Here is a 144,179-nt window from a genome sequence, read left to right as displayed (position 1 = left end):
TGTGTACCACCCCAGTATGAGGATGCACCACACTCTGACTTTCTTAGGGACCTCTCAACCCCCGGAAGGATTCCACCAGGCCCACTAGTTTGTCTGCATTTTGGGGATCTCCCTGGGCAACTCAGGTCTGCAGCGGCCTAGGAAAGGAGTGCACAAACCTGTCCATGACCACACTTAACAATCTGGGCTGAAGTGGAGGATTCTGGCTGCAGCCATTTTTGCACCAGATGCAGTAGGTCAAATATTTGGGATCAAGGCAGTTTTTCTCCATAATACGCCCAGTGGTGAACCTTTTGTGCTCTCACTGACATAGTCACTCCTAAATTTCAGTCTTTAGCTCAGCATTTTCCTGCGCATCCTGTAATGCCAAATCGTTGTAGGCCTTCTGGGGCTCACCAGTCAGATAGGGGGCTAGCATCTCCGCCCAATTCTCTAGTGGTAGCCAGTTCTTGCCACATGTCCAGCTTGGATACCCAATAATTATAAGGCACAGAGGAATCAGGGAGGACGTTGGTACGGTCAGCAAGGTACTCCCTCAGCATCTTCCCAAACTTTGCCCTCCTTGTGAGAGTACCCCACGGATCAAGGACTGTGCGATTGGAGGGTCTGAGAAAACTCTCCCAGAACTTTGCTAGTGTTCCCTTCCCTCTGCTTGATTGCAGTTGTGTCTCTCTCGCCTGTACTCTTTGGTTATCCAACAAACTGTGACCTCTGCCGCCAGCATTTTCAGATGGGAATTTTTTTAATAATTCTGAAACAAGGGCCTTCTGGTACTGCTCCATTTTAGTAGACCTGTCCGCCTCGGGAATAAGAGATAGAAAGCGTGGGTCTAGAAGTGTCACCAACCAGTAATGACTGTCACCCAAAATTTTGAGAACGCGAGAGTCACGGGAGAGGCAGCGTAACATAAACTCATCCATGGGTGCCAGACTGCTAACAGACAAGACTTCCGTGTCCTCACCAAGAGGATGACTGGCCATGCTCTCCTCCTCCCTGTCATCAGGTCATCCATGCTGAACAGACGGTATGAGAGTTGTGCAGGTAGCACCGTCTATAGCGCATGAAAGTAGCTCCTGTTCTTCCTCCTCCTCCTCATTGTCACCCAATCCATGTTGGGATGACATGAGGCTAGGTTGTGTGTAATCACCCTGTATGGTTCCTTGCTCCATCTCATCATGCTCCATCTGCAATGCATCCTCTTTGATTGTGAGTAGAGAGTGTTTCAGAACACAGAGAAGCAGGATGGTGATGCTAATTATGGCATCATCGCCACTCACCATCTTGGTGGAGTCCTCAAAGTTTTGGAGGATGGTACATATATCTGACATCCATGTCCACTCCTGAGATCTATGTATGAAGTCTGAACTGAATACCGACGGCCTTGTTGATGATGGTTGATGATGGTAGTCAACAACTGCCCTCTTCTGCTCACAAATCCTTCCCAACATCTGCAGTGTAGACTTCCAACACGTGGGGACATCACACACCAGTCAGGTGAGCCGGAAGCTGCAAATGCTGCAAATGCTGCTGAAGCATGGCAAGGCCGGTGGAAGCTGTATCTGACTTTCTAAAATGGGCACACAGGCGGCGTACTTTGACAAGCAGATCTGGCATCACCGGGTAGGTTTTGAGAAACTGCTGAACCACGAGGCTAAGCACATGGGCCAGGCATGGTACGTGTGTGAGCCCGCCTTGCCTCAGATCCACCACCAGGTTCCAGCCATTGTCACACACGACTATGCCTGGCTGTAGGCTCAGCGGTGTCAGCCACAGATCAGTTTGATCTTTCAGAGCTGTCCGCAACTCTTCAGCATTGTCACCCAAGCATATTAGCTTCAGCACAGCCTGTTGCCGCTTGGCTGAGGCAGTGTTGCAGTGCTTCCAGGTTGTGACTGATGTGGTCATTTCAGAGATGGAGGCTGAAGCGGAGGAGGAAGAAGATAAGGTGCAGGAGCTGTAGACTGTGGGGGCAACCCTGATTGACCTAGGACCCGCAATCCTTGGCGTCGGGAGGATGTGTACCATCCCAAGGTCAGACTGGGTCCCAGTTTCCACTATGTTAACCCAGTGTCCCATCAGCAAGATGTACCATCCCTGCCCACAAGCAGTTGTCCATGTGTCCGTGGTTAGGTGGACTTTCACAGTAACTGCATTGTTGAGGGCACGGCTAATGTTGTGGGGCACGTGCTTGTGTAATGGCGGGACGGCACACCGGGAGAAATAGTGGCGGCTGGGGACCGAGTACCGAGGGTAGACCGCTGCCATCAGGTTGCGGAAAGCTTCCATCTCCACAAACCTAAAAGGCAACATTTCGAGCGCAAACAGTCATGAAATGTGGCAATTTAGTACTGTAGCCTGCGGGGCTTGGCTGCGTATTTGCGCTTGTGTTCCAAGAACTGGGGTATGGACAACTGAATGCTGGGCTGGGACAAGGACATGGACTGTGTGTGTGCGCAATGACAGGGGCATCTTCGCATGCACCATGGACATGGGATTGGCTTGCACGCACAACAGCGGAAGAAGCAGTGGTGTCACTCGCAGACACTGGTCCTGGACCCTGGGGTTCAGCCCACAAAGTCGGGTGTTTTGCTGCCATTTGCCTGATCATGCTGGTGGTGGTCAGGCTGGTAGTTTTGCTACCCTTGCTGATGCTGGCCTGTCAGGTTGTACAAATGGCCTTTTTGGGGTTATCGGCAGAGTCTTTAAAAAACAACCAGACTCGGGAAGACCTAACAGTTCGACTGGCAACTTCCGTCATGTTGGTGTTACGGGGAATGGTTGCCTGCCATCTGTCTGCGGCCACCCCACTGCTTCTTCCTGCCTGTTGGGATACTATGCCTCCCTCTCCCTGTGTGCTGCTGTCCTCGCTCTGCATATCCTCCTGCCAGGTTGGGTCTGTTACTATATCATCTACCACCTCTTCTTCCACTTTCGCACCCTGGTCCTCCTACTGACATTCGGGCAATTGTGTCTCATCATCTTGTGACACTTTCCCACTGTCGCTTTCGTGTGACCGTGGCTGCTCAAATATTTGGGCATCGCTACATGTGATCTCCTCTTGCCCTGCTTCAAGTGGACCAGATGAAAGGCCAAAATCAATAAATGGAATAGTGAACAGCTATTAGTGTGGGATCAGTTGTCTCCAGGCACTCGGCATGGTGCGAGGAAGGAGGATCAGGGTGAGGAATATGCGGTCCAGACTCATGGCTACTGAGACTTGACCGTGTGGAAGACAGGGTGGTGGTGGCAAAGTGACTGGAAGCATTATCTGCTATCCAACCAACAACCTTTTGACACTGCTCTGGGTTCAATAGTGGTGTGCTGCAGTCCCTAGTAATTGGGACAGGAAGGTCAGGCAAGAAGATGTGGGTATTTGTTGTTGCACAATTTCAGCTTGCCCACGGTCTCAGCCTCATTCTCTGTATGTACCATCACCAATATTTTCCACATTCACTACAAATGGCTGAATTTGGGGTGAACTTATATGTGATCTGTGTGACGGACAAACCACAGTTTTAAATAGCTGGCCTGTAGGTAACTATTTTTAACAGCAAACTGGTGTCAATAACTTCACTGCAACAAAATTTAAATAGAGGCCAGAAATGGCAGAATTTTGAGCGCACTTATATGTGATCTGTGTGATCGACAAACCACAGTTTTAAATAGATGGATTTTTAGTGCTGTAATATAGGAAGGATCTGGCTGTATTCTGCAGTGCCAACAAGCAAGTGAAGCAGAAAAATGGTGTTCTCTGGATTGCTTTTTAAGAAAATAATTAGGAATAAGATCCAAAGAAAAAATATTCCTGGCCCCTGATACCTGTGGCTATGTCTAGAAATATCTGTAAAAATAGCACCAGCACGCAGAACTGGAATGGACCCTCTTGCTATATGCACTGCAGTCTGCCACATACACTGCCGGCCTGCCTAGCACTGATATCTATGCAGCTTTATTAGTCCTCAGAAGGACTGTTAGTTGAGATGGATATGTGTATAATATATTTTGTGGTATAACTACACTAAGTAAGAACCAAGCAAATCTCTCCCTAGCTCAGCAACACCTCTCCCTACACTGCCTGATTCCAGAGCTGACTGTGATGAACATGGCGGTGCCAGGTCTGATATAGACCTGATGACGCTGTGCGGCCAGCCAATCATTGTAATGCCACAACCAACATGGCTGCGACATTACAGTGTGTGGCAGACAATCCCTGCATATTTATTGGTTCTCTAAAGAGCGCCAGACATGCAGGGAGGGGACGAAAGCTCCCGCCGAACAATCCCGGAAATACTCGGTGCCCTCTGAGCATCTCGAGCAGTGAGATGCTCGGGCGAGTACCGAGTAGTGGCGAGCATGCTCACTCATCACTATACTGTATATCATCACTACCCATATATCACCTGTACTGTATATTATCACTACCCGTATATCACCTGTACTGTATATTATTATTTATATAGCACCATTAATCCCATGGTGCTGTACATGAGAAGGGGTTACATGCAAAGTTACAGATAACATTTACAGTAAACAAATTTACAGTGACAGACTTGTACAGAGGGGAGAGGACCCTGTCCTTGCGGACTTACATTCTACGGGATAATGGGGAAGAGACAGAAGGTCAGGGGTGCTGCAGCACTGGTGGTGGTGAGGCGGCAGCTTGGGTGGTGGTGAGGCGACAGAATGGTTATTGCAGGCTGTAAGCTTTCCTGAAGAGATGGGTTTTCAGGTTCCGTCTGAAGGATCCGAGGGTGGTGGATAATCGGACATGTTTAGGCGTGGAATTCCAGAGGATGGGGGATATTTGGGAGAATCCTGGGAGGCAGTTGTGTGCGGAACGAATAAGTATGGAGGACCGTAGGAGGTCTTGGGAGGATCGAAGATTATGTGAGGGGAGATATTGGGAGATTAGTTCGGAGCTATAGGGAGGGGACAGGTTGTGGATGGCTTTGTATGTCAGTGGAGTCAGTGGAGGGATTTGCAGAGGGGAGAAGCAGGAGAGTAGCGAGGAGAGAGGTGGGTTAGTCGGGAAGCAGAGTTGAGGACAGACTGGAGTGGTGCAAGAGAGTTGGCGGGGAGGCCAGAGAGAAGGGTGTTGCAGTAATCGAGGCGGGAAAAGATGAGGGCATGCACAAGAGTTTTAGTAGATTGAAGGCTGAGGAAGGGACGGATTCTGGAAATATTTTTGAGTTAGAGGTAACAGGAGGTGGCAAGAGTTTGGACGTGTGGTTTGAAGGACAGGGCAGAGTCGAGAGTTACTCTGAGGCAGTGGATTTCAGGTGCAGAAGAGAGCATGATGCCATTTGCCATAATAGGTATGTCGGGCAGGGACGATAAGTGAGATGGAGGAAAGATGATGAGTTCGGTTTTGTCTACATTGAGTTTTAGGAAGAGAGAGGTGAAGAAGGAGGATATGGCTGATAGACACTCCAGAGAAGAGAGGTGAAATCTGGTCCAGAGAGGTAGATTTGAGTGTTGTCCACATACAGGTGGTACTGGAAGCCATGGGACTTTATAAGTCGTCCTAGGCCAAGCGTATAGATGGAAAAAAGTAGGAGCCCCAGGACAGAGTCTTGAGGGACTCCAACAGAGACAGAGGGAGGGGTGAGGTGGTAGTGTGGGAGTGGGAAATGCTAAATGTGCAGTCGGAAAGGTAAGAGGCGATCCAGGACAGGGCAAGGTCTATGATGCCAAGGGAAGAAAGAATCTGTAGCAGTAGGCAGTGGTCGACTGTGTCAAAGGCAGAGGACAGGTCGAGAAGGAGGAGGATGGAGAACTGTCTGTTAGCTTTGGCTGTGAGTAAGTCATTAGTAATTTTGGTCAGGGCAGTTTCGGTGGCGTGGTGGGGGCGGAAGCCAGATTGGAGGTTGTCAAGGAGACAGATAGATGAGAGGCGGGAGGAAAGTTAAGCGTGGACATGCTGCTCAAGAAGTTTGGAAGCAAACGGGAGCAGTGATATTGGGCGATAGCTGGGCATAGCAGTTGGGTCAAGGTTTGTTTTTTTGAGGCTGGGCGTGATGGTGGCTTGTTTGAAGGCAGAGGGGAAGGTACAAGAAGATAGCGATAGGTTAAAGAGATGGGTTAGGGCTGGAATGAGAGTGTTAGTGAGGTTGGGGAGCTGGTGGGAAGGGATGGGGCCAAGTGCACAGGTGGTGAGGTGTGATTTGGAAAGGAGATGAGTAAGCTCTCCTTCAGTGATGTTGGAGAGGGAGGTTATTAGGGAAGGGCAGAGGTCTGGTATATGGAGTGGTTGGGGAAGTGGAACAGTAAAGGTTTGCCTTGTTTGGTCGATCTTATTTTTGAAGTAGGTGGCAATGTCGTCGGCAGAAATGAGGGGAGTTGGAGGTGGCAGTGGTGGGCAGAAGAGAGAGTTGAATGTGCTGAACAGCCGTTTTCGGTTGTAGGATAATAAAGAGGTTCAAGGTTTGTGAAATAAGTCTGTTTATAAGAAGTGAGGGCTAATTTGAAGGCAAGTGTAGCTTGTTTGAAAGCAGTGACATCGTCTGGCAGGCGTGTTTTCTTCCAATGCTCGCTCTGCAACCTTGGATGATCATCAAAGTTTTTTGGTGAGATTGTTGTGCCAGGGTTGTCTATTGATTCGTCACACTTTGCCATGCGTAAGTGGGGCGACTAAGTCTATGGCTGATGTGGCGCTGTCCGTGTCATGGATTGAAGATATGGAGGATAGAGATAGAAGAGAGTATGGGAGTGTGTTTAGGTGTGCGAGGTTTCTGAGAGGATGTGCTAGTGGCTGGACATGGGGGCGGGTGAGGAGGACAGGGATGAGAAGGTGAGTAGGTGGTGGTCAGATAGGGGGAGGGGAGAGGTTATGAGACTAGATAGGGAACAGAGGCGGGTGAAGATGAGGTGTAATGTATGTGCATCTGTGTGGGTGGCTGTGGAGGACCACTGAGTAAGTCCAAAGGATGAAGTAAGGGACAGGAGTTTGGAGGCTGCTGGCTGGCGGGTGTCAGTAGGGATATTAAAGTCACCCATGATGATGGTGGGGATGTCAGCGGAGAGAAAGTGAAGGAGCCAGGTGGAGAATTGGTCGATGAAGGCAGTGGCTGAGCCCGGTGGTCGGTATATGACAGCCATTTGGAGATTAGAGTGAGAGTAGATACGGACAGAGTGAACCTCGAAAGAAGGGAGGATAAGGGAGGGTGGGGGTTGGATAAGGTTGAAGGAGCAGTTTTTTGAATGAAGGAAACCAACCCCTCCATGTCTGTTGCCAGAGCGAGGAGTGTGGGTAAAGTGGAGGCTACCGTAAGGCCGGCATCACACTGACATATTGCATCCGATGCGAGAGCATCGGATGCGATATGCTAATGACACTTGGCTCATGCTCGCAGCAGAGCAGGAGCCGAGTGTCATGCGTCTGTGCTCCGATTCTCTCACACAGGGAGGATCTCCATCTCCTCCATTGCTGGGGTCCGCTTATAACGCACAGCACTCGGATGATATCCAAGTGGGTTCCCTGAAAAATGCCCACAGGAAAATTGCCCACATGAAAATTGCCCACAGGAAAAATGCCCACAGGAAAAATGCCCACAGGAAAATTCCCCACACGGAAAATTCCCCACATGGAAAATTCCCCACACGGAAAATTCCCCACATGGAAAATTCCCCACATGGAAAATTCCCCACATGGAAAATTCCCCACACGGAAAATTCCCCACACGGAAAATTGCCAATTACAGCATCACAAAAGTTTCAGATCTATGATATTTCAGGTGCAAGGTGAGGATGTTCACATAATATGTGATCAACTTGTGATTTACAGTTGACCTAGTGCAAAACTGCAAAAATGATGATCTGTGGTTTACAGCAGTCTGTCATTCTCAGCAATAGATAGATCTAGTCTGCTCTCATCTCTCACTGATTCTGCCTTACTCCTCACACCAGCCCAGAGCAGCAGCACAGGCAGAACCAGCAGCAGTGTGATCCAGAGGAGCCATCACTGCTATCAGTGCTCACAAAAGTATCACTGCTGCTGGCAGAGATATTTGGTCCTGGAAGCCCAGAAGGCACCGCAGAAAGGTGAGATTCTGTCACTTGTACCACTTTGTGTTCTTGCTGAGAATGTATGATATGCTTTTACAGTGGAGTCCGATGGGCCCCAGTGCGAAATTTGGACCTTCCCCCCCCCCACACACACACACGTTGGTCAGATGTATGGGCCCCTGTAGTGTTCTAAATTCTATAAACACGTATGAATTGCCCCCCCCCTTCATTATGTAGTAATGTCCCCCATACTGGTACATATGCCCATCATCCTGGTGAATATGTCTGCATCCTGGTATATATGTCCTAATGCTGGTATATATGGTCCCCATCCTAGTATGTATGGTCCACATGATCTCCATCCTGGTATTTATGCCCCCTTTCTGGTATATATGTCCCTATCCTGGTTTACGTGGTCCCCAATCCTAGGCTATGTGCACACGTAGGAAATGTGGTGCAGAATTTTCTGCACTAAATCTTCATCTCCTGGCAGAATCCACAGGTGCATTTTTTCTGCGTTTTTAGTGCGTTTTTAGTGCATTTTTATGCGTTTTTGTGCAGTTTTTGTGCAGATTTTACCACTGCAGATTTCTATTAATGGAGGGGTGCAGAAACGCTGCAGAAACGCACAAAAGAAGTGACATGCACTTCTTTGAAATCTGCAGCATTTCTGCGCAGATTTTTCTGCACCATGTGCACAGCTTTTTTTTTTTCACATTGATTTAGATTGCACTGTAAATCACAGTGCAGTTCTGCAGCGTTTCTGCTGTAGAAAAATCTGCTGCAGATCTGCACCAATTCTGCACTAAATCTGCATCGTGTGCACATACCCTATTTATGTGTCCCCGTTCTGACCCTAATGCATAATTAAACACAATATTGGGGACCATGTAAACCAGGATAGGGACATATATCCCAGAAAGGGGGCATAAATACCAGGATGGAGATCATGTGGACCATACATACTAGGATGGGGACCATATATACCAGCATTAGGACATATATACCAGGATGCAGACATATTCACCAGGATGATGGGCATATATACCAGTATGGGGGACATTACTACATAATGAAGGGGGAGGGGGGCAATTCATACGTCTTTATAGAATTTAGAACACTACAGGGGCCCATACATCTGACCACCATGTGGGGGGGGGGGGGGAAGGGCCAAATTTCGCACTGGGGCCCATCGGACTCCACTGTAAAAGCACATCATACATTCTCAGCAAGAACACAAAGTGGTACAAGTGACAGAATCTCATCTTTCTGCAGTGCCTTCTGGGCCTCCAGGACCAAATATCTCTGCCAGCAGCAGTGATTCTTTTGTGGGTACTGATAGCAGTGATGGCTCCTCTGGATCACACTGCTGCTGGTTCTGCCTGTGCTGCTGCTCTGGGCTGGTGTGAGGAGTAAGGCAGAATCAGTGAGAGATGAGAGCAGACTAGATCTATCTATTGCTGAGAATGACAGACTGCTGTAAACCACAGATCATCATTTTTGCAGTTTTGCACTAGGTCAACTGTAAATCACAAGTTGATCACATATTATGTGAACATCCTCACCTTGCACCTGAAATATCATAGATCTGAAACTTCTGTGATGCTGTAATTGGCAATTTTCCGTGTGGGGAATTTTCCGTGTGGGGAATTTTCCATGTGGGGAATTTTCCGTGTGGGGAATTTTCCGTGTGGGGAATTCTCCGTGTGGGGAATTTTCCGTGTGGGGAATTCTCCATGTGGGGAATTTTCCGTGTGGGGAATTTTCCGTGTGGGGAATTTTCCGTGTGGGCAATTTTCCTGTGGGCATTTTTCCTGTGTGCATTTTTCATGTGGGCAATTTTCCTGTGGGCAATTTTCCTGTGTGCATTTTTCATGTGGGCAATTTTCCTGTGGGCAATTTTCCTGTGGGCATTTTTCTGGTCACCATCCAAGTGATGTGCGTTGTCTCACTCGCACCCATAAGCTTATATGGGTGCGAGTGAGGCAAGAGTTTTCCTCGGTCCGAGACTCTCGGACCGAGGAAAATGGCCGACAAAAAGTCGGCTGGTGGGAGCTGCCCCATAGCTTAACATTGGTCCGAGTGCAATGCGATTTTTTTATCGCATTGCACTCGGCCATTTAAAACGCCGGTGTGACGCAGGCCTAACTCAGTGCAGCAGGGGAGGCCGTGTCAGGGGGCGTCAGCCAGGTCTCAGTGAGGGCCAGGAAGGAAAGGTTGCGGGAAGTAAAGAGATCGTGGAGCTTGTTGCAGACGGAGCGGGCATTCCAAGGTGCCCCAGAGAGAGGAAGCGGGGGGTGGGGGTCAGTGGCACAGATTTTAAGTGTGAAGGGTTGCAGTAGTTTCTCTTAGTGTGAGAAGTGTAGGGGTGAGGATTAGTGGGATGCATATTATATATCACCCCTGTATATCACTTGTGCTATATATTATCATTACATGTATATCACCTGTGCTGTGTATTACCTGGGCCGCTCCCCTTCTTCCCAGAGGCATAACTTTTTTATTTCTGTCAATATGTCCATGTGAGGGCTTGTTTTTTGAGGGATGAGTTGTTCTTTTGACCGATACCATTGATTTTACCATACATTATACTGAAAAATAGAATAGAAAGTACAAGTGCAGTGAAAGTGGTAAAAAAGAAACCCTAAAAACAATTGTGGAACTGCTCTTTTTTTTACCATGTTCACTAAATGCTACCAGTGACCTGCTATTGTGATTCCCCAGGTCATTGTGAGTCGGCAGATACCAAACATGCACAGGTTCTTTTTTATCTAAGAGGAGGAAAAAATCCAAAGTTTGGAAAGAAACAAAAAAGTCGCCATTTTCTGACACCTGTATAGTCTCCATTTTTGGGGATCTGGGGCTGGGTGAGGGCTTATTTACTGAGCTTACATTTTATTTATACCATTTTGGGATCGATACGATGTTTTCATCACGTGTGATTGCATTTTATTGCAATGTTACTGTGAGCAATAGACGTAATTTAGGCGTTTTGATTTTTTCTCTTTACGCCGTTTACAGATTGCATGAATGATTTTTATATGTTTATAGATCAGGCGTTTCTGAATGCAGCAATACCAAATATCTGTACTCTTTATTTTATTTTGAATGGTGCGAAGGGGGGTGGTTTTAACTTTTATATTTTTTTAATCTTTGTAATAATTTTAAAGTCCTTGTTTTTTACTGGCTTCATTAGTTCCTTAGGAGACTTGAAGCTGCGATCTCCTGACGCCTGTGGTGCACCCAGCGGGGCCCCAGCTCTTCTATGTGCAGCAGAAATGCTCATCTGCTATGTGCGCCGGCCACTGAGCGGCGCCCATAGCAGTTCAGCGATGACAACCTCAGGGGTCTCCTGCAGACCGCCGGTAGTCATGCCAACTCATCTTGTGACAGGGGTGCTGATGGGTTGAAGTTTGTGGCGCGCTTCTGGCACACACAAAAATTGACAGTGGCATTTAACATGCTAACAGGGGAGGGTGGATCGTGATTCCACCGCAGGATGTTAGAGGCAGGTGTCAGCTGATCAGCTGTCATATTACTGAAAAGATGCGGGCTCAGCACCGGAGCCCGAACCATGATTACGATGCAAGTCGGAACGTGTTGGCCCTATAACGCTGCACTGTGTGTATGATGCTGTATGTGCAATATCACTTTGCTGGATCCCTTTTATTTAATGTCACTTCTTTTTTAAATGGCTCAAGCTAAAAAGCTATATTTTATTACTAAAGACGCAGTATTTCTGCTGGATTTCGCTGGACTTCATTTGCTCTTAAACAGGGGGAGGCGAGCTATGACGTACCTGTGCATCAGGTAATAAAGGAGTTAATGCAGTTAGTGACGTGGGTTACATGATCACTACACTTTTAACCCTAATCCAGACTTCAACTCTAATCTCGTCCAGATCGGTATTCCTAACTAGGGTTGAGCGAAACGGATCGGTCATTTTCATAAGTCGCCGACTTTTGGCAAAGTTGGCGTCTCATGAAACCCGACCCGATCCCTGTGTGGGGTCGGCCATGCGGTACGCGACTTTCGCGCCAAAGTCGCGTTTCAATGACGCTAAAAGCGCCATTTCTCAGCCAATGAAGGTGGACGCAGAGTGTGGGCAGCGTGATGACATAGATCTCAGTCCCCACCATCTTAGAGAAGGGCATTACAGTGATTGGCTTGCTTTCTGCGGCGTCACAGGGGCTATAAAGGGGCGTTCCCGCCGACCGCCATCTTACTGCTGCTGATCTGAGCGTAGGGAGAGGTGCCGCTTCGTCAGAAGCAGGGATAGTGATAGGCAGGGTACATAAAGCCACAAACCGCTTGTGCTGTAGCGATTTCCACTGTCCAACACCACCTTTTGTTTGCAGGACAGTGGAAGCTACTTTTTTTTTCCTCAGCGCTGTAGCTCATTGGGCTGCCCTAGAAGGCTCCCTGATAGCTGTGTTGCTTTGTGTGTACGCCGCTGTGCAAACCAACTGCTTTTTTCAAAGCACAAATCCTGTTGTTCCTTCCTTTCTGCACAGCTATCTTGTTTGTTTGTCCACACTTTTGTGTGCAGCAGTCCTTTTTATAGCTGCCTGCCATACTTTTCTGAGATTACTGCAGGGAGATAAAGATTGGCAAGTCTGCCTCTGTGCCAGTGCTGTGTGTGGCATCTGTCTCTCATTGTGTGCCACAGAAAACCTAGTGTGTAATATTGTTTTTTTTTTGTTTTTTTTTTTTTTTTAATTCTCCCTGAAAAAAAAAAAAAAATAAATAATGGGAGATAAAAATTGGCAAGTCTGCCTCTGTGCCAGTGCTGTGTGTGGCATCTGTCTCTCATTGTGTGCCACTGAAAACCAGTGTGTAATATTGGGCCATTTTTTTTTGGGGGGGGGGTAAATTCTCCCTGTAAAAAAAAAAATTAATAGTGGGAGATAAAGATTGGCAAGTCTGCCTCTGTGCCAGTGCTGTGTGTGGCATCTGTCTCTCCTTGTGTGCCACCGAAAACCAGTGTGTAATATTGGGCCTTTTTTTTTTTTTTTGGTAAATTCTCCCTGTAAAAAAAAAAATTAATAGTGGGAGATAAAGATTGGCAAGTCTGCCTCTGTGCCAGTGCTGTGTGTGGCATCTGTCTCTCCTTGTGTGCCACCGAAAACCAGTGTGTAATATTGGGCCTTTTTTTTTTTTTGGTAAATTCTCCCTGTAAAAAAAAAATTAATAGTGGGAGATAAAGATTAGCAAGTCTGCCTCTGTGCCAGTGCTGTGTGTGGCATCTGTCTCCCCTTGTGTGCCACCGAAAACCAGTGTGTAATATTGGGCCATTTATTTATTTTTTTGGTAAATTCTCCCTGTCAAAAAAAAAAAATTAATAGTGGGAGATAAAGATTGGCAAGTCTGCCTCTGTGCCAGTGCTGTGTGTGGCATCTGTCTCTCCTTGTGTGCCACCGAAAACCAGTGTGTAATATTGGGCCTTTTTTTTTTTTTGGTAAATTCTCCCTGTAAAAAAAAAATGAATAGTGGGAGATAAAGATTGGCAAGTCTGCCTCTGTGCCAGTGCTGTGTGTGGCATCTGTCTCCCCTTGTGTGCCACCGAAAACCAGTGTGTAATATTGGGCCATTTTTTTTTTTTTTTTGTAAATTCTCCCTGTAAAAAAAAAAATTAATAGTGGGAGATAAAGATTGGCAAGTCTGCCTCTGTGCCAGTGCTGTGTGTGGCATCTGTCTCTCCTTGTGTGCCACCGAAAACCAGTGTGTAATATTGGGCCTTTTTTTTTTTTTTGGTAAATTCTCCCTGTAAAAAAAAAATGAATAGTGGGAGATAAATATTGGCAAGTCTGCCTCTGTGCCAGTGCTGTGTGTGGAATCTGTCTCCCCTTGTGTGCCACCGAAAACCAGTGTGTAATATTGGGCCATTTTTTTTTTTTTTGGTAAATTCTCCCTGTAAAAAAAAAAATTAATAGTGGGAGATAAAGATTGGCAAGTCTGCCTCTGTGCCAGTGCTGTGTGTGGCATCTGTCTCTCCTTGTGTGCCACCAAAAACCAGTGTGTAATATTGGGCCATTTTTTTTTGGGGGGGGGGGTAAATTCTCCCTGTAAAAAAAAAAATTAATAGTGGGAGATAAAGATTGGCAAGTCTGCCTCTGTGCCAGTGCTGTGTGTGGCATCTGTCTCTCATTGTGTGCCACCAAAAACCAGTGTGTAATATTGGGCCATTTTTTTTGGGGGGTAAATTCTCCCTGTAAAAAAAAAAATTAATAGTGGGAGATAAAGATTGGCAAGTCTGCCTCTGTGCCAGTGCTGTGTGTGGCATCTGTCTCTCATTGTGTGCCACCGAAAACCAGTGTGGAATATTGGGCCATTTTGTTTTTTTTTGGTAAATTCTCCCTGTAAAAAAAATAAATAATAGTGGGAGATAAAGATTGGCAAGTCTGCCTCTGTGCCAGTGCTGTGTGTGGCATCTGTCTCTCCTTGTGTGCCACCGAAAAACAGTGTGTAATATTGGGCCATTTTTTTTGGGGGGGGTAAATTCTCCCTGTAAAAAAAATAATTAATAGTGGGAGATAAAGATTGGCAAGTCTGCCTCTGTGCCAGTCCTGTGTGTGGCATCTGTCTCTCCTTGTGTGCCACCGAAAACCAGTGTGTAATATTGGGCCATTTTTTTTGGGGGGGTAAATTCTCCCTGTAAAAAAAAAAATTAATAGTGGGAGATAAAGATTGGCAAGTCTGCCTCTGTGCCAGTCCTGTGTGTGGCATCTGTCTCTCCTTGTGTGCCACCGAAAACCAGTGTGTAATATTGGACCATTTTTTGGGGGGAGGTAAATTCTCCCTGTAAAAAAAATAATTAATAGTGGGAGATAAAGATTGGCAAGTCTGCTTCTGTGCCAGTGCTGTGTGTGGCATCTGTCTCTCATTGTGTGCCACAGAAAACCTAGTGTGTAATATTGTTTTTTTTTGTTTTGTTTTTTTTTTAATTCTCCCTGAAAAAAAAAATAAATAAATAATGGGAGATAAAAATTGGCAAGTCTGCCTCTGTGCCAGTGCTGTGTGTGGCATCTGTCTCTCATTGTGTGCCACAGAAAACCTAGTGTGTAATATTGTTTTGTTTTTTTTTGTTTTTTTTTTAATTCTCCCTGAAAAAAAAAAAAAAATAAATAATGGGAGATAAAAATTGGCAAGTCTGCCTCTGTGCCAGTGCTGTGTGTGGCATCTGTCTCTCATTGTGTGCCACAGAAAACCTAGTGTGTAATATTGTTTTTTTTTTGTTTTGTTTTTTTTTTAATTCTCCCTGAAAAAAAAAATAAATAAATAATGGGAGATAAAAATTGGCAAGTCTGCCTCTGTGCCAGTGCTGTGTGTGGCATCTGTCTCTCATTGTGTGCCACTGAAAACCAGTGTGTAATATTGGGCCATTTTTTTTTGGGGGGGGTAAATTCTCCCTGTAAAAAAAAAAATTAATAGTGGGAGATAAAGATTGGCAAGTCTGCCTCTGTGCCAGTGCTGTGTGTGGCATCTGTCTCTCCTTGTGTGCCACCGAAAACCAGTGTGTAATATTGGGCCTTTTTTTTTTTTTTTGGTAAATTCTCCCTGTAAAAAAAAAAATTAATAGTGGGAGATAAAGATTGGCAAGTCTGCCTCTGTGCCAGTGCTGTGTGTGGCATCTGTCTCTCCTTGTGTGCCACCGAAAACCAGTGTGTAATATTGGGCCTTTTTTTTTTTTTGGTAAATTCTCCCTGTAAAAAAAAAATGAATAGTGGGAGATAAAGATTGGCAAGTCTGCCTCTGTGCCAGTGCTGTGTGTGGCATCTGTCTCCCCTTGTGTGCCACCGAAAACCAGTGTGTAATATTGGGCCATTTTTTTTTTTTTTTGGTAAATTCTCCCTGTAAAAAAAAAAATTAATAGTGGGAGATAAAGATTGGCAAGTCTGCCTCTGTGCCAGTGCTGTGTGTGGCATCTGTCTCTCCTTGTGTGCCACCGAAAACCAGTGTGTAATATTGGGCCTTTTTTTTTTTTTTGGTAAATTCTCCCTGTAAAAAAAAAATGAATAGTGGGAGATAAAGATTGGCAAGTCTGCCTCTGTGCCAGTGCTGTGTGTGGAATCTGTCTCCCCTTGTGTGCCACCGAAAACCAGTGTGTAATATTGGGCCATTTTTTTTTTTTTTTGTAAATTCTCCCTGTAAAAAAAAAAATTAATAGTGGGAGATAAAGATTGGCAAGTCTGCCTCTGTGCCAGTGCTGTGTGTGGCATCTGTCTCTCCTTGTGTGCCACCAAAAACCAGTGTGTAATATTGGGCCATTTTTTTTTTTGGGGGGGGGGGTAAATTCTCCCTGTAAAAAAAAAAATTAATAGTGGGAGATAAAGATTGGCAAGTCTGCCTCTGTGCCAGTGCTGTGTGTGGCATCTGTCTCTCATTGTGTGCCACCAAAAACCAGTGTGTAATATTGGGCCATTTTTTTGGGGGGGTAAATTCTCCCTGTAAAAAAAAAAATTAATAGTGGGAGATAAAGATTGGCAAGTCTGCCTCTGTGCCAGTGCTGTGTGTGGCATCTGTCTCTCATTGTGTGCCACCGAAAACCAGTGTGGAATATTGGGCCGTTTTGTTTTTTTTTGGTAAATTCTCCCTGTAAAAAAAATAATTAATAGTGGGAGATAAAGATTGGCAAGTCTGCCTCTGTGCCAGTGCTGTGTGTGGCATCTGTCTCTCCTTGTGTGCCACCGAAAAACAGTGTGTAATATTGGGCCATTTTTTGGGGGGGGGTTAAATTCTCCCTGTAAAAAAAATAATTAATAGTGGGAGATAAAGATTGGCAAGTCTGCCTCTGTGCCAGTCCTGTGTGTGGCATCTGTCTCTCCTTGTGTGCCACCGAAAACCAGTGTGTAATATTGGGCCATTTTTTGGGGGGGGGTAAATTCTCCCTGTAAAAAAAAAAATTAATAGTGGGAGATAAAGATTGGCAAGTCTGCCTCTGTGCCAGTCCTGTGTGTGGCATCTGTCTCTCCTTGTGTGCCACCGAAAACCAGTGTGTAATATTGGACCATTTTTTGGGGGGAGGTAAATTCTCCCTGTAAAAAAAATAATTAATAGTGGGAGATAAAGATTGGCAAGTCTGCTTCTGTGCCAGTGCTGTGTGTGGCATCTGTCTCTCCTTGTGTGCCACCGAAAACCAGTGTGTAATATTGGGCCATTTTTTTTGGGGGGGGGGGTAAATTCTCCCTGTAAAAAAAAAATTAATGGTGGGAGATAAAGATTGGCAAGTCTGCCTCTGTGCCAGTGCTGTGTGTGGCATCTGTCTCTCCTTGTGTGCCACCGAAAACCAGTGTGTAATATTGGGCCATTTTTTTTGGGGGGGGGTAAATTCTCCCTGTAAAAAAAAAATTAATAGTGGGAGATAAAGATTGGCAAGTCTGCCTCTGTGCCAGTGCTTTGTGTGGCATCTGTCTCTCCTTGTGTGCCACCGAAAACCAGTGTGTAATATTGGGCCATTTTTTTGGGGGGGGGGTAAATTCTCCCTGTAAAAAAAAAATTAATAGTGGGAGATAAAGATTGGCAAGTCTGCCTCTGTGCCAGTGCTGTGTGTGGCATCTGTCTCTCCTTGTGTGCCACCAAAAACCAGTGTGTAATATTGGGCCATTTTTTTGGGGGGGGTAAATTCTCCCTGTAAAAAAAAAATTAATAGTGGGAGATAAAGATTGGCAAGTCTGCCTCTGTGCCAGTGCTGTGTGTGGCATCTGTCTCTCATTGTGTGCCACCGAAAACCAGTGTGTAATATTGGGCCATTTTTTTTTTTTGTAAATTCTCCCTGTAAAAAAAAAAATAATAGTGGGAGATAAAGATTGGCAAGTCTGCCTCTGTGCCAGTCCTGTGTGTGGCATCTGTCTCTCCTTGTGTGCCACCAAAAACCAGTGTGTAATATTGGGCCATTTTTTTTTTTTGGTAAATTCTCCCTGTAAAAAAAATAATTAATAGTGGGAGATAAAGATTGGCAAGTCTGCCTCTGTGCCAGTCCTGTGTGTGGCATCTGTCTCTCCTTGTGTGCCACCGAAAAACAGTGTGTAATATTGGGCCATTTTTTTTGGGGGGGGTAAATTCTCCCTGTAAAAAAAATAATTAATAGTGGGAGATAAAGATTGGCAAGTCTGCCTCTGTGCCAGTCCTGTGTGTGGCATCTGTCTCTCCTTGTGTGCCACCGAAAACCAGTGTGTAATATTGGGCCATTTTTTTGGGGGGGTAAATTCTCCCTGTAAAAAAAAAAATTAATAGTGGGAGATAAAGATTGGCAAGTCTGCCTCTGTGCCAGTCCTGTGTGTGGCATCTGTCTCTCATTGTGTGCCACCGAAAACCAGTGTGTAATATTGGGCCATTTTTTTTGGGGGGGGTAAATTCTCCCTGTAAAAAAAAAAATTAATAGTGGGAGATAAAGATTGGCAAGTGCCTCTGTGCCAGTGCTGTGTGTGTCTTCTGTCTCTCATTGTGTGCCACCGAAAACCAGTGTGTAATATTGGGCCATTTTTTTTTGGGGGGGGGTAAATTCTCCCTGTAAAAAAAAAAATTAATAGTGGGAGCTAAAGATTGGCAAGTCTGCCTCTGTGCCAGTCCTGTGTGTGGCATCTGTCTCTCCTTGTGTGCCACCAAAAACCAGTGTGTAATATTGGGCCATTTTTTGGGGGGGGGTAAATTCTCCCTGTAAAAAAAATAATTAATAGTGGGAGATAAAGATTGGCAAGTCTGCCTCTGTGCCAGTCCTGTGTGTGGCATCTGTCTCTCCTTGTGTGCCACCGAAAACCAGTGTGTAATATTGGGCCATTTTTTTTGGGGGGGGGTAAATTCTCCCTGTAAAAAAAAAATTAATAGTGGGAGATAAAGATTGGCAAGTCTGCCTCTGTGCCAGTCCTGTGTGTGGCATCTGTCTCTCGTGTGCCACCGAAAACCAGTGTGTAATATTGGGCCAATTTTTTTGGGGGGTAAATTCTCCCTGTAAAAAAAATAATTAATAGTGGGAGATAAAGATTGGCAAGTCTGCCTCTGTGCCAGTCCTGTGTGTGGCATCTGTCTCTCCTTGTGTGCCACCGAAAACCAGTGTGTAATATTGGGCCATTTTTTTTTTTTGTAAATTCTCCCTGTAAAAAAAAAAAAATTAATAGTGGGAGATAAAGATTGGCAAGTCTGCCTCTGTGCCAGTCCTGTGTGTGGCATCTGTCTCTCCTTGTGTGCCACCGAAAACCAGTGTGTAATATTGGGCCATTTTTTATTTTTTTGGTAAATTCTCCCTGTAAAAAAAAATTAATAGTGGGAGATAAAGATTGGCAAGTCTGCCTCTGTGCCAGTCCTGTGTGTGGCATCTGTCTCTCGTGTGCCACCGAAAACCAGTGTGTAATATTGGGCCAATTTTTTTGGGGGGGGTAAATTCTCCCTGTAAAAAAATAATTAATAGTGGGAGATAAAGATTGGCAAGTCTGCCTCTGTGCCAGTCCTGTGTGTGGCATCTGTCTCTCCTTGTGTGCCACCGAAAACCAGTGTGTAATATTGGGCCATTTTTTTTGGGGGGGGTATATTCTCCCTGTAAAAAAAAAATGAATAGTGGGAGATAAAGATTGGCAAGTCTGCCTCTGTGCCAGTGCTGTGTGTGGCATCTGTCTCTCCTAGTGTGCCACCGAAAACCAGTGTGTAATATTGGGCCATTTTTTTGGGGGGTGGTAAATTCTCCCTGTAAAAAAAATAATTAATAGTGGGAGATAAAGATTGGCAAGTCTGCCTCTGTGCCAGTCCTGTGTGTGGCATCTGTCTCTCCTTGTGTGCCACCGAAAACCAGTGTGTAATATTGGGCCATTTTTTTGGGGGGGGGTAAATTCTCCCTGTAAAAAAAAAATAGTGGGAGATTAAGATTGGCATTTCTGCTTGAGTGCCGATCCTGTGTGTGCCATCTGTCTCAAATTATTGGGGCACAGAAAACCTAGTGTGTAACATTGGGCCTGATTTTCCTTTCAGTGTCAGGCACCTATAAAGGTATATATAAATCCTACAGAAGTTTGAGTTCACCTTATAAGTTGTTTTACAGTAACAAATACCGTTACTTTGGTTACGTTTTGCAAACAATGAGGAAGTCTAGTGGAAGAGGTCGTGGCCGTGGGCGGTCATTGTCAGCTGGTAATGATGGTAGTGGTGGTGGAGCATCAGGTGGTCGTGGTAAAAGCAGTACAGCACCTAAGTCTCGAGTTGTTGAGCCAGGTTTGTCGTCTGGCTACACAAGGCCTCGAACGTTCTCTTTTCTGGGAGTAGGAAAACCACTTTTGAAGCCGGAGCAGGAGGAACAAGTATTGGCTTTCATTGCTGACTCTGCCTCTAGCTATTTCGCCTCCTCCTCGGAAAGTGCCAAATGTCAGAGCAGTGCATCGTCAGTGGATGCTCCCGGTCAGGAACAAGTCGCTTCCTTGTGTCCTTCACCCAGAACAACAGTGAAGGATGCGTCAGTCGACACAACAGGTTACTCCATGGAGCTCTTTACACATACCGTTCCTGGGTTAGACAGTGAAACAGTTAACAGGCCATGCCCATTAGAAGTTGAATCGGACATGGAGTGCACAGATGCACAGCCACAGCCAGATTACTATGCTGTTCCTTTGACTCAGACCAGAACATTGCCCTCGCAGTGTACTGAGGCAGAATCAAAACCAGCGGAGACTATGGTGCCCCGTCACGAACGCTATACCACCGGCTTACATGGTGACACAGACGAAATCGCACACGACATAGAAGAGGAGGTCATAGATGACCCAGTTGTTGACCCCGATTGGCAGCCATTGGGGGAACAGGGTGCAGGCGGCAGTAGTTCTGAAGCGGAGGAGGAGGAGCCACAGCAGGCATCAACATCACAACAGGTTCCATCTGCCGGGCTCGTATCTGGCCAAAAACGCTTGGCTAAACCAAAACCAGTTGGAGGACAGCGTGGCCATCCGGTTAAAGAAGCTCAGTCTGCAATGCCTGAAAATGTATCCGATAGTAGAAAGAGTGCAGTCTGGCATTTTTTTAAACAACATCCAAATGATCAGCGCAAAGTCATCTGTCAAAAATGTTCAACTACCTTAAGCAGAGGTCAGAATCTTAAAAGTCTAAATACAAGTTGCATGCATAGACATTTATCCACCATGCATTTGCAAGCCTGGACTAACTACCAAACGTCCCTAAAGGTTGCAGCACCCTCGGTCAATGAAGCTAGTCAGCAACGCTACATCCCTTCCCTCACTGTAAGCCGACCATTTCCCACACCACCTGCAGTATCTGTGCAGCTTTCGTCGCCAGGCCAAAGCAGTCGGAATCACCAGGTTAGTAGTAGGAAACACTGCATGTAGGGCACCGGCAAGAATACCATCTCCAACCCTCTCTCAGTCACCCATGTCCACCGGCACCCCCGCTAGTTCCACCGAATGCAGCTCTCCAGTCCAGCTCACCCTTCATGAGACTCTCGTTAGGAAAAGGAAGTACTCATCCTCGCATCCGCGTACACAGGGTTTGAACGCCCACATTGCTAGACTAATCTCATTAGAGATGATGCCCTACCGGTTAGTTGAAAGCGAAGCTTTCAAAGCGCTGATGGACTATGCTGTACCACGCTACGAGCTACCCAGTCGACACTTCTTTTCTAGAAAAGCCATCCCAGCCCTCCAACAGCATGTTAAAGACCGCATCGTCCATGCACTCAGGCAGTCTGTGACTACAAAGGTGCACCTGACAACAGATGCATGGACCAGTAGGCATGGCCAGGGACGTTACGTGTCCATCACGGCACACTGGGTGAATGTGGTGGATGCAGGGTCCACAGGGGACAGCAATATTGGGACAGTTCTGCATAGCCCACGGTCAAGGAAAGAGTTGGCTGTAGGCGTTCGCCCCCCCTCCTCCTCTTCCTCGTCCTCCTGCAGAAGCGAGAGCTCGTCCACAGACCGCAGTCGCACATCCACTCTATCCGCAGCTGCCACTGTTGCACACCAGGTGTGCCATTATGGGACAGCTAGTGGCAAGCGTCAGCAGGCTGTATTGGCAATGAAGTGTTTGAGCGACAACAGACACACCGCGGAAGTTCTGTCCGAGTTCTTGCAGAAAGACACTCAGTCATGGCTGGGCACTGTACATCTTGAGGCAGGCAAGGTAATGAGTGATAACGGAAGGAATTTCATGGCTGCCATAGCCCTTTCCCAACTGAAACACATTCCTTGCCTGGCTCACACCTTAAACCTGTTGGTGCAGTGCTTCCTGAAAAGTTATCCGGGGTTACCCGACCTGCTCCTCAAAGTGCGCAGACTTTGCTCTCATATCCGCCGTTCGCCCGTACACTCCAGCCGTATGCAGAACTATCAGCGGTCTTTGAACCTTCCCCAGCATCGCCTAATCATCGACGTTGCCACAAGGTGGAACTCCACACTGCACATGCTTCAGAGACTGTGCGAACAGAGGCGTGCTGTTATGTTTTTGTGGGAGGATACACATACACGGGCAGGCAGTTGGATGGCAGACATGGAGTTGTCAGGTGTGCAGTGGTCGAAGCTACAAGACCTGTGTCAAGTCCTTCAGTGTTTTGAGGAATGCACACGGCTGGTTAGTGCAGACAACGCCATAATAAGCATGAGCATCCCCCTAATGCGTCTGCTGATGCAAAGTTTGACGCACATAAAGGAGCAGGCGTCTGCAGCCGAGGAAGAGGGAAGCCTTGATGACAGTCAGCCATTGTCTGGTCAGGGCCGTGTAGAGGACGCGGTAGCGGGCGAAGAGGAGGAGGACGAGGAGGATGATGGGGATGAGTACTTTTTTAATGAGGAAGCTTCTCCTGGGCCAACCGAAATTAGTGGCGTTGCAAGGCCAGGTTCTGTTTTTTTAAGGGAGACAAGTGACGTAGATTTGCCTGTAACTGCCCCTCAAACCAGCACAACCGCAGATTTGACAACTGGAACTTTGGCCCACATGGCGGATTATGCCTTACGTATCCTCAAAAGGGACCCACGCATTATTAAAATGATGAGCGATGACGATTACTGGTTGGCCTGCATCCTTGACCCTCGCTATAAAGGCAAATTGCAAAATATTATGCCACATGAGAACCTCGAACAAATATTAGCAACCAAACAAGCTACTCTTGTAGACCGTTTGATTCAGGCATTCCCAGCACACAGCGCCGGTGATGGTTCTCACACGAGCTGCAGGGGGCTACAGGGCAGAGGTGTTAGAGGTGCACAGATCAGAAGTGGCGTTGGACAGAGGGGTTTTCTGACCAGGTTGTGGAGCGATTTCGCAATGACCGCAGACAGGACAGGTACTGCAGCATCTATTCAAAGTGACAGGAGACAACATTTGTCCAGTATGGTTACTAACTATTTTTCATCCCTTATCGATGTTCTCCCTCAACCGTCATTCCCATTTGATTACTGGGCCTCCAAATTAGACACCTGGCCTGAATTGGCAGAATATGCATTGCAGGAGCTTGCTTGCCCAGCAGCTAGTGTGCTATCAGAAAGAGTATTCAGTGCTGCTGGTTCAATATTAACCGAAAAAAGGACTCGTCTGGCTACCCAAAATGTGGATGATCTAACCTTCATTAAAATGAACCACTCCTGGATTTCAAATTATTTTGCCCCACCTTTCCCGGCTGACACCTAGCTTTCCTATAAAAAGGTCATGCTTGTGGACTGGTCTTACTGAGTGTTCCAATCTCTTAATTTGCAACAGCTGTTTGTCCAGCATTCGACATGTTTACACCTCCCTCAATGGGAAAACTCCCCCCACGGGGCCGTGGTCTCGCCACTTGGTGCAAGCACCCGTTAGAGTGCCGTTTGTCTGAAGAGGTGGGTGTGCCCGCTTTTGGTCGACGGCACTGCCACTGGGTCCCTCATAGTACAATGAAGTGTCTCTGGCGGTGGTGGTGCGCACCCAACGTCAGACACACCGTTGTAACATGAGGGGCCCTGGGATGGTACCGCCGGCCACAAGAGAGTTCACCCCCCCCCCAGCTCAAACTGTGCTCTACCACGTGCAAAATTATCTCTCACAGCTCCACCAATGTTTAGTCTATGCGCTGACATCATTCAATGCCTGGCACTGACAATACCAATTTGTTGACATCTATGATGCTAGTTAAAGTAGTTTGGGTCAGTGTCCTATATTGACACCAGTAAATACTTACTGCCAAATTACTATGTCAGAAACTCAGCAGATGAGCCCACCCCTGTACCTAAGTATGCCACACTTTTTTTTTGTTTGTTTTTTGTTTTTTGGCGAGACATTAACATCTATTTATTTTTTGTGAGTACTAACAGTGTCAGACACTCCTTGCAATCGTCCTCCGCTGACCACACCAATGCTGCCTGTGTACCCCTGCGATATAACTCTAAGTGCCTTGAGCCTATTTTTATTTATTTTAGGCCTAGTAAGCCTGTCTGCGGTCCCTCCTTGCAATCCTCCTCTGCTGACCACAATGCTGCCTATGTATCCATGTAACCGATTTAAAACTGCCTTGAGCCTATTTTTAGTTATTTTAGGCCTAGTACGCCTGTCTGCGGTCCCTCCTTGCAATCCTCCTCCTCCGCTGACCACAATGCTGCCTGTGTACCCCTGCGAGATAACTCTAAGTGCCTTGAGCCTATTTTTATTTATTTTAGGCCTAGTAAGCCTGTCTGCAGTCCCTCCTTGCAATCCTCCTCCGCTGACCACAATGCTGCCTGTGTATCCATGTAACAGATTTAAAACTGCCTTGAGCCTATTTTTAGTTATTTTAGGCCTAGTACGCCTGTCTGCGGTCCCTCCTTGCAATCCTCCTCCTCCGCTGACCACAATGCTGCCTGTGTATCCATGTAACCGATTTAAAACTGCCTTGAGCCTATTTTTAGTTATTTTAGGCCTAGTAAGCCTGTCTGCGGTCCCTCCTTGCAATCCTCCTCCTCCGCTGACCACAATGCTGCCTGTGTATCCATGTAACAGATTTAAAACTGCCTTGAGCCTATTTTTAGTTATTTTAGGCCTAGTACGCCTGTCTGCGGTCCCTCCTTGCAATCCTCCTCCTCCGCTGACCACAATGCTGCCTGTGTACCCCTGCGAGATAACTCTAAGTACCTTGAGCCTATTTTTATTTATTTTAGGCCTAGTAAGCCTGTCTGCGGTCCCTCCTTGCAATCCTCCTCCGCTGACCACAATGCTGCCTGTGTATCCATGTAACCGATTTAAAACTGCCTTGAGCCTATTTTTAGTTATTTTAGGCCTTGTAAGCCTGTCTGCGGTCCCTCCTTGCAATCCTCCTCCTCCGCTGACCACACCAATGCTGCCCGTGTACCCCTGGAACCTATTTTAAAGTGCAAAGAGCCTATTTCTTTATTTTATGTAATATTAAAAAAGCCATGATGGACTACGCTGTCCCACGCTACGAGCTACCCAGTCGACACTTCTTTTGCAAGAAAAGCCATCCCAGCCCTCCACCAGCACCACCTCCATTGTCCATGCACTCTGGCAATCTGTGAGTACAAAGGTGCACCTGACAACAGACGCATGGACCTGTAGGCATGGCCACGGAAGGTTACGTGTCCATTACGGCGCAATGGGTTAATGTGGTGGATGCATGGTCCACAGGGGACAGCCTACTAAGTCTGTCTGCAGTCCCTAATTCAAATTTTCCTCCACTGTCTAAATCTGAACTTCAACCTTCTGGCTCTCCTAAAGTGCTTTTTTTTAAAAAAAAATTGGTGGTTGGGGCCTAATACCTCTGTTTGCCGCTCCCTGGTGTTGTCCTCAACTGAATAAATCTGAGCTTCAACCTTCTGGCTCTCATTAAGTGCTTTTTTAAAAAAAATTGGTGGTTGGGGCCTATACCTCTGTTTGCCGCTCCCTGGTGTTGTCCTCCACTGAATAAATCTGAGCTTCAACCTTCTGGCTCTCCTTAAGTGCTTTTTTTAAAAAAAATTGGTGGTTGGGGCCTAATATGTTTGCCGCTCCCTGGTGTTGTCCTCCTCCTGAGTGTTCTCCTCCTCCTTGGTGTTCTCCTCCAGGTTGCCTTGTCTGAGCTTCAACCTTCTGGCTCTCATTAAGTGCTTTTTTAACAAAAAATTGGTGGTTACGGCCTACTAACGGTGTCTGCCGCTTCCTGGTGTTGTCCTCCACTGTATAAAGCTGAGCTTCAGTCTTTAGGCTTTCGGCCTATAGTATCAGATATTAAACTGCATTTGGCCTTCAACTTTGGTTATGACCTACTAACGGTGTCTGCCGCTCCCTGGTGTTGTCCTCAACTGTATAAAGCTGAGCTTCAACCTTCTGGCTCTCATTAAGTGCTTTTTTAACAAAAAATTGGTGGTTACGGCCTACTAACGGTGTCTGCCGCTCCATGGTGTTGTCCTCCACTGTATAAAGCTGAGCTTCAGTCTTTAGGCTTTTGGCCTATAGTAGCAGATATTAAACTGCATTTGGCCTACTAGTGTGGTTGGGCCCTTAAAACAGTGTCTGCTGCTCCTGGGTTTGCTACTCCACTGAACAAAGCAATGCCACCTGTTTAGTCCTGTTACCAATTTTGAACTGCATTTAGCCTACTTTATTCTTTGGCCCTATATCTGTGTTTAGTACTCCTCATCCTGCCCATTGCCCAGCCACTGCTAGATGAGTCTGCTGGTACATTGACCTAGACCACTACATTCCCCTTGCACTCTACACAGCCAGAATCTGACCCTGCTGAAAGTAAGGTTCCCCTTCCCGCATGTTATACCACCTTACACAGGGACAAAGAGGAAGGTGCAGATGAAAGTGCAGGTTCCTTCATCAGGTGGGGGGGCATACTCGTTGGCGACGTCACTGGCACAGGGCCCCTCAGAGTACGCAAAAGTGTCGCTGCTGGTGGGAGGCGCCCCCGCCGTGCAAACACACCGCTGTACTTTGAGGGGCCCTGTGCCAGTGCCAATGCCAACGAGTGGGCCCCCCCTGCTTGCTTAGGATCACAGCACTTGCAAACTTGACATACTTACCTCTCCCTGCTCCACCGCCGTGACGTAGTCCACGTTTCCTGGGCCCACTAAAACCTTGAACCAGCCCTACCCCCCCACAACTTTTGCCAAATAACCCCCAATTTCCAATGCCTAACTATTATTATAAAGTTAATTAAGATTGACAAGCTTCAGAAACAAGAATGGATGTTTTTGGCATTAAAATGGGCACTGTAGGTGTTTTCCTGGCCTCCACTCACTGCCGACTATGCTTCCCATTGACTTGCATTGGGTTTCGTGTTTCGGTCGATCCCCGACTTTTAGCGATAATCGGCCGACTGCACTCGACTCGACTTTGGACAAAGTCGGGTTTCGCAAAACCCGACTCGATCTTTAAAAAATGAAAGTCGCTCAACCCTATTCCTAACCTCATTTCCTAACCTCTCCCTTTTACTTTGCAGGGGCAACTTTCAAGGAGAGAAGCCATACATCCCCGGAGAGCCCTGTTCATCCTGCCCCTCGTCACACATATGTGAAGAATCATTATGTGTGGGTAAGTCCAAACATCCATCATCCTTGTCCAGAGAGATAAAGGACCTCGGTTCTAGATATGAGCACATCCATCTTCTACATATCTACTTTGAGTCCAATTTACTCAAATTCACAGATCCCCGAAAGTTCAAACACTTGTGATTCAGGAGTGGTCTAATGAGGACCATCATGGCTGATACAAAGAATGAGAGAGGGAAAGCAGTGGCCATTTCATGGTTTCCAGGATGAGGATATAGGTCAGAGTGCAGAGCTCATTCTACAAAGATAGCAACATTTAGGGAAACATGTAAAAGGACAAGAAGAACACACAGATGTAATATAATGTGCCATCGGTCAGACACCATGTGGTGTGCGGATGTTACCACTTTGCTATGGCAGTGACAAAAAGAAAAGAAAGTTTGTGATGCCAGGGTGCACTTAATTGACCATTGCTTACTGGTAGTGTGATGTAATGTGGTGCACTCCAAATAGTCCAGAAAACAGGGAGGCGAGAGGGACTGGTGATAACTTTTACCTGTTACACGAATACCTCTGTACATCCAGACAAACGATGATTGAACAGAGACTCAATTCCCATCACAGTTACTTTCCAGTATAGTAATGCAGATATATTAATGGTGCAGAGAATTCTGAGCTTCCACTTCTGCTTATATGTAGCCCAGATCACACAGTTGTCTGAAGCAGAGGCTGTGGTTTCTTATGTACAGGATTGATGGCTGCTCCTTTACCTTCTTCTCTGAGCTGACGGCAAGCCCACAGAATGTCTCCTTCTCCTTCATTGCTAAGTCCAGGACCCGTTCATGTGGTTTTCGTGTTACCCTGTGACCAGGCATGGAAAGCAGGGCTGCTTTGTTAATTCTTTACAATGCTGCCAGCTCTGCTGTATCTTAAAGGCACATACACAAAAACTTGGGAGCATTACACAGACATATATTATGCTCGCGCTCAGACTGATTAGCGCGAGTGGGGATTGTGGTGCCTTTGTGCCACATCCCAGACTTACCCTGGAGGGGCTTGACTAAGGTGCTACCTTCATGTTCGCTGGAGCCTCTGATGGTGAGGTCAGGCTTGTTCGGCAGGTAGCTGCAAGGTACCACTCCAAAGCTGCGTCCAGCATTAGCAGTTGACCCCCAAGGGCACAGGATACTGTAACGACAAGTGCAGGTAAGTACTGTAGTTCTACTGACTGGCTCAGCTGATTCATAGACCGGCAGGTACTGGCTGGCATGTAGACAGGTGCTGGCTGTTACGGCTGACGTACAGGCAGGTGGGTACAGGCGAGCACAGCTGATGTACTGGCAGGCATGGCTTATACACTGGCAGGCAGGTGAGCACGGCTGGTACACTGGCAGGCAGGCATGGCTGATATACTGGCAGGCAGGCAAGCACAGCTGATGTACAGGCAAGTGCAGGCAGGCATGGCTGATACTGGCAGGCAGGTCATGCTGATATACAGGAAGAGGTAGGAGCAAGTTCAGACTAGAAAGACAGGAGCAGTTTTGAAAGGACTGGGTCACTGGCAGGTCAATGTGTGTGATTTCACTCCCCCCTCCCTCTCCCCTTCTATACAGCTGTAATGTGAGACCAGCAGGCCAGCAGCCCTCACTGAGGAGTTTTATGACCTTAAACTGAAAGTACAAGTAGAAAAACCAAGGTTTCTTTTTCCTTGCAAACATAAATATCATAGCACCAATTAATAATAGAAGTGGGACAAATAAATTTTTCGCATGTGCCTCGGTAGCACTACCAGCCAGTGAGTTTTCTAGGTTCTAGAACTAGCACAATTGGGAAACGGATTACTACTTAACAGGGTCACCCAGCTACTCCATGTTTATATGCAGCGCCCCAGAGTCCTGGTCGTTGCAGTACTGACGCTCCGCCGCTAAGGGGAGTGATGGTACGTCTGATGGCACTTAAGGAGTTCACCTGACCAGGTATCACAGTCACACTTTACACTTCACATTCTGGCCACCAGGGGGAGCAAAGGGTTCTATGTATTAGGCCACTCCTCACACTCTGGTAAAACTGGGGGCTGGATAGGAAGTTAGTCAGAAGCTGACTGGGTTGGATCCAGGCAACATCCTGTGGCAGAGGGTGTTGCGGGGGAAGATTCAGGGGGGTCTCTGTCAGGGGTGGGATCCTGACAGTGGCCTAGCGAACAGAACAGAACGTTACGGAGCCGCGCCTGCACTTGAATACGGTGGCATCCTAAGAAAGGAAAAGAAGCGAGGTTTATTGTGGAGAAGTGAGAAACGAGATCGCAGCAAAAAGGAGATAAAGCCAGTAGGAGTCGTGCCGTAAGATCGAGGCAACATCCTACTGAGGCGCGTAGCCGGTGGCCGGAACACCGAGGAAGTATTGGGCTCCAAGCAATACTTCAAACAGCGGCAGGACAGTTGATTATAGGTTGGCTGTCTCACCTAAATCACCTAAGCAGACATAGGGGGCAATTGTGGGAGAGGGGCGACACTAGGGTCCCGGAAGAACTCCAGGCCTACCCGTCATACGGGTGCGTCCTATCCATATCATCTGAGGGACGGAGAAGAGCATCAGAACAGACATAAGTTGTGAGAAAGAACATCAGAAACAGACACAACAGTTGTGAGGACTATCCCGTGGTGCTCAGCAGGGAGGTACTACAATACACAGGCGCTAGAAGGTAGGCACTAATTTCCACCTGCAAAGGGAACTCTGGATGTGCCTTCGGACAGGCCGGTCTCAGCCAGCCCTGTTAGCAGTACTCTGGATTGTGGATCCTGGAGCCTTCAGTAAAGAGGTAAAGAGACTGCAACCCTGTGTCCTCGTTATTCATCGCGACTTGCACCACCATCACACCTTTCATTGGACGCCCCTTAGCAGGGTCACGGACCGGGTCTAGCCACCGTGACAACCCCAGGACTGAGACTGAGAGGCCCGGTAATGAGTATCCCGCAGCCCTGCGTCTGGGGGCGCTCCATATACTTAACTGAACCCCCATGTTATGCTGTGCTGAGCATAACGACACGGGTGTCGTCTTGCTATGAGGTTCATACGACAAGATATGTGGGATGATGTTTTTTCATGTACTCAAGAAAGAGGAGTGCATTCCGTAGCTCTGCCCACCCCATGAGGTCATCTGAGGGGGAGACCCTTAGTTTTGGGCAAAGGTATAAAACTCAGAGGCCCAGACAAGGGGGTCTTTTGCTGGGGCATTCAGCTACGACAGGCTGTGCAATCTGACCTGATGTTTTTGGGAAGGTCCCCTCCCTCGCCACCACATGGCGTACCATTGAATGATATGAAAGAACTGTAAGTTGTTTTTCACCTTTCATCCCTGTTATTTTTGTAATTGTCTGTACATACGATACTTGTCTTCTTTTAAATTATCTTTTTATCCTTTTGTAAGCACTGCCTACCTTTTGGAGTAAAATATATAAAATTACTAGCTTCGTTTCTCCTTGCTCTATAACGTACTGTCACGTCCTCTGAAGGAAAATTACACTACTAATTGGGTTGGCTCTGCCCTGACCCATTATTGATTAAGAGATAGTAGCTGGTGGCAGCGGAATTGTCCTGCGCTTTTGAGGAAACTGGCAGTGACGGATGGCATTGAAAATTATTGTTTCCGACTGAGTGGGAGTAGTGATATCGCCCTCGCTGCAGTGTGCCCATTTGCCAGTACCTAGTAAGGCAGCCTTTCTGGCGACTAATTATCCTAGGTGCAGTACCCTGTCTGACCTAAGGGTAAAGGTGGCGCCAGAGAGCTGCAAGTTCCAAACCAGAACTGGGAAGTGGGATATAGATAAATCCCCTTCAGAAAAGAACCAGGGCCAACCAAACACCCCTGGTTCATGACATATTGGTGTCAGCGCTGGGGATGATAAAGTTATCCCTCTGTGATTCGTGAGAACATCCGTCAGGAAATCCACTCCCAACCACCAAGTTCAGTGACTCCCATCCCTCTCTGCATTTCCCCTGGCTCACTCTCCACATTTCATCCCATCACAGAAGAAGTCTCCAGGCTCCTCTCTTTTTCTTGTCCGACTACATGCACTACTGACCCCATTCCCTTTCATCTGCTCCAGTCTCTCCCTCCAATCGTCACAACTCACCTAACCACAATGTTTAATCTCTCCCTCTCCTCAGGCATTTTCCCATCCTCCTTCAAACACTCTAGCATTACTCCATTATTAAAGAAACCCACTCTCGACCCATCCTGCACAAATAACTACAGACCAATCTCCAATCTCCCCTTCATCTCTAAACTCTTGGAGCGCTTAAGTCTACTCCCGCCTTACCCGTTACTTCTCCACTCACTCCCTGCTAGATCCTTCACAGTCCGGATTCCGCCCCCTACATTTGACAGACACTGCACTCATCAAAGTGACCAATGACCTTCTGACACCAAAGTGTAACGGTGACCACTTTTTGCTCATTCTTCTCGACCTTTCTAAAGCTTTCGACACTGTTGACCACCGTCTCCTACTCTCTAGGCTTCAGTCACTAGGCATTAAGGACACTCTCTCTCCTGGTTTTCTTCCTATCTTCTGACCGCTCCTTCAGTGTTCTGTTCTCTGGCTCCACTTCATCTCCTCTTCCTCTCACTGTCGGGGTACCTCAGGGCTCATTCCTTGTCCCCTTTCTCTTCTCCCTCTACACGGTCCCAATTGGACAAACCATTAGCAGATTTGGCTTTCAGTACCATCTTTATGCTGATGACACAAAACTATATACGTCATCCCCTGACCTAAACCCTGCTGTACAACAGAACGCCCGTGACTGTCTGTCCGCAGTCTCCGACATCATGTCCGCCCTGTATCTGAAACTCAACCTCTCCAAAACTGAACTTCTTCTGCTCCCGCCATCTACTAACCTCCCTAAATCTGACATATCCCTCTCCGTGGGTGGCACCATAATGACACCCCCGCAGCAGGTGCGTTGTCTGGGTGTTATGTTTGACTCCGATCTCTCCTTCACATCCCATATACAATCTCTTGCCCACTCTTACCACTTACACCTAAAGATCATCTCTAGAATCCGCCATTTTCTCACCATGGAAACAACAAAAACCCTCACTGTCGCCTTGAACCACTCCTGCCTGGACTACTGTCATACTCTATTAATTGGCCTCCCCATTACTCGACTTTCCCTTCTTCGGTCTATCCTTAATACAGCAGCCAGGGTTGTCCATCTGGCTAATCGTTACTCGGACGTGTCTGCTCTTCGCCAGTCATTACACTGGCTGCCCATTCATTACAGGATACAATTCAAAGTACTTGTTCTCACCCACAAAGCTCTCCACAGTCCGGCACCCCCTTACATCTCCTTCATTTCTGTCTATCAGCCTAACTCACCACTGCGCTCTGCAAATGACTTTCGACTAACCTCTGCACTAATCCGTACCTCCCACTCGCGACTCCAAGACTTCTCCCGTGCTGCACCAATCCTCTGGAATGTTCTACCCCAAAATATTAGGACCATCCACAACTTGCACAGTTTTAGGCGCTCCCTCAAAACACATTCAGAGAGGCCTATCATGTTCCCTAATCAGTCATTTTATGTTTGTGTGTAGCCCATTCAGTGATAGTGATAGGTACTAATTCAGACACTGCAGGTTTTAGACATGGTCCGCTAGCCAAAACCACATGGACCAGGGATCATCTCACCGAACGTCCGCTCTCCTTTTACCGTGGGCATAATGCTACTCATACAACACAGGGTGAGGGTAAACCATGTGTTAATGCTTTATTGAACTACAAAACAGGCAGGTAATGCATAGAACAGTCTCAGCAAAATACCCAAGATGGCACACATTACAGAGTCTCACCCTTCCAATGACTCACTGGGATAAGAGCAGCTGTGAATTTAGAGTTTCCAGGGCAGACTACCCCACCAGTGGTAAGCACAGAGAAAAGGTAATGACAAGCTTAGGAAAATGACAGTCCATTCAGGTACAAGGCCAGTTGACCGCAGGGTCACAACCTGGCTGCAGCTTCCAGGGCCAACTACCACACCTGTAGTATGCACAGAGAGGAGATAACGACAAGCTTTGGAAGATGACAATCCATTCAGATACAAGTCCAGTTGACTGGAGGGTCACAACCTGACTTCTCCATGGAGCCAGGCGACCGACAGGTCCCATTCCGGAAACACACAAACATATCCATGGTTCATAGATGGTCAATGGAGCAGATCTGTATTCTACCAGCTGGGGCCATGGTCCCCTAAGTTGGCATCCTGTAGAATGATAAATCTGTGTCCTCGTGATGGAGCCATGAAGTCTTTGGTGCTGTCCTGTCTCGGGATGTTTGAATGTCTTGGCTGAATCTCTGTCTCTCTCTTACAGAGGCACATAACTCTTCATAGTTAACATGTGTCCTTCATTCAGTATTCACAAGTAATGGATAAGAATAGAGATCGAGTTGCATTATTTCATTATTTAATCTATTTTCTTAGTTTTTCCCTAGTAGTTTATAAGTCCTTGCCTGAGGAGGTGGTGATGGCGAACTCAGTCGAGGGGTTCAAGAGAGGCCTGGATGTCTTCCTGGAGCAGAACAATATTGTATCATACAATTATTAGGTTCTGTAGAAGGACGTAGATCTGGGGATTTATTATGATGGAATATAGGCTGAACTGGATGGACAAATGTCTTTTTTCGGCCTTACTAACTATGTTACTATGTTACTATAAATTAGCTGGCCTGGACAACGTGTAATCAACATAGCAGTAAACATCATTGTTCCATGACCCTTTATCACTAGTCATCCAGGATATGAGCACAATATGTTACAACAAATTGTAAACTTGCAAGTCAACATTACAGGCTTGCATGAGCAAAAGTCTGTTTTTTTGACCAACCAGACAGAAACACAAATTCAAAAATCAACATATAGATAACAGTCTATTCTTCCTGTTTTGCTGAAAATAGAGGTCTGGTTAATTAAGATACAATGCTGTGTCATCATTGTGCACATTACAGTGTCTCATCCTTCTGCTGACTCGCTGGGATAAGAGTAGCTGTGACTTCAGAGCTTACAGGGCTGACTATCCCACCTCTGGCACGCACAAAGAGAAGTTAACTACAAGCTTTGGAAGATAACAGTCCATTGAGGTACAAGTCCAGTTGACCGGATGGTCACCACCTAGCTTCAGCTTCCAGGGCCGACTACCCCACCTGTGGTATGCACAGTGAGGAGGTAACAACATGCTTAGGAACATGACAGTCCATTGAGGTCCATTGAGGTACAAGGCCAGCTGACCAGAGGGTCACAACCTGGCTTCAGCTTCCAGGGCCGACTACCCCACCTGTGACACGCACAGAGAGACGGTAACAACAAGCTTAGGAACATGACAGTCCATTGAGGTCCATTGAGGTACAAGGCCAGCTGACCAGAGGGTTACAACCTGGCTTCGGCTTACAGGGCTGACTACCCCACCTGTGGCACGCAGAGAGGAAATAATGACAAGCTTAGGAAGATGACAGTTCATTCAGATACGCTGGCCTTATAACTAGTGTTGAGCGATACCGTCCGATACTTGAAAGTATCGGTATCGGATAGTATCGGCCGATACCCGCAAAGTATCGGATATCGCCGATACCGATACCAATACAAGTCAATGGGACACCAAGTATCGGAAGGTATCCTGATGGTTCCCAGGGTCTGAAGGAGAGGAAACTCTCCTTCAGGCCCTGATATCCATATTACTGTGTAAAATAAAGAATTAAAATAAAAAATATTGATATACTCACCTCTCCGGAGGCCCCTGGACATCACCGCTGGTAACCGGCAGCCTTCTTTGCTTAAAATGAGCGCGTTTAGGGCCTTCCATGATGTCACGGCTTCTGATTGGTCGCGTGCCGCTCATGTGACCGCCACGCGACCAATCACAAGCCACAACGTCATTCTCAGGTCCTAAATTCCTAGAATGAGGAGTTTGCTCATTTTAAGCAAAGAAGGCTGCCGGTTACCAGCGGTGATGTCCAGGGGCCTCCGGAGAGGTGACTATATCAATATTTTTTATTTTAATTCTTTATTTTACACAGTAATATGGATCCGATACCGATTCCCGATACCACAAAAGTATCGGATCTCGGTATTGGAATTCCGATACCGCAAGTATCGGCCGATACCCGATACTTGCGGTATCGGAATGCTCAACACTACTTATAACTCAATGTTCTGTCAGTTTCCTAAGCTTGATGTTACCGCCTCTCTGTGGGTGTCAGGTGGATAGTCGGCCCTGGATGTTCAGAAGTCAGAGTCGAATCGAAGTGAAAATGATGACCAAAGGGGTTGTAGTGTTGCATCTACTGCTCCAGGAACCCATGACACTGCTTAGAAATCCCATTGGATCGTGATGAATCAAACAGGATGGGTTCCACTCAAGGGGCACATATTGCAGGTCGAATAGGCACTGCCACAGTAACTGTAACTTGGCTGATGCAGCAAACTTTGATGTCCTGGCAGGCAAGCACAGCTTATACACTAGCAGGCGGGCACGACTGATACACTGACAGGCAGGTGGGAAAGGCTGATTTACTGGCAGGAAGGCGAGCACGGCTGATATACTGGCAGGTGGGAATGGCTGATATATTGGAAGGTGGGTGGCATGGCTGATATACAGGCAAGTGCAGGCAGGAACAGCTGATAGATTGGCAGGTAGGTGTTGGTAGGCACAGCTGATGTACAGGCAGAGGTAGGAGCCCCTTCTGACAGGAGAGACAGGGACAGTTTCATGAAGGACTGAGTCACTGACAAGTTTGACTGGATTACAGGAACGGGTAGGACCTAGTTCAGACTAGATGGATAGGAACAGTTTCAGGAAGGACTGCATCACAGACAAGTACTACTGGAATATAGTAACAGGTAGGACCCAGTTCAGACTGGACAGACAAGAAACCACAGATTGGGACAAGCAGCAAACTGCAGATGCGGACAACCAGCCAGGCAGAGTCAGATTCACACAGGGTACTTACTGTGAAGTAGTAAGTATACACACAGATCACTAATGTTGCATAGCGACAACAAAATTGAGATAAGTACTGGTTCCGAAACTGCAGGTTATCAATAGTTACTCATTCAACCACAGTAGGTTTAGAGAAAGATCCAGGTTAGGTACAAACAGGTACAGGGATAGGTCCTCATTCAGACAAGGACAGACACCGGTACAGGTTCAGTGTTCAGGCCTGGGTATTCAGTCCCCAGGGAAACAGAATGAGACAAGATCAGAAACAGGACAGGACCTGGCAACTCAATAGTTGCACACACTCTGAAAAAGAATGTTGCACAGGCACCTACCAACAGGAGGCTGTGCCTTAAAGGGAACCTGTCACCCCCTGGCGGGCAAATTATAAAAACAAATATTTCAGCATTGGAAGGGACCCCAAATAAAAGAGCCAACCACCTTGACAGAATGCAGCATTAGTGCTGCACAAGGTGGCTCTTTTAGCTAAAAAATTCCAGAGGGGTGACAGGTTCCCTTTAAGTACCAAGTGCCTCTCAGCAATAGGCTGGGGACACAGTAGGAATGCATGCACTGTCTCGGTAAAAATCAGGAAGCTTATGCGCCTTAACCATGTACAGTGGGGGAAATCAGTATTTGATCACTTGCTGATTTTGTAAGTTTGTCCACTGGCAAAAACATCTGACTGCTGTGCTTGCCAACAAGGGTTTTGCCACCTAGTATTAAGTCTTGTTTGCCACTGCAAAATGCAAATGAATTTATACAATGTGATTTTCTGGATTATGTTTTTGATATTCTATCTCTCAATGTTAAAATTAACCTACCCTTAAAATTATAGACTGTTCATGTCTTTTTCAGTGGGCAAACTTACAAAATCAGTAAGGGATCAAATACTTATTTTCCCCCACTGTAGCAAGCAGAGGACAAGGAGCTCACTGCACGGCCTGGGGTGGTGAGTACCTCGGTGTCCCTGCATGTTGGAGGATAGGAAGCCATGCAGGGATGCAAGCAACGGTGTTACAATATATAGGAGATGTATATGAATAATTATGTAATATATTATGTAATAGAAAACATTAAAATTTATAACATCACCAGTGAGGGGACACTCACCCCTCTTCCTTCCCTTCTGAAGGGTCTAAACCTCTTTTGGTACTAGAACCACATGTTTGACATATGGAAAGTCAGGAAATTATGTATAGCTAAGAAGTGATAAATCTAATTAAAACTCATTTTGAAGCACAGACTCCCTGGTGTGGACAGGTAATTAAGGCGGAATACTTATTACGGCAATGGACATGAAGTCTAGGATAAGCAGGAAATGTAACACTGTTAGAGATAACTTTTGTCCCCTGCAGAAAAAAGGGACATCTGCAGCTAGACACGTGGGCACCAGTGGAAAGTTATGAATATTGAGGTCTGTATGGATCCGATATTAAAGCGACATACTGCACATCTTCAACTTCCGGACTATTCAGGGAAGATTATGCATATTTTTTCATAACTGTGGCACATGCCTAAAAGCTTCAAATCAATAGTGGCCAGATCGCTAACAGCAGCCATGCCATGTTTCCTTTCTATGAAAAGGTAAAATCACACTAAAACTATAGTGGTGATATCGCACTCCTGTAATCGTCAGGAGTGAAGATACTGTGAATATTGCTGTTACAGAACCCCTCAGCACCCAGATTATGTTGTGCAGTTATATGTATGTATAATAGTTTCCATGTAAGAGGCATGTCCCTAATGCATCAGCCCACAGGCTGCGCCCTGGGCAGATGGGACAAGATATCCCCCTTCTGACCTCTCCCACCTTTGTAATTCCCACAGTAAATATCGGCAGGCTCCAGCCCCCTGTGGCTATTGTAATGTATGTCTGGCCTGCCGCTTTTCAATAGGCCTGTCCTCTGTACCTGTGTGATATATACAGTTAGGTCCATATATATTTGGACAGAGACAACATTTTTCTCATTTTGGTTATAGACATTACCACAATTTAATTTTAAACAAAACAATTCAGATGCAGTTGAAGTTCAGACTTTTAGCTTTCATTTGAGGGTATCCACATTAAAATTGGATGAAGAGTTTAGGAGTTTCAGCTCCTTAACCTGTGCCACCCTGTTTTTTAAAGGGACCAAAAGTAATTGGACAATTGACTCCAAGGCTATTTCATGGCCAGGTGTGGGCAATCCCTTCGTTATATCATTCTCAACTAAGCAGATAAAAGGCCTGGAGTTGATTTGAGGTGTGGTGCTGCATTTGGAAGGTTTTCCTATGAAGTAAACGTGCGGTCAAAAGTGCTCTCCATGAAGGTGAAACAAGCCATCCTTAAGCTGTGAAAACAGAGAAAAAACCCATCCGAGAAATTGCTACAATATTAGGAGTGGCAAAATGTACAGTTTGCTACATCCTGAGAAGGAAAGAAAGCACTGGTGAACTCATCAATGCAAAAAGACCTGGGCGTCCACGGAAGACAACAGTGGTGGATGATCGCAGAATAATCTCCATGGTGAAGAGAAACCCCTTCACAACAGCCAACCAAGTGACCAACACTCTCCCGGAGGTCGGCGTATCAATATCCAAATCTACCATAAAGAGAAGACTGCATGAAAGTAAATACCGAGGGTTCACTGCACGGTGCAAGCCACTCATAAGCATCAAGAATAAAAAGGCTAGACTGGACTTTGCTAAAAAACATCTAAAAAAGCCGGCACAGTTCTGGAAGAACATTCTTTGGACAGATGAAACCAAGATCAACCTCTACCAGAATGATGGAAAGAGAAAAGTATGGCGAAGGCGTGGTACAGCTCATGATCCAAAGCATACCACATCATCTGTAAAACACGGCGGAGGCAGTGTGATGGCTTGGGCATGCATGGCTGCCAGTGGCACTGGGTCACTAGTGTTTATTGATGATGTGACACAGGACAGAAGCAGCCGAATGAATTCTGAGGTAAGCAGAGCCATACTGTGTGCTCAGATCCAGCCAAATGCAGCCAAACTGATTGGTCGTCGTTTCATACTACAGATGGACAATGACCCAAAACATAAAGCCAAAGCAACCCAGGAGTTTATTAAAGCAAAGAAGTGGAATATTCTTGAATGGCCAAGTCAGTCACCTGATCTCAACCCAATTGAGCAGCATTTCACTTGTTAAAGACTAAACTTCAGACAGAAAGGCCACAAACAAACAGCAACCGAAAACCACCGCAGTGAAGGCCTGGCAGAGCATCAAAAAGGAGGAAACACAGCGTCTGGTGATGTCCATGAGTTCAAGACTTCAGGCAGTCATTGCCAACAAAGGGTTTTCAACCAAGTACTAGAAATGAACATTTTATTTAAAATTATTGAATCTGTCCAATTACTTCCTTAAATAGTGAGGAAAGAATGGTTGTAGATGACCAGGAAAAGGCTAACATATTAAACACCTTCTTCTCCACGGTATTCACGGTGGAAAATGAAATGCTAGGTGAAATCCCAAGAAACAATGAAAACCCTATATTAAGGGTCACCAATCTAACCCAAGAAGAGGTGCGAAACCGGCTAAATAAGATTAAAATAGATAAATCTCCGGGTCCGGATGGCATACACCCACGAGTACTAAGAGAACTAAGTAATGTAATAGATAAACCGTTATTTCTTATTTTTAGGGACTCTATAGCGACGGGGTCTGTTCCGCAGGACTGGCGCATAACAAATGTGGTGCCAATATTCAAAAAGGGCTCTAAAAGTGAACCTGGAAATTATAGGCCAGTAAGTCTAACCTCTATTGTTGGTAAAATATTTGAAGGGTTTCTGAAGGATGTTATTCTGGATTATCTCAATGAGAATAACTGTGTAACTCCATATCAGCATGGGTTTATGAGAAATCGCTCATGTCAAACCAATCTAATCAGTTTTTATGAAGAGGTAAGCTATAGGCTCGACCACGGTGAATCATTGGACGTGGTATATCTCGATTTTTCCAAAGCGTTTGATACCGTGCCGCACAAGAGGTTGGTACACAAAATGAGAATGCTTGGTCTGGGGGAAAATGTGTGTAAATGGGTTAGTAACTGGCTTAGTGATAGAAAGCAGAGGGTGGTTATAAATGGTATAGTCTCTAACTGGGTCGCTGTGACCAGTGGGGACCGCAGGGGTCGGTATTGGGACCTGTTCTCTTCAACATATTCATTAATGATCTGGTAGAAGGTTTACACAGTAAAATATTGATATTTGCAGATGATACAAAACTATGTAAAGCAGTTAATACAAGAGAAGATAGTATTCTGCTACAGATGGATCTGGATAAGTTGGAAACTTGGGCTGAAAGGTGGCAGATGAGGTTTAACAATGATAAATGTAAGGTTATACACATGGGAAGAAGGAATCAATATCACCATTACACACTGAACGGGAAACCACTGGGTAAATCTGACAGGGAGAAGGACTTGGGGATCCTAGTTAATGATAAACTTACCTGGAGCAGCCAGTGCCAGGCAGCAGCTGCCAAGGCAAACAGGATCATGGGGTGCATTAAAAGAGGTCTGGATACACATGATGAGAGCATTATACCGCCTCTGTACAAATCCCTAGTTAGACCGCACATGGAGTACTGTGTCCAGATTTGGGCACCGGTGCTCAGGAAGGATATAATGGAACTAGAGAGAGTACAAAGGAGGACAACAAAATTAATAAAGGGGATGGGAGAACTACAATACCCAGATAGATTAGCGAAATTAGTATTATTTAGTCTAGAAAAAAGACGACTGAGGGGCGATCTAATAACCATGTATAAGTATGTAAGGGGACAATACAAATATCTTGCTGAGGATCTGTTTATACCAAGGAAGGTGACGGGCACAAGGGGGCATTCTTTGCGTCTGGAGGAGAGAAGGTTTTTCCACCAACATAGAAGAGGATTCTTTACTGTTAGGGCAGTGAGAATCTGGAATTGCTTGCCTGAGGAGGTGGTGATGGCGAACTCAGTCGAGCAGTTCAAGAGAGGCCTGGATGTCTTCCTGGAGCAGAACAATATTGTATCATACAATTATTAGGTTCTGTAGAAGGACGTAGATCTGGGGATTTATTATGATGGAATATAGGCTGAACTGGATGGACAAATGTCTTTTTTCGGCCTTACTAACTATGTTACTATGTTACTATGTTACTTTTGGTCCCTTTAAAAACAGGGTGGCACATGTTAAGGAGCTGAAACTCCTAAACCTTTCATCCAATTTTAATGTGGATACCCTCAAATGAAAGCTGAAAGTCTGAACTTCAACTGCATCTGAATTGTTTTGTTTAAAATTCATTGTGGTAATGTCTATAACCAAAATGAGAAAAATGTTGTCTCTGTCCAAATATATATGGACCTAACTGTATTCTGTGTCCTGTGAGTAAAGGGTTGTCATACTGGAAATACGTGGAGAAGCAGTGATATTTTATATGCGCCCATGTAATCAAGGAATTCCAGCCAGCGTCCTTCATTCAGACTCCAGCTAAAGCAGGGTGGACCTCCTGAAACACGGGGTGGTACTAAAGAGGTACTCCAGCACGGAAGACCCCGTTACACTGGTGGCAGACAGCGGGATGTGATACCCCATCTACAGGAGGAAAGGAATGAATGGAAAACAACTACCAGAAGTTAAAGAGGACTACATTAAAAGATCTGGTGGAAACCCGAGGGTTAATCGCCAGCAGCAAAACAAAAGCGGATTTGATAGCAGCCATCATGGAACACGACAGTGCAGCGCCCTCCAATGTGAACGTAGAGGAGACTGAATTCCAGAGGGAGGTAAAGAACAGACTGGCGTTCTATGGCCCAAACCCTGCAGTAGAGATCATACGAGAGGTGATGGCTGATATGCGTACTGATCTGAAGGAAAAGATGGCCGAGCGGACCAGGATAGAGCTAGCCAAGATGGAGATGGCAGGGAGGACCAAAGTGGAGCTGGCCAAGATGGAGATGGTAGAGCGGAGAGAGGAGAGTCAGCAAGCAGGGGGAGCTCTGGCCTCCGACCAGGTACCTTCAACAGTAAGCCACAAAAAGGTCCAGTATAATGCCTTCCGACAGTTGGGGGAGGCAGAGGAAGACATTGATGGCTTTCTGCAGGACTTTGAGCGGCAGTGTGCCCTTCATCAAGTGAAGCCGGAGGAACGAGTTCAGATTCTGGTCAGCAATCTGACCGGCCAGGCAGCGGACGCCTATTGCACGGTACCTGATGAGGACTGTATGGACTATGAGCGGATCAAAGAAGTGATCTTGGCCTGGTATGCGCTGACACCAGAGGCATACCGCCAAAAATTCTGCGGACGTATAAAATGCGTAACCGATACCCATGCTGAATGGGCCTGTAAATTACAATGGTCACTGCTACAGTGGGTACAAGGGAGCCAAGCAACCACTAAGGAGAACGTCCTCCAGCTCTTCTTGTTAGAACGATTCTTTAATAGACTAACCCCCGAGACACAGGGATGGCTTCGGGACAGGCGGCCAATGACTCTTGAGGAGGCCGCTCGTCTGGCCGATGAACATCATGATGCCAGGGGGCCTCAGTTGTCCGGATCAAAGATGGTCGCTAGGGGTCCTCCCATGGACCTGGAGGCCCCCAAACCACCGAAGATTGTAGGGGGACCAGCTAAAAACCCGGCCTACTACAGTCCCCCTGGGGCGCGATGCCACACCTGCCATCAGCTGGGCCACCTGCGAAGACAATGTCTCAACCGCACTTAGCATACCCAGTGGCCAAAGGTGGGAACAGCTACCTTCAGCTGGGCCGCTGTACACTGCTACCAAGGCGAAGCTGACCCAGCATTGGGGGCTACGACTAACCAGGGGGTGGAAGTGATGGAGGAAGTGCTGCATGTAGTAGACCCCGTGCAGGCAGCCCGGGCAGATAATCGACAACAGCATCGACAGGTCGTGTGGGTTAATGGGAAACGTATGCAGGGACTAAGAGATTCCAAGGCAACTTTGACCCTTGTGAGGCCTCATCTCGTCCGGGATCAAGAGAAGACGGACCGGACAGTGGCAGTCCTTGTAGCAGGGGGAGCCATACATCGACTGCCACTGCCAGGATTCACCTGAACTGGGGAGTCGGGGATGGCCTTGTTGAGGTCGGCTTGATGGAGGATTTGCCTGCAGACGTCTTGCTGGGAAATGACTTGGGGCCCATGTTGTCTGCCTTCTCGGTTGCCCCTCTGGCTGAGACATATCCTGTGACCACCCGGAGACAAGCTCGAGCTGCGGAGGAGGAATCACACTCAGAGGAGGCCCAGGTAAGACATCCCAGCCCTACACGTATTCCCATAGCCAGACACATTTCTTGGGCCACCCCAGCTGAATTTAAGAGGGAGTTACTTGAGGATCCTTCATTGGAGGGATATCGTGGGAAGGCACAAGAGGGGAGAGGGGTACTGGAAGGGGAACAGTTTGTATGGAAGCAGGGACTCCTCTACCGGATCACAGAGCAGCACCACACAGTGACGAGCCCCACTATAAAACGACAGCTGGTAGTTCCCAAGAAGTATAGGCCGGAGTTACTGCGAATGTCTCATGACATACCCTTAGCCGGGCACTTCGGTGTCAGTCGCACCAAGCATCGTCTGACACAAAACTTCTTTTGGCCGGGGGTAACCTATGATGTTCGTCAGTACTGCCAGACCTGTGACAGTTGCCAGCACATTGGCAAGAGGGGAGATCGATGCAAGGCCAAATTATGCCCCATCGCCATTGTGGAGGAACCATTTAGCCGAGTAGCGGTCGATCTGATAGGGCCGTTAGCCAAACCCAGTCCGTCAGGGAAAAGGTATATATTGACAGTGGTAGATTATGCCACATGGTATCCAGAGGCGGTTGCGTTACCTAACATACTGGCAGAGACGGTGGCGGCTGCCCTGCTCCAGGTTTTCTCACGGGTTGGATTTCCCCGGGAGATTATCTCAGACCGGGGTACCCAGTTTACAGCAGAGGTGACCAACCAACTGTGGAAGCTGTGCGGCGTAAAGTCCATTAGAAGCGCCCGGTACCACCCGCAAACCAATGGGTTGTGTGAACGCTTTAACGGGACGTTAAAACAACTCATTGGGACTTTTACCAGGACCTACAGGGACTGGGAGAAATTCTTGCCACACCTCCTGTTTGCCTATCGGCAGGTGCCCCAAGAATCCACGGGCTTCTCCCCGTTCGAATTGGTATATGGGAGACGGGTAAGGGGACCCCTAAACTTAGTGCTAGAACACTGGGAAGGGGAGGGCATCATAGAAGGGGTACCTATTGTACCCTATGTGCTGGAATTCCGGGACTGCCTACAGGAGCTGACCCAGGCTGTACGTGGGAACATGCAGGTGGCCCAGTGGCGCCAGCGCGTATGGTACGATCGGAGGGCCAGAGAACGCACCTTGGAAATAGGACAGAAGCTAAAGCAGAGTGGACCTCCTGAAACACGGGGTGGTACTAAAGAGGTACTCCAGACCAATTTTTGGAAATTGAAGCCACATCCCATGACCAGTCATGTTGTGAGTCATCAAGGGGAGGTGTGTGGGTGTAACTTAAGTGCTGATTAAAGGACAAGGTGAATTATGATCTGTTTTCCTGCAGAGAGATACATATCAGTGTATGCATGATTCCAATTCACTGGACTTTTCCAATAGCAGTGCTCTCCTTCGCTAGCTGAGCAATCTCTTTGACCAGTGTAGTAAATTTCTTTTGCTTCTCCTTTTATTTTATGTAATTGTGTATGCTGTTTTGTTTTGTCCCTTTTGTAAAACCTTTTGAATATTTTTTATTGACTATCTGACTATCTGGATTAAATATAAAGTGTAATTGTTCTGTTCCTTTTTTTCGGTAAACCACACTTCTGAAAGCCATATGCTACCAGAAACCAGGCCTCTTGTTTGCCCTTTATACATGACTGGTGGTGGCAGTGAGCAGCTCTTGGGTTATTGTGGAGTTAGCAGTGACCGTACCGGGGTATATATGTGTTCCATGCATTGTCGGAGGGGGTCTATACCGTACGCTCACTGTTAGTTTCCCAATAAGTGCTGTGATGCAGTGACCCCTGTTACAGCTAGAGGGCGCTGTGTGTGCTCCTCGGGATATGCATGGAGGTGTATCTGTGGTTACAATGATGGTGAAACAGTGACTGGCAGAATTGTAAATTGCTGATATGTGTCGCAGAGGGAGTCTGCGCTGTAAGCCTGAAGTAATGTTGTTGTTATGGGACCTGTAGTCCCACAAGTGTTTGTATAGTTATGAAGGGAGGCTTACTGGGCTAGTTCAAGAGCTGGGCGGGTCGAACTAGCCACACACAACTCCCATCTATGGGAGTGGTTACAACTACCTAATGTGACCATGGTGTGGTCACATGGTGGTGTAGTGGTCTCTGTAATGGAGACTGTGTGAGATCCTGGACGCCTTGTGTGTTGGGAGGTCCTGTCTGAGGACTGGATCCCTCAATAGCATACTGTGAGCAGGGGCTGGCAGGCAAATTTTAGCCTGGGGGGCAAGCACACAACAGTGGCCCACGAGTTGCGACGGCCTATCTTTAACCTACTTACCCCAGGTTGCTGCAGAAAGCAGCAACCAGGTTTGCTAAATAGATACGGGAGCAAAACAAAGCTTTCTACATAGTTACATGATAAAAACCAAGCATAATACATGTATATGTTAACAGAACCAAGCTTACTACATAGATATCGGAGCTAAAGCTAGCTTACTATATATATACGGGAACAAACCCGAGCTTACTACAGTATGGGAGCACACCCAAGCTAAGTACAGTGGGGAAAAAAAGTGTTTAGTCAGCCACCAACTGTGCAAGTTCTCCCACTTAAAAAGATGAGAGAGGCCTGTAATTGACATCATAGGTAGACAACAACTATGAGAGTCACAATGAGAAAACAAATCCAGAAAATCACCTTGCCTGATTTGGCAAGATTTATTTTGCAAATTATGGTGGAAAACAAGTATTTGGTCACCTAAAAACATGCAAGATTTCTGGCTCTCTCAGACCTGTAACTTCTTCTTTAAGAGGCTCCTCTGTCCTCCACTCATTACCTGTAGTAATGGCGCCTGTTTGACCTTGTTATCAGTATAAAAGACACTTGTCCACAACCTCAAGCAGTCACACTCCAATCTCTACTATGGTGAAGACCAAAGAGCTGTCAAAGGACACCAGAAACAAAATTGTAGCTCTGCACCAGGCTGGGAAGACTGAATCTGCAATAGGCAAGCAGCTTAGTGTGATGAAATCAACTATGGGAGCGATAATAAGAAAATGGAAGACATATAAGACCACTGATAATCTCCCTCGATCTGTGGCTCCATGCAAGATCTCACTCTGTGGGGTCAAAATGATCACAAGAACGGTGACCAAAAATCCCAGAACCACAAGGGGGACCTAGTGAATGACCTGCATAGAGCTGGGACAATCGTAACAAAGGCTACCATCAGTAACACACTACGCCGACAGAGACTCAGATCCTGCAGTGCCAGATGTGTCCCACTGCTTAAGCCAGTACATGTCCGGGCCCGTCTAAAGATTGCTAGAGAGCATTTGGATTATCCAGAAGAGTATTGGGAAAATGTCATATGGTCTGATGAAACCAAAGTAGAACTGTTTGTTAGAAACAAAACTTGTCGTGTTGGAGGAGACAGAATGCTGAGTTGCATCTAAAGAACACCATACCTACTGTGAAGCATGGGGGTGGCAACATCATGCTTTGGGGCTGTTTCTCTGCAAAGGGACCAGGACGACTGATCCGTGTACATGATAGAATGAATGGGGCCATGTATCATGAGATTTTGAGTGCAAACCTCCTTCCATCAGCAAGGGCACTGAAGATGAAACATGGCTGGGTCTTTCAGCACGATAATGATCCTAAGCACACCGCCAGGGCAACAAAGGAGTGGCTCCATAAGAAGCATATGAAGGTTCTGGAGTGGCCTAGCCAGGCTCCAGATCTCAACCCCATAGAAAACCTTTGGAGGGAGTTAAACTCCATGTTGCCCAGCGACAGGCCCAAAACATCACTGCTCTAGAGGAGATCTGCATGGAGGACTGGGCCAACGTACCAACAACAGTGTGTGGCAGTGTGAAGACTTACAGAAAATGTCTGACCTCTGTCATTGACAACAAAAGATATAGAACAAAATATTGAAATGAACTTTTGTTAATGACCAAATACTTATTTTCCACCATAATTTGCAAAATAAATCTTCCCAAATCAGGCAAGGTGATTTTCTGGATTTGTTTTCTCATTGTGACTCTCATAGTTGTGGTCTACCTATGGTGTCAATTACAGGCCTCTCTCATCATTATAAGTGGGAGAAGCTGCACAATTGGTGGCGGACTAAATACTTTTTTTACCAACTGTATATACTGCATATAAACACTGTAACACAACAAAGTCAAGTACATCCATATGGAAATACACCAAAGCTTACTACCGTATATACTCGAGTATAAGCCGACCCGAGTATAAGCCGACCCCCCTAATTTTGCCACAAAAAACTGGGAAAACTTATTGACTCGAGTATAAGCCTAGGGTGAAAAATGCAGCAGCTACCGGTGAATTTCAAAATTAAAAATAGATGCTCCATACCGTTCATTATGGCCCCATAGATGCTCCACATAAAGCTGTGCCACATATAATGCTCTGCACCGTTCATTATGGCCCCATAGATGCTCCACATAAAGCTGTGCCATATATAATGCTCTGCACCGTTCATTATGGCCCCATAGATGCTCCATAGAAAGCTGTGCCATATATACAATGCTCTGCACCTTTGATTATGGCCCCATAGATAGCTGTGCCATATATAGTGCTCTGCACCTTTGACCTTTGATTATGGCCCCATAGATGCTCCACATAAAGCTGTGCCTTATATATAGTGCTCTGCACCGTTGCCCCATAGATGCTCCACATAAAGCTGTGCCTTATATATAGTGCTCTGCACCGTTGCCCCATAGATGCTCCACATAAAGCTGTGCCTTATATATAGTGCTCTGCACCGTTGCCCCATAGATGCTCCACATAAAGCTGTGCCTTATATATAGTGCTCTGCACCGTTGCCCCATAGATGCTCCACATAAAGCTGTGCCTTATATATAGTGCTCTGCACCGTTGCCCCATAGATGCTCCACATAAAGCTGTGCCTTATATATAGTGCTCTGCACCGTTGCCCCACAGATGCTCCACATAAAGCTGTGCCTTATATATAATGCTCTGCACCGTTGCCCCATAGATGCTCCACATAAAGCTGTGCCTTATATATAGTGCTCTGCACCGTTGCCCCATAGATGCTCCACATAAAGCTGTGCCTTATATATAGTGCTCTGCACCGTTGCCCCATAGATGCTCCACATAAAGCTGTGCCTTATATATAGTGCTCTGCACCGTTGCCCCATAGATGCTCCACATAAAGCTGTGCCTTATATATAGTGCTCTGCACCGTTGCCCCTTAGATGCTCCACATAAAGCTGTGCCTTATATATAGTGCTCTGCACCGTTGCCCCATAGATGCTCCACATAAAGCTGTGCCTTATATATAGTGCTCTGCACCGTTGCCCCATAGATGCTCCACATAAAGCTGTGCCTTATATATAGTGCTCTGCACCGTTGCCCCATAGATGCTCCACATAAAGCTGTGCCTTATATATAGTGCTCTGCACCGTTGCCCCATAGATGCTCCACATAAAGCTGTGCCTTATATATAGTGCTCTGCACTGTTGCCCCATAGATGCTCCACATAAAGCTGTGCCTTATATATAGTGCTCTGCACCGTTGCCCCATAGATGCTCCACATAAAGCTGTGCCTTATATATAGTGCTCTGCACCGTTGCCCCATAGATGCTCCACATAAAGCTGTGCCTTATATATAGTGCTCTGCACCGTTGTCCCATAGATACTCCACATAAAGCTGTGCCTTATATATAGTGCTCTGCACCGTTGCCCCATAGATGCTCCACATAAAGCTGTGCCTTATATATAATGCTCTGCACCGTTCATTATGGCCCCATAGATGCTCCACATAAATCTGTGCCATATATAACGCTGCTGCTGCTGCTGCAATAAAAAAACAAAACACATACTCACCTTTCTTGCTTGCAGCTCCTCAGCGTCCCGTCCCGGCGTCTCTCTGCACTGACTGATCAGGCAGAGGGCGCCGCGCACACTATATGCGTCATTGCGCCCTCTGACCTGCACAGTCAGAACAAGAGGACGCGAAGACGGAGCCGCGCCCGGCGGGTGGAACGAGGGAAGGTAAATATGTAATACTTACCTGCTCCCGGCGTCCCGCTCCTTCCCCCGGACAGCTGGTCTTCGGTGCCGCAGCCTCTTCCTCTGTCAGCGGTCACCGGCATCGCTGATTAGAGAAATGAATTATGCGGCTCCGCCTCTATGGGAGGTGGAGCCGCCTATTCATTTCTCTAATGAGCGGTCCCACGTGACCGCTGTACAGGGGAAGAGCTGCGGCACCGAAGACCGTGGGACGCGCAGGGGGAGCGCCAGGAGCGCCGGAAGCAGGTAAGTATGCCTCAGCGCCCTCTCCCCCTCACCCGCCGACCGTGACTCGAGTATAAGCCGAGGGGGCACTTTCAGCCCAAAAATTTGGGCTGAAAATCTCGGCTTATACTCGAGTATATACGGTACATATTAATGATCATAACCGAGATTACTAACGATAACAGAGATGACACCGTCATAATTTTTTCATATATGTGTTTAAACATGGAAGTGGGAATGAGCCCTTGTACAAAGGATTGATTTTGAGCATTAATTTCAATTGTCTGTTCCCCTAAAGCAGAAAAGACAAATGGCATTCTATAATACAGATATGCGACAGTTCTAACAGATTGGATAGATGTGCCCCAAACATCAGAATATGATTTTACACTCAAACTGCTCTAACCACACGTATCCTCATGTAGCGCCCGCATCTCCGCCTGCAGCCCTTCTCTCCCTGCAGAGACAGTAGCTTACTCACCGCCGAGGCTCCCGTCCTGCTCCTTCTGGGTCCGCTGCTGCCCGGGGTGCGTGCACTCCTAGGAAGTCTCCAGGCACTGTGCTTAGGGCACGCGCGCACGCTTTCTGTTTCTTAAGAGGGCCGCGAAGTTCCTCTAAAGTGTCCCCAGCCAATAGCTAGAGGTCACTTACTATATAAAGTACCTCCTCCAACATGAAGCCTGTGCAATGTTGTGACTTTGTTCCTAACACTCTTGTCAGTTCTCAGGTCTCAGTGTTTGCATTTTTGTCGGTTGCACCTGTCAGTGCTCACCTAAACGGCAGCCGAGCCTGCTGCACCCGCCTGAGCTTGTCTCTCCATCTGACTATCCTGTCTGTACCTGCAGTTCCTGTCATCTTCTCTGCCTGACTGCATCTCTCAGACATTCCCTCGGCCATCCCAGCTAGCCATTCCTAGGGGTCAGCTGCCATCCACCAAAGGTTATTCCTGGAGTAGCACCTGGATCACCTCCCTTGTCTCTCCTCGGTTCTCAGTCTCGTTAGCTGCTGCATGTCCGAGGTCAGATTGGGTGAGACTCCTAGTCACACCCCTCCAGGTCTTCCTCGGGCTTTGGTGCAATGGTTCCACCACCCAGCCCGCTACACCTCACACCACAATATACTATTACATACACACAGACAGTCCACATTCAAAATCACCCTTAGGCCACGTTCGCACGTTCAGTATTTGGTCAGTATTTTATATCAGTATTTGTAAGTCAGAATCAGGAGTGGGTGATAAATGCAGAAGTGGTGTAGTGTTTCTATTAAACTTTTCCTCTGATTGTTCCACTCCTGGTTGTGGCTACAAATACTGAGGTCAAATACTGAACACGTGTGAACGTCACCTTAGGCCGGGGTGACAGGAGCCCATGCTCTCTTTTACGAGAGAATCTGGGCTGATTATGCAAATGACAACTCTGCTGCGAGCGTGAGCCAAGTGTCAGTGCGCCATGCTTCAATTGTCTGGCATGAGAGAATTGCAGCACAGGTGGGGAGAAGACGATGAACGTAACTTCTCCATCTCCTCCATTGTCTGTGTCGGCGTCTATCGGACTGGAATGACATCTGAGTGCAGACCAAAGTTTTGCACTTACCCACAGACATGTATGGGTGCGTGATCCCATTCTTGGACGCACTTGCAGCACGCTGGGATTGTTTTATCATACTGAATAAGTAGGAGATCTCCACTGCCCCATAGAATAACACTGGAGAGGAGCACTATCTGATAAAACATAGCATAGCACTCGGCCATGTTATACGCTCATGTGAGCGAGCCCTTTTACAAGGAGCAAAGAAAAGTACCAGTTCCAAGATAACAGTGTACCCATCTAGTTAATCGCTAATTATAGACCTCTCTCTAATCTTCCCTTCATCTCTAAACTCCTGGAACGCCTGGTCCACTCCCGTCTTACCCGCTATCTCTCAGATAACTTTCTTCTTGACCCTCTTCAATCTGGCTTCCGCTCTTTACACTCTACTGAAACTGCCCTCACTAAAAGCTCTAATGACCTACTAACAGCTAAATCTAATGGTCACTACTCCATGCTAATTCTATTGGATCTCTCCGCAGCATTCGACACTGTGGATCATCAGCTCCTCCTCACTATGCTCCGCTCCATCGGCATCAAGGACACCGTTCTCTCTTAGTTCTCCTCCTATCTCTCTGACCGATCCTTCACTGTATGTTTTGCTGGTTCCTCCTCCTCTCACCTTCCCCTTACTGTTGGGGTTCCTCAAGGATCAGTCCTAGGCCCCCTCCTCTTCTCTTTGTATACTGCCCCTATTGGACAAACAATCAGTAGATTTGGGTTCCAGTACCATCTCTATGCTGACGACACCCAATTATATACTTCTTCTCCTGATATCACGCCGACCTTTTTAGAAAACACCAGTGATTGTCTTACCGCTGTCTCTAACATCATGTCCTCCCTCTATCTGAAACTGAACCTGTCAAAAACTGAACTCCTCGTGTTCTCTCCCTCTACTAACCTACCTTTGCCTGACATTGCCATCTCCGTGTGTGGTTCCATCATTACTCCAAAGCAACATGCCGCTGCATTGGGGTCATCCTTGATTCCGAGCTTTCATTCACCCCCCACATCCGATCACTGGCTCGCTCTTCTTATCTGCATCTCAAAAACATTTCTAGAATTCGCCCTTTTCTTACTTTCGACTCTGCAAAAACTCTTACTGTCTCACTTATTCATTCTCGTCTGGACTATTGTAACTCTCTACTAATCGGCCTCCCTCTTACCAAACTCTCCCCGCTCCAATCTGTCCTGAATGCTGCTGCCAGGATCATATTCCTCACCAACCGTTACACCGATGCCTCTACCTTGTGCCAGTCATTACACTGGCTACCCATCCACTCCAGAATCCAGTACAAAACTACTACCCTCATCCACAAAGCACTCTATGGCTCAGCACCACCCTACATCTCCTCTCTGGTCTCAGTCTACCACCCTACCCGTGCCCTCCGCTCCGCTAATGACCTCAGGTTAGCATCCTCAATAATCAGAACCTCCCATTCCCGTCTCCAAGACTTTACACGTAAAAAACACCAAAAAGAAAAAATTCTTCACATGAAGGCAACACCATAAAAAATTAATATAATCTTTATTGAAATACACAACACATGTTGCAATAAAATATTGGCGGGTAGGGTACACAGAACACAGGACAAAAGGTGGGTAACCCAAAATACAGCTCCATAAGTAACTCAATAAAATAAGTAAAAAAGTGCAAATGTGCAGTTACTCATATATGACACACGTCATAAAAGTACATAGCAGAATAACCATTATTACTACTAAGGCAAAGTAGGCCAGTAAAGTGACAGTGTGCAAAAAATAACATATAGATATACTACATAAGAGCAGACAGTGGCATGAGTATTAATATTTACCAGTAGGAGCGTTCCTGGGGACCCACCACACCCGACGCGCGTTTCGCACCGAAATGCTTCGTCTGGGGGTGGTTAGGTGTCTGACAAAGATCTTATTTATATCCAGATAATCCAATAGGATTGATGTTGCCATTAGAATCTGACATAGAACCGCTGTGAGCGCATGCGCAGTGTATGCAGCGCAATTAAAGTACGGAGCTGGCACCAGATTGTAACTTAATAGTGTGCGCGATTGTGGATCCACAGACCGGATGTTTATGAGGTACCCGGACGTCATATCCGGCTCGACGCTTAGCATGAACAGCCAGGTACAATGCCTAGCAACCAGCGCCTAACGATGACGCCTACAAATGGGCGTGGCAATGCAAGATGGATCCACAGACCGGATGTTTATGAGGTACCCGGACGTCATATCCGGCTCGACGCTTAGCATGGACACACAAGCCCAATGCCTAGCAACCAGCGCCTAACGATGACGCATATAGATGGACGTGGTAGTGCAAAACCACTCGGACGTAACACCTAATCAGGCGCTAACAAGTTCAGTGGTCCGCCCCTCAATTAAGAGCCGTAACCTGGGAAAACATATACAGAGATAACATAGCAACACCATGTGTCATCTAATACGTTCAACATCCGGCCACCACATTAATGGAAACAAATTCCAACCGCACAGGTAAGCCATAACATCCATAACACAACTGATTACACTGCAGAACCTAAACCGCGAAAAAGACCAAGGCAAGGATATATCCGTTAAACCATTAATAGACTATAAAGAACCGCACAACACAGGAAAAGGGAGTGCAGAGTGAAGGAGGTGCGCAGTGAACAAAAGTGCCTGTAGGAGAAAAGAATTATTTAATCAAAGAATAAATGGACAACTCGATTAAAAAGTAAATAAAACAAAAATAAGATAAGGAATAAATAAAGAAAAAACTGAATAGATAAATACATGCATATACATATCAGGTCACATACTGATTAAAGTGACAAGTGACAATAAATAGTATAAACACATCAATTATTATGAACCATACATGAGTAAATGCACATAATGCACCTAGCAAAAAATCATATAGGTCAGTTATATCCTTATGCCGAGGAGAAATTCGACAGTCCATGCACTTGTGATAGAAAGCATCAATCCTATGGAAGAGATTAAAAATAAAATAAGGGGAAGTTAAAAACACATAAACAAAAAGACACCAATAAAATAAAAAAATTAAAAAATTAACAAAAACAGAATATAAAAGAAAAAGACTGCACCAAGCATTATAAATATCTAACACAAATAAATGTCGCACTGCAAATGAGACTTAGGGGCAAACGCAAGGATTAAGGTCAGTCCAAATTAACATAAGAGGACTGGCGACCCAAATGTGATCAGATTATTTGGGTAGGAAAGGAGAGAAACTATTATACTCATTGAGCCCCAGAGGGGCAAGGGTACTTAGTTTGTAAATCCACCGCACCTCCTTCTGGGCTAGCATCTTTTTCCAGTTGCCCCCTCTAAGTCCAATAAAGACCCTATCAATGCCCCTGACTTGTAGCCCAACTGGGTCGCATCCATGATACACCTTAAAGTGGCGTGGAATCGATTTGAGTTTAGATATGTCCGTTTCAGTGACAGCATCCTCAATGTCCAGTACGTGTTCGCGCACTCTTCTACGGAGCTCACGTGTGGTCATACCTATATAAATTAGGCCACACGGGCACGTGGCATGATAAATGACCGCTTTGGTGGTGCAGGTGATGGTATGTGTGATGCGGTATTGCTTATCTCCATTAGAATTAAGGAAATGCTGGGCTGTCATGATATTGCAGCAAGCAACACATTTGCCACAATTCGAACAACCCCACGCCGGGCCCTTGGCCCCGAAGATGTATTTAGAACTGGGTACCCCGTGGTAACTATGTACCAGTTGATCCCTAAGATTAGGCGAACGTCTGTACGTAATTGATGGATAAGGCCCAATGCAACCCGCAACTGTCCTGTCCATCCGAAGCACTGGCCAATGTTTGATAATGGCCTTTCTAACCTCCTCACTCCTAGAATTAAAGTCTAGGATACAGCGTACCTGATCTTGATCTTTCTTGATTTGACATTTTTGCAAGAGAGTGCTTCTTTGACTGCAATGGGCCCTCTGGTATGACCGACATATAGTTTTCTTGCCATACCCCCGATCTCTGAAACGTGTCCATAGGTCTTTAGCTTGTTGTTCAAAAGATACGTCTTGGGAGCAAATCCTCCTGGCACGCAAAAATTGTCCTGTGGGGATGTTCCTGATTAGATGGCGTGGGTGCTGTGAGGAGGAATGTAACAAAGAATTAACAGAGGTGGTTTTTCGAAACAAATCTGTATGTATGGTACCATTGTCCCCCACTCGTATCGAGACATCCAGGAAGTCAATCTGTTGAGTATTATACTTATATGTCAGTCTGATATTCTTGTTGTTAGAATTCAATATATTGATGTATTCCTCCAAATTCTTTTCAGTCCCCTGCCACACCATCAGAATATCATCAATATACCTCCACCATGATACTACCCCCTCACTTAAGGGGTGGGGGTTCGTTTGAAAGATGTCACGCTCCCATAGTCCTAGGAATAAATTAGCATATGGGGGCGCACAAGACGCCCCCATTGCTGTACCCTGCATCTGGAGAAAAAACGACTCTCGAAACAAGAAAAAATTATGTGTTAATACAAAGTCAAGGGCCCTGATCAAAAAAGAGACCAATTCTTGGTCCAGACCACTACTGGATAGGAAAAAGGAAGCTGCTTCTATGCCATCCTGGTGTCGAATCGAGGTGTATAATGATTCGACATCACAGGTGACCAAAGCCATATTCTCCTCCAATTGTAACCCATCCAGTTTCAATAAGACGTCCGTAGTGTCCTTAAGGAACGAAGGCAATGTTTCCACTATGGGTTTCAGATGGAAATCTATTAATTTAGATATAGGATCACATAGACTATCTACACCAGATACTATGGGCCTACCTGGAGGTGAAACCGGGTCTTTGTGGATCTTGGGTAGGAGGTAGATACATGCAACCGTTGGATCATCATTCCAAAGACCATCCCTTTGTTTAGGTGATAAAACGCCTGCCATAACTGCTTCATCCAGGAGAACCGATAATTCATGCCTAAACTTAGATAGGGGATTGAAAGTAAGCTTCTTATAGCACAACGGATCTTTCAATTGTCTCATCATTTCTTTCTCGTAAGCTAACTTAGACCAAACCACCACATTCCCACCTTTATCCGATGGCTTAATGATTACCTCCTTAAGATCTCTCAGTTCTTTGAGAGCTCGTCTTTCTTCAAAGCTGAGGTTGTCCCTCTTAATGGTCTCAGGAATACTTTCGACATCCTTCATCACCAGCTGGATAAAGAGGTCCATAGACGGTATGGTACCAACCTGTGGACATTTTTTGGATTTTGGCAGAAGATATTTGGGAAATTGCTTAATACCATCCGCCTCTGACGCCAGATCTTCTAAGATCTGTAGAACTTCTTCTTCTGTCTCTGTGGGAGAAAGTTCAACATGTGGTGGTTGGTTATATAGTCTTTTAAAATATAGCTTGCGTATAAAAAGTTGTAGGTCCTTGAGTATCGAAAAATGATCTGGTGCTGAAGAAGGGGCAAAGGTAAGCCCTTTTCTCAGAACAGACAGCTGAGCCTCAGTCAGCACCACATCTGACAAATTAATCACCTTCATCTGATTCTTTTGTGGTTCACCCTCTCCATCATCCGAATTGTCCTGGAGCCTCCTTCTTGTGTTGTACCTACGGAAACGATCCTCCTTTCTCCTCTGGCTAAATCTAGTATGACTTTGTTCCCCCAAATTAGAAGATGAGGCTGATGTGTCAGTGCCTGAGGTACTAGCTATTTCAGATGTGGGTATGTTTCTCCCCTGGACGTTCATATGACTCCATTTGTAGACTTTGTTGTCATTTTTGTCCTGAAGATCCCTCAGGAATTTTTTATTTTTGTTTGTTGAAATGACCTTCTCCCATTCCTCACATGATGTATCAACATCCTTTTTGAAACTATCCAACTCCTCCTGTGTACATTCCTTCTGGAGTTTTTTGTGAATCTCATCAATTTCCAGGCCCAGTTCATCGATAGACCTAGTGTTAATGTCTATCAAGATGGACATGAATGTTACAGAGCATGTGTGACATGCTTCTTCCCATCGCGTTCTAAAGGTTGGGTCATTCACAGGAAAGGAAGGAAAAATTTGCACTCTCAGACCTCTCGGAATGATGTTCTTAAGTATATAATTATCCAATGACATCTTATTCCACCATATCCGTGTGCGACGATTTAATAAATTTTTGAAAGTTCTTTTTAGTGCAGTCTTTTGTACCGGTTCCTGTGTCTGAGAACTTCCCTCGCCAAAGACTTTGGACGCTTGTACTGTTCTAGAAGCATCTCTACTTCTGAAATCCATATTACACCGGGATTTATTATTGTCCTAAATAAGACATAAGACAACCAACTCCTATAATTATCCCTAGTAAAGCTGCCGTGAAGGGAGCATACAAAACACCAAAAAGAAAAAATTCTTCACATGAAGGCAACACCATAAAAAATTAATATAATCTTTATTGAAATACACAACACATGTTGCAATAAAATATTGGCGGGTAGGGTACACAGAACACAGGACAAAAGGTGGGTAACCCAAAATACAGCTCCATAAGTAACTCAATAAAATAAGTAAAAAAGTGCAAATGTGCAGTTACTCATATATGACACACGTCATAAAAGTACATAGCAGTATAACCATTATTACTACTAAGGCAAAGTAGGCCAGTAAAGTGACAGTGTGCAAAAAATAACATATAGATATACTACATAAGAGCAGACAGTGGCATGAGTATTAATATTTACCAGTTCGGTTCCTGGGGACCCACCACACCCGACGCGCGTTTCGCACCGAAATGCTTCGTCTGGGGGTGGTTAGGTGTCTGACAAAGATCTTATTTATATCCAGATAATCCAATAGGATTGATGTTGCCATTAGAATCTGACATAGAACCGCTGTGAGCGCATGCGCAGTGTATGCAGCGCAATTAAAGTACGGAGCTGGCACCAGATTGTAACTTAATAGTGTGCGCGATTGTGGATCCACAGACCGGATGTTTATGAGGTACCCGGACGTCATATCCGGCTCGACGCTTAGCATGAACAGCCAGGTACAATGCCTAGCAACCAGCGCCTAACGATGACGCCTACAAATGGGCGTGGCAATGCAAGATGGATCCACAGACCGGATGTTTATGAGGTACCCGGACGTCATATCCGGCTCGACACTTAGCATGGACACACAAGCCCAATGCCTAGCAACCAGCGCCTAACGATGACGCATATAGATGGACGTGGTAGTGCAAAACCACTCGGACGTAACACCTAATCAGGCGCTAACAAGTTCAGTGGTCCGCCCCTCAATTAAGAGCCGTAACCTGGGAAAACATATACAGAGATAACATAGCAACACCATGTGTCATCTAATACGTTCAACATCCGGCCACCACATTAATGGAAACAAATTCCAACCGCACAGGTAAGCCATAACATCCATAACACAACTGATTACACTGCAGAACCTAAACCGCGAAAAAGACCAAGGCAAGGATATATCCGTTAAACCATTAATAGACTATAAAGAACCGCACAACACAGGAAAAGGGAGTGCAGAGTGAAGGAGGTGCGCAGTGAACAAAAGTGCCTGTAGGAGAAAAGAATTATTTAATCAAAGAATAAATGGACAACTCGATTAAAAAGTAAATAAAACAAAAATAAGATAAGGAATAAATAAAGAAAAAACTGAATAGATAAATACATGCATATACATATCAGGTCACATACTGATTAAAGTGACAAGTGACAATAAATAGTATAAACACATCAATTATTATGAACCATACATGAGTAAATGCACATAATGCACCTAGCAAAAAATCATATAGGTCAGTTATATCCTTATGCCGAGGAGAAATTCGACAGTCCATGCACTTGTGATAGAAAGCATCAATCCTATGGAAGAGATTAAAAATAAATTGATAGGATTGATGCTTTCTATCACAAGTGCATGGACTGTCGAATTTCTCCTCGGCATAAGGATATAACTGACCTATATGATTTTTTGCTAGGTGCATTATGTGCATTTACTCATGTATGGTTCATAATAATTGATGTGTTTATACTATTTATTGTCACTTGTCACTTTAATCAGTATGTGACCTGATATGTATATGCATGTATTTATCTATTCAGTTTTTTCTTTATTTATTCCTTATCTTATTTTTGTTTTATTTACTTTTTAATCGAGTTGTCCATTTATTCTTTGATTAAATAATTCTTTTCTCCTACAGGCACTTTTGTTCACTGCGCACCTCCTTCACTCTGCACTCCCTTTTCCTGTGTTGTGCGGTTCTTTATAGTCTATTAGTGGTTTAACGGATATATCCTTGCCTTGGTCTTTTTCGCGGTTTAGGTTCTGCAGTGTAATCAGTTGTGTTATGGATGTTATGGCTTACCTGTGCGGTTGGAATTTGTTTCCATTAATGTGGTGGCCGGATGTTGAACGTATTAGATGACACATGGTGTTGCTATGTTATCTCTGTATATGTTTTCCCAGGTTACGGCTCTTAATTGAGGGGCGGACCACTGAACTTGTTAGCGCCTGATTAGGTGTTACGTCCGAGTGGTTTTGCACTACCACGTCCATCTATATGCGTCATCGTTAGGCGCTGGTTGCTAGGCATTGGGCTTGTGTGTCCATGCTAAGCGTCGAGCCGGATATGACGTCCGGGTACCTCATAAACATCCGGTCTGTGGATCCATCTTGCATTGCCACGCCCATTTGTAGGCGTCATCGTTAGGCGCTGGTTGCTAGGCATTGTACCTGGCTGTTCATGCTAAGCGTCGAGCCGGATATGACGTCCGGGTACCTCATAAACATCCGGTCTGTGGATCCACAATCGCGCACACTATTAAGTTACAATCTGGTGCCAGCTCCGTACTTTAATTGCGCTGCATACACTGCGCATGCGCTCACAGCGGTTCTATGTCAGATTCTAATGGCAACATCAATCCTATTGGATTATCTGGATATAAATAAGATCTTTGTCAGACACCTAACCACCCCCAGACGAAGCATTTCGGTGCGAAACGCGCGTCGGGTGTGGTGGGTCCCCAGGAACGCTCCTACTGGTAAATATTAATACTCATGCCACTGTCTGCTCTTATGTAGTATATCTATATGTTATTTTTTGCACACTGTCACTTTACTGGCCTACTTTGCCTTAGTAGTAATAATGGTTATACTGCTATGTACTTTTATGACGTGTGTCATATATGAGTAACTGCACATTTGCACTTTTTTACTTATTTTATTGAGTTACTTATGGAGCTGTATTTTGGGTTACCCACCTTTTGTCCTGTGTTCTGTGTACCCTACCCGCCAATATTTTATTGCAACATGTGTTGTGTATTTCAATAAAGATTATATTAATTTTTTATGGTGTTGCCTTCATGTGAAGAATTTTTTCTTTTTGGTGTTTTGTATGCTCCCTTCACGGCAGCTTTACTAGGGATAATTATAGGAGTTGGAAGACTTTACACGTGCTGCGCCGATTCTTTGGAATGCACTACCCAGGTTAATACGATTAATCCCCAATCCCCACAGTTTTAAGCGTGCCCTAAAAACGCATTTGTTCAGATTGGCCTACCGCCTCAACGCATTAACCTAACTATCCCTGTGTGGCCCATTAAAAAAAAAAACAAACCATAATCACGTTCCTCCATCATGTTCTCATACACTTTATGCAATTAATAGCCTCTATGTCTGTACTGTTACATACTTAGGCCGATAACTGGTTCATGCAGCTTTACATGAACACCCGAGCCTTACACTATGGCTGGTCCAAATAACTAAAGCAATTGTTACCATCCACCTCTCGTGTCTCCCCTTTTCCTCATAGGTTGTAAGCTTGCGAGCAGCAGGGCCCTCATTCCTCCTGGTATGTGTTTTGAACTGTGATTTCTGTTATGCTGTAATGTCTGTTGTCTGTACAAGTCCCCTCTATAAGTTGTAAAGCGCTGCGGAATATGTTGGCGCTATATAAATAAAAATTATTATTGTTATTATAGTTATTGGCTCTTGTAATAAGTTGTTTTTTAAAAGGAGGACCTTAGTCATGATATACAGAAATTATAAAGATTTTATTATTACAGAGAAATTACCAAAAATATACATTAACAATATAAAATTTATATTGGTACAGAATGTTTTGATCCATAGGTAAAAAAAAACGGAGGCCAGAGACTTCATCAGGATTTCATAATTATGATGAGGACCACTGTTCTGCCTTCCTCTACGTATGATGCTGTGTGAATTCTAGCATACGGCTAAACCTTCATCCATTGCCTCAGTAAACAGACTGTATAGGTTCTTAAGTCTATATTTATTGAGATGGTGAACGATGAACAACAATAGTAGATGATATTGTGTGGGCTGCCGGGGCTCTGTGCATGCCTGCCGGGGCTCTCTGCGGGCTGCCGGGGCTCTGTGCGGGCTGCCGGGGCTCTGTGCGTGCCTGCCTGGGCTCTGTGCATGCCTGCCGGGGCTCTGTGCGGGCTGCCGGGGCTCTGTGCGGGATGCTGGGGCTCTGTGCGGGCCTGCCGGGGCTCTGTATGGGCTGCCGGGGCTCTGTGTGGGCTGCTGGGGGCTCTGTGCGGGCTGCCGGGGGCTCTGTGCAGGCTGCCAAGGCTCTGTGCGGGCTGCCGGGGCTCTGTGCGGGCCTGCCGGGGCTCTGTGCAGGCCTGCCGGGGCTCTGTACGGGCTGCCGGGCTCTGTGCGGGCTGCTGGGGGCTCTGTGCTGCCTGCCGGGGCTCTGTGCTGCCTGCCGGGGCTCTGTGCGGGCTGCCGGGGGTCTGTGCGTGCCTGTCGGGGCTCTTTTTGGGCTGCCAGGGGTCTGTGCATGCCTGCCGGGGCTCTGTGCGGGCTGGCGGGGGTCTGCGTGGGCTGCCGGGGCTCTGTGCAGGTTGCCGGGGCTCTGTGCGGGCTGCCGGGGGTCTGTGCATGTGTGCAGGCATCGTCCGATGGGACTACAAGTCCCATTGGACGATGCCTGCTACAGTGACAGTGATTGACACATTAGCCAATGATGGAACAGTAGTAGTCCCATCATCCGGCTAATGTGTTGAATGTAAAAAAAACATACATACTACATACATACTACATACATACATACATACATACTACATACATTACATACATACTACATACATACATACTACATACATATTACATACATACATACTACATACATACATACTACATACACACTACATACATACATACTACATACATACATACATGCTACATACATACATACATACATACTACATACTTACATACATACATACTACTTACATACTACATACATATTACATACATACTACATACACACTACATACATACTACATACATATTACATACATACATACTACATACATACATACTACATACATGCTAGTAGTAGAGCATAGATATGTTTCGTCAAACTCAATTTGACAGGTGGACCCGCCCCTATCAAAGTGTATCAAAGTGTGTAACCCCTCCCCTCCCTGTCAACCAGCTGTCCCTCCTTGTCTGGCTCTCCCTTTTTGATATAGTTTAATATTATTATCACAGTATTTGATGCAGTGAATATTATCCCGGTAATTGTTTTATATTAGATGTTTATATGCTGTATTAAGATTACTCTTATTTGATAATCCGATGATAGGGAGAGTGAGTCTGTGTTTCTGCAGTATTATCGGATAGTGGTATTCTCATTTATATGTGATTTATAATGGGCACATTATGTATGCGGCCATATTACAACACCCGCAAGTATGAAGCGTGGTGTTTTATACGTTTATAAAAAGCATAGACACGGTATTGTAAAAATGTAAAAGATTTTATTGTAAAATAAACACATCTCAAATACATTTCAATGCTGCATCGTACAAAATAAATAGTATCGCTTGAATATACAGCAACACACTTCTTACAAAATAAATATCAATGCTGCATCGTACAAAATAAATAGCACGATGATTATACATCATTACACTTCTTACAAAATAAATAGTATCGCTTGAATATACAACATTACACTTCTTACAATGAACACATTCTATAGTGAATATTGCAGAAACGACAAGCAGGAGCTGGCTCCTACATAATCACATAAGCAGCTGTGATCATGATGCTTGGGATATGGCTGCAAAGCCTGTTCACACACACACAACATGCATTCACAAACATCATCATCCACATGGTTCATCAATCAGTACAGCAAAAACTGGCTGCATTTGCTTCCCACCGATGTTTGGGGGGTCCCAACAGCTGTTTCTCTGGTATCCCAAATAACTGCGCAAACACAGAATGGTTAAAAATCTTTCTGTGTTGGAGATACAAACATTCCACACAAACACTCCTTAAACCACACAGAAATAATTTGGTGTTGTGATTATTATCACAGTGAATATTATTCCAGTAATTGTTTTATATTAGATGTTTATATGCTGTATTAAGATTACTCTTATTTGATAATCCGATGATAGGGAGAATGACCCTGTGTTTCTGCAGTATTATTCTGCTATGAGTTTGAATGAGTCTGATACTATAATTGCTAGATTATCGTATCAAAGTGTATTATTACACCTATTATTACATAGGTCCTTTTATTTATAGTCCCAATAATATTTATTCTCTTTTATTTACATTTTCATACACCTATAGTCCCAATAATATTTATTTGACCAGCAGTTAATTAATTAAAATCGCATAAAGTGTGCTAAATAGACATCATACGGATACCGTAGTGAATCAAAATGTATTAAATTGATTACTGATACGATTCCAACAAATTGATAACAAATTGTTATCAAAGTGGCAGCAAAGCATATTAAATAGATATCACACCGAAATCATAGTGTATCAAAGTGTATTATTACACCTATTATTATATAGGACCTTTTATTTAGAGTCCAATAATGTTTATTCTCTTTTATTTACATTTTCATACACCTATAGTCCCAATAATGTTTATTCTCTTTTATTTACATTTTCATACACCTATAGCCCCAATAATATTTATTCTCTTTTGACAATTTGATACATCTATTATTATATAGGCCCTTTTATTTATAGTACATGCATGTACTATTGGAAGCGTCTGCTTCATTCTGAAGAGCACCCGATCTGAGCATATGTGGCTGGCAGTATAATGACTGTTGATTAGCGTTTATTTATAGTTAAACAATGTTTTTCTCTTTTATTGACAATTTGATACACCTACAGTATTTATATAGGTAGGCCCCTCTTTTATTGACAATTTGATACTATAAACAGTGCTGATCTTTGTAAAATAAAGAACGAGAGAACTTTTTCAGATAAAAATAATAACGTTTATTGAACAAAATTATGGATCTCTACAATAAACACCATGTTATTTAGGAGGAAACAAAAGGAAGCTTGTTGAATTTATAAAAGCAATAAATTTATTGATTACAAAAAACACTCCATAAAAAGACCGATAAAATACACACAGTACAAAAACACAAGCACATTATCTGTAAATAACCGTGCATATAACACAAAAGTATAAAGAAGAACACCAGGACTAAAAAGGAACGTTCCAGTTAAATCATTAACTGTATATATCTGAATATATGCTGTAACTAGGGTGCAGACAAGCCAAAAACTCCATATATTGCTACTGGTAGAATGAATAATATATCTATCACCCCCTACATGTCCTGTTCAATATGGACTGGAGTGATGGAAAAAACTATAGACCACGCGCTATGTATAACCTAAGGTCCTAGACCCCATGACCTTATGGACCCTGGAAACGCTAGTGGCCCAAAGTGAAAAATGATTTGTCTGATGAGCACATGGAGGGCTAGTCTCACCTGATAAGGGAACGCTCCAGCACGCACCCCGACGCGCGTTTCGCTACTTGTAAGCACTCGCTTTCTCAAGGGGAATGGTGTGGATTGGGAATGGTTTACAGGACCTTATATCGTCCTGACAACGGCCATGTGACCATCATGTGATGGTACCCGCCCCCCGGCCGTGTTAAACGGCGCATGCGCACATCGCCGTAGTCGTCTCCCCACCCCAGCCCGGACATGCCCTGCCGCACACAGGAGCAGGCTCCGAAGGTCCCGATCACATGCGCAGATGGGCGCCGCCGGACAAGAGCGGGTGACAAACCGCAGCGACAGTGCTGATGCGCACCACAACCAGGGAGCATATAATAAACAATTCTATAGCCTATACAACAACGAAAAATCTATATATGTACTGCATAAATATTCAAAACAAGCTCTCCCATATAGCAGGGGTCCAGACTTTTGCAATTTTTCTCCCAATATGTTGATACTGTCCAATCTTGTATTCCCCTATAGTGACCCTATGGATCTTTTGCTGCTTATATCATATGCAGAGGAGGCAGAACTTAGTAATGCTGCAGTATTCACTGCTTACTATGGGAGAGAGCCTATATCGTATAAAACAGAAAAAAGAAAAAAAGTGATTAAAACCAAACACAAAACACATAAACAATGTTAAAATACAGGATGGCTAAAGGGGAAGGAAATTGATGTAATGAGGGGGTGGGGAAAATAATTTTACAAAAATGTAGCAAAATTCAGGGATTCATTTAAACCAGCCGGTTTCATGGTTCCTAATGTTACAATCCATCTCAATTCTCGCTGCGCTAGCAGCTTTTTTACGTCTCCCCCTCTGATGCCGGTGTGTATAACATCTATACCTCTTACCAGAAAGTTTCTGGGATTACAGTTGTGTACCATGCGGAAGGGTCTCGGTATTGTTTTAAGAGATGACACGTCTTCTACCGTTGCCGCAGCCTCAATATCTCGCACGTGCTCTCTAATTCGTATTCTCAATTCCCTGGATGTTAACCCAATATATATAAGGGGGCAGCCACAAGTGGCGTAATAAATTACGTTCTGTGTGCTGCACGAGATGTATTCCCTTATTTCAAACTCTTTATGATCTACTGACACAAAAGATGACGTTTGGTATGCATTTTTACATGCTACACAATGACCGCATTTGAAAAAACCCTTTCTGGGTTGTATATTACCAAAGTAATTTTTAGTTGGAGCCACATAGTGGCTCCTAACTAATAGATCTCCTAAATTTTTTGCACGCCGAGATGTCATAAGAGGTTTATCTGACAAAAAGGGTCTCAGGGAGGGTTCCGCACTAAGCACAGGCCAGTATCTAGTCAGTATACCTCGCATACTGTCCCACTCGTGGTTATATACCGAAATAAATCGTATATTGTCATCCTTTTTCTTCTTATGCTTTTTTTGATACAGCAAAGAGGTGCGGGACACTGACTTAGCCTTGTTATACCCGCGCTTGATGCACCTCCGACTATAACCACGCTGCTCAAAGCGTTCTCTCAAGTCTGAGGCCTGCGTTTCAAATCTCTGGTCCGTCGAGCAGATCCGCCGCATCCTCAGGAACTGTCCAACCGGGACGGCCCTTACTGTGGACTGGTTGTGCGCAGTCGTGGCATGGATCAATGAATTAACGGACGTTTCCTTACGGAAGACATCAGTCTGGATGGTGGATGTGGAATCCACCTCCAGGCTGATATCCAGGAAATCAATTTTGGTCTTATTGTATCTATATGTCAGCTTGATGTTAAAATCATTTCTATTCAAATCCGCCATGAACTCGTCTAACTGCTGCACTGTCCCCCGCCAAAAAAACAAAACGTCATCGATATAGCGTAACCAGCACAGCACATGGTCCGCGGCCCCCGCCCCGGCGTCACCAAAAACCAACCTCTCCCAGTAACCCAAAAAGAGGTTAGCGTACGCCGGGGCACAGGCCGCGCCCATGGCCGCGCTACGCTTTTGTTGATAATACTGGTCTTTAAAAGTAAAAAAATTGTGCGTGAGGACAAAGTGCAGCAGCTCAAGAACAAGTTCACACAGAGGGCCGTCCAGGTTGGAGGTCCCGAGGAAGAAGCGGACCGCCCGAATGCCATCATTGTGGTTAATGCAGGTATACAAGGTTTCTACATCGGCTGTTACCAGAATGATGTCATGACCTACAAAGGCGCCGTCAACCCTCGTAAGGACGTCCGTCGTGTCCTTAACATATGAGGGTAATGTCTCTACAATTGATTTTAAATAGTGATCTACAAATTTACAGATGGGGTCACATAAGCCACCTATTCCTGACACGATCGGACGTCCCGGAGGGTTGACGGCGTCCTTGTGCACCTTGGGAAGTAAGTAAAAGGTAGGTATTTTTGGAAATTTAACAGTGAGGCCCTCAAGAACCTTTTTGTCAATAACCCCCGAATCCAAGGCTCTCAGCAGAATTTTTTGGAGCTGTGCAGAGAAAGACACCACTGGATTATATCCAATTTTGGTATAAACATCATTATCACGTAGCTGTCGATATGCCTCCCGTTCATATTTAGCCACGGGCCAGACCACAATGTTCCCTCCCTTGTCAGCCGCTTTGAATACCACATCCTCCATAGATTGTAACTGGCGGATGCTATCTCTTTCTGCATGGGTCAAATTGTCATACCGGCGATAGGTTGACAATTTCTTCAAATCATTGGTAACTAATTTAGTGAAGACATCTACCGCCGGGCAGAGTGACAAGGGAGGGAAACTTGTGGATCTGGGAAGAATATCTCTGGGGAACCTACCTTCCGTAGTTGGGTTCTGTTCATCCAATAGTTCCTCCAGGATTCCTATGGTGTCTCTCTCTGCAGCACTCCAACCTTCCAAATCATTGCCTCCTTTGCTATGTAATTTTTTCAGGATGAGCTTTCGTGAGAATAGATGGAGGTCTTTCAAAGCTGTAAAATAATCATATTTATTAGTGGGAGAGAATGAGAGGCCCCTGCCCAACACCAGCAACTGTGTATGGGTCAAGTGGTGGTCCGATAAATTAATTACCTGCAGACCTCCCTGAGACCCCTTCTCAGATTGTTTTGCCTCATTTCTTTTTTTAGTATTTTGCCGAGTATTAACTTTTTTGTAGTTATCACTTGTAGAAGCTCCCTCATTTTCCACTTCTATACGATTTTTCTTTGTTTGTTGCGTATCTCCCCTAAAAGATCGAATGGAAGCCGACCTTGAGCGTGATTGGGATTCATTCCTATAGTAAGGTCGCGATCTTTCATTCGGGTTCCTCCACTTGTACATCCTATTTTGTTGTTTGTCAAGGACATCACGTTGGAATTTTTTTGCTTTACTTTGCTGAATATCCTCTGCCCATTTTTGTGCTTCCTCTTGTATTTCAGAGTTCAATTTTTTTAGAGCCTCCAATGACATCTCTTTTTTAATTGAATTCTGTAATTCATCCATTTCTTTTTCTATACTGGACAGGGATTCGGTATTCATTTCTTTCAATATTTCCATGAACCCGGCAGAACAATCATTAGCATGTTTTTCCCATTTTTCACATATTTCTAGATTTTCTACTGGGAATGAGGGAAATATTTGAACTCTTAGTCCCCTAGGGATTAATTCCCTTTGTAAATATTTATCTAGAAAAGCATGATTCCACCATATTTTGGTTCTTTTTCTTGTGAGATCTTTAAATTTAGTAATCATCTCACTTAACCCCTTATCCTTCCCCTCGCCACCTGTACCACTGGTGTCCTTAATTACGTCATTCAATTGTGTGAGCCATGCTCCATCGCGAGCTCTATAGTCCATATTAGTATACCTGGGATTAGCTGTGAAAAACACAGAAAGCGATATAATTAGCCAAATTTCCAGAAACATCATAGCGACCACTGTATATCACTAGATACCATGATCATCTTCCTTACTAAACATGATATTTAGGAGGAAACAAAAGGAAGCTTGTTGAATTTATAAAAGCAATAAATTTATTGATTACAAAAAACACTCCATAAAAAGACCGATAAAATACACACAGTACAAAAACACAAGCACATTATCTGTAAATTACCGTGCATATAACACAAAAGTATAAAGAAGAACACCAGGACTAAAAAGGAACGTTCCAGTTAAATCATTAACTGTATATATCTGAATATATGCTGTAACTAGGGTGCAGACAAGCCAAAAACTCCATATATTGCTACTGGTAGAATGAATAATATATCTATCACCCCCTACATGTCCTGTTCAATATGGACTGGAGTGATGGAAAAAACTATAGACCACGCGCTATGTATAACCTAAGGTCCTAGACCCCATGACCTTATGGACCCTGGAAACGCTAGTGGCCCAAAGTGAAAAATGATTTGTCTGATGAGCACATGGAGGGCTAGTCTCACCTGATAAGGGAACGCTCCAGCACGCACCCCGACGCGCGTTTCGCTACTTGTAAGCACTCGCTTTCATTGTGTAGCATGTAAAAATACATACCAAACGTCATCTTTTGTGTCAGTAGATCATAAAGAGTTTGAAATAAGGGAATACATCTCGTGCAGCACACAGAACGTAATTTATTACGCCACTTGTGGCTGCCCCCTTATATATATCGGGTTAACATCCAGGGAATTGAGAATACGAATTAGAGAGCACGTGCGAGATATTGAGGCTGCGGCAACGGTAGAAGACGTGTCATCTCTTAAAACAATACCGAGACCCTTCCGCATGGTACACAACTGTAATCCCAGAAACTTTCTGGTAAGAGGTATAGATGTTATACACACCGGCATCAGAGGGGGAGACGTAAAAAAGCTGCTAGCGCAGCGAGAATTGAGATGGATTGTAACATTAGGAACCATGAAACCGGCTGGTTTAAATGAATCCCTGAATTTTGCTACATTTTTGTAAAATTATTTTCCCCACCCCCTCATTACATCAATTTCCTTCCCCTTTAGCCATCCTGTATTTTAACATTGTTTATGTGTTTTGTGTTTGGTTTTAATCACTTTTTTTCTTTTTTCTGTTTTATACGATATAGGCTCTCTCCCATAGTAAGCAGTGAATACTGCAGCATTACTAAGTTCTGCCTCCTCTGCATATGATATAAGCAGCAAAAGATCCATAGGGTCACTTGGAATACAAGATTGGACAGTATCAACATATTGGGAGAAAAATTGCAAAAGTCTGGACCCCTGCTATATGGGAGAGCTTGTTTTGAATATTTATGCAGTACATATATAGATTTTTCGTTGTTGTATAGGCTATAGAATTGTTTATTATATGCTCCCTGGTTGTGGTGCGCATCAGCACTGTCGCTGCGGTTTGTCACCCGCTCTTGTCCGGCGGCGCCCATCTGCGCATGTGATCGGGACCTTCGGAGCCTGCTCCTGTGTGCGGCAGGGCATGTCCGGGCTGGGGTGGGGAGACGACTACGGCGATGTGCGCATGCGCCGTTTAACACGGCCGGGGGGCGGGTACCATCACATGATGGTCACATGGCCGTTGTCAGGACGATATAAGGTCCTGTAAACCATTCCCAATCCACACCATTCCCCTTGAGAAAGCGAGTGCTTACAAGTAGCGAAACGCGCGTCGGGGTGCGTGCTGGAGCGTTCCCTTATCAGGTGAGACTAGCCCTCCATGTGCTCATCAGACAAATCATTTTTCACTTTGGGCCACTAGCGTTTCCAGGGTCCATAAGGTCATGGGGTCTAGGACCTTAGGTTATACATAGCGCGTGGTCTATAGTTTTTTCCATCACTCCAGTCCATATTGAACAGGACATGTAGGGGGTGATAGATATATTATTCATTCTACCAGTAGCAATATATGGAGTTTTTGGCTTGTCTGCACCCTAGTTACAGCATATATTCAGATATATACAGTTAATGATTTAACTGGAACGTTCCTTTTTAGTCCTGGTGTTCTTCTTTATACTTTTGTGTTATATGCACGGTTATTTGCAGATAATGTGCTTGTGTTTTTGTACTGTGTGTATTTTATCGGTCTTTTTATGGAGTGTTTTTTGTAATCAATAAATTTATTGCTTTTATAAATTCAACAAGCTTCCTTTTGTTTCCTCCTAAATATCATGTTTAGTAAGGAAGATGATCATGGTATCTAGTGATATACAGTGGTCGCTATGATGTTTCTGGAAATTTGGCTAATAAACACCATGTGTAGAAATTTGGTTCTAGAACTTGTTGGATTAGTGAATATAATAACGCGTGGCATATTTTATAACATACAGCTAATGATTCATGCTTTTAACTTGTATGTAACTGGTTAATGTTACTAATACCCTCTAACATGGGGTCATGGTTCTGCATTTTCTGAAGAGTTGAGCTTCATCTCCATCTCTCTTTAATTCTACATTATTTTATCACATATTAATTTCACAGCTGTCTGTGCTGGCTATTTGCACACAGCCTTCTTGAATTCAATGTTTTGTAGATTTTTCTGTCATGGGAAAAAAAAAAAAAAAAAAAGGTGTACAAAGTTAAAACATAATTAGAATAAAGAATAATGACCTAGCTGGTTGTTTGGGCGATATTGTAAAATCATTTATTGTTTCTACTACTTGGCAATTGTTACACTCAGTTATTCTTATTTATTTATTTATTTATTTTTCCTTGGATTTTGTTAGTCATTACAATTATTTTTGCTCCCAAGATAGGGTTTTAGAGTCACCAAGTAACATAAATGTGCAGACTCCTGAATATTACAATTACAAAACATTCAAAGTTTGTTTCTCCACTTTTGCAGATAATAAATCTTAATTTCTTTATAATTTGACTTTTAGTTATAGTTTGTTTCAGCTCTTTGCTGTTCTATGTATACCGTAAATTTTGCTTCCTTTCAGTGAATATTATAAGACAAATTATTTTTATTCAAAGACATCTAACTTATGTATGCTTTTAAAGCTTTGTTACATTTCTATCCAGTCTACACCATGCTGTGTAACATAAATACATGTGGTCTTGTAGTAGGGTTTTTGGTTTCTCTGAACTGATGCAAACAAAACATATAAGGTAGTACGGCACAAGATGTGAGCGTACCCGCAGCTCACTGAGCATTACCGCAGCACTCACTTCTCTTTGCAGCTTCTGAATGTACACTATTCTCACCTATGGAGAGTTTTCCTTTAAAAATATGAATATTATTGAATATAATGTTTTACATATGTTACAGTATTTTATTTTCCATGCAAAAATCCATCTTTGTGCTGACGGAGGCATCAACATTTTGCCATTATAAGTTTATGGTTCTGTGTGTTTGTTGTGTGTGTTGCATGTGTTGTGTGTGTTCTGTATGTTGTGTGTGTATGTTGTGTGTGTTGCATGTGTTGTGTGTGTTCTGTATGTTGTGTGTGTATGTTTGTTGTGAGTGTTGCATGTGTTGTGTGTGTTCTGTATGTTGTGTGTGTATGTTTGTTGTGTGTTGCATGTGTTGTGTGTGTTCTGTATGTTGTGTGTGTGTGTTTGTTGTGTGTGTTGCATGTGTTGTGTGTGTTCTGTATGTTGTGTGTGTATGTTTGTTGTGTGTGTTGCATGTGTTGTGTGTGTTCTGTATGTTGTGTGTGTATGTTTGTTGTGTGTGTTGCATGTGTTGTGTGTGTTCTGTATGTTGTGTGTGTATGTTGTGTGTGTTGCATGTGTTGTGTGTGTTCTGTATGTTGTGTGTGTATGTTTGTTGTGTGTGTTGTGTGTGTTCTGTATGTTATGTGTGTTTGTTGTTCATGTGTTCTGTGTTGTGTGTGACTGCCTCCAGCTCCGTTCTGCAATTCTCCTCTCTCTTTACTTTATCAAATAAGAGTAATCTTAATACAACATATAAACAGCTAATATAAAACAATTACTGGGATAACATTCACGGCATCAAATACTGTGATAATAATATTAAACTATATCAAAAGGGGACAGCCAGACAAGGAGGGACAGCTGGCTGACAGGGAGGGTAGGGGTTACACACTTTGATACACTATGATAGGGGCGTGTCCACCTGTCAAATTGAGTTTGACGAAACCACCCGACGCTCTACTACTCATGCTACATACATACATACTACATACATACTACATACATACTACATACATACTACATGCATACTACATGCATACTACATACATACTACATACATATTACATACATACATACTACATACATACATACTACATACATATTACATACATACATACATGCTACATACATACATACATACTACATACATAATACATACATACTACTTACATACTACATACATACATACATACTACATACATACTACATACATACATACTACATACATGCTACATACATACATACTACCTACATACTACATACATACTACATACATACTACATGAATACTACATACTATACTACAATACATTCATACATTAGATACAATTCATACATACAGACATACAGTACATTAAACATAGATTTCATACTTTCATACAGAGTACATACTCACCATTACTTGTCACTTTGTTCCCTGAAGCCAGTGTCATCTGTAAAAATGATTAAAATAACAAACAACCAATATACTCCCTGATGAGCAGAAATCCACGAATGTCCCACGACGATCTCCCGTGGAGAACGGCAGCATCAGCTGATGCGACCGCTATCCAGGGGCTCCAGGAACACAATGACGGGAGGAAGGTATCCTTTCGCACTGTATTCCTCCGCCGCTGTAAAAAAAATAGTCCCTAGTCTCACTTTTGGCATTGCTGTGTGAGAAAAAACGGATCCTGCAAATGTGCTCGCAGGATGCATTTTTTACCCATAGACTTGTATTAGCGACAGATCGCGACGGATGGCCACACGTCGCGTCCGTCGTGCAACGGATCTGTCGTGTTTTGGAGGACCGTCGGCACGAAAAAACATTCAAGTGAACTTTTTTTGTCCGACGCGTCCGCCATTTTCTACCGCGCATGCCCGGCCGAATCTCCGCCCCCTCCTCCCCGGACTTCAGAATGGGCAGCGGATGAATTGAAAAACTGCATCCGCTGCCCACATCGTGCACAAATTTCACAATGTGCGTCGGTACATCGGCCCGACGCATAGCGACGGACCCGTACTGATGCAAGTGTGAAAGAGGTCTTAATGAGTGTTGAATTTTAAAAAAAATGGAAAAAAGTGGCATGGGCTCCTGTTGTGAATTTGCTTTTTGCTCCCTCTAGTGGTTACTAGTTTTTTGACTCTGGTTTTTCTGTCATTCCTTTTATCCGCACCTGGGTCGTTAGTTAGGGGTGTTGCTATATAAGCTCCCTGGACCTTCAGTTCTATGCCTGGCAACGTAGTTATCAGAGCTAGTCTGCTGTGCTCTTGTCTACTGATCCTGGTTCCAGTTATTTCAGCTAAGTCTGCCTTTTGCTTTTTGCTATTTGTTTTGGTTTTGTATTTTTGTCCAGCTTGTTCCTAATCTATATCCTGACCTTTGCTGGAAGCTCTAGGGGGCTGGTGTTCTCCCCCCGGACCGTTAGACGGTTCGGGGGTTCTTGAATTTCCAGTGTGGATTTTGATAGGGTTTTTGTTGACCATATAAGTTACCTTTCTTTATTCTGCTATCAGTAAGCGGGCCTCTCTGTGCTAAACCTGGTTCATTTCTGTGTTTGTCATTTCCTCTTACCTCACCGTCATTATTTGTGGGGGGCTTCTATCCAGCTTTGGGGTCCCCTTCTCTGGAGGCAAGAAAGGTCTTTGTTTTCCTCTACTAGGGGTAGCTAGATTCTCCGGCTGGCGCGTGTCATCTAGAATCAACGTAGGAATGATCCCCGGCTACTTCTAGTGTTGGCGTTAGGAGTAGATATATGGTCAACCCAGTTACCACTGCCCTATGAGCTGGATTTTTGTATTCTGCAGACTTCCACGTTCCTCTGAGACCCTCGCCATTGGGGTCATAACAGTTTGCCAGGCCAGTATTAAATGTTTAATGCATTGCAGAAGAGGGATTATAAGAAAGAAGATTCTGAGTTTTTTTTTTCTTTTTCCCCTTTACCTCAGAGTGGCTATGCTTGCTGCAGACATGAATGTCCAGACCTTGATTACAAGTGTGGACCAGCTGGCTACTCGTGTGCAGGGCATACAAGATTATGTTATCAGAAATCCTAGGTCAGAACCTAAAATACCGATTCCTGAACTGTTTTCCGGAGACAGGTTTAAGTTTAGGAATTTCGTGAATAATTGTAAATTGTTTTTGTCCCTGAGACCCTGTTCATCTGGAGATTCTGCTCAGCAAGTAAAAATTGTTATTTCGTTCTTACGGGGCGACCCTCAGGATTGGGCTTTTTCGCTGGCGCCAGGAGATCCGGCATTGGCTGATCTTGATGCGTTTTTTCTGGCGCTCGGTTTACTTTATGAGGAACCCAATCTTGAGATTCAGGCAGAAAAGGCCTTGCTGGCTATGTCTCAGGGGCAGGACGAGGCTGAAGTGTATTGCCAAAAATTTCGGAAATGGTCCGTGCTGACACATTGGAACGAGTGTGCACTGGCCGCTAATTTTAGAAATGGCCTTTCTGAAGCCATTAAGAATGTTATGGTGGGTTTTCCCATTCCCACAGGTCTGAATGATACTATGGCACTGGCTATTCAAATTGACCGGCGGTTGCGGGAGCGCAAAACTGCAAATTCCCTCATGGTGTTGTCTGAACAGACACCTAATTCGGTGCAATGTGATAGAAAAACCGCAAATTCCCTCATGGTGTTGTCTGAACAGACACCTGATTTAATGCAATGTGATAGAATCCTGACTAGAAATGAGCGGAAAATTCATAGACGCCGGAATGGCTTATGCTACTACTGTGGTGATTCTACACATGTTATCTCAGCATGCTCTAAACGTATAGCTAAGGTTGTTAGTCCTGTCACCGTTGGTAATTTGCAACCTAAATTTATTCTGTCTGTAACCTTGATTTGCTCACTGTCATCTTATCCTGTCATGGCGTTTGTAGATTCAGGTGCTGCCCTGAGTCTCATGGATCTCTCATTTGCTAAGCGCTGTGGTTTTACTCTTGAACCATTAGAAAATCCTATTCCTCTTAGGGGTATTGATGCTACACCATTGGCAGCAAATAAACCGCAGTATTGGACACAGGTTACCATGTGCATGACTCCTGAACACCGCGAGGTGATACGTTTCCTGGTTTTACATAAAATGCATGATTTGGTTGTTTTGGGGCTGCCATGGTTACAGACCCATAATCCAGTCCTGGACTGGAAGGCTATGTCAGTCTCAAGTTGGGGCTGTCGTGGTATTCATGGGGATTCCCTGCCTGTGTCTATTGCTTCTTCTACGCCTTCGGAAGTTCCGGAGTATTTGTCTGATTATCAGGATGTCTTCAGTGAGTCTGAGTCCAGTGCACTGCCTCCTCATAGGGACTGTGACTGTGCTATAGATTTGATCCCAGGCAGTAAATTTCCTAAGGGAAGACTGTTTAATCTGTCGGTACCTGAACATACCGCTATGCGTTCATATATCAAGGAGTCTCTGGAGAAAGGACATATTCGTCCGTCTTCTTCCCCTCTTGGTGCGGGATTCTTTTTTGTGGCAAAAAAGGACGGATCTTTGAGACCTTGTATTGATTATCGGCTTTTAAATAAGATCACTGTCAAGTTTCAGTATCCTTTACCGCTGTTGTCTGACTTGTTTGCCCGGATTAAGGGTGCCAAGTGGTTCACCAAGATAGACCTTCGTGGTGCGTACAACCTTGTGCGCATTAAGCAAGGTGATGAATGGAAAACCGCATTCAATACGCCCGAAGGTCATTTTGAGTACTTGGTGATGCCTTTTGGGCTCTCCAATGCGCCTTCAGTTTTTCAGTCCTTTATGCATGACATTTTCCGGAAGTATCTGGATAAATTTTTGATTGTTTATCTGGATGATATTTTGGTTTTTTCTGATGATTGGGATTCGCATGTGGAGCAGGTCAGGTTGGTCTTTAAAATTTTGCGTGAAAATTCTTTGTTTGTCAAGGGCTCAAAGTGTCTCTTTGGTGTACAGAAGGTTCCCTTTTTGGGGTTCATTTTTTCCCCTTCTGCTGTGGAGATGGACCCAGTCAAGGTCCGAGCTATTCTTGATTGGACTCAGCCCTCGTCAGTTAAGAGTCTTCAGAAGTTCTTGGGCTTCGCTAACTTCTACCGTCGTTTTATCGCTAATTTTTCTAGCATTGTGAAACCTTTGACGGATATGACCAAGAAGGGCTCCGATGTAGCTAACTGGGCTCCTGCTGCCGTGGAGGCTTTCCAGGAGTTGAAACGCCGGTTTACTTCGGCGCCTGTTTTGTGCCAGCCTGACGTCTCACTTCCCTTTCAGGTTGAGGTGGATGCTTCGGAGATTGGGGCAGGGGCCGTTTTGTCGCAGAGAGGCCCTGGTTGCTCTGTTATGAAACCTTGTGCCTTTTTCTCTAGGAAGTTTTCGCCTGCCGAGCGAAATTATGATGTGGGCAATCGGGAGTTGTTGGCCATGAAATGGGCATTTGAGGAGTGGCGTCATTGGCTCGAGGGTGCTAAGCATCGTGTGGTGGTCTTGACTGATCACAAAAATCTGATGTATCTCGAGTCTGCTAAACGCCTTAATCCGAGACAGGCCCGCTGGTCATTGTTTTTCTCCCGCTTTGATTTTGTTGTCTCGTATTTACCAGGTTCAAAGAATGTGAAGGCCGATGCTCTTTCTAGGAGCTTTGTGCCTGATGCTCCTGGAGTCGCTGATCCTGTTGGTATTCTTAAAGATGGAGTTATCTTGTCAGCTATTTCTCCGGATCTGCGACGTGTGTTGCAGAGATTTCAGGCTGATAGGCCTGAGTCTTGTCCACCTGACAGACTGTTTGTCCCGGATAAGTGGACCAGCAGAGTCATTTCCGAGGTTCATTCCTCGGTGTTGGCAGGTCACCCGGGAATTTTTGGCACCAGAGATCTGGTGGCCAGGTCCTTTTGGTGGCCTTCCTTGTCAAGGGATGTGCGGTCATTTGTGCAGTCCTGTGGGACTTGTGCTCGAGCTAAGCCTTGCTGTTCTCGTGCCAGCGGTTTGCTCTTGCCCTTGCCTGTCCCGAAGAGACCTTGGACACATATCTCCATGGATTTCATTTCTGATCTTCCGCTATCTCAGGGCATGTCCGTTATCTGGGTGATATGTGATCGCTTTTCCAAGATGGTCCATTTGGTTCCTTTGCCTAAGCTGCCTTCCTCTTCTGATCTGGTTCCTGTGTTTTTCCAGAACGTGGTTCGTTTGCACGGCATCCCTGAGAATATTGTGTCAGACAGAGGATCCCAGTTCGTTTCCAGGTTCTGGCGATCCTTTTGTAGTAGGATGGGCATTGATTTGTCGTTTTCGTCTGCTTTCCATCCTCAGACTAATGGACAGACGGAGCGAACTAATCAGACTTTGGAGGCTTATTTGAGGTGTTTTGTCTCTGCTGATCAGGACGATTGGGTGACATTCTTGCCGTTGGCTGAGTTTGCCCTTAATAATCGGGCTAGTTCCGCCACCTTGGTTTCGCCTTTTTTCTGCAACTCTGGTTTCCATCCTCGTTTTTCTTCGGGTCATGTGGAGCCTTCTGACTGTCCTGGGGTGGATTCTGTGGTCGATAGGTTGCAGCAGATCTGGAATCATGTGGTGGACAACTTGAAGTTGTCACAGGAGAAGGCTCAGCGCTTTGCCAACCGCCGCCGCGGTGTGGGTCCCCGACTACGCGTTGGGGATTTGGTGTGGCTTTCTTCCCGCTTTGTTCCTATGAAGGTCTCCTCTCCCAAATTTAAACCTCGTTTTATTGGGCCTTACAAGATATTGGAAATCCTTAATCCTGTATCTTTTCGTCTGGATCTTCCTGTGTCGTTTGCTATTCACAATGTATTTCATAGGTCCTTGTTGCGGCGGTACATTGTGCCTGTAGTTCCTTCTGCTGAGCCTCCTGCTCCGGTGTTGGTTGAGGGCGAGTTGGAGTACGTGGTGGAGAAGATCTTGGATTCTCGCCTCTCCAGGCGGAGGCTTCAGTACCTGGTCAAGTGGAAGGGCTATGGTCAGGAGGATAATTCCTGGGTGGTCGCCTCTGATGTTCATGCGGCCGATTTAGTTCGTGCCTTTCATGCCGCTCATCCTGATCGCCCTGGTGGTCGTGGTGAGGGTTCGGTGACCCCTCACTAAGGGGGGGGTACTGTTGTGAATTTGCTTTTTGCTCCCTCTAGTGGTTACTAGTTTTTTGACTCTGGTTTTTCTGTCATTCCTTTTATCCGCACCTGGGTCGTTAGTTAGGGGTGTTGCTATATAAGCTCCCTGGACCTTCAGTTCTATGCCTGGCAACGTAGTTATCAGAGCTAGTCTGCTGTGCTCTTGTCTACTGATCCTGGTTCCAGTTATTTCAGCTAAGTCTGCCTTTTGCTTTTTGCTATTTGTTTTGGTTTTGTATTTTTGTCCAGCTTGTTCCTAATCTATATCCTGACCTTTGCTGGAAGCTCTAGGGGGCTGGTGTTCTCCCCCCAGACCGTTAGACGGTTCGGGGGTTCTTGAATTTCCAGTGTGGATTTTGATAGGGTTTTTGTTGACCATATAAGTTACCTTTCTTTATTCTGCTATCAGTAAGCGGGCCTCTCTGTGCTAAACCTGGTTCATTTCTGTGTTTGTCATTTCCTCTTACCTCACCGTCATTATTTGTGGGGGGCTTCTATCCAGCTTTGGGGTCCCCTTCTCTGGAGGCAAGAAAGGTCTTTGTTTTCCTCTACTAGGGGTAGCTAGATTCTCCGGCTGGCGCGTGTCATCTAGAATCAACGTAGGAATGATCCCCGGCTACTTCTAGTGTTGGCGTTAGGAGTAGATATATGGTCAACCCAGTTACCACTGCCCTATGAGCTGGATTTTTGTATTCTGCAGACTTCCACGTTCCTCTGAGACCCTCGCCATTGGGGTCATAACAGGCTCCCGCGCAAGTTTCTGCGCCAGAGGGGGAAAGCCGACGGCCGGGGGCCAATATTTGTAGCCTGCTATGATTATCAGCCCACAGCTGCCTGCGTAGGCTTTACTGGCTATTAAAATAGGGGGACCCCCCCAAAAAAAAATGATGTGGGGTCCCCCTATATTTTTTAGCCAGAAAGGCTACGCAGACAGCTGCGGGCTGATATTCATAGCCTAGAGAGGGGCCATGGATCTTGCCCCCCCCGGCTACAAATACCAGTCCGCAGCCGCCCCAGAAATGGCTCCGTGTAGCGGTGGGATATGGGGTAATAAGGGTTTAATGTCACCTTGCTATTGTAAGGTGACATTAAGCCGGGTTAATAACGGAGAGGCGTCAATAAGACACCTATCCATTATTAATCCAATAGTAGGAAAGGGTTAAAAAACCACACCCACATTAGGAAAAAAGTATTTTAATATTCTTCATTTAACCATACTTACCATACTTCAGCGCCTGCAAAAAACGTAAAATAATAAACCGTATACTACCTGTCCGCCGTAGTCCAATTAATAGCGAGTGTCCCACGACGATCTCCCCTATAGAACAGTGACATCGGGTGATGTCACTGCTCTATAAGACCCTCAGTGACACACTGACAGGAGACAATGGCTCCTGCAGTGCATCACTGAGGTTACTATAGTTCAAAGTCTCACTTTATGGCAATTGCTGCGTGGGAAAATTTCTCACACAGCAATGCCAAAAGTGAGACTAGGGACTATTTTTTTACAGCGGCGGAGGAATACAGTGTGAAAGGATACCTTCCTCCCGTCATTGTGTTCCTGGAGCCCCTGGAGAGCGGTTGCATCAGCTGATGCTGCCGTTCTCCACGGGAGATCGTCGTGGGACACTCGTGGATTTCTGCGGATCAGGGAGTATATTGGTTGTTTGTTATTTTAATCTTTTTTACAGATGACACTGGCTTCAGGGAACAAAGTGACAAGTGATGGTGAGTATGTACTCTGTTATATGTACTGTATGTCTATATGTATGTAATGTATGAATGTATTGTATGTTGTATGTATGTATGTAGTATGTATGTAGTATGCTGTATGTAGTATGTATGTATGTATGTATGTATGTTGTATGTATGTAGTATGTATGTATGTATGTAGTATGTATGTAGTATGTATGTCTGTAGTATGCATGTATGTTGTATGTATGTATGTAGTATGTATGTAGTGTGTTTGTATGCTGTATGTATGTAGTATATATGTAGTATGTATGTTGTATGTAGTATGTATGTAGTATGTATGTATGTAGTATGTATGTAGTATGTATGTTGTATGTAGCATGTGTTAGGGCTGGCGTAACGCACCGAGCAAATAGAGAGATGTTATTTGGTGTGTTCGCATCCCGGGGTCCACCGTGCAGGAGAGAACCTGCTGCTGGCAAATGGCGGCCCTATATGGTGGTAGAAGCGAACTCTGTTACTTCACAGAGTCACCTAAAGATAGCACTGTGTCCTGTTACACTCACAGGAGAACACAGCAACTGCCGAGCAGATAGCAGTTTGTGGTTACGCAATCATACAATCTCCTCACCGGAGGAGCCGGTATTCCAGGGGCTTATTTCAGCCGGGTCCCTGAACACATACACAGGTAACCACACTGGCGCAAAGCACATAACGTAGATTTGATACTGGCGCATGGCCATGCGGCCATGCGAACCTTTTATAGCTGCAGCAAGTACAGGACCATCCTAGAAGGACCAATGAGAGGCTGCCACAGAGCCTGAGCAACTTCAGGACCTTCCTGGAGAACCAATAGGTTTTGCTGCAGTATCTAAGCATGTGACCCTAGATCTCCAATGAGAGATCTTACCCTGGGCATGCTCGGAAGGGGAAAAGCAGGACTTAGTCCCAAAAGCATCCTCTCGCCGCTGTCCAGTACTGGCTTCAATGGCAGAAGCTGGAAAAGCAGCAGTAACCCTTTGCACAGTCAGACTGAGCGAGACGCTGGGACCAACATCTCCGCTGAGCAGGCTCCACTGCGACAGGAGAAGAATGGGAGACCGCAGCGGAGATGGCCCGAGATTCCTCCTGTGCAGAGGCGGGAACTCGACCCCTAACATGGCCCCCCCCCCTTGGACCTCGCTACATTTGAAGGCAGCAATGAGCTGTGGAGCTCGAATGTATTCAGCAGGCTCCCAGGACCTGTCCTCTGGGCCATAACCCTTCCAATCCACCAAATAGAATTTTTTGCCACGTACCACCTTGCACCCTAAAATAGCGTTCACCTCGTAATCGTCCATAGACGAACCCGATGTCCCGGCAGATGACTCGGAAAACCGGGACATGTATACGGGCTTCAAGAGGGACACATGAAAGGTGTCGGTGATACCCAGGCGTGGAGGAAGGGCCAGATGGTAGACCACAGGGTTAACCTGTTCGAGGACCTTGAAGGGACCCAAGTAGCGAGGTGCAAACTTAATGGACTCAACTCGCAGCCTGATGTTACAGGCCACACCAAGTCGCCAGGAGCAAAGGTCGGAGCGGGGTGCCGATGAGCATCGGCGGAGGCCCCCATTCTCTCCTTGGAGACCCGAATGGCATCCTGAGTGCGGTCCCAAATGTCCCGTGCCTCCACAGCCCAGTCTGCCACCCTGGAGTCGGTGGAAGACACGGGCATAGACACAGGTACCCGCGGATTCTGGCCATAGTTAAGGAGGAATGGGGTTTGTCCAGTGGAGTCGGCTACGGCGTTGTTTTAGCGCAAACACCGCCCACGATAGCAAGGATGCCCAGTCATCCTGCCTGGCTGAGACAAAATGTTGCAGATATGTGACCAAGTTCTGGTTGGCCCTCTCTACCAACCCATTCGTCTTGGGATGATATGTGGAAGAGAGATTCAGCTCAATGCTGAGAAGACGACAAAGCTCTCTCCAGAACCGAGACGCAAACTGGGGACCCCGGTCACTGACAATTTTGTCCGGCATACCGTGTAGGCGGAAGATGTGTTTTATGAACAACGCTGCCAAGGCCCGTGCAGAAGGTAGCCGTGGAAGTGGCACCAAATGCACCAGTTTAGAAAAATGATCGGTGATAACCCAAATGATAGTACAGCCATGAGATTTGGGCAAACCCACCACAAAGTCCATCCCGACCACCTCCCAGGGCCTGTCTGCCTCCGGCAAGGGATAGAGTAACCCAGCTGGCCGTTGTCGAGGAGACTTATTTTTGGCGCAGGAGACACACGCCCGAATATAATCTCCGACGTCACGGACCATATGTGGTCACAAGTACGTCGTCACCAGCAGCTCAGATGTCCTCTTTGTCCCAAAGTGTCCACCCACCCTGGACGAATGAGCCCAAGAGAGAACCTCTGGTCGCAAATTAATGGGTACGAAAGTCTTGCGCGGAGGCACAGACTCTAGCAAAACCGGAGCTATGGTTCTCAGGCTCTCAGAAGGGACAATAAGCAGAGGCTCCCCTTCCTCCTCCTCAGATGACACAATGGAGCGAGAGAGGGCGTCAGCACGAATGTTCTTCTCCCCAGTGAGATAATGGAGGGTGAAGTGGAACCGAGAGAAGAACAAGGACCATCTGGTCTGACGAGAATTTAGCCACTGGGCTGTTTGTAAATAAACCAAATTTTTGTGGTCCGTGAAAACTTGGAAGGGAAAGCAAGCCCCCTCCAAAAGATGTCTCCACTCCGAGAAGGCTAACTTCATTGCTAGCAACTCCCTGTCCCCGATGGAATAATTCCTCTCCGCTGGTGTGAAGGTCTTGGAGAAGAAGAAGCAAGGATGCTTCTGACCTTGAGCATCCTTTTGGAAGAGGACTGCTCCAGCACCAACAGATGAGGCATCCACCTCCATTATAAACGGCTTATCAACATCGGGACGATGTAAGATGGGAGCGCTAGCAAAATGAGACTTAATAGAAGAAAAAGCCTTGGAGACCTCTTCAGACCACAATTTGGGATTTGCTCCCTTCTTGGTGAGGGCTACCAAGGGAGCTACCAAAGTTGAGAAGTGGGGAATGACCTGACAATAGAAATTGATGAACCCCATAAAGCACTGCACCGCTTTAAGAGAATGGGGTTCTTGCCAGTCCATCACAGCCTGTAGTTTGGCAGGATCCATAGCCAATCCCTGGGCGGAGATTATATAGCCCAGGAAAGGTAAAGACTCCTGCTCAAACATACACTTCTCCAACTTTGCATAGAGGTACTTTGCCCGTAAGAGGTCAAAGACTCTGCCAACATCTCTCCGGTGGGAGTCAATATCTGGAAAGAAGATGAGAATATCATCCAAATAGACTACGACCAAGGTGGAGAGCATATCCCGGAAGATATCGTTAACAAAGTCTTGGAAAACGGCTGGGGCATTACAGAGGCCAAAGGGCATCACCAGATACTCATAGTGCCCATCCCTGGTATTAAATGCCATCTTCCATTCGTCCCCCTCACGGATGCGAATCAGGTTATAAGCACCCCGCAGATCTAATTTGGTAAATACCCTTGCTCCCCGTAGCCTATCAAAGGGCTCAGAAATCAGAGGCAATGGGTACTTATTCTTAACGGTGATGGCGTTAAGACCCCTGTAATCTATGCATGGGCGTAATTCTCCGTTCTTCTTCTGCACGAAGGAAAACCCCGCCCCAGCAGGTGACACTGACTTCCTAATGAATCCTCTTGCCACATTCTCCTGGATGTATTGGGACATAGACTCCGTTTCCGGGAGAGAGAGGGGATAGACCCGTCCCCGAGGAGGTTCTGCTCCAGGCAAGAGATCAATAGGACAGTCATAGGGGCGGTGAGGCGGAAGGGTCTCCGCAGCCTTTTTGGAGAAGACGTCTGCATAGGACCAATAGCACTTGGGAAGCGAAGAGAGATCTGCGGGTATCTCAGTAGTGGAAACCTGAACGCATTCATTCACACATCTGCCCTTACATGAATCACTCCAACCCAATATCCTCCCTGAGGTCCACTCAATATGTGGGGAGTGGAAACGGAGCCAGGGTATTCCCAGCAGAATCTCGTCCATTCCCTCGGGAAGAACAATAAGGGAAATAATCTCCTGGTGGGAAGGGGACATGGATAACTTGAAAGGGACAGTCTGGTGTGTGATTTGTGAGGGAAGTGTTGACCCATTCACTACTCTAACAGTCACTGGTTTGGCGAGCATCACCAGAGGTATTGCATGGCGCAGGTAAAAAGCAGAGGACATGAAATTCCCCTCTGCTCCAGAGTCCACACAAAGCTCGACTGTCAGAGAGGATGAGCCAAACTTGATTGTCCCTTTAAAGAACAACTTGGAGGAAATGCTGCTGTGTCTAGTGAACCTCCTCCAATGGTCACTAGATACGATCGTTTTCCCGACCGCCGTGGACATTTATTGGCATAATGTCCTTGTTGTTGGCAATCTTTACAAACCACGGGTACTCAGGTGGTCCGAAACTTAGGTCCTGCTCGAGAAACCTCCATGGCCTCATGGGTGTCAGATGCATGAACAGGAGATTCTAGAGGACTGGTGAAGGTAGGAGCCAGCCGAAACCTCTGCCTACACTGGGTCCGCTCTAACCTCCACTCGTTAAAACGGAGGTCAGTGCTGGTAGATATAGAAATGAGCTCCTCCAGTGTGGCGGGAATCTCCCTGGTAGCCAAGGCGTCCTTCACATGGTCTGCCAGTCCTTTCCAGAACACCGGAATTAGGACTTTATCCAGCCACTCCAGCTCTGAGACCAGAGTCTGGAATTGGACAGCGAAGTGGCTGACCATGGACGAACCCTGTGTTATTGGCAACAATTGGAGCACGGTATCGTGGGTGACACAATGTCCCCAAAAGACCTGTTGCAAAGCGTCCAGGAAGAGAGGAGCACTTTGCACCACGCGATCATTATGCTCCCATAGCGGCGTTGCCCACGCCAACACCCTGCCCGACAAAAGGGATAAAATAAATCCCACTTTTGCCCGTTCCGTAGGAAAACGTGCAGCCAGGAGCTCTAGATGTATGGAGCACTGACTCACGAATCCCCGAAATAGCTTACTGTCACCAGCAAACTTGTCTGGAAGTGGGAGATGGGATAAAGTCGGAGCAGGGGTGGCCTGTTGTGAATTTACCTTTTTGGCTCCCTCTAGTGGTTACTAGTGATTTGACTCTGGGAATGTCTGCCATCCCTTGTATGCTCACCTGGGTCGTTAGGTCAGGGGTGTTGCTATGTAAGCTCCCTGGACCTTCAGTTCAATGCCTGGCAACGTTGTAATCAGAGCTAATCTGTTGTGCTTTTGTCTACTGATCCTGGTTCCTGCTAGATTAAGCTAAGTCTGCTTTCTTGCTTTTTGCTATTTGTTTTTGTTTGCTTTTTTGTCCAGCTTGTACATAATCTGTATCCTAACCTTGCTGGAAGCTCTAGGGAGGCCGTTAGACGGTTCGGGGGTTCTTGAATTTCCAGTGTGGATTTTTGATAGGGTTTTTGTTGACCATATAAGTTATCTTACTACATTCTGCTATTAGTAAGTGGGCCTCTCTTTGCTAAACCTAGTTCATCTCTGTGTTTGTCATTTCCTCTTACCTCACCGTTATTATTTGTGGGGGGCTACTATCCTACTTTTGGGGTCTATTCTCTGGAGGCAAGAGAGGTCTTTGTTTTCCTCTTCTAGGGGTAGTTAGTCCTCCGGCTGGCGCGAGACATCTAGCGACCAACGTAGGCATGTTCCCCGGCTACTTCTAGTGTTGGCGTTAGGAGTAGATATATGGTCAACCCAGTTACCACTGCCCTATGAGCTGGATTTTTGTACTTCGCAGACTTACTTGTTCCTCTGAGACCCTCGCCATTGGGGTCATAACAGTTTGCCAGGCCAGTATTAAATGTTAAATGCATTGCAGAAGCGGGATTATAAGAAAGAAAATTCTGAGTTTTTTTTTCTCTTTCTCATTTTTTTTTCTTTTCCCCTTTACCTCTGAGTGGCTTGTGTTTGCTGCAGACATGAATGTCCAGACCTTGATTACAGGTGTGGACCAGCTTACTGCTCGTGTGCAGGGCATACAAGATTATGTTATCAGAAATCCTATGTCAGAACCTAAGATACCGATTCCTGAACTGTTTTCCGGAGACCGATTTAAATTTAGAAATTTCAGGAATAATTGTAAATTGTTTTTGTCCCTGAGACCCTGTTCATCTGGAGACTCCGCTCAGCAAGTGAAAATTGTTATTTCTTTTTTACGGGGCGACCCTCAGGATTGGGCCTTCTCGCTGGCGCCAGGAGATCCGGCATTGGCTGATATTGATGCGTTTTTTCTGGCGCTCGGTTTGCTTTATGAGGAACCCAATCTTGAGATTCAGGCAGAAAAAGCCTTGCTGGCTATGTCTCAGGGCCAGGACGAGGCTGAAGTGTATTGCCAAAAATTTCGGAAATGGTCCGTGCTGACCCAGTGGAACGAGTGTGCATTGGCTGCAAATTTCAGAAATGGCCTTTCTGAAGCCATTAAGAATGTGATGGTGGGTTTTCCCATTCCCACAGGTCTGAATGATTCCATGGCCCTGGCAATTCAAATCGACCGGCGGTTGCGGGAGCGCAAAACCGCAAATTCCCTCATGGTGTTGTCTGAACAGGCACCTGATTTAATGCAATGTGATAGAATCCTGACTAGAAATGAGCGGAAAATTCATAGACGCCAGAATGGCTTGTGTTACTACTGTGGTGATTCTACACATGTTATCTCAGCATGCTCTAAACGTCTTACTAGGGTTGTTAGTCCTGTCGCCATTGGTAATTTGCAACCTAAATTTATTCTATCTGTAACTTTGATTTGCTCACTGTCATCGTATCCTGTCATGGCGTTTGTAGACTCAGGTGCTGCCCTGAGTCTGATGGATCTGTCATTTGCCAAGCGCTGCGGTTTTGTTCTGGAGCCATTGGAAAATCCTATCCCTCTTAGGGGTATTGATGCTACGCCTTTGGCAAAAAATAAACCGCAGTTTTGGACACAGGTTACCATGTGCATGACTCCCGAACATCGGGAGGTGATACGTTTTCTTGTTCTGCATAAGATGCATGATTTGGTTGTTTTGGGTTTGCCATGGTTACAGACCCATAATCCAGTCTTGGACTGGAAGGCAATGTCGGTGTCAAGTTGGGGCTGCCATGGAATTCATGGAGATTCCCTGCCTTGTCTATTGCTTCTTCTACGCCTTCGGAAGTTCCGGCGTATTTGTCTGATTATCAGGATGTCTTCAGCGAGTCTAAGTCCAGTGCACTGCCTCCTCATAGGGACTGTGACTGTGCAATAGATTTGATTCCTGGCAGTAAGTTTCCTAAGGGGAGACTGTTTAATTTGTCGGTACCTGAACATACCGCGATGCGTTCATATATCAAGGAGTCTCTTGAGAAGGGGCATATCCGTCCTTCTTCTTCCCCTCTTGGTGCGGGATTCTTTTTTGTGGCCAAAAAGGACGGATCTTTGAGGCCTTGTATTGACTATCGGCTTTTAAACAAGATCACTGTCAAATTTCAGTATCCTTTGCCGCTGTTGTCAGACTTGTTTGCCCGGATTAAAGGTGCCAAGTGGTTCACCAAGATAGATCTTCGTGGTGCGTACAACCTTGTGCGCATTAAGCAAGGCGATGAATGGAAAACCGCATTCAATACGCCCGAAGGTCATTTTGAGTACTTGGTGATGCCATTTGGGCTCTCTAATGCACCTTCAGTTTTTCAGTCCTTCATGCATGACATTTTCCGGAAGTATCTGGATAAATTTTTGATTGTTTATCTGGATGATATTCAGTTTTTTTCTGATGATTGGGACTCGCATGTGGAGCAGGTCAGGATGGTTTTTAAGATTTTGCGTGAAAATTCTTTGTTTGTTTAAGGCTCAAAGTGTCTCTTTGGTGTACAGAGGGTTCCCTTTTTGGGGTTCATTTTTTCCCCTTCTGCTGTGGAGATGGACCCAGTCAAGGTCCGAGCTATTCATGATTGGACTCAACCCTCGTCAGTTAAGAGTCTTCAGAAGTTCTTGGGTTTTGCTAACTTCTACCGTCGTTTTATCGCAAATTTTTCTAGCGTTGTTAAACCATTGACGGATATGACCAAGAAAGGCTCTGATGTAGCTAACTGGGCTCCTGCTGCCGTGGAGGCTTTCCAGGAGTTGAAATGCCGGTTTACTTCGGCGCCTGTTTTGTGCCAACCTGACACCTCACTTCCCTTTCAGGTGGAGGTGGATGCTTCGGAGATTGGGGCAGGGGCCGTTTTGTCGCAGAGAGGCCCTGGTTGCTCTTCTATGAGACCTTGTGCCTTTTTCTCCAGGAAGTTTTCGCCGGCAGAGCGAAATTATGATGTGGGCAATCGGGAGTTGTTGGCCATGAAGTGGGCATTTGAGGAGTGGCGTCATTGGCTCGAGGGTGCTAAGCATCGTGTGGTGGTCTTGACTGATCACAAAAATCTGATGTATCTCGAGTCTGCTAAACGCCTGAATCCTAGACAGGCCCGCTGGTCATTGTTTTTCTCCCGTTTTGACTTTGTGGTCTCGTATTTACCAGGTTCTAAGAATGTGAAGGCCGATGCTCTGTCTAGGAGCTTTGTGCCTGATGCTCCTGGAGTCGCTGAACCTGTGGGTATTCTTAAGGAAGGAGTTATCTTGTCAGCTATTTCTCCGGATCTGCGACGTGTGTTGCAGAGATTTCAGGCTGGTAGGCCTGACTCTTGTCCGTCTGACAGATTGTTTGTGCCTGCTAAATGGACCAGCAGAGTCATTTCCGAGGTTCATTCCTCAGTGTTGGCAGGGCACCCGGGAATTTTTGGCACCAGAGATCTGGTGGCCAGGTCCTTTTGGTGGCCTTCCTTGTCAAGGGATGTGCGGTCATTTGTGCAGTCCTGTGGAACTTGTGCTCGAGCTAAGCCTTGCTGTTCTCGTGCCAGCGGGTTGCTCTTGCCCTTGCCTGTCCCGAAGAGACCTTGGACACACATCTCTATGGATTTCATTTCTGATCTTCCGGTGTCTCGGGGCATGTCTGTCATCTGGGTGATATGTGATCGTTTCTCCAAGATGGTCCATTTGGTTCCTTTGCCTAAGCTGCCCTCCTCTTCTGATCTGGTTCCTGTGTTCTTCCAGAACGTGGTTCGTTTGCACGGCATTCCTGAGAATATTGTGTCGGACAGAGGATCCCAGTTTGTTTCCAGGTTCTGGCGATCCTTTTGTGGTAGGATGGGCATTGATTTGTCGTTTTCCTCCGCTTTTCATCCCCAGACTAACGGACAAACGGAGCGAACTAATCAGACTCTGGAGGCTTATTTGAGGTGTTTTGTCTCTTCTGATCAGGATGATTGGGTGACCTTCTTGCCGTTGGCTGAATTTGCCCTTAATAATCGGGCTAGTTCCGCCACCTTGGTTTCGCCATTTTTCTGCAACTCTGGTTTCCATCCTCGTTTTTCCTCGGGACATGTGGAGCCTTCTGACTGTCCTGGGGTGGATTCTGTGGTGGATAGGTTGCAGCGGATCTGGAGTCATGTGGTGGACAACTTGAAGTTGTCACAGGAGAAGGCTCAGCGTTTTGCCAACCGCCGCCGCGGTGTGGGTCCCCAACTTCGCGTTGGGGATTTGGTATGGCTGTCTTCTCGATTTGTTCCTATGAAGGTCTCCTCTCCCAAATTTAAGCCTCGCTTCATTGGTCCTTACAAGATATTGGAAATCCTTAATCCTGTATCCTTTCGCCTGGATCTTCCGGTGTCGTTTGCCATTCACAACGTACTTCATAGGTCCTTGTTGCGGCGGTACGTTGTGCCTGTGGTCCCTTCTGCTGAGCCTCCTGCTCCGGTGTTGGTTGAGGGCGAGTTGGAGTACGTGGTGGAGAAGATCTTAGATTCTCGTCTCTCCAGGCGGAGGCTTCAGTACCTGGTCAAGTGGAAGGGCTATGGTCAGGAGGATAATTCCTGGGTGGTCGCCTCTGATGTGCATGCGGCCGATTTGGTTCGTGCCTTTCACACCGCTCATCCTGATCGCCCTGGTGGTCTTGGTGAGGGTTCAGTGACCCCTCACTAAGGGGGGGTACTGTTGTGAATTTACCTTTTTGGCTCCCTCTAGTGGTTACTAGTGATTTGACTCTGGGAATGTCTGCCATCCCTTGTATGCTCACCTGGGTCGTTAGGTCAGGGGTGTTGCTATGTAAGCTCCCTGGACCTTCAGTTCAACGCCTGGCAACGTTGTAATCAGAGCTAATCTGTTGTGCTCTTGTCTACTGATCCTGGTTCCTGCTAGATTAAGCTAAGTCTGCTTTCTTGCTTTTTGCTTTTTGTTTTTGTTTGCTTTTTTGTCCAGCTTCTACATAATCTGTATCCTAACCTTGCTGGAAGCTCTAGGGAGGCTGGAGTTCTCCCCCCGGGCCGTTAGACGGTTCGGGGGTTCTTGAATTTCCAGTGTGGATTTTTGATAGGGTTTTTGTTGACCATATAAGTTATCTTACTACATTCTGCTATTAGTAAGTGGGCCTCTCTTTGCTAAACCTAGTTCATCTCTGTGTTTGTCATTTCCTCTTACCTCACCGTTATTATTTGTGGGGGGCTTGTATCCAACTTTTGGGGTCTATTCTCTGGAGGCAAGAGAGGTCTTTGTTTTCCTCTTCTAGGGGTAGTTAGTCCTCCGGCTGGCGCGAGACATCTAGCGACCAACGTAGGCATGTTCCCCGGCTACTTCTAGTGTTGGCGTTAGGAGTAGATATATGGTCAACCCAGTTACCACTGCCCTATGAGCTGGATTTTTGTACTTCGCAGACTTACTTGTTCCTCTGAGACCCTCGCCATTGGGGTCATAACAGTGGCCGAGGACAAACTGGCTGCAGCTACACTTGCAGCCTGAACAGCGACTGCGGTAACATCCACAGCTGAGGTTGTGCGCTCAAGAGCCGCCAACCTACCCTCCAGCTGCTGGATGTAACGCTGTAAACGCTCATCGTCCGCCATGTACTAGCCAGACCCTAGCGCTAGTATACTGTTAGGGCTGGCGGAACGCACCAAGTAAATAGAGAGATGTTATTTGGTGCGTTCGCAGCATGGGGTCCACCGTGCAGGAGAGAACCTGCTGCTGGCAAATGGCGGGCCTATATGGTGGTAGAAGCGAACTCTGTTACTTCACAGAGTTGCCTAAAGAAAGCACTGTGTCCTGTTACACTCACAGGAGAACACAGCAACTGCTGAGCAGATAGCAGTTTGTGGTTACGCAATCATACAATCTCCTCACTGGAGGAGCCGGTATTCTAGGGACTTATTTCAGCCAGGACCCTGAATCCATACACATGTAACCACACTGGCACAAAGCACATAACTTAGATTTGATACTAGCACACGGCCGTGCGGCCATGCAAACCTTTTATAGCTGCAGCAAGTACAAGACCCTCCTAGAAGGACCAATAAGAGGCTGCCACAGAGCCTGAGCAACTTCAGGACCTTCCTGGAGAACCAATGAGCTTTGCTGCAGTATCCAAGCATGTGACCCTCGATCTCCAATGAGAGATCTTACCCTGGGCATGCTCAGAAGGGGAAAAGCAGGACTTAGTCCCAAAAGCGTCTGCTCGCCGCTGCCCAGCACTGGCTTCAATGGCAGAAGCTGGAAAAGCAGCAGTAACCCTTTGCACAGAGTCAGACTGAGCGAGACGCTGGCACCAATGTCTCCGCTGAGCAAGCTCCACTGCGGCAGGAGAAGAATGGAAGACCGCAGCGGAGATGGCGTGAGATTCCCCCTGTCCCCCTGTGCAGAGGCGGGAACTTGACCCCCAACAGTTTGTATGTTGTATGCATAGTTGTTTTTTTTTCCATTCGACACATTAGCCGGATGATGGGACTACTACTGTCCCATCATTGGCTAATGTGTCAATCACTGTCATTGTAGCAGGCATCGTCCGATGGGACTTGTAGTCCCGCAGGCCCGTAGAGAGCCCCGGCAGGCACGCACAGAGCACCGTCAGGCCCGCACAGAGCCCCGGCAGGCCCGCACAGAGCCCCGGCAGGCCCGCACAGAGCCCCGGCAGGCCCGCACAGAGCCCCGGCAGGCCCGCAGAGAGCCCCAGCAGGCACGAAAAGAGCACCGGCAGGCACGCACAGAGCCCCGGCAGGCACGTACAGAGCCCCGGCAGGCACGTACAGAGCCCCGGCAGCCCGCACAGAGCACCAGCAGCCCGTACAGAGCCCTGGCAGGCACGCAGAGACCCCACCCGCACACACAGACCCCGCCCGCACACACAGACCCCACCCGCACACACAGACATGCAGTCTCCGCCCACGCACCGCCCACACTCCATTATAGTGCATAATTGCACTATAGGAACTTCCGATTCCGGTATCTGATATCGCAAAAATATCAGAACTCGGTATCGGAATTCCGATACAGCAAATTTCGGCCGATACCCGATATTTGCATTATCGGAATGCTCAACACTAGAAATAACAGTGCATCAGTGCTTGGCACATTACAGCATGTTACAGGATGCAATAACATGAATAACAGAGAGATTAGAGAGTTAACACTGAACACAGGATAAGGCAGATACACAGTTATCATGGCTATCTTAGTGCAGGTTCAGGCTGTCAGCATTACTTTATACAAGCAAGCATCTATCTGCATACAGAGAACCAGCAATATGAAACAAAGCACAACATGCCTAACTACACACTCTGCTACACAGTGGCTGCATAACTGTTCTAGCATAACACACACATGTAAGTACATTTGTGCCTCACCAGAATCCGCTTATCAAGGACAATGATCTGCAGGAAGAGAGAGCCAGGAACATGTGTGTTAGACTCAAGGTTCGGGGGAAAATGGTTACAACTTTCTTGCCCGGGAAACCAGGGGGCGGTTCTAGTCAGAATACAGACTTAAAGCGATAAGTTCCTGGATACAGAACAGGATAAATGTGTACCTAATGACCTCTAATGGTGACAACTGGTACTACATTGTGAATTAAATTGCTGCACATTAATGGGCAGAACACTCCCCGCTTGGCATCAACGGATGCCACTATTTGGTTCTTTTGGGGAAAATAACAATACAAGTTCAGTAACTGGCCCGAGGAACAGTTTGTTCTCCCCAAGCTTGCACACTCTGACCTCTACTTTGCACACCTTCCCGTTCTTGCTGGGAAAGGGCTTGGTGACTAGGCCGAGTGGCCACTCGTTTTGATGCGACTGACTGTCTTTGACAAGTACAACATCACCAGGTTGGATGTTTGGGTGGTCTTTCTGCCTCTTTGTCCTGATTTGCAGGGTGGAGAGATACTGCCTTCTCCATCTGTTCCAAAAGACATTGAACATGCTTTGTACAACACGAAGTATTGTAATCGTGGCTCTTTCCAGGTTGGGAGTGGTAAACGCCTGTTTTTAGTGATGCCAACCTTTACAAAGTCTCTGGCTTTCAGGTAGTGCTGACTTGTAGGACTGGGCTACATGAAGTAGACAAGCGATGGCTCAAACAAGTGACTTCCAGGTTGAGAACCTGATGAACCAATGAGATTCGAGGTGTTGACTTGAAATCACTGTATGTAGAACAGACACTCGAGGACGGAGCTCTTCGTCGGTATCTGGATACACTAGTTCGAATGTATCAGACCTGCTGATGTGGGGCATCAAACGGTTCAAGGAGGCAGGGCCTGTGAACCATGTAGTGTCCTTAAGATGACTTGGTACAATGGATCTAGTCGCATGGTCTGCAGGATTGTGGTGAGTAAGCATGTAGTGCCACTGATTAGGGCAGGTGGATCGTCTTATCCTCAGTACCCGGTTGCTGACGTAGACATAGAAGCGTTGCGTTTTGTTGCAGATGTATCCCAGCACCACCTTGCAATTGGTGTAGAACTCTGCATCTTTGATCTCTAGATTCATCCCATCTGAGATAAGCTCGGCTAACTCCACTGTAAGGACAGCAGCACAGAGTTCCAATCTGGGTATCGTGTGTTCACGGAGTGGTGCCAATTTAGTACAGCCCATCACAAACCTGATATGGCATTGTTCATTCTCGTCTATGGTTTTGAGGTATGCCACTGCTGCGATCGCTTTGACTGATGCGTCACAGAAGATACAGAGCTTTTGTGTTTTGACTTCTGTGGATGGCAAAGGAGCATACGGTAGTTTCATACGAAGGTCAGTCAAGGCTACGAGAGACTTCCTCCACTCTGCCCACAAGTGAGCCTTTTCTACTGGAAGTGGATCGTCCCAATCAGATGTGTCTTGGGTGAAGTCCCTTAGCATAATTTTTCCTTGGATGGTTACTCCGAAGATGGGCAAGTACTAACACTCCTCTGAGTGCAGAAGTGCAGTTTAGATCTCTGCATGGTTGTTCTGGAATATCTTCCCCATGAAAGTAAAGAAATGTTCCTTCGTCTCAGGTGACTTCTGAAACTTGTGTCTGAGGGAGATGAATCGGTTGTAGACCAGTTCCCTGTTGTTGGGTAGGCGTCTTCTCCGAGGTCGAAATGGTAATGGTGCAACCCAACTGTTTGGCTTGTCCTTGACAATTTGACTATCCATGATGTCCAAGAACATCCTGTCTTCTATAGACATTGCTACCTTGTCATCTTCCTTTGTCCTGTGGAAGACTGTACATCCTATGTGGTCTTGTTCACTTTCACACGCGTGGTCTTCGTCGGTAAGAACTGAGAAAGGGCAAGGTAGGGAAGTGCTGTTTGGTAATTCCTTTACCAGTAGACTATTTTTACATGGCTGGAAGAGAGAGACGGATGTCCATTTTCAAGTCTGCTGGTAAGCATACTGTTGACTGAGGCTGGCTTGTGTGCTCCTCCTAGACAGACGTCTCCTATAATGACCCATCCAAGGTCGAGCCTCTTACATAGTTACATAGTTATTAAGGTTGAAGGAAGACTGTAAGTCCATCTAGTTCAACCCATAGGCTAACCTAACATGCCCTAACATGTTGATCCAGGGGAAGGCAAAAAAACCCCATGTGGCAAAGAGTAACTCCACCATGGGGAAAAAAATTCCTTCCCGACTCCACATACGGCAATCAGACTAGTTCCCTGGATCAACGCCTTATCAAGGAATCTAGTGTATATACCCTGTAACATTATACTTTTCCAGAAAGGTATCCAGTCCCCTCTTAAATTTAATTAATGAATCACTCATTACAACATCATACGGCAGAGAGTTCCATAGTCTCACTGCTCTTACAGTAAAGAATCCGCGTCTGTTATTATGCTTAAACCTTCTTTCCTCCAGACGTAGAGGATGCCCCCTTGTCCTCGTCTCAGGTCTATGATTAAAAAGATCATCAGAAAGGTCTTTGTACTGTCCCCTCATATATTTATACATTAAAATAAGATCACCCCTTAGTCTTCGTTTTTCCAAACTAAACAGCCCCAAGTGTAATAACCTATCTTGGTATTGCAGACCCCCCAGTCCTCTAATAACCTTGGTCGCTCTTCTCTGCACCCGCTCCAGTTCAGCTATGTCTTTCTTATACACCGGAGACCAGAACTGTGCACAGTATTCTAAGTGTGGTCGCACTAGTGACTTGTATAGAGGTAAAATTATGTTCTCCTCATGAGCATCTATGCCTCTTTTAATACATCCCATTATTTTATTTGCCTTTGTAGCAGCTACCTGACACTGGCCACTGAATATGAGTTTGTCATCCACCCATACACCCAGGTCTTTTTCATTGACGGTTTTGCCCAGAGTTTTAGAATTAAGCACATAGTTATACATCTTATTACTTCTACCTACTTCTACTCTGTGCGTATGGAGCATTCCTGGAGCCATAGATATATTCTCTAATCTTGTGGGCTCGTAGTATATCTCTTCCCAGGAGTAAAGCTATTGGGGCTTCTGGGTCCAACTCTGGTATCAGGTGGGCTATACGCTTCAGGTGGGGGTGATGTGCTGCCACCTCCGTTGACTGTATCTCTGACCTGTTGTCAGGAATCTGGTTGCACTCCAGGATGGTCGGTAGTGATAGGCAGGTCTGGCCATCTATGGACTCCACCTAGTATTCGGTTGCTTTCCTCCCCGCCGTCTCAACGGTACCTGAACACGTCTTCAAGGAGTAGGGAGAACCGGGGCCTACAATGGAAATAACAGTGCATCAGTGCTTGGCACATTACAGCATGTTACAGGATGCAATAACATGAATAACAGAGAGATTACAGAGCTAACACAGAACACAGCATAAGACAGATACACAGTTATCATGGCTATCTTAGGGCACGTTCAGGCTGTCAGCATTGTATTACTTTATACAGGCAAGCATCTATCTGCATACAGAGAACCAGCACAACATGCCTAACTACACACTCTGCTACACAGTGGCTGCATAACTGTTCTAACATAACACACACATGTAAGTACATTTGTGCCTCACCGGAGTCCGCTTATCAAGAGCAATGATCTGCAGGAAGAGCCAGGAACACATGTGTAAGACTCAAAGTCCAGGGGAAAATGGCTACTCTTGCCCGGGAAACCAGGGGGCGGATCTAGTCAGAACACAGGCTTAAAGCGAAATGCTCCTGGATACAGGAACAGGATAAATGTGTACCTAATGACCTCTAATGGTGACAACTGGTACTACATTGTGAATTAACTTGCTGCACATTAATGGGCAGAACAACCACCAACCAATGTTATATATTATCCTCACAACGGACAACAGCATCACTAATTCCTATGTCCAATTGTTCCATTTAATACTCTATACCAAATAACGGTAAGAGAGCAGTCTAAAGAGACGCTGTGATGCGGAGTCTGCTGTGAAGTGTCAGATACGTTTCTGCTGCACGGTATACATATAGAGATAATTGTAATTGAATAAAGGGTTAATTACCCATAGGGATCCAGCTGACACTGCGGCCACGTACCCGCCTGCAACATTGCAACAAAGGCGATCAAAACATCCTATCTACAACAAAATAGTATTAATAAAAATGTCAGCTCGGGGCACAAAAATAAGCCATCACCCAGCTCCAAAATCCTAAAAAATGGAAATGCTACGGGTCTTGGAAAATGGTGACAAATGCAAAAATATTTTTCATACAAATTTCAGAATTTTGTTTCAACAATTAAATAAAAAATAAACTACCGTATATACTCGAGCATAAGCCGAGATTTTCAGCCCATTTTTTTAGGCAGAAAGTGCCCCTCTCGGCTTATACTCGAGTCATTGTCCCAGGGGGGTCGGCAGGAGGGGGAGCGGCAGGAGCCGGCGACTGTGACATCATACTCACCCACTCCTCGCGCGATCGCTGCAAGTCCTCCCTGGATCACTCTGTTGTCCCGGTGCAGCAGCTCTTCCTGTGCTCAGTGGTCACATGGTACCGCTCATTAAAGTAATGAATATGGACGTGACTCCACTTCCATAGGGGTGGAGCGCATATTCATTACTTTAATGAGCAGTACCACATGACCACTGAGCACAGGAAGAGCTGCTGTGTCGGGATGACGGATAACCAGGGAAGTGAGACTGCGCCAGGAGGGTGAGTATGACGGGGGAGGGTGAGCCATGCAATATTCACCTGTCCCTGTTCCACCACTGCGCTGTGTCTTCCGCATCCTCTGCACTGACGCTCAGGTCAGAAGGAGTGATGACGTGGTTAGTGCGCGCCCTCTGCCTGAACGTCACACCCAGAGAACCCGGAAGACACAGCGGTGTGCGGCGGTGGAGCGGGGACAGGTAAATATCGCAACATATGGGGCATATTATTCTATGGAGCATCGTATGCGGCCATCATGAACTGTATGGAGCATTATATGGGGCGTATTTTGTATGGAGCATTATATGGGGTATATTTTGTATGGAGCATCTTATGAGGCCATCATGAACTGTATGGAGCATTATATGGGGCTCCTGATTCATTATGGATATTCAAAAACACTTAACCTACTGATGTCTCAAATCATTTTACTTTTATTGGTATCTATGTTTTCTTTTGACATTTACCAGTAGCTGCTGCATTTCCCACCCTAGGCTTATACTTGAGTCAATAAGTTTTCCCAGTTTTTTGTGGCAAAATTAGGGGTCTCGGCTTATACTCGAGTATATACAGTATACAGTACATGTTTGGTATCTGTAAACTAATACTGACCTGGAGAATCATATTGCTTAGGCTACTTTCACACTTGCATTTACCTGATCTGCGGCAGACTGCGGACTTCCTCCGTGAAGCCCCGCCCTCCGCCGCTAGCTCCGCCTACTTCTGCATGCGGCGCATGCAGCAGCATCCGCATACAGCCGCACGACCTGCATACCTAATGTTAAAGATAGGTACGGAGGTCGCATGCGGCCGCATGCAGAAGTAGGCGGAGCTAGCGGCGGAGGTGCGGCCGAGGGTGGGGCTTCACGGAGGAAGTGCGCAGCCTGCCGCAGATCAGGTAAACGCAAGTGTGAAAGTACCCTTAGTCAGTTTTACCATTTAGTGAACATGGTAAATAAAATACCAAAAAAGCAATTGTGGAACTGCACTTTTTTTGCAATTTCAGTGCACTTTCAATTTGTTTTCCCGTTTTTCAGTACACTATATGGTAAAATCAATGCTGCCATTCAAAAATACAACTCGTTCCACAAAAAGCAAGCCTTCATATGGCTATGGGGACAGAAAAATAAAAAAGTTATGACTCTTGGAAGGGGATGAAAAAACGAAAAATGACCACGGCGTGAAGGGGTGAAGGGGTGAAGGGTGGTCTGAAACCAAATCTGAAGTTCATCATAAATGTCTCTCTCTTTAATGTAATAATTGAATCTCTTTTCTAAAATACTTGGCATACATTTCCTACTGCTCCCTCGGTACTATAACTCCCTGCCTTTTTTTTTTTACTTCCATTCCGAAGTCATTAAGCTTGTGAATCCCCAGTGTTTGCTGTTACCAGGAGGCTCGGCTGCTGTCACTAGGTGGTTTTTAATTAAAGTATATTAGAAAAATTATTCTAATTATTAAATTAAAGGGGTTGTCCAGCCTTAGGGCTCCTTATCACTTGCGAGAAATACGTGCGAGTCTCACATGTTAAAACCAAGCTCAGTGGTGTGGGGAGCGAAGGCTGGTGTCGCAGTCTGGAGGAGAAGTGGTCACTGAAGCGGGATCAGTAGCTGGGGGAAGAGCGGTCGAAGGAGCAGGATCCGGGGCAGGGGCGTTTTCTGTACCTGCGTCTGATGTGGTTCCACCGATGCCGGTCCGCTCCGCTGATGAGGACGCTGGAGTCCGCTGCTGCCTGGACCACGATTCTCTCAGTGTGATCTTCCCGCCCAGGGCCAACTTCCATTTCTTCACTGCGGTCAGTTCTGCGTCCAGGAGTTGGTAGTTCAGCTCCTCCACCTGCGGTTCCAAGAAGTCCGGATCCTCCTGTAACGACGAGTCCGGGTTCGCCTCCGGTCGCCTGGGATGGTCCTGGGTCACTTCGTCATCGTTCAGGTACCCGCTGGTCGCCATCCCTACTCCTGGATCTGCGGCCGCACATGCACGCTGCTCCTCCATTTTCTGGGGGTGGAACTCCTTCTTCCCGCCTTTACAAATCAGGAGGCGGACCTCCCTGGCTGATGGGCACGTCCTCATCACGTAGCCACAGTCGGAGGGGGCGTTCATCGCTTTTGGCGCCGCTTTGGTAGTGTCCTCCCATGTTGGCACGCCCTTCTTTGGCGCTCCTCGTGGCGCTGTAATGTTTTGGTGGGAATTTTTGGTGGCAAATCACAGTCCATTAGTCACACAGTCTTTTAGCATAAATCACAGTTAGGCACAGTTCTGGCACAGTCTCTAGGCGCACATGACCTGATTTTCAGGCTTTAGTAGATCCTGTTCGTGACGCCAAAGATGGATCGCCCCCATGGGGCCGTGGGGTACTCGGTACCAGGTCCTTCGGTTCACAGGGGGATGTCACGGTGGCTAACCCAGTTCGTGGCCCTGGGACGTCCATGTAAAAGGGAAAGATCTTTAAGGGGAATGTTTGTGTTCGTGACGCCACCTGTGGTATTCGGTCAGGGTGACCGACGCTGCTTTAAGTGGTCCGCTGGGGTGATGTTATAGCAGCTAGATGGTATACCTTCCCACAGGTGAAGTATATCCCCCAGGGCTTCCCAGTGTGTAGATGGTGAATGATGAATGGCACAGTGAAGAACGAGGACACATGGTTGCAGTCTCTTTACCTTTACTGAAGGCTTCAGCATCCACAGTCCAGAGCACCAGATCACAGGGCAGGCAGAGTCCGGCCGGTTTGAAGGCAAGTCCAGAGTCCCCTTATCCAGGTGGAAATCAGTAGCCTTCCTCTAGTGCCGTGGTGTTGTAGTTCCTTACTGCCTAAGGCTTCACATAAGGTCCTCACAGATGTTGTAGATGTTATGTCTCTCTCTGTCCCCCAGATGGATAGGACAAACCCGTATGACCAGTGGCTTGAGGCGGTTTATAGGGACTCTATCATGCCCCAGCCTCTAAAGGGTGCCACCTTGTCTCCTGGGTGTAGGGCGGACAGGTAACATGAAATTAGGTGTCCTGCCGGTCTCTGGAGCAAGGCATAAAGGGTCGTTGCTCCCTCGGTGTTCTGGCTACCGGGATCCTGCGCCTCAGAAGGAGGCAGCCTGTGTAGGGCTGGCCCCTTCTGGTATCCACTCCCTTGCTACGACTTTTTTCACCCTCTCTGCAATACAGTTCTCCTTCAGTGTCTCTTTCTGGGAGCTGCAGCTTTCAGGGCATGCACAGCTCCGTGTCCTTCTTCCTCGATCTCTGACAGGATCCCACCCCTGTCAGGGACCAACTACCTGAGCGAAGCTCAGCCAGCAACTAACTAACTTTCCCTATAGATCACCAGTTTTACCAATGTGTGGGGAGTGACCTAATAAATAGGAGCAGAGCTCCCCCTGGCGGCCTGGAGTGTGAAATGTGTTGCATGTTTGTGATACCTGGATGCAGTTTTCCTTCTTTGCCTCCAAACATAACATCATTCTCCCCTAGAGGAAAATGACATTACTGCAACGACCAGGACCCTGGGGCACTACATATTCTGTATCTGAACATGCCTATGCACCATAGTGAGAACCACTCAGATTAAAGTGGACAAATCAAACAGAAGAGTGCCAAAATGAGGTCCAAAAAATATTTGGATACAGGGACTATTGAGTGAATAAAAGATGCCTTTATTGCAGAACATAGGGCATGTGTTGGTGCAGAAGGCGATCACAAAAAATCACAAACAAAACAAATTGCAAGTAAAATGATAAATAAATAAAAAAAATCTGCATATATCAACCATATGGTATGTGAATCTTGGTATAACCCAACAAAACTGCTGCTAGCAGCAAGGAAGCTGGGTGAAAAAAGGGCCTTAGACGTAGTGATGGCAAGATATGGAGTTCAAATAGATAAATCACTTGAAAGTAACTAATGTCTAGAAGTATCGTTTCTCCTTGCAGAGATCGACATGCTAAGCATGCCGAGATGAGGAGACTTAAAGCCGCAATGCTCCTCTGGGTAATATGTTAATTATGCAAATTGTCTCTTCAGAGGGGAAGAGAGCTAGAACTCTAGTGCCACCTATTGGATGGTAGCAATCCTACAAGTCAATGTTGACCCTTTAACGAGCCTTGTCACAAGACTTAGGATATAATAGCCAACCCAGAATCTCAATGTGCAGAATGGAGACACGGTGCAGGATGGAGACACGGTGCAGGATGGAGACAAGGGGGCAGAATGGAGACACGGTGCAGGATGGAGACACGGTGCAGGATGGAGACACGGTGCAGGATGGAGACACGGTGCAGGATGGAGACACGGTGCAGAATGGAGACACGGTGCAGAATGGAGACACGGTGCAGGATGGAGACACGGGGCAGGATGGAGACACGGTGCAGGATGGAGACACGGTGCAGGATGGAGACACGGTGCAGGATGCAGACACGGGGGCAAGATAGAGACACGGTGCAGGATGGAGACACGGTGCAGGATGGAGACAAGGGGGCAGAATGGAGACACGGTGCAGGATGGAGACACGGTGCAGGATGGAGACACGGTGCAGGATGGAGACACGGGGCAGAATGGAGACATGGGGCAGAATGGAGACACGGTGCAGGATGGAGACACGGTGCAGGATGGAGACACGGTGCAGAATGGAGACATGAGGCAGAATGGAGACACGGTGCAGGATGGAGACACGGTGCAGGATGGAGACATGGGGCAGGATGGAGACACAGTGCAGGATGGAGACACGAGGCAGGATGGAGAACTGGGGGCAGGATAGAGACAGGGGGCAGAATGGAGACATGGGGCAGAATGGAGACACGGTGCAGGATGGAGACATGGGGGCAGGATGGAGACACGGTGCAGGATGGAGACACAATGCAGAATGGAGACACGGGGCACAATGGAGACACGGGGGGCAGAATGGAGACACGGTGCAGGATGGAGACATTGGGCAGGATGGAGACCCAATGCTGGATGGAGACATGGGGCAGAATGGAGACATAGGGCAGAATGGAGACATGTGGCAGAATGGAGACATGTGGCAGAATGGAGACATGGGGCAAAATGGAGACATGGGGCAGAATGGAGATACGGTGCAGGATGGAGACATGGGGGCAGGATGGAGACACGGTGCAGGATGGAGACACGGTGCAGGATGGAGACACGGGGCAGGATGGAGACATGCGGGCAGGATGGAGACATGCGGGCAGGATGGAGACACGGGGCAGAATGGAGACACGGGGCAGAATGGAGACATGGGGGCAAGATAGAGACAAGGGGGCAGAATGGAGACATAGGGCAGAATGGAGACATGGTGCAGGATGGAGACACGGTGCAGGATGGAGACACGGTGCAGGATGGAGACATGGGGCAGAATGGAGACACGGTGCAGGATGGAGACACGGTGCAGGATGGAGACTGTTGTGAATTAGACTTTTTTTGGCTCCCTCTTGTGGTCACTAGTGATATGACTCTGGGATTGTCTTTCCTCAGTTTGGCACCCACCTGGGTCGTTAGTCCAGGGGTGTTGCTATATTAACTTCCTGAATTCTCAGTATGGTGCCTGGCATCGTTGTAATCAGACCTTTCTGTTTGCTCCTGTCTGCTGATCCTGGTTCTTGCAAAATTAAGCTAAGTCCTGCTTCCTTGTTTTTTGGTTATTTGCATTGCTCTTATTTTTTGTCCAGCTTATACTAAATGTGATTCCTGTTTTTGCTGGAAGCTCTAGGAGGCTGGTATTCTCCCCCCGGGCCGTTAGACGGTTCGGGGGTTCTTGAATATCCAGCGTGGAAATTTTGATAGGGTTTTTGCTGACCGTATTAGTCATCTTACTATATTCTGCTATTAGTCAGTGGGCCTCTCTTTGCTAAATACCTAGTTCATTCTTACGTTTGTCTTTTCTTCTTACCTCACCGTTATTATTTGTTGGGGGCTTGTATCCAACTTTTGGGGTCTTTTCTCTGGAGGCAAGAAAGGTCTATCTTTTCCCTTCTAGGGTTAGTTAGTTCTCCGGCTGGCGCGAGACGTCTAGAACCAACGTAGGCACGTTCCCCGGCTGCTGCTATTTGTGGTGCTAGGATTAGATATACGGTCAGCCCAGTTACCACTGCCCTATGAGCTGGTTTTTTGTGTTTGCAGACTTGGTATTTATTTCTGAGACCCTCTGCCATTGGGGTCATAACAGTATGCCAGGCCAACATTGAATGTTTAATGCATTGCAGAAGTGGGATAATAAGAAAGGAGGTTTTTTTTTTTTTTTTTTCCTCTCTTTCTTCCTCCCCTTTACCTCTGAGTGGCTTATGCTTGCTGCAGACATGAATGTCCAGACTTTGATTACAAGTGTGGACCAGCTTGCTGCTCGTGTGCAGGGCATACAAGATTTTGTTACCAGTAGTCCAATGTCTGAACCTAAAATACCTATTCCTGAACTGTTCTCTGGAGACCGATTTAAGTTTAGGAATTTCAGGAATAATTGTAAATTGTTTCTATCTCGGAGACCCCGTTCGTCTGGAGTCTCAGCTCAGCAAGTTAAAATTGTTATCTCTTTCTTGCGGGGCGACCCTCAGGATTGGGCTTTCTCGCTAGCGCCAGGAGATCCGGCATTGGCGAATATTGATGCGTTTTTTCTGGCGCTCGGATTGCTTTACGAGGAACCCAATCTTGAAATTCAGGCAGAAAAAGCCTTGCTGGCTATTTCTCAGGGCCAGGATGAAGCTGAAGTGTATTGCCAAAAATTTCGGAAATGGTCCGTGCTTACTCAGTGGAATGAGTGTGCTCTGGCCGCAAATTTCAGAAATGGCCTTTCTGAAGCCATTAAGAATGTGATGGTGGGTTTCTCCATTCCTACAAGTCTGAATGATTCCATGGCGCTGGCTATTCAAACTGACCGGCGTTTGCGGGAGCGCAAAACCGCTAATCCTCTGGTGGTGTTGTCTGAACAAACACCTGATTTAATGCAATGTGATAGAATTCTGACTAGAAATGAACGGAAAAATCATAGACGTCAGAATGGGTTGTGTTTTTACTGTGGTGATTCTACACATGTTATATCAGCATGCTCTAAACGCCTAACAAGGGTTGTTAGCCCTGTCGCCATTGGTAATTTGCAACCTAAATTTATTTTGTCTGTGACTTTAATTTGCTCTTTGTCTTCCTACTCTGTTATGGCGTTTGTGGATTCGGGTGCTGCTCTGAGTCTTATGGATCTGTCATTTGCCAGGCGCTGTGGTTTTGTTCTTGAGCCATTGGTAAATCCTATCCCTCTTCGAGGTATTGATGCTACGCCATTGGTGGAAAATAAACCGCAGTTTTGGACACAGGTAACCATGTGTATGACTCCTGAACATCGGGAGGTGATTCGTTTTCTTGTTCTGCATAAAATGCATGATTTGGTCGTTTTGGGTCTACCATGGTTACAGACCCATAATCCAGTCTTGGATTGGAAGGCAATGTCTGTGTCAAGTTGGGGCTGTCAGGGAATTCATGGTGATTCCCCACCGGTGTCTATTGCTTCCTCTACTCCTTCGGAAGTTCCTGAGTATTTGTCTGATTTTCAGGATGTATTCAGCGAGTCCAGGTCCAGTGCTCTGCCTCCTCATAGGGACTGTGACTGCGCTATAGATTTGATTCCAGGTAGTAAATTTCCTAAGGGAAGACTATTTAATCTGTCTGTACCTGAGCATACCGCAATGCGTTCATATATCAAGGAATCTCTGGAGAAGGGGCATATCCGTCCATCCTCTTCCCCTCTTGGTGCGGGATTCTTTTTTGTGGCCAAGAAGGACGGATCTTTGAGACCTTGTATTGACTATCGGCTTCTGAATAAAATCACTGTTAAATTTCAGTATCCTTTGCCTCTGTTGTCGGACTTGTTTGCCCGGATTAAAGGTGCCAAGTGGTTCACCAAGATAGATCTTCGTGGTGCGTACAACCTTGTGCGCATTAAGCAGGGAGATGAATGGAAAACTGCATTTAATACGCCCGAAGGTCATTTTGAGTACTTGGTGATGCCTTTTGGGCTCTCTAATGCTCCTTCAGTGTTTCAGTCCTTTATGCATGATATTTTCCGGAAGTATCTGGATAAATTTATGATTGTTTATCTGGATGATATTCTGGTTTTTTCTGATGATTGGGACTCGCATGTAGAGCAGGTCAGGATGGTGTTTCAGGTCTTGCGTGAGAATGCTTTGTTTGTTAAGGGCTCAAAGTGTCTCTTTGGAGTACAGAAGGTTCCCTGTTTGGGTTTTATTTTTTCCCCTTCTGCGGTGGAGATGGACCCAGTCAAGGTCCGAGCTATTCATGATTGGACTCAACCCACGTCAGTTAAGAGTCTTCAGAAGTTCTTGGGTTTTGCTAACTTCTACCGTCGTTTTATCGCTAATTTTTCTAGCGTTGTTAAACCTTTGACGGATATGACCAAGAAAGGTTCTGATGTTGCTAACTGGGCTCCTGCAGCCGTGGAAGCTTTCCAAGAGTTGAAGCGCCGGTTTACTTCAGCGCCTGTTTTGTGCCAGCCTGATGTCTCACTTCCCTTTCAGGTTGAAGTGGATGCTTCTGAGATTGGGGCAGGGGCCGTTTTGTCGCAGAGAGGCCCTGGTTGCTCTGTAATGAGACCATGTGCTTTTTTCTCTAGGAAGTTTTCGCCTGCTGAGCGGAATTATGATGTTGGCAATTGGGAGTTGCTGGCCATGAAGTGGGCATTTGAGGAGTGGCGTCATTGGCTCGAGGGTGCTAAGCATCGTGTGATGGTCTTGACTGATCACAAAAATCTGATGTATCTCGAGTCTGCTAAACGCCTGAATCCTAGACAGGCCCGCTGGTCATTGTTTTTCTCCCGTTTTGACTTTGTGGTCTCGTATTTACCAGGTTCAAAGAATGTGAAGGCTGATGCTCTTTCAAGGAGCTTTGTGCCTGACTCTCCTGGAGTCGCAGAACCAGTTGGTATTCTTAAAGAGGGAGTAATCTTGTCAGCCATTTCTCCGGATTTGCGACGTGTGTTGCAGAGATTTCAGGCTGGTAGACCTGACTCTTGTCCACCTGACAGACTGTTTGTTCCTGATAAGTGGACCAGCAGAGTCATTTCCGAGGTTCATTCCTCGGTGTTGGCAGGGCATCCGGGAATTTTTGGCACTAGAGATTTGGTGGCTAGGTCCTTTTGGTGGCCTTCCTTGTCACGGGATGTGCGGTCATTTGTGCAGTCCTGTGGGACTTGTGCTCGAGCTAAGCCTTGCTGTTCTCGTGCCAGCGGGTTGCTCTTGCCCTTGCCTGTCCCGAAGAGGCCTTGGACTCACATTTCCATGGATTTCATTTCAGATCTTCCGGTGTCTCAGGGCATGTCTGTCATCTGGGTGGTATGTGATCGCTTTTCCAAGATGGTCCATTTGGTATCTTTGCCTAAGCTGCCTTCCTCTTCCGATCTGGTTCCTTTGTTCTTTCAGAATGTGGTTCGTTTACACGGCATTCCTGAGAATATCGTGTCTGACAGAGGATCTCAGTTTGTTTCCAGGTTCTGGCGATCCTTTTGTGCTAAGATGGGCATTGATTTGTCGTTTTCTTCTGCCTTTCATCCTCAGACTAATGGACAAACGGAGCGAACTAATCAGACTCTGGAGGCTTATTTGAGGTGTTTTGTTTCTGCAGATCAGGATGATTGGGTGACCTTCTTGCCGTTGGCTGAGTTTGCCCTTAATAATCGGGCTAGTTCCGCTACTTTGGTTTTGCCATTTTTCTGCAACTCTGGTTTCCATCCTCGTTTTTCCTCGGGACATGTGGAGCCTTCTGATTGTCCTGGGGTAGATTCTGTGGTGGATAGGTTGCAGATTTGGAATCATGTGGTGGACAACTTAAAGTTGTCACAGGAGAAGGCTCAGCGTTTTGCCAACCGCCGCCGCGGTGTGGGTCCCCGACTTCATGTTGGGGATTTGGTATGGCTGTCTTCTCGATTTGTTCCTATGAAGGTCTCCTCTCCTAAATTTAAGCCTCGCTTCATCGGTCCTTACAAGATATTGGAAATCCTTAATCCTGTGTCCTTTCGCTTGGATCTTCCGGTGTCATTCACAACGTGTTCCATAGGTCTTTGTTGCGGCGGTACGTTGTACCTGTGGTTCCTTCTGTTGAGCCTCCTGCTCCGGTGTTGGTTGAGGGCGAGTTGGAGTACGTGGTGGAGAAGATCTTGAATTCTCGTCTCTCCAGGCGGAGGCTTCAGTATCTGGTCAAGTGGAAGGGCTATGGTCAGGAGGATAATTCCTGGGTGGTTGCCTCTGATGTGCATGCGGCCGATTTAGTTTGGGCCTTTCACGCTGCTCATCCTGATCGCCCTGGTGGTCTTGGTGAGGGTTCGGTGACCCCTCCTTAAAGGGGGGTACTGTTGTGAATTAGACTTTTTTTGGCTCCCTCTTGTGGTCACTAGTGATATGACTCTGGGATTGTCTTTCCTCAGTTTGGCACCCACCTGGGTCGTTAGTCCAGGGGTGTTGCTATATTAACTTCCTGAATTCTCAGTATGGTGCCTGGCATCGTTGTAATCAGACCTTTCTGTTTGCTCCTGTCTGCTGATCCTGGTTCTTGCAAAATTAAGCTAAGTCCTGCTTCCTTGTTTTTTGGTTATTTGCATTGCTCTTATTTTTTGTCCAGCTTATACTAAATGTGATTCCTGTTTTTGCTGGAAGCTCTAGGGGGCTGGTATTCTCCCCCCGGGCCGTTAGACGGTTCGGGGGTTCTTGAATATCCAGCGTGGAAATTTTGATAGGGTTTTTGCTGACCGTATTAGTCATCTTACTATATTCTGCTATTAGTCAGTGGGCCTCTCTTTGCTAAATACCTAGTTCATTCTTACGTTTGTCTTTTCTTCTTACCTCACCGTTATTATTTGTTGGGGGCTTGTATCCAACTTTTGGGGTCTTTTCTCTGGAGGCAAGAAAGGTCTATCTTTTCCCTTCTAGGGTTAGTTAGTTCTCCGGCTGGCGCGAGACGTCTAGAACCAACGTAGGCACGTTCCCCGGCTGCTGCTATTTGTGGTGCTAGGATTAGATATACGGTCAGCCCAGTTACCACTGCCCTATGAGCTGGGTTTTTTTGTTTGCAGACTTGGTATTTATTTCTGAGACCCTCTGCCATTGGGGTCATAACAGGAGACACAATGCAGGATGGAGACAAGGGGGCAGAATGGAGACATGGGGCAGGATGGAGAACTGGGGGCAGGATAGAGACAGGGGGCAGAATGGAGACATGGGGCAGAATGGAGACACGGTGCAGGATGGAGACATGGGGGCAAGATAGAGACACGGTGCAGGATGGAGACACGGTGTAGGATGGAGACACGGTGCAGGATGGAGACATGGGGCAGGATGGAGACATGGGGCAGAATGGAGACATGGGGCAGGATGGAGACACGGTGCAGGATGGAGACACGGTGCAGGATGGAGACATGGGGGCAAGATAGAGACACGGTGCAGGATGGAGACACGGTGCAGGATGGAGACACGGTGCAGGATGGAGACACGGTGCAGGATATAGACATGGGGGCAAGATAGAGACACGGTGCAGGATGGAGACACGGTGCAGGATGGAGACAAGGGGGCAGAATGGAGACATAGGGCAGAATGGAGACATAGGGCAGAATGGAGACATAGGGCAGAATGGAGACATAGGGCAGAATGGAGACACAGTGCAGGATGGAGACATGGGGGCAGGATAGAGACACGGTGCAGGATGGAGACATGGGGCAGGATGGAGATAGGGGGCAGAATGGAGACACGAGGCAGGATGGAGACAAGGGGGCAGAATGGAGACATGGGGCAGAATGGAGACACGGGGCACAATGGAGACACGGGGGGCACAATGGAGACACGGTGCAGGATGGAGACACGGTGCAGGATGGAGACACGGTGCAGGATGGAGACACGGTGCAGGATGGAGACAAGGGGGCAGAATGGAGACATGGGGCAGAATGGAGATACGGTGCAGGATGGAGACATGGGGCAGAATAGAGACACGGTGCAGGATGGAGACAGGGGGCAGAATGGAGACACGAGGCAGGATGGAGACATGGGGGCAGAATGGAGACAAGGGGGCAGAATAGAGACACGGTGCAGGATGGAGACAGGGGGGCAGAATGGAGACACGAGGCAGGATGGAGACACGGTGCAGGATGGAGACATGGGGGCAAGATAGAGACACGGTGCAGGATGGAGACACGGTGCAGGATGGAGACACGGTGCAGGATGGAGACATGGGGCGGAATGGAGACACAAAGCAGGATGGAGACATGGGGGCAGAATGGAGACATGGGGCAGGATGGAGACACGGTGCAGGATGGAGACATGGGGGCAAGATAGAGACACGGTGCAGGATGGAGACACGGTGCAGGATGGAGACACGGTGCAGGATGGAGACACGGTGCAGGATGGAGACACGGTGCAGGATGGAGACACGGTGCAGGATGGAGACAGGGGGCAGAATGGAGACACGAGGCAGGATGGAGACATGGGGGCAGAATGGAGACAAGGGGGCAGAATAGAGACACGGTGCAGGATGGAGACAGGGGGGCAGAATGGAGACACGAGGCAGGATGGAGACACGGTGCAGGATGGAGACATGGGGGCAAGATAGAGACACGGTGCAGGATGGAGACACGGTGCAGGATGGAGACACGGTGCAGGATGGAGACATGGGGCGGAATGGAGACACAAAGCAGGATGGAGACATGGGGGCAGAATGGAGACATGGGGCAGGATGGAGACACGGTGCAGGATGGAGACATGGGGGCAAGATAGAGACACGGTGCAGGATGGAGACACGGTGCAGGATGGAGACACGGTGCAGGATGGAGACACGGTGCAGGATGGAGACACGGTGCAGGATGGAGACACGGTGCAGGATGGAGACACGGTGCAGGATGGAGACATGGGGCAGGATGGAGACATGGGGCAGAATAGAGACACGGTTCAGGATGGAGACAGGGGGCAGAATGGAGACACGAGTGTCATGGTTCCCAATGGCAAGGGAACGTCAGAGAACTTAAATAACAGACTAGCTCTTGGGTGATGGAATCTCGAGCTGACCGTGAGCTAAACCTACCACACAACTAACAGTGGCCGGGTGACGTACCTACGTTTTATCCCTAGACGCCTAGCGCCAGCCGGAGGACTAACTAACCCTAATAGAGGAAAAGACAGACCTGGCTTACCTCTAGGGAAATTCCCCCAAAAAGGAGACAGAAGCCCCCCACATATATTGACGGTGAGTTCAGAGGAAAAGACATACGCAGTATGAAGGTAGGTTCAGCAAAGCGAGGTCCGCTTACTAGATAGCAAGAAGATACAATAGGGAACTTCACGGTCAGCTGAAAACCCTATTAAAATACCATCCCGAAATTACTTTAAGACTCATGTGTCAACTCATGACACCGGAGTGGCAATTTCGGCCCACAAGAGCTTCCAGCTACAGAAAAATAACATAACTGTGAACTGGAACAAAAATGCAAAACAAACTTAGGACTAAGAGTCCAACTTAGCTGATAGTAGTCTAGAAGCAGGAACATGCAACAGAAAGGCTCTGGTTACATTGATGGCCGGCACTAGAATAACTGAGCAGCAAGGCTAAATAGGATACTCCCATATCCTGATGAAAACAGGTGAACAGAGAAAGTGAAGCACACAAGTCCAGTACCACCAGTGACCACCGGGGGAGCCCAAAAACCAAATTCACAACAGTACCCCCCCCTCAAGGAGGGGGCACCGAACCCTCACAAGAACCACCAGGGCGATCAGGATGAGCCCTATGAAAGGCACGGACCAAATCAGAGGCATGAACATCATAGGCTGTCACCCAAGAATTATCCTCCTGACCGTAGCCCTTCCACTTGACCAGATACTGAAGTTTCCGTCTGGAAACACGGGAGTCCAAGATCTTCTCCACAACGTACTCCAATTCACCCTCAACCAACACCGGAGCGGGAGGCTCAACGGAAGGCACAACCGGTACCTCATACCTGCGCAATAATGACCGATGGAAGACATTATGGATAGAAAAAGATGCTGGGAGGTCCAATCGAAAGGACACGGGGTTAAGAATCTCCAAAATCTTATACGGGCCGATGAACCGAGGCTTAAACTTAGGAGAAGAAACTCTCATAGGGACAAAACGAGAAGACAACCACACCAAGTCCCCAACACGAAGACGAAGACCAACACGACGACGGCGGTTAGCAAAATGCCGAGTCTTTTCCTGGGACAACTCCAAATTGTCCACCACCTGTCCCCAAATCCGATGCAACCTATCCACCACAGTATCCACTCCAGGACAATCCGAAGACTCCACCTGACCGGAAGAAAAACGAGGATGAAACCCCGAATTGCAAAAGAAAGGAGAAACCAAAGTGGCAGAACTAGCCCGATTATTGAGGGCAAACTCCGCCAACGGCAAAAAGGCAACCCAGTCATCCTGATCCGCAGACACAAAACACCTCAAATAAGTCTCCAAGGTCTGATTAGTTCGCTCAGTCTGGCCATTAGTCTGAGGATGGAACGCAGACGAAAAAGACAAATCAATGCCCATCCTACCACAGAACGCCCGCCAAAATCTAGACACGAACTGGGTCCCCCTGTCAGAAACGATATTCTCCGGAATACCATGCAAGCGAACCACATTTTGAAAAAACAGAGGAACCAACTCGGATGAGGAAGGCAACTTAGGCAAGGGCACCAAATGAACCATCTTTGAAAAACGGTCACACACCACCCAGATGACAGACATTTTCTGAGAAACAGGGAGATCAGAAATAAAATCCATAGAGATGTGAGTCCAAGGCCTCTTCGGAATAGGCAAAGATAACAACAATCCGCTAGCCCGAGAACAACAAGGTTTGGCCCGAGCACAAACATCACAAGACTGCACAAAAACTCGTACATCTCGAGACAGGGAAGGCCACCAGAAGGACCTAGCCACCAAATCCCTGGTACCAAAGATCCCGGGATGACCTGCCAACACAGAAGAATGAACCTCCGAGATGACTCTACTGGTCCAATCATCAGGAACAAACAGTCTACCAGGCGGGCAACGATCAGGTCTATCCGCCTGAAACTCCTGCAAAGCCCGTCGCAGGTCTGGGGAAACAGCAGATAATATCACCCCATCCTTAAGGATACCTGTAGGTTCAGAATCACCAGGGGAATCAGGCTCAAAACTCCTAGAAAGGGCATCCGCCTTCACATTTTTAGAACCTGGTAAGTATGAGACCACAAAATTAAACCGAGAGAAAAACAACGACCAGCGCGCCTGTCTAGGATTCAGGCGCCTGGCAGACTCAAGATAAATCAAATTCTTGTGATCGGTCAATACCACCACCTGATGTCTAGCCCCCTCAAGCCAATGACGCCACTCCTCAAAAGCCCACTTCATAGCCAAAAGCTCCCGATTACCAATATCATAATTTCGCTCGGTGGGCGAAAATTTTCGAGAAAAGAACGCACAAGGTCTCATCACGGAGCAGTCGGAACTTTTCTGCGACAAGACCGCCCCAGCTCCGATCTCGGAAGCATCGACCTCAACCTGAAAAGGAAGAGTAACATCAGGCTGACGCAACACAGGGGCGGAAGAAAAGCGGCGCTTAAGCTCCCGAAAGGCCTCCACAGCAGCAGGGGACCAATCAGCAACATCAGCACCCTTTTTGGTCAAATCAGTCAAAGGTTTAGCAACATCAGAAAAACCAGTTATAAATCGACGATAAAAATTAGCAAAGCCCAAAAATTTCTGAAGGCTCTTAAGAGAAGAAGGTTGCGTCCAATCACAAATAGCCCGAACCTTGACAGGATCCATCTCAATGGAAGAGGGGGAAAAAATGTACCCCAAAAAAGAAATCTTTTGAACCCCAAAAATACACTTAGAACCCTTCACACACAAGGAATTAGCCCGCAAAACCTGAAAAACCCTCCTGACCTGTTGGACATGAGAATCCCAGTCATCCGAAAAAATCAAAATATCATCCAGATACACGATCATAAATTTATCCAAATATTCACGGAAAATGTCATGCATAAAGGACTGAAAGACTGAAGGGGCATTTGAAAGACCAAAAGGCATTACTAAATACTCAAAATGGCCCTCGGGCGTATTAAATGCGGTTTTCCACTCATCCCCCTGCTTAATTCGCACCAAATTATACGCCCCACGGAGATCAATCTTAGAGAACCACTTAGCCCCTTTTATTCGAGCAAACAAATCAGTCAGCAGTGGCAGAGGATACTGATATTTGACTGTAATTTTATTCAAGAGTCGATAATCAATACACGGCCTCAAAGAGCCATCTTTTTTAGATACAAAGAAAAAACCGGCTCCTAAGGGAGATGAAGAAGGACGAATATGTCCCTTTTCCAGGGACTCCTTAATATATTCTCGCATAGCAGCATGTTCAGGTACAGATAGATTAAATAAACGACCCTTTGGAAATTTACTGCCCGGAATCAGATCTATGGCACAATCGCAATCTCTGTGAGGAGGTAGTGAACCAAGCTTAGGCTCCTCAAAAACATCACGATAATCAGATAAAAATTCCGGAATCTCAGAGGGAATAGATGACGAAATGGAAACCAAAGGTACGTCCCCATGAGCCCCCTGACATCCCCAGCTTAACACAGACATTGCTTTCCAGTCAAGGACTGGGTTATGAGACTGTAACCATGGTAATCCGAGCATCAAAACGTCATGTAGATTGTACAACACAAGGAAGCGAATCATCTCCTGATGGTCTGGATTCATACGCATAGTCACTTGTGTCCAGTATTGTGGTTTATTACTAGCCAATGGTGTAGAGTCAATACCCTTCAGAGGTATAGGAACTTCCAGAGGCTCTAGATCAAACCCACAGCACCTGGCAAAGGACCAATCCATTAGACTCAAAGCGGCGCCAGAGTCGACATAGGCATCCGCGGTAATTGACGATAATGAACAAATCAAGGTCACAGACAGAATAAACTTAGACTGTAAGGTGCCAATTGAAATAGACTTATCAACCTTTTTTGTACGTTTAGAGCATGCTGATATAACATGAGTTGAATCACCACAATAGAAGCACAACCCATTTTTTCGCCTAAAATTCTGCCGTTCGCTTCTGGACAGAATTCTATCACATTGCATATTTTCTGGAGCCTTCTCAGAAGACACCGCCAAATGGTGCACAGGTTTGCGCTCCCGCAAACGCCGATCAATCTGAATAGCCATTGTCATGGACTCATTCAGACCTGTAGGTGCAGGGAACCCCACCATAACATCTTTAATGGCATCAGAGAGACCCTCTCTGAAATTCGCCGCCAGGGCGCACTCATTCCACTGAGTAAGCACAGACCATTTACGAAATTTTTGGCAGTATATTTCAGCTTCATCTTGCCCTTGAGATAGGGCCATCAAGGCTTTTTCAGCCTGAATCTCTAAGTTAGGTTCCTCATAAAGCAACCCCAAAGCCAGAAAAAACGCATCCACATTGAGCAACGCAGGATCCCCGGGTGCCAATGCAAATGCCCAGTCTTGAGGGTCGCCCCGCAGCAAGGAAATTACTATCCTAACCTGCTGTGCGGGATCTCCAGCGGAGCGAGATCTCAGGGAAAGAAATAATTTACAATTATTTTTGAAATTCAGGAAACGAGATCTATCCCCGGAGAAAAATTCTGGTATAGGAATTCTAGGTTCAGATATAGGAGCATGAATAACAAAATCCTGTAAATTTTGAACCTTCGTAGCAAGATTATTCAAACCTGTAGCCAAACTCTGAGGATCCATTTTAATCAGGTGAGATCAGAGCCATTCAAGGATTAGAAGGAGAGAGAGAGACAAAGGCTGCAATTAGAGCAGAAATGCAACTAAGTCAACTATAGAGCAAGCTCAGAGGAAAAAAAAAATAAAAATCTGCAGACTTCTTTTTCTCTCCTTTCTTCTGCCAACGGTTTTAACCCTTGGCCGGCCATACTGTCATGGTTCCCAATGGCAAGGGAACGTCAGAGAACTTAAATAACAGACTAGCTCTTGGGTGATGGAATCTCGAGCTGACCGTGAGCTAAACCTACCACACAACTAACAGTGGCCGGGTGACGTACCTACGTTTTATCCCTAGACGCCTAGCGCCAGCTGGAGGACTAACTAACCCTAATAGAGGAAAAGACAGACCTGGCTTACCTCTAGGGAAATTCCCCCAAAAAGGAGACAGGAGCCCCCCACATATATTGAAGGTGAGTTCAGAGGAAAAGACATACGCAGTATGAAGGTAGGTTCAGCAAAGCGAGGTCCGCTTACTAGATAGCAAGAAGATACAATAGGGAGCTTCACGGTCAGCTGAAAACCCTATTAAAATACCATCCCGAAATTACTTTAAGACTCATGTGTCAACTCATGACACCGGAGTGGCAATTTCGGCCCACAAGAGCTTCCAGCTACAGAAAAATAACATAACTGTGAACTGGAACAAAAATGCAAAACAAACTTAGGACTAGAGTCCAACTTAGCTGATAGTAGTCTAGAAGCAGGAACATGCAACAGAAAGGCTCTGGTTACATTGATGGCCGGCACTAGAATAACTGAGCAGCAAGGCTAAATAGGATACTCCCATATCCTGATGGAAACAGGTGAACAGAGAAAGTGAAGCACACAAGTCCAGTACCACCAGTGACCACCGGGGGAGCCCAAAAACCAAATTCACAACACACGAGGCAGGATGGAGACATGGGGGCAGGATAGAGACATGGTGCAGGATGGAGACAGGGGGCAGAATGGAGACATGGGGCAGAATAGAGACACGGTGCAGGATGGAGACGGGGGCAGAATGGAGACACGAGGCAGGATGGAGACATGGGGGCAGGATAGAGACATGGTGCAGGATGGAGACAGGGGGCAGAATGGAAACGTGGGGCAGAATAGAGACACGGGGGCAGAATGGAGACACGAGGCAGGATGGAGACACAGTGCAGGATGGAGACACAGTGCAGGATGGAGACACAATGCAGGATGGAGACATGGGGGCAGAATGGAGACATGGGGGCAGAATGGAGACATGGGGCAGAATTGAGACATGGGGCAGAATGGAGACATGGGGCAGAATGGAGATACGGTGCAGGATGGAGACATGGGGGCAGGATGGAGACATGGGGCAGGATGGAGACATGGGGCAGGATGGACACACGGTGCAGGATGGAGACGAGGGGCAGAATGGAGACACGAGGCAGGATGGAGACATGGGGGCAGGATAGAGACACGGGGGCAGGATAGAGACATGGTGCAGGATGGAGACAAGGGGCAGAATGGAGACACGAGGCAGGATGGAGACATGGGGGCAGGATAGAGACACAGGGGCAGAATAGAGACACGGTGCAGGATGGAGACACGGGGGCAGAATAGAGACATGGTGCAGGATGGAGACAGGGGGCAGAATGGAGACACGAGGCAGGATGGAGACATGGGGGCAGGATAGAGACATGGTGCAGGATGGAGACAGGGGGCAGAATGGAGACACGAGGCAGGATGGAGACATGGGGACAGGATAGAGACAGGGGGCAGAATAGAGACACAGGGGCAGGATGGGAGACACGGGGGCAGAATGGAGACACGAGGCAGGATGGAGACACAGGGGCAGGATAGAGACATGGTGCAGGATGGAGACATGGGGGCAAGATAGAGACATGGTGCAGGATGGAGACACGGTGCAGGATGGAGACATGGGGGCAAGATAGAGACACGGTGCAGGATGGAGACATGGGGCAGGATGGAGACACGGGGCACAATGGAGACACGGGGGCAGAATGGAGACATGGTGCAGGATGGAGACACGGTGCAGGATGGAGACAATGCAGGATGGAGACAAGGGGGCAGAATGGAGACATAGGGCAGAATGGAGACATGGGGCAGAATGGAGACAATGGGCAGAATGGAGACATGGGACAGAATGGAGACACGGTGCAGGATGGAGACATGGGGGCAGGATAGAGACACGGTGCAGGATGGAGACATGGGGCAGAATGGAGACAGGGGGCAGAATGGAGACATGGGGCAGGATGGAGAACTGGGGGCAGGATAGAGACATTGTGCAAAATGGAGACATGGGACAGGATGGAGACATGGGGGCAGGATAGAGACACGGTGCAGGACGGAGACATGGGGCGGAATGGAGACATGGGGCAGAATAGCGACACGGTGCAGGATGGAGACGGGGCAGAATGGAGACACGAGGCAGGATGGAGACATGGGGGCAGGATGGAGACAGGGGGCAGATTGGAGACATGGGGCAGAATAGAGACATGGGGCAGAATGGAGACACGAGGCAGGATAGAGACACGGGCAGGATGGAGACATGGGGGCAGGATGGAGACACGGTGCAGGATGGAGACACAATGCAGGATGGGAGACACGGGGGCAGAATGGAGACAGGGCAGAATGGAGATACGGTGCAGGATGGAGACATGGGGGCAGGATGGAGACACGGTGCAGGATGGAGACATGGGGGCAGGATAGAGACACGGTGCAGGATGGAGACAGGGGGCAGAATAGAGACACAGTGCAGGATGGAGACAGGGGGCAGGATAGAGACATGGTGCAGGATGGAGACATGGGGGCAGGATAGAGACACAGGGGCAGAATAGAGACACAGGGGCAGGATGGAGACACGGTGCAGGATGGAGACACGGTGCAGGATGGAGACACGGTGCAGGATGGAGACACGGTGCAGGATGGAGACACGGTGCAGAATGGAGACATGGGGCAGAATGGAGACATGGGGCAGAATGGAGACATGGGGCAGAATGGAGACATGGGGGCAGGATAGAGACACGGTGCAGGATGGAGACATGGGGCAGGATGGAGACAGGGGGCAGAATGGAGACACGAGGCAGGATGGAGACAAGGGGGCAGAATGGAGACATGGGGCAGAATGGAGACACGGGGCACAATGGAGACACGGGTCACAATGGAGACATGGGGGCAGGATAGAGACACGGTGCAGGATGGAGACAAGGGAGCAGAATGGAGACATGGGGCAGAATGGAGACACGAGGCAGGATGGAGAACTGGGGGCAGGATAGAGACATGGTGCAAAATGGAGACATTGGACAGAATGGAGACATGGGGCAGGATGGAGACATGGGGGCAGGATAGAGACACGGTGCAGGACGGAGACATGGGGCGGAATGGAGACATGGGGCAGAATAGCGACACGGTGCAGGATGGAGACAGGGGGCAGAATGGAGACACGAGGCAGGATGGAGACATGGGGGCAGGATGGAGACAGGGGGCAGATTGGAGACATGGAGCAGAATAGAGACATGGGGCAGAATGGAGACACGAGGCAGGATGGAGACATGGGGGCAGGATGGAGACATGGGGCAGGATGGAGACACGGTGCAGGATGGAGACGGGGGCAGAATGGAGACACGAGGCAGGATGGAGACATGGGGGCAGGATAGAGACACAGGGGCAGAATAGAGACACAGGGGCAGGATGGAGACACGGTGCAGGATGGAGACACGGTGCAGGATGGAGACATGGGGGCAGGATAGAGACACGGTGCAGGATGGAGACATGGGGCAGGATGGAGACAGGGGGCAGAATGGAGACACGAGGCAGGATGGAGACAAGGGGGCAGAATGGAGAGATGGGGCAGAATGGAGAGATGGGGCAGAATGGAGACACGGGGCACAATGGAGACACGGGGGCAGAATGGAGACATGGTGCAGGATGGAGACACTGTGCAGGATGGAGACACAATGCAGGATGGAGACAAGGGGGCAGAATGGAGACATGGGGCAGAATGGAGATACGGTGCAGGATGGAGACGGGGGCAGAATGGAGACACGAGGCAGGATGGAGACACAGGTGCAGGATGGAGACAGGGGGGCAGGATAGAGACATGGTGCAGGATGGAGACATGGGGGCAAGATAGAGACACAGGGGCAGAATGGAGACATGGGGCAGGATGGAGACAGGGGGCAGAATGGAGACACGAGGCAGGATGGAGACAAGGGGGCAGAATGGAGACACGGGGCACAATGGAGACACGGGGGCAGAATGGAGACATGGTGCAGGATGGAGACACGGTACAGGATGGAGACATGGGGGCAAGATAGAGACACGGTGCAGGATGGAGACATGGGGCAGAATGGAGACATGGGGCAGGATGGAGAACTGGGGGCAGGATAGAGACATGGTGCAAAATGGAGACATGGGACAGGATGGAGACATGGGGGCAGGATAGAGACACGGTGCAGGACGGAGACATGGGGCGGAATGGAGACATGGGGCAGAATAGCGACACGGTGCAGGATGGAGACGGGGCAGAATGGAGACACGAGGCAGGATGGAGACACGGGCAGGATGGAGACATGGGGGCAGGATGGAGACACGGGGCAGAATGGAGACACGAGGCAGGATGGAGACACTGGGGCAGGATAGAGACATGGTGCAGGATGGAGACACGGGGGCAGGATAGAGACACAGGGGCAGAATAGAGACACAGGGGCAGGATGGAGACACGGTGCAGGATGGAGACACGGTGCAGGATGGAGACACGGTGCAGGATGGAGACACGGTGCAGGATGGAGACACGGTGCAGAATGGAGACACGGTGCAGAATGGAGACATGGGGCAGAATGGAGACACGGGGCAGAATGGAGACATGGGGCAGAATGGAGACATGGGGCAGAATGGAGACACGGTGCAGGATGGAGACATGGGGGCAGGATAGAGACACGGTGCAGGATGGAGACACAGGGTCAGGATGGAGACAGGGGGCAGAATGGAGACACGAGGCAGGATGGAGACAAGGGGGAGAATGGAGACAATGGGCAGAATGGAGACATGGGGCAGAATGGAGACACGGTGCAGGATGGAGACATGGGGGCAGGATGGAGACATGGGGCAGGATGGAGACAGGGGGCAGAATGGAGACATAGGGCAGAATGGAGACATGGGGCAGAATGGAGACAATGGGCAGAATGGAGACATGGGGCAGAATGGAGACATGGGGGCAGAATGGAGACACGGTGCAGGATGGAGACGGGCAGAATGGAGACACGAGGCAGGATGGAGACAAGGGGGCAGAATGGAGACATGGGGCAGAATGGAGACACGGGGCACAATGGAGACACGGGGCACAATGGAGACACGGGGGGCACAATGGAGACACGGGGGCAGAATGGAGACATGGGGCAGAATGGAGACATGGGGCAGAATGGAGACGGGGCAGAATGGAGATACGGTGCAGGATGGAGACATGGGGGCAGGATGGAGACATTGGGCAGGATGGAGACACGGGGGCAGGATAGAGACATGGTGCAGGATGGAGACATGGGGGCAGGATAGAGACACAGGGGCAGAATAGAGACACAGGGGCAGGATGGGAGACACGGGGGCAGAATGGAGACACGAGGCAGGATGGAGACACAGGGGCAGGATAGAGACATGGTGCAGGATGGAGACATGGGGCGAAATGGAGACATGGGGCAGAATAGAGACGGTGCAGGATGGAGACACGAGGCAGGATGGAGACATGGGGGCAGGATAGAGACATGGTGCAGGATGGAGACAGGGGGCAGAATGGAGACACGAGGCAGGATGGAGACACAGGGGCAGGATAGAGACATGGTGCAGGATGGAGACACGGGGGCAGAATGGAGACACGAGGCAGGATGGAGACACAGGGGCAGGATAGAGACATGGTGCAGGATGGAGACATGGGGCGAAATGGAGACATGGGGCAGAATAGAGACGGTGCAGGATGGAGACGGGGGGCAGAATGGAGACACGAGGCAGGATGGAGACACAGGGGCAGGATAGAGACATGGTGCAGGATGGAGACAGGGGGCAGAATGGAGACACGAGGCAGGATGGAGACACAGGGGCAGGATAGAGACATGGTGCAGGATGGAGACATGGGGCGAAATGGAGACATGGGGCAGAATAGAGACGGTGCAGGATGGAGACGGGGCAGAATGGAGACACGGTGCAGGATGGAGACAGGTGGCAGAATGGAGATATGGGGCAGAATGGAGATGGGGCAGGATGGAGACACGGTGCAGGATGGAGACATGGGGGCAGGATGGAGACATGGGGCAGGATGGAGACAAGGGGGCAGAATGGAGACATAGGGCAGAATGGAGACATGGGGCAGAATGGAGACAATGGGCAGAATGGAGACATGGGGCAGAATGGAGACATGGGGGCAGGATAGAGACACGGTGCAGGATGGAGACACAATGCAGGATGGAGACAAGTAGGCAGGATGGAGACAAGGGGGCAGAATGGAGACATGGGGCAGAATGGAGACATGGGGCAGAATGGAGACACGAGGCAGGATGGAGACAAGGGGGCAGAATGGAGACATGGGGCAGAATGGAGACACGGGGCACAATGGAGACACGGGGCACAATGGAGACACGGGGGGCACAATGGAGACACGGGGGCAGAATGGAGACATGGGGCAGAATGGAGACATGGGGCAGAATGGAGACGGGGCAGAATGGAGATACGGTGCAGGATGGAGACATGGGGGCAGGATGGAGACATTGGGCAGGATGGAGACACGGGGGCAGGATAGAGACATGGTGCAGGATGGAGACATGGGGGCAGGATAGAGACACAGGGGCAGAATAGAGACACAGGGGCAGGATGGGAGACACGGGGGCAGAATGGAGACACGAGGCAGGATGGAGACACAGGGGCAGGATAGAGACATGGTGCAGGATGGAGACATGGGGCGAAATGGAGACATGGGGCGAAATGGAGACATGGGGCAGAATAGAGACGGTGCAGGATGGAGACGGGGGGCAGAATGGAGACACGAGGCAGGATGGAGACATGGGGGCAGGATAGAGACACGGGGCAGAATGGGAGACATGGGGCAGGATGGAGACATGGTGCAGGATGGAGACAGGGCAGAATGGAGACACGGTGCAGGATGGAGACATGGGGCAGAATGGAGATATGGGGCAGAATGGAGATGGGGCAGGATGGAGACACGGTGCAGGATGGAGACACGGTGCAGGATGGAGACACGGTGCAGGATGGAGACACGGGGCAGAATGGAGACATGGGGCAGGATGGAGACATGGGGGCAGGATAGAGACATGGTGCAGGATGGAGACATGGGGCAGGATGGAGACACGGTGCAGGATGAAGACGGGGCAGAATGGAGACACGAGGCAGGATGGAGACATGGGGCAGAATGGAGACACGAGGCAGGATGGAGACACGGGGGCAGAATGGAGACATGGGGCAGAATAGAGACACGGTGCAGGATGGAGACGGGGCAGAATGGAGACACGAGGCAGGATGGAAACACAGGGGCAGGATAGAGACACGGTGCAGGATGGAGACAGGGGGCAGAATGGAGACATGGGGGCAGAATAGAGACACGGTGCAGGATGGAGACAGGGGGCAGAATGGAGACACGTGCAGGATGGAGACATGGGGCAGAATGGAGACATGGGGCAGAATGGAGACATGGGGCAGGATGGAGACACGGTGCAGGATGGAGACACGGTGCAGAATGGAGACATGGGGCAGGATGGAGACATGGGGGCAGGATAGAGACATGGTGCAGGATGGAGACATGGGGCAGGATGGAGACACGGTGCAGGATGGAGACATGGGGGCAGGATAGAGACACGGTGCAGGATGGAGACAGGGGGCAGAATGGAGACACGAGGCAGGATGGAGACATGGGGCAGAATGGAGACACGAGGCAGGATGGAGACACGGGGGCAGAATGGAGACACGGTGCAGGATGGAGACACGGTGCAGGATGGAGGCACGGGGCAGAATGGAGACATGGGGCAGGATGGAGACATGGGGGCAGGATAGAGACATGGTGCAGGATGGAGACATGGGGCAGGATGGAGATACAGTGCAGGATGGAGACATGGGGGCAGGATAGGGACACGGTGCAGGATTGAGACATGGGGCAGGATGGAGACATGGGGCAGGATAGAGACATGGTGCAGGATGGAGACATGGGGCAGATGATGGTGATACTAGTATTTTTTTTAATTAATGATCAGTATTGCAGTAGTCAGTCACTATGTGGTGGTAATATGTGGTCTGATCATGGTGTGGCGGTATTTGTTCCTTGTATGTGGTTTTATAGGTCACTATGTGGTGGTAATATGTGGTCTGATCATGGTGTGGCGGTATTTGTTCCTTGTATGTGATATTATTCGGTCACTGTGGTGGTAATATGTGATCTGGACATGGTGTCGTGGTATTTGTCCCTTGTATGTGGTATTATAGGTCACTATGTCATGGTAATATGGTGTCTGGTCATGGTATGGTGCTATTTGTCCCTTGTATGTGGTATTATTGGTCATTTTAAAAATTTAAAAATAAATGAAAATATACCTAAATTGTATTGGATATTTTAACAAATGTTTGATAGGTTACAGTATAGTAGAGCTCGGCTAAAAGAGTCAACCTTGTCGTGGTGGCGGATTAAAAAATCTTTTGGCCAAAACAAAAGCTGCGGGCTATATGTGTGATCTGGTGATGGGAATTGTTAATGTGTGATAGTTGAGAAGTGGAGTTTTCCCAGGAGAGAGGACAGTGGGACTGTGGACAGTTCGAGGGATGGAGGCGAAGCTGGGATGGAGCCTGGGTGGAGTCTCAAGGGGGCCTCGAAAATTTTCCAAGTATGGGGCTCCAAAATTCCTAGTGGCAGCCCCGTTCTGTGCTATGGCTTTTTGGCAAGTAGGGGAGATAATTGGGCTTGAAAAACAAAAAATGAAAAACAAAAAATTGAAACCTTTAATCCCATTTACCTTTAGCACACCTGTTGTGATATTCCAGCTAGGTAGACCATGGGCTGCTGCAGCATTTTTCGGCAGTGTTCCCACCTCCCAGCATTAGTATGATAACACTTCTTCGTGTGTGTTCTGGATCCTCAGGGTCACGATATGGCTCCGGCCTGGATCAGGCATTGGGCAGTGCTGGCGCAGGCATTCTTTTCACCTGCGGTGTAACTCTGATCCTTCAGACTTATGTAACTTTCTGAAACTTTCACTTTTTTTTCATGGTCAAGGTCTCTGTTTTGTGTCAGTAAGTTGGGACACAAGCTAAATCCAGGAGAAAAGCTTTTCCTGACCTGGTCCTGTGCACACAGCTCATTTGTCACTTACTAGCCGTTCAGTATATGGACCCCTCTAGGGATCTTCTGGACCTTTCCACTGAATGCTCATGTAGTCAGGCACCCCAGGAGGATATTAATATAACTGACAGAGTTAATGTCAGCAATTAGCAGCTTCTTATGGGGGAACCTAGGGCACCTCAACAGCGGTTATGGGGGAACTTTGATACTGCTGTTGGGGTAGTCTGAAACATTTTATGGGGGTACACTGAAACTGATATTGTGTCTGTCTATGTCTCCATAACACTGTTATTGAGGCACTCTCACATTTTTTATGGAGGCACATTAGAAATGTTAGCTAGTATCTTCTCCAGCTTCACCGTAGTTGCTCGATCCTACTTTCTGGTGATGTCCCACCTTCTCCTCCTTCACGCTGGCATGAATGAATTGCACCCTCCCCAACCTCCTTCATACATAAGTGTTAAGGTGCTCCACAACTTTTTCTCTAGCCTTATATTGTGCTGTACATGACAGAGGATGAGCAGTAAGTGAGGCGTTTTCCCCTCGGACATAAGGCCTACCATCGGCATTATCTCCTATCTATTCAGGTTCCTCAGAAATGGAGAAGAACAGAGGAGGATCGGATGAACTCAGACCCATCCTTGCTGCACAGGATCAGGACGATCAATCTGTCGGGTTGTCTAAGATGAAAGAGATGATGAATAACTCTACTCCTGTGTACATAGATCCCATGTCTACAAAAAGTCAGACTCCAATAAGCTTAGATGATTTTCAAGTAGGATATATGTGATTCTGTGATGATGGGTGCTCGGATAGGACACCACTCCATGAATAATGCAAAGACAAAGAGATCCAAATGATTGAAATGTAATGTTTTGGTCTCAAACATCAGACCTTCATCAAACAGACCGCCATGGCACAAGGGGAGAATGAAATGAGGCTTTATGAGTAAATTGGTTGTAGCCCAGATGACTAAGTGCCAGTCATCGGGGTCACTATCCATACCTTATGTGGCACATTACTTCATTTTATTCCCCCTTGTACTATTGCAACCTCTTAGATGATGTCTCAGTCACCACTTAAAGGCAAAAAATCCCTCAGAAATGGAGAGAAGAGAATGCTTGTGTCAGATGGTGGGAAGGAACTCTTTCCATGGTGGTCCAGTGATGCACCATCTAGTCGCTCTCAAGGCAGCACGATGGCTCAGTGGTTAGTACTATTGCTTTGCAGCACTGGGCTCCTGGGTTCAAACCCAACCAAGGAGTTTGTATCTTCTCCCTGTGTATTCTCCCACCCTCCAAAGACACTCTGATAGGGAATTTAGATTGTGAGCCCCAATGGGGACAGCGATGATAATGTCTGTGAAGAGCTGTGGAATTAATGGTGCTCTGTAAGTGAGTAGAACAAACTAACCAGTCACCTCTCAAGCATCATCTTACAGGGAAATGAAAGCGTAGGATTAATTTTGGCCATGCCATACTGGCAACAGCCCTGCAGTTATTGGTGGTGATCCTGTCCAGCAACATACAGGAGGGAATTTATATATTTTACCAAATATTCAAATAAACGAACGGAGACCACAATACAAACAGTATCACCCATGGAATATGGAAAGGATGGGAAAAACGGCCTCAGTCCTCAGTACAGTATTAAAATACTTTGTCCTCTGTCCAGTGAAGAAAGATAAAGCTGAAGGTTTTATTTCTAAATCACGATTGCATGATATTGTTTTTTACTATTACAGAAGTTTTCACTGTTGCTGGTTACCCTATGAGATTCTCTTTACTTATGACTAGATACAAGCTTAGATGAGGAGGAAACCAGCACAGCTCAACCAGCGCTCATATCAGACATACCACCATCACGGCTGGAGCCAGAAACAACACCATTGCAGATGGATCCAGAACCAACATCATCACAGCTGGATCCAGAACTAACACCATCACAGCTGGTTCCAGAACTAACACCATCACAGCAGAACCGAGAACCAAAACTATCACAGCTGGACCCAGAACCAACACTATCACAGCTGGACCCAGAACCAACACCATCACAGCTGGACCCATTACCAACACCATCACAGCTGGACCCAGAACCAACACCATCACAGCTGGACCCAGAACCAACACCATCACAACTAGTCCCAGAGCAAACACCATCACAGCTGGACCCAGAACCAACACCATCACAGCTGGACCCAGAACCAACACTATCACAACTAGTCCCAGAGCAAACACTATCACAGCTGGACCCAGAACCAACACAATCACAGCTGGACCCAGAACCAACACAATCAGAGCTTGTTCAACAGGCAACCCAACATGAACAGGTTCCAGAACCAACAAAATCAGAGCTTAACCCAGATTCAACAAAATCAGAGACGGTTCCAGAATCAACACTGTCAGTGATAGTTACTGAAGCAACAACCTCGAAGCTGGGCTCATTAACAACTCAAATTAGCTCAGTACCTTTAGAGACAAGTACTCCACAGAAAAGGGAGAATTCCAGTCCAGTTGGCATAGAACAGACATCGGTACAACCTTCGAGTAGAGTGATTGCTCACCCAAGTCAAGAATACAACTCAGTTTTGGTGAATCCCTTGCTTCATCTAGACAGTTCACCCCACATTGACAAGACTGCCAGTAACAAAGCTTTTTCCAATGATGAACCAGATGTACCAACAGAAAAAGAAACAATTACCCCAATGACAGTGAGTGTGATCCCTACAAAGCCAGTGAGAGCTTATGGCACATCTGTATTAGTAGACAAGAACAACAAACCCTCGGAGAATGACGTCTACACAAAAAATAGCCAAGACAAAGCAAAAGGAAAAGGTATTCAGCAGCCATCAAAGACTTCACAACAAAAGAAGAAGCTGAAAAACATGAACCTTACATCATTCAAACAGAAAAACCAACTGTCCCCTTCCATAAGAAGGGATTATAAATCAGGCCCCCCAGGTAAGAGGCCTTGTAACATCTAGAGAGCAGGTAGGACTGTCCCAAAATAGTAGCCACTTCTGTCATTGTTATATTCATACTTTCTTGTGACGGCAGCTTTGCAATGTCAATTGAGAAGGAGGAGAAAGGAGGCAAAGTACTCTAGAGATGATAGTTGTCTGGAAGTAACAGGGGACCCTGAGGGAAGATAATTTGTGCTTTGTTTAGAAGGAGTGGTCTATGGAGCCATAGATATCTGGATGGGGGTGGAAAGAGGAGTCTGGAAGAGACAGAACAATCTGGAGGACGACATAGAGATCTAGAGGAGACAGAGGAATCTGATAATGGAAAGAATAATAAATGTATAGAGGAGACAGAGGAATCTGGAACAGGACATAGAGATCTAGAGGAGACAGATGAATCTGATAGTGGGATTGAGGGTCCGGAGGGGACAAAGGAATGTGAAAAGATAGGTGTATAGAGGAGATAGAGCAAAGTGGAAGAGAACACAGAGAACTAGAGGAGACAGAGGAATCTGATAGTGAGATTGAGGATCTGGAGGGGACAAAGGAATGTGGAAAGAATAATAGGTGTATAGAGGAGACAGAGGAATCCGGAAGAGGACATAGAGATCTAGTGGAGACAGAGGAATCTGGAAGATGGCATAGAGATCTAGAGGAGACAGAGGAATCTGGAGGAGGACCTAGAGATCTAGAGGAGACAGAGGAATCTGATAGTGAGATTGAGAGCCTGGAGGGGACAAAGGAAGGTGGAAAAAATCATAGGTGTATAGAGGAGGCAGAGGAATCCGGAAGAGGACATAGAGACCTAGAGGAGACAGAGGAATCTGATAGTGGCATTGAGGGATCCGGAGGGGACAAAGGAATGTGGACAGAATCATAGGTGTATAGAGGAGATAGAGGAATCCAGAAGATGGCATAGAGATCTAGAGGAGACAGAGGAATCTGGAAGAGGCCATTGAGATCTAGAGGAGACCACGGAATCTGATAATGGGATTGAGGGTCTGGAGGGGACAAAGGAATGTGGAAAGTGTGATAGGTGTGTTGAGGAGACAGAGAAATCCGGAAGATGGCATACAGATCTAGGAGAGACAGAGGAATCTGGAAGAGGACATAGAGATCTAGAGGAGACATAGAAATCTGATAGTGGGATTGAGGGTCCGGAGGGGACAAAGGAATGTGGAAAGAATCATAGGTGTATAGAGGAGGCAGAGGAATCTGGAAGAGGACATAGAGATCTAGAGGAGACAGAGGAATCTGATAGTGGGATTGAGGTTTTCTGAGGCAAAAGGGTCAAGAGAAGGACCAAGGGTGTCTGAAGGAGACAGGAGACTGTAGAAGGGCACATAGAAGTGTGAAAGAAAACAGCTATGGGGAGAAAGTGGAGTCCGGAAGGAGCAGAGGAGTGTACAGTTGGCCATGGGTTCTGAAGGTAACAGTATTAGATGAGTTTGGAGTGGATTCAAGGTTCTAAGTGAAGACAGAGGGACCTTGTGGAGACTGGGTCTGAAGCTGGATGGAATTTAGACATGGGCAGAGGGGTTCAGAAAAAAACAGACATATCTTGAAAGGAAAGCGGGTTCTTAAAAGTAAAAGAAAGGTCCATAAAAGCACACAGGAGTCTGGAGAGGATGAATGTCTTAAAGGGACAGGGGTCTTGAAATAACCAAAGGAGTCTAGACACGGATCTGGAGGTGGGGGTTGTACCTTCAACGGACAGTGAAGGACAGTGGAGTATGGAGAACAGAGAGGTCTAGAAATAAAAGTGTTTGGAAGCAACTGAAGGGTCTGGAGCTAGAAAAGGTGTCTTGTTGGTAATGGTGGTCAGGCAGTATTCGTATGCATTCCCATGGAGCAACCTATAAAGGACCTTACAGCAGTAATTTAAGTACACTAAAGATATATAATAATATATTTTATTACATATTACAAATATACAAGTGACAGTGGTCAAGAAAGGAAGATTTCAGGTACGGAGGATCAATGATCGCAATACAAAATTACAAAGTAATCATCAAATAAATTAATAATGATTAGCAATACACCAGTGAAAGTACCTATAGCATATACAGTGCTCAGTATAAAAGAGTACACTCCAATAGATTTGTCAGAAAACCTTTAGTTTCCTTTCAAAATGAACATTTTCTATGGGATGCCATACTACAGCTGCTGCCACACGTGGGCAATTGATAGCAAAAGATAGCAAGATTTGTTATTTTGCCCATCCAAAAAAAGTACATTTTTTAACAAATTCATTCAAGACCAAAATTGAGTACATCCCACCAAAAGTCTTAGGAGAAAAGCTGATGTTTAGACTAAAATATCGTAATTAATAAAAATTCACCCATTTATTCATTACACCAGTGTCCAGCCAACAGGGAAGTGTAAGAAGGCAATGCCTAACATATTTCATTCTGTCAGCAATGGCACCACATGGAAGAGAAATGTCACAAGACCAAAAAGGTGAAAGCTGCAAGTAGACCATGAAAGCCTCACTGAATTGAGTAGTTAGAATTGCCAGAAAAGGAACTGTTACTGGGAAAATATTACCTTCTGTGAGCAGGTCTGTAGCACAAAGTTCTGCTGGTTCCTCGTCTACGTTCAACTGCCCTCACAAGGTTTAATCTAGCTGATCCAACCATTTGTCAGTCAACCATGATCAGTGCACCAAACCATCGACCGATCATCACCAATTTATCTAGCCATTCATCATCTCTTATCATCCACATGACAAGCCATCTGCCATCATTGATCATCCATGTATCTATTTAAGCATCTCAGAGAGTCTGCATGGCAAATCATCTGTCATCCCTCGTTTTCCATCCATCCATCCATCATTAGTGATCACCCATCTAGTCACATCATCTGTGTCCATCCATATGTCATCTGTCATACCTGATTATCTAAGCATTCATTGTTAATCTTCCAACATCCATGAGTTCTGATGATCCATGCATCTCTAACAACCTACATATGAAGTTATCTATTATTTATTATTATAGCACCATTTATTCCATGGCACTTTACATGTGAGGAGGGGTGTACATAATAACAAGTTCAATAATCTTAATACAAGTCACGACTGGTACAGGAGGAGAGAGGACCCTGCCCGCGAGGGCTCACAATCTACAAGGGTGAGGATACAGTAGGTGAGGATAGAGTTGGTCGTGCAGCGGTTTGGTGGATCGGTGGTCCTGCAGGTTGTAGGCTTGTCAGAAGAGATGATCTATCATCCCCGATCTTCCAACCAGCCAACCATCACTGCTGATAATCTGTCCATCATCTGTGATCTCCCAAGCAGTTATCCATTCTTCATTTCTGACCATTTGTATGACAGTTGTCCATCATTGTTAATCATCCAACCATCCATTGATGAACTATCCATGTTTTCTGTACATCCCTGTCACTTGTCACCACGTGTGCAGCCATCTCTTGCTTACATCTATCCATCATCCCCCATTGAGAGTGGCTCATTCTTATGGTCATGGATGCATTTTTCATAACTTTTATATGTTGTCACTTGCTCCATCATGTTTGGTTCTTCTTTTAGTCATCCTTCATTTCCTTCTTCATTGATTGCTCCTTATTTAAACCTTCGTTCTATTCATTTGTTTCTTCATTTTTCCTTGATTTTCCCTTTAATGTTTCTTCCTTCTTTCGTTCTTTCTTTTTGGTTTTTGATTCTTCTTTTATTGATTCTTCTTTCTTTCTTTGTTCCTGCTCTCTGCCTTGATTACTCCATCTTCTATAATTCTCGCTTCTCCTTTGTTTATCACTTATTTGACTTTTCTTCCTTCCTTCCATCCTTTGATTCTCTCTTTTTCTTTGTTTATAATTTTGTCCTTTTTTCTTTGATTCTTCTTTATGTCACTCTTTCTTTGATTCTCTCCCGTTTCATTATTTCATCTGCTTTCATTCACCTTTCTTTTAATAATAATAATAATAATAATAATAATAATAATTTTTTTTCTGTAGCGCCAACATATTCTGCAGCACTTTACATTTTAGAGTGGACTTGTACAGATAATAAAGACATTACACAAAGACACATAAAATCAACAGATACCAAGAGGAATGAGGGTCCGGCTGCTCGCAAGCTACAATCTATGAGGAAATGGAGAGACACAAAAGGAGAATGGCAAAAATGCTTCTATTGTACGGTCCAGCCATAAATGTAATACATAGAGTCTGACAGCGTGGACCTCAAAAGAAGGGAAGATAAGTGAGGGTACCAGGGGGATAGTCTGAAAAGTACATTTTGATAAGAGGAGCAGACCAACACCTCCACCTGGTCTGTTGTCAGGTCTGGCGGTATGTGAAGCATGTAGGCTACCATGCGAAAGAGCAGCATTGGCGGTGGTATCAGACTGCTGGATCCAGGTTTCAGTAAAAGCCAGAAGGTTAAGGGAATTTGAAAAAGTCATGGCTGTATAAGAGTTTGTTACAGGCTGACTGTGGGTTCCAGAGGGCACAGTTAAAAGAGACAGAAGCAAGAACATTAATGAGATTTGAGGATTTTCTGAGTGGGAGAAGGAGATTAGAAAGATCTACCTATCTATTATCTATCAATCTACTATCTATCTATTATCCATCTATTATCTATCTATCATCTATCTATTATCTATTTATTATCTATCTATGTATCTATTATCTATCTATCATCTATGTATCATCTTTCTATTATCTATTATCTATCTATGTATCTATCTAATATCTATCTACTATCTATTAGCTATTTATTATCTATCTATTATCTATCTATTAGCTATTTATTATCTATCTATGTATCTATTATCTATCTATCAACTATTTATCATCTTTCTATTATCTATCTATGTATCTATCTAATATCTATTAGCTATTTATTATCTATCTATTATCAATATATTAAAGAATCTATCTATCTATAATAATTATTATTTATATAGCACCATTGATTCCATGGTGCTGTACATGAGAAGGGGTTACATACAAATTACTGATATCACTTACAGAAAGCAAACTAACAATGACAGACTGATACAGAGGGGCGAGGACCCTGCCCTTGCGAGCTTACATTCTACAGGATTATGGGGAAGAAGACAGTATGTTAAGGGATGCAGGAGCTCCGGTGTTGGTGAGGCAGTAGCTTCAGTAGTGGTGAGGAGGCAGTGGGGTCAGTGGTGAGGAGGCTGTAGGCTTTCCTGAAGAGGTGTTTTCAGGTTCCGTCTGAAGGATCCGAATGTGGTTGATAGTCGGATGTGTTGGGGCAGAGAATTCCAGAGGATGGGGGATATTCGGGAGAAGTCTTGGAGGCGGTTGGGTGAGGAGCAAATAAGTGTGCAGGAGAGAAGGAGGTCTTGGGAGGACCGGAGATTACGTGAGGGAAGATAGTGGGAGATTAGTTCAGAGATATATGGTTATAGATGGCTTTGTAGGTCAGTATTAGTAATCTGAACTGGATATGCTGAGGGAATGGGAGCCAGTGAAGAGATTTGCAGAGGGGGGAAGCAGAGGAGTAGCGAGGAGAGAGATGAATTAGTCAGGCACCAGAGTTAAGGATGGACTGGAGAGGTGGGAAGGTGTTAGCAGGGAGGCCACAGAAAAGGATGTTGCAGTAGTCAAGGCGGGAGATGATGAGGGCATGCACAAGCATTTTAGTAGATTGAGGGTTGAGGAAAGGACGGATTCTGGAAATATTTTTGAGCTGGAGGTGACAGGAGATGGAAAGAGCTTGGATGTGCAGTTTGAGTCAAAGGTTACTCCGAGGCAGCGGACTTCCGGGACAGGGGAAAGCATGATGTTATTTATTGTGATAGATAGATCGGGTAAGGAAGATCTGTGAGATGGAGGAAAGATGATGAGTTCAGATTTGTCCACACTGAGTTTGAGGAAGCGGGAGGAGAAGAATGATATGGTTGATAGACACTCTGGGATTCTGGACAGCAGAGAGGTGAAGTCTGGGCCAGAGGTAGATCTGAGTGTCATCAGCATAAAGGTGGTACTGGAATCTATGGGACTTTATGAGTTGTCCCAGGCCAAGTGTATAGATTGAGAAGAGTAGGGGTCCTAGAACAGAGCCTTGGGGGACTCCAACAGAGAGAGGGTGGGATGAGGAGGTAGTGTGGGAGTGGGAGACGCTGAATGTGCGGTTGGAAAGGTATGAAGAGATCCAGGATAGTGGGAGGTCTTTGGTGCCAAAGGAGGAGATGATCAACTGGTCAACTGTGGTAAACTGTGTCGAAGGCAGAGGACAGGTCTAGAAGGAGGAGTACAGAGTACTGTCTGTTAGCTTTGGCTGTAAGTATGTCGTTTTTTTTAGTCAGGGCAGTCTCAGTGGAATAATGGGGACAGAAACCAGATTATAGATTGTCAAAGAGTAAGTTAGATGAGAGGTGGGAGGAAAGTTCAGCGTGGACGTGCTGCTCCAGGAGATTGGAAGCGAATGGGAGCAGTGTTAAGGGGCGATAGCTGGACCTAGCGGTTGGATCGAGGGATGGCTTTTTAAGGATAGGCGTGATTGTGGCATGTTTGAAAGCAGAAGGGAAGGTGCCAGAAGTTAGTGATATCTATCTATTATCAATATATTATATATCTATTATCTATCTATTATTAGAGATGAACGAATAGTGAAATATTCAGATTCGGGAAAATAGGTGCAAATAATTTCTAATATTAGTGTATTTGTACCAAATAATGAATCCAATGCTAGTCAAGGGGAAAGTCGAATAGTTTTCTTCTGGACCCAACATACAGGTCTGGGGGCCTGAGGAAAAAGCTGAAATGGATGGGAAAGAGCTAAAACTAAATGGGACCAGCATGGAGGAGATGCCGGCATGCCTTTCAGACTCACAGGGCTCATTTCCACTTGCGAGAAACACGTCCGTGTCTCGCATGTGGAAACCAAGCTGTGGCGCCGGCACTTTGGAGCGGAGCGTGCAGCTCCATGTGTTCCTATGCGGCCGCACGCTCCGCTCTGGAGTGCCGGCACCACAGCTTGGTTTTCACATGCGAGACACGGGGAAATGAGTCCACATATCGGATCTGGGAATAATGTTGTCAGACTATTGCGTCGGTTTTACAGATTTTTTAAAAGACCTACCAAACCGAACCAAAAATGTTTTTTAAATGGGAAAAATGCTAAGAAACATTTTTTCCTTCATAATTACATTAATATAATGATAAATAATAAAAAAAGATACCTCCCCTTTAGCATATGTTCACACGGAGTGTTTTGGCTTTAGTTTTTCTTTTACATTTGTGGGGGCTCTCACACCTACATTTGGGAGGTCCCGCCCACATGCCAAATAGTTACCAGAGAGTGGAATCCATATTCCCCATCCCTTTACAATGCCAGATAAAACATGCCCATGTGAATTTTGGGCTTCGCCCGCTACTACCACCATGTCCACCGCCATGTCATTATGCGGCCCTCGCTTCACATTTTCAGAGGCCCACCAGGTGCTGTGAAACCTGAGTTTCGTGAGCTCCACAGTTCATTTTTGCCCCCGGATCCCAATGGGGCCGCTGTCATAGCGGGTGGAGCTGCTGTAAGGTGAATATAATCCAGGAGTCGGGGGAGCTGTGTGATCAGTGTCAGGAGATTGGATTCTACCAAAAGCCTCAGAATTACATTCTGAATCCAGTGTAACGAGCGAGGGCCGGTATTGTGGTCAGTCTGTCAGGCCGGAAGCCCATGTCAGGGACATGTACAAGCCTCATTATACCTGGAAGTGGCCTCCTCAAGGGAAAGAGCCAGGAGCGCCACTGACCAATCTGCACAAGACCAAGCACTTCTTCTGGAAACGTCCCAACCAGGCAGAATGTCTCTCTTCCATGGTTTTGAGCAATAATGGAGTAATTCCAGGATCTGTCCCAGAGAGTGACGAGGTCTGTGGAGAGTATTACTCCGGTGACAGGCAGTGCTACAGAGCTCAGGTAAAGGCCTCAGCGTGGCAACGACCATGTTCCAATATGTGTAAGGCTGCGGCCTGAATAAGTCTCTGGCGCGTATTAACCCAGTCTCTTAGACCTGCTTAAAATGTAGAGAAACTGGTCAATACCCCACCAACATTTTTTGTAAGGATCCAAATTTTGATAATGTAAGGGAAGTGACAGTTTAACCCCTTCATGACCTTGGGATTTTCCGTTTTTCCGTGTTTGTTTTTTGCTCCCCTCTTTCCCAGAGCCATAACTTTTTATTTTTCCGTCAATATGGCCATGTGAGGGCTTATTTTTTGTGAAACGACTTGTACTTTTGAACGACACCTTTGGTTTTACCATGTCATGTACTAGAAAACGGGAAAAAAATTCCAAGTGCGGTGAAATTGCAAAAAAAAAGTGCAGTCCCACACTTGTGTTTTGTTTGGCTTTTTTACTAGGTTCACTAAATACTAAAACTGACCTGTCACTATGATTCTCCAGGTCATTACGAGTTCCTAGACACCAAACATGGCTAGGTTATTTTTAGTTAAGTGGTGAAAAAAAATTCCAAACTTTGCTGAAAAAAAAAATTGCGCCATTTTCTGATACCCGTAGCATCTCCATGTTTCGTGATGGCTTAGTTTTTGCATTCCAAGCTGATGTTTTTATTGATACCTCTTTTGTGCAGATACGTTCTTTTGATCGCTCGTTATTGCATTTTAGTGCAATGTTGTGACTACCAAAAAACATAATTCTGGCGTTTTGAATTCTTTTCTCGCTACGCCGTTTAGCAATCAGGTTAATCCTTTTTTTTTATTGATAGATCGGGCGATTCTGAACGCGGTGATACCAAATATGTGTAGGTTTGATTTTTTTTATTTTATTTTGAATGGGGCGAAAGGGGGGGGGATTTAAACTTTTATTTATTTATTTATTTCCACATTTTTTTAACTTTTTTTTTTTACTTTTGCCATGCTTCAATAGCTTCCATGAGAGACTAGAAGCTGACACAACTGGATGGGCTCTGCTACATGGGAGCGATGATCAGATCGCTCCTATGTAGCTGAATTCCTGCATTGCTATGAGCGCCGACCACAGGGGGGCACTCATAGCAATCCGGCATCAGCATAGTTACTATGCAGATGCAAAGCTGACCCCCGATCATGTGCATACCTCCCAGCTTTTGAAGATGGGAAAGAGGGACGAAGTTTGGCGTTGCGTGCCGCGGCACATTTTAGGCCATGCCTCTGACCACACCCATTCATAACTAGTCACACCCATATCCACGTGCCAACCACACCCATTTAGCACTGCTGATCACACTGTTTCATAAAGAATAATTATAAACAAAAAAATATGGCCACACAGTGCTCCATACTGTATAATGGCCACACATGATGCTCAATACTGTATAATGGCCCCACATGATGCTCCATACTGTATAATGACCACACATGATGTTACATACTGTATAATAGCCACATATGATGCTCTATACTGTATAATGGCCACACAGTGCTCCATACTGTATAATGGCCACACATGATGCTCCATACTGTATAATAGCCACACATGATGCTCCATACTATATAATGGCCACACAGTGCTCCATACTGTATAATGGCCACACATGATGCTCAATACTGTATAATGGCCCCACATGATGCTCCATACTGTATAATGACCACACAGTGCTCCATACTGTATAATGGCCACACATGATGCTCCATACTGTATAATAGCCACACATGATGCTCCATACTGTATAATGGCCACACATGATGCTCTATACTGTATAATGGCCACACAGTGCTCCATACTGTATAATAGCCACACATGATGCTCCATACTATATAATGGCCACACAGTGCTCCATACTATATAATGGCCACACAATGCTTCATACTGTATAATGGCCCACATGATGCTCCATAAAGTATAATGGTCCCACATGATGCTGCATACAGTATAATGGCCCCACATGATGCTCCATATACCTCGTACACATGCAGCTCCGCTCCATACACCTCGCGCACACGCGGCTCCGCTCAGTACACCTCATAGAACATGTGGCTCTGCTTAGTACACCTCGTACACAGGCGGCTCCGATCCGTACACCTCGTACACACGCGGCTCCAATCCGTACACCTCGTACACACGCAGCTCCGCACACCTCGTACACAAGCGGTGTGACGGGGTGTACGGCAGAGCAAGAATGGATAACAGGCCAAGGGATGAGTCAACAGATTTATTATCAAGAACGCTGGAACAACTCATGCAGGTAGATCTACAGAGTCCACAATTAGTCCAACGGAACAGGTTCGGGGCACCTCCCGATAATCCTTGTGCCAGCTAACAAAGCAATAGTCCACACGAGTCCAACGGAACAGATTCGAGGCACCTCCCGATAATCCTTGTGCCAGCTAACAAAGCAATAGTCCACACGAGTTCAAGGGATCCCAAAACAATCCCACGAACGACGAGATATGTCCTCAGCTCAAGTCTCGCCCTGTTCGCTTCCGCAGTCACAGATGGACGTGGGGTCTTGCCTCGGCTAAGAATCCCCACTCCTTCTCCTTCAAGGGTCAACTCACATCTGATCTCAAAAGAAGAATGGATTGACTGAGCTCCTGGGATTAGCCCATGAAGGCGGTAGGGGTCACACCTTCAATTCAATGGTTGGGTCCACCAGAAGATTCTAGACTGGTCGGCTCCGCTTAGTCTATCCAGTATGTGCATTTGACTAGCCACCTGCTGTGAGGAAGAATGGCTATTCCTTCACTAGTGGTGTTGACAAAGCTTAATTACATTATAGCTTAGGGCTGCAAGTATTGGGGAAAGGAGACAGGTTAAGTTACATACATCCCATGGCATTGCAAAGTGTACAGTAAATACAACCAAAGAGAAGTCGCACCACATCATGACATATTATACAAAATACAGGACAGGGAAAAAAGTATATATCATGACAAGCGGCTCCGATCCGTACACCTTATACACACGCGGCTACGCTACGCACACACACGGCTCCGTACACCTCGTACACACACGGCTCCGCTCACATTGTAGTACTGCACAGACTTCTCCATACCTGATACATTGATGGCAATCACAGCAGCAGAGGCCAGTAACAGAGGAGGCTGTCAGTGTCCATCCCACCATGCTCAGCCCCACTCATTCCAGGCATGATAAGCCAGGCATTAGCGCCACTGCTGCTTACATTGACGCCCAGGCTGTGTTCGGCAGGTAAGAGCCCTGGTGTTAGATGCCAGTGTACAGTCGGGGCTCCCGGTTGTAGATGTGTCCCACTCCCAGCAGCTCTGCTTACAATGCAGGCAAAGATTTCAGCACCTACACACACACACACACACCCAGTGGCGTAACTAGAAAGTTATGGGCCCCGATGCGAACTTTCAAATGGGGCCCCCCCAACCATGCAAAAATATTTTCCACCCAAATTCAGATTTTCCCTATTCATTTCGCACACTATAGCTTGATTGCAAGGTTGTATAGTGTGATCGCAGTGGCGTAACTATCCGGTGCCCCATCCTGGTATATATCTGTCCCCCGTACTGCCATTGTTATGTAATTTATAAAAGAAAATAAACCATTATACTCATCAGGGGCTTACATAGAAGTAATGGGGATCCATATAAGAAGTATAATGCACCCCCATAGTACTCCTTATAATATAATGCACCCCCAAAGTCCTCTACATAATATACTGCACAGTTCATAGTCATCCATATAGTATAATACACTCTCCATAGTCATCCATATAGTATAATACACTCTCCATAGTCATCCATATAGTATAATACACTCTCCATAGTCCTCCATATAGTACAATAGTATAATACACTCCCCATGGTCCTCCAAATAGTATTATACATTCCTCAGTCCTCCATATAGTATAATACACTCCTCATAGTCCTCCATATATTAAAATACACTCCTCATATTGCTCTATATAGTGTAATACTGACACTGCTCAGTCCTCCATATAGTATACTACACTCCTCAGTCTTCCATATAGTATAATACACTCCTCAGTCCTCCATATAGTATTATACACTCCTCATAGTCCTCCATATATTAAAATACACTGCTCAGTCCTCCATATAGTATAATACACTCCTCATAGTGCACCATATAGTATAATGCACCGCCATCGTCATCCATGTCTTACAATTCACTTCTCATAGTATAATGCACCCCATAGTTCTTCATATAGTATAATGTATTCCCTATAGTCCTCGATACAGTATAACGCAGCCCACATATAGTATAATGCAGCCACCCCACAGAGTATAATGCAGCCACCCCACAAAAGTATAATGTAACCCCCATAGAATATAATGCAGCCCCCCTCATAGTATAATGCAGCCCCTCCATACAGGTGCAGTGAGAAAGACACGGGCAAATGGTGACTATGGGGCAGGGGAGAAGGACACAAGGGGGCTAGGGGAGACAGGCACAATGGTGACAAGGGGGCTAGGGAGCAAGGAAGACAGGCACAAGGGTACACATGCGAGCTAGGAGGCAGGGGAGAAGGGCACAAGGGGACTAGTGGGCAAGGGAGACTGACACAAGGGGACACACGGGGACAAGGAACACAAGCAAAAGGGGACAAAGGAGACAGGCACAAGGGGACACACAGGGACTAGTGGGCAAGGGAGACTGACACAAGGCTACACACGGGAACAAGGGACACAAGCACAAGGGGACTCATGGGGACCAGGAAGAAGAGGAGAAGGGCACAAGGGGACACATGGGGACTAGGGGGCAAGGGAGACAGGTACAAGAGGACACAAGGGGACTCCGAGGGCAGAGTAGATAGGGACGCAAGTAGACAGAGTTGCAAGGGGACAGGGGGAGACTTGGGAGCAGGGAAGAAGGGGGCACAGGGATTACGAGGACAGGGTAGATGGGGAACACACGGTGAGAAAGGGGACGGGGAGACTTGAGAGCAGGGCAGATGGGTCACATGGGGACAAGAGGCTGGGAATGCATGGGGGGAGCAGGAGGACTCAGGGCATGGGAGAAGGGGAGTATTGGGGGACCAGGGGAGGAGTGACAAGGCGCATACAGGGGCCTGGAGCAGCACAATGACCTGAACCTGGGGACCTACGAGGACATGGGGCACGGGAGAGCAGGGAGGAAACGGGGCTGGTGTCACAGGGGCCGAAGATGGAGACAAATGGGCAGCAGACACACCTCACTGCCGCCGGTCCCGTACACCTCCATGTTCATCCCTGGATCCTCCACATGGCTGAGCAGCTGCGGCATGCCCCTCCTAGGCGGATCGGTCTACGTGCCTCCCGCCAGATCCAGAGCCGAATGTTCCTCGGACCCAGAAGCCACCACAGGCTCTGCCAATATGGCGGCTGCCATCACCTGTGCAGATGCTGCACTGCCTGGGTCCTGCAGACAGCGGGTGCGCGATGAAGTGATGTCATCACGCACCCACAGTGTCAGAGGCAGAGGGGAATGATGGGAGAGGGAGCGTCAGCTGACGCTCTCTCCTCCATCATTGCTTTGAACTGTACCGGCGTCATAGACGCCAGTATAGTTCAATGCAGCAGGGACGGTTGTGAGCTATGCATGTGACGGGGGGGTCGGCGATGCGATCATTTCTGGCCCGATGGCTGGAAGCGCTGGTTAAATACCGCTGTCAGCGTTTGACAGCGGCATTTAACTAGTTAATAGTGGCGGGTGGATCGCGATTCCACCCGTCGCTATTGCGGGCACATGTCAGCTATTCAAAACAGGTGACATGTCCCGGCTTTGATGCGGGCTCACCGCTGGATTCTGACCTCGGACGTACTATCCCGTCTGAGGTCAGAAAAGGGTTAATTAAGAGACACAAGTCTCATTTCGGAGCCTGGAAAGGTCAGCAATGGTCTTTGTCAAAGCACCGGACAATGTACATACTGTATATGCTGACAACGGACAACTGAACGCTGACTGTTGTGTCTGTGCGGCTGCAGGTGGTGGACAGGAGGCCTCGGCGCCTCCTTCCTGGACAGCAGAGCGGGAAGGACGTTTCACCATCAGACACAGATTTTGTACCCCGGCGTATATGAGCAGTATATGGCATATGCTAACAGAGGTATTATGTCGAATTTCCCTTTATAAAGGGATGTGTGGGTAACTAGCAGCAAATATATAGAGAATGTTTCGTTACTCATATTATTATTATTCTGTGTAAACCTGAAGAATTGTGTGGAGCATATTAATGCGTTGATGTTCTACAATGTCCAAGGGCAGACCCAAAAATCAACAGCAGGCCACCAGATACACGCTGAAAGAAGCTGTGAGAGGGGCAACACAATAACAAAATTATAATAATAGAATATAGAGAGATTGAGAGTAGAAATCTGACCACTGCATAATGTGCAAAGTTTTCCAAAAATTACCCTAAAGGGGTTTGTATCATACACGCTGAAACAGGCCATGATGGGGGCCTCACAATACACTTTGCAGTTATTACAGTAGCACAAGCTTCACCATTGCAGAATGCCCAGCCTCTTGGCTACTATGACTGGACCATGTGGAAGACTTGGTGGTGCTGCTTGTCAACACACTGGAGCCTTTGTCTGCCATCCAACCCACAACATCCTCGCTCTTGTCTGGGTTCGGTAATGGTGTAGTGCGCTAACCAAATTTTGACAGGAACCTAGAACAAGATACAGTCCCCTCCGGATCTTGGCGGACCCCATCACATCCATGTCCCTTAATGTCACTCTTTCTCACCTTAAATGTGTTAAACTTGTGAAACCAATAAATACTGGCTTTATATTTCACACTTCCCCTCACAGAGGTCTTATGTACAAATTCACTGTATCGAGCAATGTGCGGCTATATTTTTGGAGATCGTCTTGCTGACACACTCCAAATGCAGAGTAATGAAGAATATTGCCCCTGATAAATTGTGATGTACGATTATCTCTACCCGGATTGCGCCAGTCACACAACTGCTAGACAAATATTAGGTATTTTAGGTGGAAAATAGCAGAGATCTGCAGCATGTACTTGCAATGATGAGAACACCCAGGTGCCTTCCTTTCAACCTGCCTCCTATTAAATCTCTCCCTACTTAAATCCCCATATAACAAACAAGTCATCTCTTCACAATCTTCAGCTCTTAAATGAGCTTTTTGGAATAAATAACGCTCACTATAACCTCATATCACCCTCCCTACGCTGAACGACATTCTCCCTATGCTGTTTCCAGCTGCAATGTGCACAAGATGGCGCCAGCAGCCGGTAAATAGTCCCTATGACGCTGAAAGGCCAGCCAATCACAGTAATGCCACACCAAAGATGGCGCCGGCATTACTGTGATTGGCAAGCCAGCCCAGCATGTTCATTGGCTGCAAATAAAGCATCAAACATGCTGGGCGGGTCACATGAGTGTACCGAGGCGGACACCTAATTACTTGCCGAGTAACAAATAGTGCCGAATGTATTCACTCAAAAGGTATCTATTATCTATCTATTATCTATTATCATTATTTATCTATCATCTATCTATATGTTATCTATGATCTATCATCTATTTATTATTTATTTATTATCTACAGTATCTATTATCTA

General features: G+C 46.6%; 1 protein-coding gene across 1 annotated transcript; it reads left to right on the top strand.

Moving 5' to 3' along the window:
* Positions 1 to 27,255: 27,255 nt before the first annotated feature.
* On the top strand, positions 27,256 to 129,561 carry LOC143801352 (uncharacterized). Its single transcript, XM_077281242.1, has 3 exons — positions 27,256 to 27,471; positions 127,516 to 128,679; positions 129,140 to 129,561. Exons 2-3 carry the CDS (start codon positions 127,614 to 127,616, stop codon positions 129,559 to 129,561), a joined length of 1,488 nt encoding a protein of 495 aa, XP_077137357.1. The 5' UTR covers positions 27,256 to 27,471; positions 127,516 to 127,613.
* Positions 129,562 to 144,179: the final 14,618 nt, after the last annotated feature.

Source organism: Ranitomeya variabilis, chromosome 1, assembly GCF_051348905.1.
Source record: "Ranitomeya variabilis isolate aRanVar5 chromosome 1, aRanVar5.hap1, whole genome shotgun sequence".
Classification (NCBI taxonomy): Eukaryota; Metazoa; Chordata; class Amphibia; order Anura; family Dendrobatidae; genus Ranitomeya; species Ranitomeya variabilis.
The sequence above is the reverse complement of the archived record's forward strand: the minus strand, read 5'-3'. Positions and strand labels throughout refer to the sequence as shown.

Excerpts from the sequence above, each read along its gene's own strand:
- LOC143801352 (XM_077281242.1), top strand. The coding sequence starts at position 127,614 with ATGGATCCAGAACCAACATCATCACAGCTGGATCCAGAACTAACACCA. Across the intron at positions 128,680-129,139 it reads TTATAAATCAGGCCCCCCAG|AGGAGATAGAGCAAAGTGGA; the intron begins GTAAGAGGCCTT and ends ATAGGTGTATAG.